This window comes from Ostrinia nubilalis, chromosome 15 (assembly GCF_963855985.1).
Source record: "Ostrinia nubilalis chromosome 15, ilOstNubi1.1, whole genome shotgun sequence".
Classification (NCBI taxonomy): Eukaryota; Metazoa; Arthropoda; class Insecta; order Lepidoptera; family Crambidae; genus Ostrinia; species Ostrinia nubilalis.
The window spans coordinates 4,962,491-5,084,386 of NC_087102.1; the positions used below are offsets into that span (position 1 = coordinate 4,962,491).

Consider the following 121,896-nt stretch of genomic DNA (forward strand, 5'->3'; position numbering starts at 1 on the left):
CCCAGTATTCCAAGATTTAAGAAAGAAAGAAAGATACATTTATTACAATGGACATCACACAAATACAGGCAATTACATAGACATGACAGTGGCACATAATAATGGAAGAAGAAAAAATAAAAACAAGAGTAAACTGAGCAGTGCCACCCATTCACCAACAAGATGCCCACTGCAACGGGACCCCACTCAGCATATGCCGTGGCCCACGGTGACGAAGGCCACGGCGCTGGTTTTCAGTGTGCCCCATGCCGAGTGAGGGTCACGGACCATTGGTAAAATAAATAAAATAGTAAGCTGCATAAAATTGTCTAGATAAACATACATAAATAGTAATATTAGTGCACAGATAAATACAAAAGGCGGGAAATCGGAAAGGAATTTACCATGTTTTAGCGTATTAATAACACAATTCCATGTTAATTACTGTTGCATGTGCTAATTGAAACAGGTCCCGTTCCAGGTATTTTAGAATTTCCCTATTCCATTTCTATGAATCACGTAATTAGCAGGGTTCAGGCTCGTTTGCGAATGGAATATGTGTGCTAAACGGAATGGAAAGGGAGATTAACAATTATGTAAGGGTAAGTAAACGTTACGAGCGAGATCAAGCGAGAAGCTCAAGACCGAACGAGATGGAGGACTGTTGTGGACGCCCTCTGCCCCATCTAGGGGACATAGGACCATAAGTCAAGTAAGTCAAGTAAACGTTAGTGGGATATTTGACTCTATAGAAAGTCACACGACTTCCTTAAGAGATAAACGAGAAAAAACGTGAAACTTTGCTGAAACCAATAAACAGTATCTTTAAATCGTTCCATTACATTCAATCAAAATTAAAAAAAGTGTGAATTACTAAGGCTGGGTTGCACCATCTTACTTTAACTTTGACAAACGTCAAAAATGTGTGAAACTCCGTACAAAAAGCACCGGTTATCGTTATAGTTACCGTTAAAGTTTGGTGGTGCAACTCATCCTTATTTTCCAGAACCGCGGTGGACTGATTTCAATGGTCCCCTGTCCTAGATAAGTGTTACTTTTTGAACGCTCTGAAATTTGAATACGGAGCTAAGTAACTCCACACAAAAAACGCAAGGCTGGCCTTTTGAATTTACAACTGTCACGTTTGGCCTTACGCTAATTTGTTGGATTAGTCTTCGCCCCAAAGAGCAAGACAACTATTAAAATGTCGGAAAATACTATGAAAAACCTCCGCCATTCACCATCATCAGCAAAGCCACATCACGTCACAATTGACTGGGCGGTACAAATTTCGCCGGACCTAGTAATATTATTTATGAACGAGGTAAGTTTGTTTTGCAACATCTCATATCGTGAGGAAAACAAGCAAATATCCGCTATACCGAATGATATTGATATTTTGGCAAACTCAACCCTTTCGAAGTATCATAGATGATAACAATGGCGTAATCTTCCTTGGGAATAAAAGCCATTGTGGGTAAAGGACGGCTCTTGGCACGGAGTTCCGTGGACCTTTCAACGAATTGAGCACAACGGCAGATCAAGCTTTACACTTTGGCATCTAATGTAGTTGAAATACGGGCGATTTTACGACAAAAAAGTATAGGCTGATGTGCGGTCGATTGTATCTACGCAGAACGTTTTAGGGTCATATTGCTAAACGGTCTCTTTTATAATTTTAAACAAAAGACAGATAAGACGGTGCAGTGTAATGATTTGCTCGATTGCGCCCCCTTTGCGTTTGACATACGAAATGACTTTGTAAATGTTCTCCAGCGCAACCAAATAGATTTTTTTGTTCGTAGGTATAGAAGAGATACAAGAGTAAATGGTGTAGTTTTTATTTTCGTTACATAATTGGTGTCAAATATCTAAGAAATACTTACTGACACTAATAAAGCTATATTTCAAAACTTTTGTTGAATAACTAAGTATGCATTGACGTGTGCATTCACCATACATGGCCGCGCTAGGTTACAAACAACACCCCATAGAGCTAAATATTGTAAAATGTATGTGCTATCGACTGTATTATTATGTTACGTAACTAATAAAAGTAAAACGAAAGATGTTATATGCACAATACAAATTAAAATTCTACAGAACCTTTTTTGTCTCAGCTGGTCACTTTATTAGAATTTTCCGCGGCAAGCAAAGTTGAGTGGACATCTCCACAAAATCTGCTCGATGTCCCTAATATTATCAATGAAGTGAACCCCACTTAATTTTATCTTAGATGTAAGCCCGAATATCCCCCGAAGGATGCTTTAGAAATTTCCCTTTTAGCCTGTATAAGGCCCGCCATACACGGACAGCTCGAGCAGTTAGTCAGTGATCAACATACACGGACCACTCTTGTAGTCAAGAGTCAACAGCTTGAAGCTGCCAGTGATAACTGCTCGAGCAGTTGGTATTATCTGCTCAACAAATCACAAGTGCGCGCGCCGTATAATGAAGAAAGTGGGCGGAGGTAACTGCGCGAAAGCTGTCGACAGCTCGAATAGTCAGTGTATGGCTGGCGACTGCTTGACCGCACGATGAAAATTCACCATGCTGTCGACCGCGCGAATCAGTTGCAACTGCTCGAGCGGTTCATGTATGTGCGTCCATAGAACTCTGCAGTTCACTGTGCAGTCGCAGCTTGAAGCTGTCGACCCTGACTGCTTCAAGCGGTTCGTGTATTGCCGGCCTAAGGCTCTTACAACGGTGTAATTAGTGGCCATTGTGTTAAATGAATTCCTTGAAGTGACATTTACTTTAACTACTTATTTGACAATGGTTTAAGCTGGCTTTAGTCTGACTGTCTAGTTTGACAAACTGTCATTTCTGGCCAGACATTGGGAATTACTGTTCTACGAGTTCGATAAGCTGTTGGTACTTTAAATGGAAAGTTTAACATTCACAAAGTCGAATAAACTATGGCAAAATTTCCATCAACGCTGTAATAATGTTGCTAAACGTTGTGTGAAAGAAATGACTTGGTACAAAATTATCAAACGTTTTTTTCCTAAAAGAAAAAATATTGAAAATGGACTCGCATCATGCAATAGTGTCTGAGTTTCTTGCGCTGCTTCTTCTCAGCACTGGCCCATTTATTGTCCTGAAGCAGTGGTAGGGTTAATACTGGGACGTGTAAAAGTGCTTTTTTAAAGCCTACTTACAGAAATAAATGAGTTTTACTGAGTTTTTACAATGGTGATACAAGTTAAAAAAAAAGTATCTGTAAGAGATACTTACGTTACGATACAGAAAAGAGAGACATCAAGATTCATTGTGTTATGTTTAAAATAAAACTTATTCAATTTTAGTTTTTAATGATTTGTTCACAAAGCTTTCTTATTTTCAGGAAAAGGAAAACAATCAAAACTTTTGATTGTTCCGATTAAAGGAAACCACTTTGTAAAATTACCTACTAATCCTAAAAAAATGTTTTCCGCTGTTATTTATTTTATTTTTCGAATCCCCAGGGGAATACCTGACAAACATTTCTGGCAATCATCTTTAGATTGTTTATTACTTCAAATCTGAGTAAGGAAATATTACTGAATAAAAATATACGTAACAGGAATATTTGAATTCAGACTGTTGCTAAAGTCGTCTACTTTTCTTATAGTGTTTGAAAAAATCAAAAGCAAAGATGTACCTTTATAGATGTCGTCGGCCGATCGTTGAAATGGCCACATCATGATGTGCCCGGGCATATCGCGAAACACCGTCAATTCATGATTTGGCCGGCCATATCGCCCAGTATAAAGTCGGGTGGATCGACGATATTCCCAACTAAACACTGGGTGTATCATGAATATCGCGAACAAAGATGGCGGCGTCATAAACAGCCGATTATTGTATTGAAAATAGCAGTGAAAAATAATCAAGACAGAGAAAAAATTATATTGCAAATGCTAAAATAGCTATTGAAATATAATTTACAATATGCGCAGTGTGAAATGAAACGTTCCATGCCGAAAACTATATTTTTATTTTCTAAAACCTTGGAAACCCAAAACGATATGCCCAAAAGTCGCTGGGCAAATCGTCAAACGAACGTAAACAAGCGTTTTTTGGAAAAAAGCTAATGGAAAATTAGCCCTCAAATTGATATAGCTATTCCTGTCACACTATAATGAGTCTTATTATCATCAAGTTACTTTTTGAACTGCCAAATGTTGCTTAATGCCGGCAGCATACAAATACCCACAAGACCCGAATTCGAGGTGATTTACCGCTCAAGACGTGATCCAAATTTTAATCACACTTTAAATTCGCGGTCCTTTCCTCGAGTAGATTGTGTAAGCGACTCCTTGGAAATTGCTTCCTTTTACTTAAGGTTATGTAGGGAGTAGGTAAATAGAAAATAATGAATCTACACCCATCACAGACGGTAGCAAACTGGCCTAGGCCTAGCTGTTGGCCGCGGCTTCGCCCTCGTGTATTTTAATATTTTGATCCATTACATTTGTCACTACAGCACGTGTATTAGTACAACAATAGGTACAGTGTTTATTTTAGCAATTCTGCGAGCTATGTCGGTTACTTTGGTTCTCCTGCGGATCTCCTCATTTCTGATTCGATCACGCAGGGAAACTCCGAGCATAGCCCGCTCCATCGCCCTTTGGGTGACCTCGCAGAATTGCTAAAATAAAGTGGCAGTGGGCGGGGCACATAGCTCGTAGAGACGATGGCCGTTGGGGCAGGAAAGTTCTCGAGTGGCGACCACGGGCTGGAAGACGTAGCGTGGGCAGGCCTCCTACTAGGTGGGTCGCGGGAAGAGCCTGGATGCGGGCAGCGCAGGACCGTTCATTGTGGAAAACCTTGGGGGAGGCCTTTGTCCAGCAGTGGACGTCATTTGGCTGAAACGAAGGTACAGTCAACGTCATAATTGCTCATGTCATAATACTCAAAGTGGGCAAAAGTTTGACCTTATTCCAATTGTAACAAAGACGTGTTGCGAACTTATTGGTTACTAGATTTTCCCCCGCGGCTTCCTCTGCGTGAAATTTTATCTGTCACAGAAAAACGTCTTCGCCCGCGTCCCAGTACCAAAAACAGGGATAAAAACTATCCTGTGTACTTTCTCTATGCCAAATTTCATCAAAATCGCTTCAGTAGGAAGAATTTGGGTGTCACCAACCATTTGACGCTAACTATTGCTCCCAAATATACATTACCGACGATCTGGTGAAGGTCGCGGGAAGTGCCTGGATGCGAGCGGCACAGGACCGGTCCTTGTGGAAATCCTTGGGGGAGGCCTTTGTCCAGCAGTGGACGTCTTTCGGCTGAAACGAACAAACGAACGAACATACATTTTTTTTTTTGGAAAACATACATTCATTTTCATTCCTGTACTTGTTAAATGTATGGTAACTAATAAAGTCTGTACATTCCCGAGATCAAACCATTTAAAACAAATAGAGCCTTGTGTGAAACTGCCACAACTTCGAGGGATAAACCGCAAAACTTATTATTGTAATGAGGAAACGCTTGTCATCAACATATTAGAAGCAAATAATCGATTTACTTGAAGGTCTTCAATTAATAAAATTTTGTAGTTGGATTTTATTAAGTGCCTAACAGTTTCCACAACGAAACTGTTACTTAAGTAGGCAGAAAATAATAATTTCAGGAGTCTGGTCCTGAGTAAAGCCTGTCAGCTAGGTATTTGATTGTCACTCTGAAGCTTCAACCACACCAACGCGTGCGGATCGCCATAGTTGGCGCGATCAAAGGCCCATGACAGGTCGCGCGACCCATGACAGTCCGCGCGACCTGTCATTGGCCTATGAACGCGCCGTGATCGCGCCTGCGATGGCGACCTGCACGCGTTGGTATGGTTGAAGCATTATAGCAAAGCTGATTACATAGTTTCGACACTTGATTACATAGTTTCGACAACTAGTTTGCTTTTACTTCTTTTTAAAAAGATTCACATGTACGGGTCTTTTCCTCAATAAAAAAAAACAAATGACAACCGTCTCCTACTCTGTAACGACGACACATCCTACGTTCGTGCCCCGTGTGTCAATGTACGTACAGTCAACACCACTAAGGCAAACATTAGGACATCTTATGCAGTTGGAATAGAGGCTAATTTTCATTGACAGACTGCTGTGGTAGACTGTATACCGGCGTTTCATTACGCGAAAGTAAGTGATTCGATTGCAAACGACTGACGTGAAAAATGTGCAATTTTCCAACGTCCTCCTTAACTTCCGTATTCGAAAAGCAAACATCGAAATAGAAGGAAGAAAATCATCAAGAAATGTACTGAACACACAGGGTGACACACGAGCCAATCACAGAGGTCTATTCAACGCTGTACGTTCAATTTGCTGCTTCACTTAAGCAAGCATTGTTTGTGAATACGGGCGATAATCTTGAAGTGATGACAGAATTAACTAGATCATGATTATTATGTTTATTTTAATAAAATTAAAATTATTTGAAGTGATGGCAAAACGGGCTTCAGCTCTACCTACTTTAACACCCACAACATGTTAAATAGTTATTTTTTTCTATTTTAGATTCACAATCGCTTAATGCTACATTTAGATAGGTATGTATTTCAGTCACATGTTTTAAGTAAAGTTCGATAACACAAAATAACTGTTCTAAGAGTCTTCCAGTGACTTGTCCCACTTTTAGCTTGGTCCACGGGCCAAGTCTTGGCCAAGACTCCTAATTTTATATTGCACTTATCTCTACCACTGTTACTTTATATTGGACTAATTAGCAGGGATTATTTCATACAAACGTATATGACGTCACGATTATTCTCTAACATTATAATGACTGAATTAGTATAATCATTACCGCTAACATACACATGTGAATAATAAGCGTGTGCTTGTAACACCGGGTCTCATTACGCTGTGAGTTATTTGATTACAAACGATTGACGTGAGAAATGTGCAATTTTCCTCCGCTCTCTTTGGCCTGCTCGTATTAATTATACGCAGCGATGCTAAATACCCTGGATACACTAACAAACCTTTACGAGAGTTCTTTATGAGATCAACGTTTCTTTACGAGGTCAAATCAGAAATGAAGAGATACGTAAACGAACTAAAGTCACTGACATAGCCCGACGGATTAGCAAGCTGAAGTGGCAATGGGCAGGGCACATAGTACGCAGAACTGACGGCCGATGGGGCAGCAAGGTTCTGGAGTTTAGGCCACGTACCGGAAAACGCAGCGTGGGACGTCCACCCACAAGGTGGACCGACGACCTGATAAAGGTAGCAGGAAGGCGCTGGATGCAGGCCGCTACCAACCGTGCGATGTGGAAGTCATTGGGGGACGCCTGCAGTGGACGTCCTGTGGCTGAAATCATGATGATGATGACTAACAAACCTCAAAATATGGCCTAGAAAAATATTTTTTAAACGCTGTAAGCTTTTTTGTCTCCATGTCGACGTCGAAACACGTGTGCGCCTTTTTGGCACGAGATATGTTTAATGTAATGTTGTGTGTTTAATTTTTTTTCTCTTCTTTTATTTGTTCATTTTCATTTGTGTTTTCGTGTCAAATAAAGGTTTTTCTATTCTATTCTAAAAAGCACTCACAGAGCTGGACTAATTTTTGGAGCATCTAAGCTGTGTAAAATACATTTTATAAGAGCTTGCTACCTGTTTGTATTCTGAAAAGTTTTAGTCACTTTTGGTCTTTTCGGGTCCACTTTTGAATACTGAAACATAAGTTCTTATTATTTTCACTATGGCATGGGCGTGTACTTGCTTGCGACTTTTGATACAATTTTGGACCGCGAATTTCTACGTGCGGTTACATCTAGGGTATTTATTATCGTTGATTATTATCGTATTGATCCAGCAAGTTAACATTATGAGTACATACAGTAACGTTGTTAGCTTTGTCCCAGTAATTCATTACACTGATTACGTGACAGTGGTGTCTTAGATATTAGGTCGAAATAAAGGAGATAATTATTATTCTTACTGCCTTCAGGCACTTATCTTTACTAAGGAGTATGTGGGTGGACGGATATTAGTTACTGCTGAACAGATTTTCATAAAAAATACATTGTTGTAGATTTACTTAATCGAAGAAAATCATCTGAAAATCAGACAGACGACTATTTTTTGTATAAAAATATTCTTACATAAAAAAAAATTAAAAAATTAATTAAAACTGTCCATACTTTATCCTTAAAGCTGTCAAAAAAGTCGATACTTTCCAACTAACTGAATGCCTTACGCCCGTATTTACAAACAATTCTATGAGGTCTCACAGTGCTCGTGGACGCACAGGCTGACACACGAACCAATCAAAGAGCTCTATTCAACGCTGTGCGTTAGAATGGCTGCTTACGCAAGCAAGCATCGTTTATGAATACAGCTTTTGGTATTAAGTTTTGTATCCAAACCAATTAATTCTCAATTAGCATAAGTCACCTATAATATTAATTACTGGGGATTACAATTGACAAACAATTATAGCTTCTAATTAACTACCGTCACTGTGCGTCACACAACAATTAACTCTCACTTATCCATTAGTAAATATATTTGAATTAATTACAAGATAGATATCAAACGTAATGAAATACTCGGTATCTACTTACATTAATCAACTCTATGGTATTACCATTATGACAACTTAAGCTTTAAACATAATCTTTGATACTTTGTTAGTATCAAGAAATTTTGGTTTATTTTCTCTTACAATTTTATTTATTTTTATCTTAATAGTTTTTATCATAAGTGCGAGACGTCCACTCACAAGGTGGACAGATGAACTTAAGGTTGCAGGCAAGCGTTGAATCTAGGCAATCTGGAAATTGGGAGCAGCCTATGTTCAGCAGTGGACGTCCTGTGGCTGAAATGATGATGACAATGATAGGTATTATTAAAACATTAATATTCAAAGAAAGCATATTTTTCACTAAGCGAATGGATATAAATATGTATATTCTAGAAGAGACAGTTCTTGACACTGACCTTCCTCAATGCGTTGGATTTATTTTTACTTATTATAGTGGAACGTGTACTACCTACGATAAACATGCCAAGCACAAAATTCCCCTGCACGTGGTTAAGGTGAGCGTCCACTAGCTTGAAGTAAACGAATCGCGTTACACTCACCGAAGAATAATAACATGGATGTTTGTTATCACTTCATACAAAAACTACAGAATGCAGAACATAGGCTATAATTTATTAAAAAGTACGCAAGCTAAGCCGCGTATAAGCTTTGGACCCATATTCATTTACAGTGTAGGTCGCTTGCCTTTGGGACCCCATTCAATGGAGAGTGAAGTCGTGAAAGCCCTTACTGAGATTAATGTTCATTTCAAAACAGTTGTATCGATTTTATACGGAGCATTCTAAATCCAACTACCGAACCAATGCACGTCCACCCTTATACGATTTAGTGACGTCATCACGATGCGTCATTGTTTTTATAGGTAACTAGGTATTTAATTAATTGCATATATCTGTCTCTTTCTCCGTCAAAGTGATTGTTGATCAACAGCAAGTTTATTCGTCTTTAGTGGACATTTTCTTGAAACAGGTGCAACTGTGAACATGTTATAACGACTTGGGCTATTAGTGGTCAGTGTAATTATTTATTGTGTTACAGAACTAGTCTTTTTGAAGACACGTTGTGGTCAATACTAGCTGAACAGTGCTTTGGTTCTGACGTAAGTACCATTTTATTTATTATTATTTGTACGCTTTAGAACTCAGGGGTCAAAAGTGGCCCGGTCCTTTATAAGGCTTGCGTGGGGATACAGATCCAACACGTAGAGGCCGTTTTAAGCAAAATAATCGACGAAAGAAAAAGTGGTGCACATGCTGGATCTAGTCTCTGACTATACCGTGGGATGTAGTCAGGGACCATCCCCAGCCTGTGCAGAGGAAATTATTATTATGGTGTTAAGTAAAAAATATTGTTTAAGAAACTGTGCTTACCTCGTTTTCCCGTTTAAAACGTTTCCTTGGCATATCAGTAGCTGTTTTTTTTCTGTTTCATTTATCCGTATTAGTGTTTTTGCCTTTAGTAGGAAGTCGATTTTTACATTCAAACTCCTTTTTTTCTGCATGATGACTTCATTTTGGCTTCATAGAAGTTGTAATAACCGTCCCCTTTTATTATAAAAGAAGGTACCTACTACCAAACTTTTTTCACATCAACATCTTTTCAGTCAGTTATTTCACTGGACTTCCACTGTTAAACATAGGCCTCTCCCAATGATTTTTATCACCCGGTTGGTAGCACAACAGTGGTTTCTCGCAAACTTGTAACAAAATCTTCCGAATCCTTTTCCAGAATACACCATGGCTAAAACCATCCTCATCATGTTAGCACTGGCCAGTGTTTCACTAGCACAAAGGCCAGGGTACGCGGGCTCGCGGCCTTTTGGCTACCCAGTGATCGTGACCACTACGACCGCAGCGCCTCCAGCGAGCTCTACGGGCGGTTTGGGAGACAGGTATGTGGTTGCGAGCTTTTTGTGACGGTGTGTGGTGTGTGTCATTTTGACGCTTTTGTTGACCGCTCTCCATCTTCAAAATGGGGAAAAAAATCTACCTCCATTCTGTCTTCGAATCGTTTGCGTCACGTTATCGTTTAATCTTCGAATTAAACGATAACGTGACCGGTTTGATTCTCAAAATAAGTTTCGTGCGACTATTTCTCTTACTAAGTTCACTTTACGACACGTTCACAAGGGCGCTGTTGCAGTTTTCGTACTAAATCTTTTGATGGCGATTTGAATATGCAAACGATTCGAACTCTAAAGTTTTTCGTGCTAGCCGTCCTGGTCTATAACCCCCTTACAAAATAAAATTTACATACGCGTTGTCGTTTTCATACTAAACGTCATTAAACTAGTGTCCAACGCGCGTGTAACTTTTATTAGTAAGTAAACCACAACTAAACTCTAGCCTATTGTCTAATATGTATGTAACAGCTCCTTCATCTTGCTGTATGGCATTTCACACTAAAATACTACTCAGAATACATGAATTTATCAAAAACAAGTTATGAATGTACAAATTTATAAGGAAATTACTAATTCAAAGATTACACTGTATTCCCAACATGTAGAGTTAGAATTAAGTTATACTACTATGTAATATTGTACAGTTGTTGACGGGCGTATGCGTAAGCTACCTACTTACTTACATTTTTCATTAAACATGCAATTTGTTGAAACTTTCCCTGAGGAAGTTTTTTGTTCGACCATAATTTTCAGCTGCTAGGCGATCTGTTTTCCCATATCAGATTAATTTTATAACTTCGACTAAGATTGGTATTCTTGCTACGTATACGTGAACTTTATAACGCAATATTGGATTAATAAATTCGTGGCTAACTTACTTTCTACTTTAGATGAACAAAATTTCAAAATTGTGTTGAAGAATACAGGCAAAACTTTCCAAGCTGTATTGAGGTTAGTATAAACGTTTTCATATTAGGACTTAGATAATTTAAATAGTTAAAACTGAAGATAAAAAAGAATTTTAAAAAATCACAATGTTTAACTTGATTGTTAAAGAGTGCCCAAAAACGGTGTCGCGGTATAGAGATGGCGAGAACTTCTACCCTACCTGTAAGAACGAAAAAAACTTATGCATTTTCACAGCTTTATTTGTATCATCCCACTCTTTCACTCAATGCTTTGCATATCGTTTGCACTCCCACATAAGTACCTGTGACATAAAAAGTGAGTATAGACTTGAGCATTTACTTGTAACAGAACAACGAGCCGCTCTATGAAATGTTCTAGAGTCAGTGTCACCCCTTCATGAACCAAACGTAGAAATGCTTCTAGTGTTTACTCACCACCTTTAAAATTAATCAAATAATATTTTTTCTGTTCCTTTTTTCTCGTTAAATTTTAATTATTTGTGAGAGTTCAGGGATGGTTTAACTGGCGAGAAAGTGGTAGTGCTATTCGCAGTGGCAGCGGCAGTGGCAGTGGCAGTGACAATGGCGGTATCAGTTGGCAGTGGCAGTGGCAGGGGTACGTATCAGAGTACCTAAACTTAAAATCCCTAAATTAAAATTCATTTATTTTGCAAATAGACTTTTAAAAAACTCTTTTACTTATAAAATTTTATACCCAATCTATCAACTAACATAATATCAGTTGTTACTAGTTCCTGAAGTTACGATGGTGATAATGGGGAGGGGTGATTTGTCCTGTAAAGGAGAGCATGCTGAGTGAATCAAAGGGGCACGCTTAACTAAACCTGTCCGCAGATTGAGTGGCAGTGGCAGTAGCGGAAGTGGCAGTGGCAGCGGAAGTGGCAGCGGCAGTGGCAGCGGAAGTGGCAGCGGCAGTGGCAGTGGCAGTGGCAGTGGCAGTGGCAGTGACAGCGGCAGCGGCAGCGGCAGCGGCAGCGGCAGCGGCAGCGGCAGCGGCAGCGGCAGCGGCAGTGGCAGCGGCAGCGGAAGTGGCAGTGGAAGTGGCAGCGGAAGCGGTAGTGGAAGCGGCAGTGGAAGCGGCAGCGGCAGTGGCAGCGGCAGCGGCAGCGGCAGCGGAAGTGGGAGTGGAAGTGGCAGCGGTAGCCTTCAGGTAGGTAGGAAGGCAGGTAGGTAGGTAAGTAGATAGGTAGCTAATTAGGTAGCTAAGTAGGTAGCAAAGTTTAGGTAGCTATGTATAGGTAGCTATGTAGGTAGGTAGGTACGGTAGTGTAGGGAAGGGTAGGGTAAAGTGTGGTACGAAGTTCACCCGTGCCAGCTAACCAGCTACTCACAAATAACTAAAGTTGTTCATATTTGTTTCCAGATTCGGCGAAGTTCCAGTCTCCACCACCACTCAGCGCTTACCCCTCGAAGCGAACGGCGACGCTAACCTGGTGAACCAGCTGATGAAGTTACCAGTGGACCAGCGGCCCTTCTGGCTGCTGAACTGGCAGGCCCTGGAGGAGTACAGGCGGCAGCCGCAGACCCACCAGATCAAGGACAACAGCTTCCTGGACTTCGGGTCTGTTGGCGCGGGCCGCCTGGGCGACCGCAGCGGCGTTGATGACGATTTCTTTAGACGCATGTACTTTAGCAAATAGGTAAAAGATACTCTGGTATTTAAGTCCTTTAGTAAATAAATTAGATGCTTTCTTAATTAACAGACTTTTGTTTATTTTTCCTAAGTTTTGTTTGTAGTTAGACTTGTTCCAAATAGCTATCAGACATAGTAGAAATGAGAGAGCAACGTGTAATCTCAAATAGTGTGTCTTATCATCATCATTTCAGTCACAAGACGTCCACTGCTCTATCTATAGGCTTCACCCAATGATTTCGAGATTGACCAGTTGTTAGCGATCTGCATCCAGCGCCTTCCTGCTACCTTTATGAGGTCGTCTGTCCACTTTGTAGCTGGACGTCTAATAAACATCGGATTCTCTTAAAACTAGATAAAAGTGTCTGGTAATCTGGTTGGTTTGCACTGCCTTCTTTAAAGTATCATGCCTCAAAAGTAAAGTGTATCTTTATACTCACCAGCGGCCCTTCTGGCTGCTGAACTGGCAGGCCCTGGAGGAGTACAGGCGGCAGCCGCAGGCCCACCAGATCAAGGACAACAGCTTCCTGGACTTCGGGTCTGTGGGCGCGGGCCGCCTGGGCGACCGCAGCGGCGCTGATGACGATTACTTTAGACGCATGTACTTTAGCAAATAGGTAAAATAAAGATTGGTCTTTAAGTCAATTAAAAGTATTAAAACAGAGTTTTGTTTTCTTTTGCCCACGTATTTTTTTTTGTAGGTAAATAGCAGGTAGCCTCAGAGTGTAACGACTTTTCCTAAACAGAACGAATTTTCAGCAAAATACTTAGAAAATAAACTTGAGATGCAGCTTTAATATTACAGTAATTTTAACAGAGTTTAATGTAAAACTTTCCATCACGTTTTCAAAGAAAATCGTAAAAATTATTTTACTTTTCTTATATCCATGTTAAACTGTACGTAGCTGCTGGACTTAATACTCAAAAATAGCTGTCTTGACAAAAGAATCGAGACCGATAAGTGTCCTTTCTAAAGCACAATGTCTTTAAGAGCTGATTCTCTAAGAAAGTAGATAAAGTGTGTTGAAATCCTTTCTATCGAGCAATCGAGTTTATTCAAGCATGCACTTCAGAAAGATTATTTTTATTTTACTTAACACTGTTTAGTAACACATACTTCACTTAAAGTGTGAAGTATATTTTAATTCGATTAGTAATACCAATTATTGCGCAAAGCGCGTAAATGAGATCTTTAACATACGATTCACTTGGAATGCGATTTTCACGCGTTTACGGTTGCTAGCACAAGATCAAAATTAATAGAATAATTTTAGCAGCTTAGGCCGAGTTGCACCATTTTATTTTAACTTTAACAAATGCCAAAAATGTGTCAAACTCCACACAAGAAACACCGGTTATTGTTAAAGTTACTGTTAAAGTCAGTTGGTGCAACTCAGCCTTAGTCGATAAAAAACGATACGAAAAACCTATCGAACTACTCGATAAGGCTCTTATTGTTGAATATTTTTATGAAGTAAGCTCCTGTCAGAGAAACGAGAAATCTCAACACATAATAGAGAACATAACAAAGCAATATGTAACTGTCAATAAGCTGATGATGAAGCCAAGCGACCTGAACATGGATTGACTTTAGGTAAGCTGGTCGATCAGGCAACTATGAACCTTATTGAGATCGGAATAAGTTACACTAGGCATTCGCCGGCCAATGTTGTGTCATTACCTGCGCTATTACTTAGTTTGCGGGGATTAAAATATGACCACACCCCAAATAAAACAATCAGTCCATTGCAATAAAGTTTAATGATACTAAAATCTAAAACCAAATAAAGAGTTAAAATTGGTTATTGTCCCATTAACCCGTTGGTTCCCGAACTTATTTGAGACGCGCCCCCTTTCGACTATACAAAAAATTCCGCGCCCCCCTCCTCCAGTCAAGATTATTTATTGGTCGTATCGAGCAGTCTGGAATGCATTCTCTCAGCAGTTGTAGGTTTTTTATACTTACGAGTAAGTACACAGATGGCCCGCGTCCCCCTTTAAATAGGTCATTCATTGCGTCTCTCGTTTTTTTTTTCCTGTGGCAACACTACCGCTAACAGCTGATTTGAACTTGTCCCAATTTATTTACTGATTTTTATTTAATTTAATATCATAAAAGGTCTCTAAACTCATCACTGTTACTGTTTTATGTAATTATAAGTGAAATAACGTTTAAATCTGTGTATTGCATTGTGTTTATGGTGCAAATTGTGCAAATACTTAGGACCGATTTGACAGTGCAATTACGAAAATATTACGTTGGATTTTGTTAACATTGTTCTATCTTTCGAAACAGGTACCTATTTGTTTTATATTTACAACAGCAGTAGTGCATATTTTAGAAACGAAATACTATTATTGTGACCTTAAACTGTCACCCGCGTAAGAGGTTATATTTACCTACATTTTTGTCAACCTCCAATTATTGATCAATTGATCCTTTGGCATTTACATTTTAATACTTTATTATTTACCAAAAGAAACAATGCTTACACGTAAAGCCTTTGCTCGCCGGGAGGAGTCCCAACTCCAACTGGCTTTGAGAGATTTGAAGGCAGCCAAAGACTTGATTGAGCAATTAAATAGGGAAAGAGAGGACAATGAGAGGGAGCTGATGGATGTGTGGGATAAAAACAAGCATTTAAAGAAAGAGATGGCTGAGCTGCACACCAACTATGAGACAATTGTAGAGGAACGGAATAGGCTACAATTAATCATTGACGGGTTTGGTGAGTGCAATGAAGAGTACGTACACAACCTCAGACGTATGACCATCATGAAACAAGACCTTTATGATGCTCACAGCCATATCGAATTAATGGAAGCTGAAAGAGAAGCCTGCACAGCCACCAAAACCCAAATCATGTTTGACGAGTTAGTCGGTAGTGCGCCCAGCCTGACCCAAACTGCATCTGACAAACAATTAATTACCATAGACCTAACTTGTGATAATACTTTAAACAATACTCCTGTATGTGGTAAGATTGTCAGATGCAGTAAAAATAAATTTAAAAAGTATGTAAAAATTAGTAATTATATTAAAAAAACAAATAAATTGATTAAAAAACAAAAATGCTTATACAACAAAGTAAACTATATAAATGAGAGACAGCGTCTAAAGAATGAGCTTGACATATGTTCCACAATGTTAGAGAATAGTGTACTGAAATATGAACATGATGTCGAAAACCTAGAATATAAATTATGTAATCTTAAGAAATCTTTGAACACAATGTCTGAACGGTATCAATGTACAAAAAAAGAGTGTGATGAACATTTCCAGGCTTTGAAAAAATTTATATCTAATTGCAACTGTCAAAATTCTATCCTATTGGATGAATCTTGTACAGATAGTTTTCAGTCTGGTTGTGAGTCACCACCTACTCTAAACACCCTAAACAAAGACTACTGTCCTAGGATATCACACACATTTACCAGCGGCTCCCCAACTAAAAATATTGAAAAAACCAACATAGTAATGTTCAGTGATGAGTTAGGCAAAAATATGGGCCAACTTATTAATAGTTACTTAGGACAAAGTGTAATCAACCATTGTTTACCGGGTGCTTCCTATTTACAAATTATGAGAAAAATAACAAATTATTCGTTCTCAATAAATACCACATTTGTAATTTTAATAGGAAATAGGGGCAATGTAGGCAAAAAAGACCTACTAAATATTTTTGATAGCTTATGTTTACTTAATGTAGATAAAATAATTTTGTTCACATTCCCCTACAGTAGAAGCTTGCCACAGGAGGAAAATAATTTAAGATATAAATTGAATTTGACATTGAATACACTGACATATAATCAATGCAAATTCCATGTAATTGACATTAACAATTATTTAAAAAATAAATGTTTATTGACAATAGATAAATATAATTATCTAAATAAATATTGTAAAAGACGAATAGCGAATTCGCTATCACATTTTATTAAATATTTAGCCATTAATTTGGCTAGCCAAACTGCTTTTATTGAGCAGAACATGGATGTTCGACCCTTGGAATCTGTTCCAAATCATAATTTAAATTACATCGTAAGACAATAGAGGATAACTCTGGCATACAAAATTCGGGTACAAAGAAATTTAACGGTTTTAGTTTAGTGCATCAAAATGTACAAGGCTTCTCCGGCAAAGACTTGGAAATTGAGTTATTTATCCAAGAATTGAATATTCATGTCTTATGTTTAACGGAACATTGGCTCAGGCAATATGAACTAATGCTGAGCATTAATAATTATAAGCTTATTAGTTCATTCACTAGAGAGTTAGCTATTCGTGGAGGGTCACTAATATTAATCAATGATAAATTAAAATGTAAAGAGCGTAAAGATATTGTATCTCTCTCTGTCGAGCGAACTATTGAGCTGTCATGTGCAGAACTGGACGACTATGTTATTGTATGTGTATATAGACCCCCATCTAGTAACTATGAATTATTTGAAACCACAATGGAAGAGGTACTTAGAAGAGTGTGTAATAGTTCAAAGAAAGTAGTTGTATGTGGAGACTTTAATATTAATATAATAGAAGATTCCTCTCTTTCAATACGGTTTTTAAATTTATTCAAATCTTTTAACTTGTTAAATCTTTTCTCTGAACCAACTAGGGTGACTCCAACATCAGCTACTTGCTTAGACAATATATTCTGTAACTGCTTAGTGCTAGAGAAATCAATAATAAATTTTGTTAATTCTGATCATTGCGGTCAAATAGTGTCATTTCAACACCATTTTGTGCCATCAAGCAAGGAAATAGAATATAGACCAGTCACTGCATCCCAGAAAGACAAATTTAAATCTCAAATATCTAATAAGGTCCCACTTTTGCATTATTTTAACTGTAGTATAAATATTTTATATGAGCAATTATTTGAATTAATTAAAAATGAGTTCAATAAAACTTTTCCTAAGAAAACAATTATTATTAAAAACAATAAAACTAAATTCAGTGACTGGGCTACAGTAGGTATTTATATTAGTAGGAAAAAAATGTTTGAATTATATGGTAGAAAAGCCTATAGTAGCGACCCGGACTTTATAGAATATGTAAAAAAATACTCAAAAGTTTTTAAACAAGTTTGTACCATGGCAAAATCTATTTACACACGTGACAAAATTAAAAACTCTGGCAACAAAATTAAAGCTACTTGGAATTGTATTAATAAAGAAACTTGTAGAATTATATCTCGGGATGACACATTCGCATTAAAAATTGATAATAAGTATATTAAATGCAATGATAAGGTAGCAAACGCATTCGAAGGTTACTTCTCAAATGTACCAATCATAACAACAAGCAATCTTAATTCATGTTCATATCAGGCAATGTCTCTTCTCGAGGGTTGTGTTGATGTTTGCAATAGCCCATTAAAATTTAGACAAATAGACCCCATAGTTATTATAAAAACTTTCAAAGAACTAAATATAAAAAAGACAGAGGATATATGGGGCATATCAACAGACATAATAAAACCCATCATTCCTCTTATAGCTCCCCATTTAGCTCATATCTTTAATGAATGTATTAACGAAGGTCAGTTCCCTACCCTGATGAAACATAGTAAAATCATACCATTATTTAAAGCAGGAGACAAAAGTGACCCATCCAACTTTAGACCTATATCGATACTACCTGCGCTCAGTAAAATATTTGAAAAAATTATTTTCAATCAACTACTGTCTCATTTTAACTTAAATAAACTGTTTCATGAAAAACAATATGGGTTCACAAAAGGGAAAAGTACGACCGATGCAGGGGTTGCTCTTATCAAACACATTTTCGATGCTTGGCAGGAGAAAAAGGATGCTATTGGTGTATTTTGTGACTTATCGAAGGCGTTTGACTGTGTTGATCATCAAACTCTGTTATTTAAGCTAGAACATTATGGCGTATCAGGCAAGGCCTTAAGCCTATTACACTCTTACCTCTCAGACAGATTACAAAAAGTAAATATTCACGGAACTAACTCTTCGGGCGCCCCCCTAAAAATGGGAGTGCCCCAAGGCTCAATACTGGGACCATTGCTCTTTCTGATTTATATAAATGATCTACCTTTTTATTCAAAGGACCTTTGTGAGATAGTATTATTTGCTGATGACACTTCTTTAATTTTTAAAACTGACAGGCGTCAGGAAATATTTGACGACGTGAATAATGCTCTTTCCAAAGTATTAGACTGGTTTACAACTAATAATTTGCTATTAAACGCAAAAAAACTAAATGTTTAAAATTCACTATGCCTAATGTCAAACAAGTTAATACTAATATTACAGTAAATAATGAACGCATTGAACTGATAAACTCTACTGTCTTTCTAGGTATTACCCTAGACTGTAAATTACAATGGGGCCCCCATATTGCTGCCTTGGCGGGAAGACTTAGTTCAGCTGCCTTTGCGGTGAGAAAGATCAGAAACTTGACTGATGTTGAAACAGCAAGGCTTGTATATTTTAGTTATTTTCATAGTATTATGTCTTATGGTCTTTTACTGTGGGGCTCAGCAGCAGACATAGAATCAATTTTCATTTTACAGAAAAGAGCTGTTCGGGCAATATACGGTCTTAAACCACGTGACTCGCTTAGAGAAGTTTTTAAAGAAATCAATATATTGACTGTGGCTACGCAATACATATTAGATAACATTATGTATGTCCGTAAACATATACATTTATTTACTAAGAAAAGTGACGTCCACTCATTTAACACGAGACATAAGAATAAACTTGCTGTTCCATCATTTAGGTTGCATAAGATAGGTAATTCATTCTTGGGGAAATGTATTACCATATTTAACAAAATACCACACAACCTTGTCGAATTGCCAATAAACAAATTTAAGATACATATAAAAAATACCCTTATGTCCAAAGGGTACTACAAGGTTCGAGACTATATTGATGACAAGGATGCGTGGTCAGTTCAGTCTGCACATATTTGATGTACTTAAATTTGACTATTCTTACCGTTAGATAATTCCTGGCAATAAGTGGTGACTGAGTTTGTTCCGGCGTTTCTTCTCAGCACTTGCCATATGTTTGTCTCGAAGCGCTGGTAGGGCCCAAAAGATAAGGAGACATGTAAAGTGCCCCATAAGGGCTACCTTTTCTTTTTTTATTATTTTCTATTGACGTTCATAAGTGCCACTTGTGGTCTAAACTGAATAAATATTTTTTGATTTTGATTTGATTTTTTGATTTTGTCTCCCCTGGGGGGCGCGCCCCCCACTTTGGGAACCAATGCATTAACCACTAAAAAATTCAACATGGTCTTCATCATCAGGTCATTTAGTCTCCACTGCAGGAGCACGACCTTCTCTAATTTACCAGACGCAAATGGAGTATTTGGCCTACGCATCCCATGCAAATTCAACATAGTCTATCGTAAAGATATGTATTGTATACAAAATTGGTCACTATATAGCTTGGTCACAACAAACGCTACCAAGAGCCATTTAAATAAAAAAGTTTATTCAGTACATAGAATTTATGGAAAGACCAGGGCACTTATACAAGTCCCAAATATTATAGCTTATCCTACCACCACTTCGAGACAACATATGGGCTGGTGCTGAGAAGAAGTACGAATACTTATATTTTGGCTATGCTAACGTGCTATGTACTCCAACCTACACTATTCTATTCCTATGCTCCTGCATAAGTATAGTTTGTTCGTTATTCGTTAAGACGCACTATTTTGACCGAACTGGTTTGGCTGTTCTCTTTAGGATGTACGATTGTAGTAGTCTCCATTGAAAGCCAGTAAAGCTGAAGATGTGTCTTATCCCCACTCCGATCTAGATTGCTATGGTAACAAAAGACTAGTTTCTAATATGAATGAATCGAAATATGAGTCGATAATTTGTTTCTCAATAATCTTCTTAGTAGATCTAACTCCATAAAGATTGCTAAACTTCTACTAACTGCTATAACATAATCTTTTAACTACAAATTGTTAATGTGACTTTAGAGAAAAGTCGATTAGTAAATCAGCCTTTTTAAAAAGTATACTCGTATCATTGAATTATACTTAAAATGTATATAATAGGAGCATGGGACCCACCCACAAAGTGGACAGATGACCTTATAAAGGCTGCAGCGAAGCTAAGCGCTGAATGCAGACCGCTTCTAAGTTCTAACGTCAAAAATCATTGGACTAGGCTGAGATGTCTTTGTTCAGCAGTAGACGTCATGTGGCTGAAATAATGCTATTGACTCACGTAATTGGAAAGTACCTATTGTCCAATAATCTCCATGGAAGCCAAAATTTAGCATGTTTTGTAGTTTAAAATAATAGGTGCTATTTTCAACTATTATTGTATTGTAGCTTAAAATAACAAAAATTTAAAGTCAGCTTTACGCTGTCGACTTTGTATGCTAGCAATCCCGGAGCTCAGCGATCTGTGTCATACATCAAACTGGAAGATAAGTTGGCGACCAATCGCTCCCTGTGGGGCAGTTGGCGACTGGAAAGGATCGGCGTGCATTGAAAAGATGTGGCAGAGTATCTTAAAAAATTACACTTAGGTATTTCTATGCTAGAAACGGTTGCATATGAGTTCATATGACTTAAGGATAGACCTGGCTCTTAGGTATTCTACGCTAGAGACGGTTACTATAAGTTAAATGTCTAAAATAATATAATTTGTGACGTAATGTTGGTTGAAAACAATTAAAGAATATTAAATTATTATTTTAATGTAAGGTGAGTTCCTGGGATTTTAAGTGATCCTAGAACCTTCTGCACAAGTTTGCAAATCACAAACTCTAGGCCATACGATTACGATTTCATTTACGATTAAATATTTGCATTTCCAGGAATAATAAAAGCCATTTTTAGGTAAGTAAATAATCCTTGACTATGTAAGTATATTTGAAGATAGCTACTCTATGGTTAGAAAAAGCCTGCTGTATCAATACATTCATAACTTGATGCATTGAAATATGCTATTCTAGTAATAGTATAACAACACACTAGCAATTTTATTGTAGATCCGTAGGAGAACCAGAGTGACTGATAGATATAGCCCGCATAATCGCTAAAAACAAGTGGCAGTGGGCGGGGCACATAGCTCGTAGAGCTGGTGGCCACTGGGGCAGGAAAGTTCTTGAGTGGCGACCACGAGCCGGAAGACATAGCGTGGGCAGGCCTCCCACTAGGTGGACCGACGATCTGGTGAAGGTCGCAGGAGGTGCCTGGATGCGAGCGGCGCAGGACCGGTCTTTGTGGAAATCCTTGGGGGAGGCCTTAGTCCAGCAGTGGACATCTTTCGGCTGAAACTAACGAATGAACACTAACAATATGAAGGTACACAACAATGTTGTCACTCCACTCGTGTGTTCATTAGATAATCAGCAATTTTAATCTACATTTTCAATTCAAAGAAATGTAATGGACGTGTACCTTTACACAAAGGATATAAATTAGTCAGAGAAAAGTTGTGAACAAAACTCAGTCCACAAGCTCTGTCTATCCCCAGGGATGTCGTAGGTATATTGCTAATCAAAAATAGATAGAATTGCTTTCTGCTTTGCTCTGGATGTAGAAAATTTGTTCTAATTATGTCACTGTTTTAAAAAATTGTTGAAAGAAATTATAGCTGACATGACAGATAATTTTTGGAATTTTGGATTCTTAATTAGGTTAGTATATGTAAGGGTACTTACATATTGTATTCAATAGTGTTTTCTGATGCCTCTAGTCAAAACTATAAAATATAAATAGTTCGAAAGACTCAATGTCTATTCGCAATGAATATAACAAAACCGTAAATTATCGTTTTCCTTACATAAATGTACTACACCTAAAAACTAAGTTCCGGGGTGCATGGTTAAAATTATTTCCGATCACAAAGTCTCTGGGAACCGCGGATCGAAATTACATGAATGAAAGAAATTCATTGCTGAACAAGGGGGGCCCCCAAGGATTTTCCAATGACAGATCCTGCGCTGCCCGCATCCAAGCGTTATCCGTAACCTTCACTAGGTGATCAATCTACCAAGTGGCCGTAATTTATTTAAACTTTATTTCAACATAGAACAAGGTACAAAAGGCGAACTTAATGTCATTATGTACCATTCTTTCCCCATGCACTGTCAATGTCTCCCAGTCAATTTCAGAGTTGGGAAATTTAATCTTGTAATCGATCAGGCACTTGTATCAGCTCGCTAGTGAGTACCCGGCTTAAGGAAGGGGAAGAAAGAGCCATGATTATTTTTCCAAATTGACAACATTTATTGGGAACGGAACCCTCATCTCACGAAAGTACTTTAGACAAATAAGTGGTATACTTTATTATATTTGGCCAGGGAATGGATCAAATGTACAGTGGATATAAAACTGTTTCTGTGTTTTTCCTATTATAACTAAATAAGGATGTCACTGTGTTTACGTTGGATGTATTGTCTGTTTAGCAGTACTTAATTATAATTATAATCAAACTTGATTAAAATTACATAGCCATAATTTTCTTTCCTTTTATCATACCTTCTCGTAGTTTCTGAGGTGCTTGTAGCTTAGTGGAGACTGCGCTTTGGTAGCGATTACCAACGCTATATGTAGATCGTTTCATCCACGAAGACGCACCCCACTATTCTTCCGTTAATGTTTGAGTGTTATCGGTACACGCTAAATTATCCATGAGTGCACACGCACACTACAATAATGACGCTCGGATCAAGCTCCTCGCACCCCGCGCTTCCCTCGACCAAAACTTGGTGGATGAAATTAATGATCTTTTTATGCCGTTGAGTTGATTGATGCTTATGCCCTAATAACACCATCACCATCAGGTAATTTAGTCTTACCTGAGGCAATTGGAGGATTCAGCCTACAACGTCTACGCTGTTGGCGCTAGCAGGGTTGGGCGGCCTGATCTTCGCACATTTTCTCCCTGGTCGCCTCTTACTGCATCTACGAGGAAGAGGGAAGAGTGGGAGAGGTTCTATTCTACTCTCTTTCAACCAGTGCACTATCTTATCTATCAGCAACACCAGTCACATTATTTACCATTGTCTAGTACCCATAGTACAAGCTTTGCTTAGTTTGGGCCTAGAAGCGTTGTAAATGACCAAGGATATTTATTTATTACTGTATTATTTATTTAGCCTACAGAACCAAGAGTAATTACTTACCTAAAGAAGATAAGATACTACTTAAAACTACCATAATTAATGACTTCTAGGTTATTTGTCCCAGGCCGCTGTTAAAACTGGGAAAGATACTAAATACCATTAATTGTCCCTGTGCTTAAGATTCAGGGCGTAAAGTCGCAAACATTTATTTGTTTGCTCCCAAACAATAAATCTCAGGCGCAACAAAGTTCTTGATTAACGACTTTTAATTGTAATGCTATTAAGGAAATTGCAATCTTGAACTTGATTTCATTCAACATAATGATAAATAATGATTGCAAATCACTTACTTTATACTTATTCCGGATGATAATATGAACAAAGCTGTTTCTCCCACGGCCAGTGGCATACTGGAAGCTTGGTGATTCTAGCACCCATAGGAAAATAAAAAAATATTGTTTAACAATAAAGATGCTAGAACTGAACCTTGCAAACTTAGATTATGGGTTCGTTACGATTTAAATATTTTGGGTTTACTTAGCTGAAAATTATTCACTTGGAATTGTAACTATAATGAATAATCACGAATGATTCGTCTAAAATGTAATCAGTCAACTGTGTAAAAATACTTCATTAATTAATTATAATTAATTAATGAAGTAATTAATGAACAGTTGACTGACACTACAAAACTCATACATCAGGACATTATCATTACAAGATTTTATTTTATGAAGTATCTAACAACATTTCTTATTATCACTGTTTACTGAATATTATCATTATTCTTTTGAGTAAGCCTACTTATCGCCTTTTAAATTGATTAATTCGAATAGCAGAATGTCAAAATGACACCATAGTAGGTCAAATATTTGGTGTCACCTAGTGTTACACTTAAACAAGTAACACCAGATAACTCCTAGAATCATGTTAAGGTCGGATCACAAAAACTTGCAAATGATTTGTTCAAATATTGGTGAATAGAGTGAACGGATACAAATATTTTTACTTAGGCTGAGTTGCACCACCTAACTTTGACCGTAACTATGACGATAACCGGTGCTTTTTGTATGGAATTTGACAGATTTTTGACGTTTGTCAAAGTTAAATTAAGATGGTGCAACCCAGCCTTAGAATCGGGGCCCGAACGTGTTAATCCGTGTTGTCTATGGAATTAAATGTGTGTTTTGGACACATTTATGATCTTTCAGTACTCATGATCAAAGTGGCCTGGCAAATGAAAGACCGAGGGTTCATTTCCCGCCTGAGGCAGTATTTTTTGTTTTTCAAATTAAAAATTCTATTATTTGCTTTAATTTTAACTGAAATTATTAAGTACTAGCTGACCCGGCGAACTTCGTACCGCCTTAGCGTAGAGATTTTCTTAATATTTTTTTCCGTAAGAACCATCCTTGGACTTCCACAAACATTTAAAAAAAAGAATTATTGAAATCGGTTCAGCCGTTCACACGTGATGCCGTGACAACGCGAAACGGGTTTCATTTTTATATATATAGATGTACCAATTGTCGCAGATCGTAGAGATAATATCGCTGTATTTCAATTCTCAATTTGAGAAGAAATATTGTACCTTTACCTATCACACCTACAGCAACAATTCGCATAGTTCTCTAATTTGAATAATTGGAATCAAAATGGTATAAAACAAACAAATGGCTTTCGAAATAATTAGTGTACTTAAATACTTATCCAGATGCAAGAAGTATTATGCACCTAGGTAGGACCTTTACTATACAAATTCACAATTTAAATTAATTTAATTTCGGTACACTTTTTGTTGATTATTTATTTCATCAGAACGAAACTTATTATAACAAAATAACAATAGTTGTAACAAAATTCTTCTACATTGTGTTTGTCAGTTTTCTTATGAACGAGCTGGAATTCTAAAGCCTCCAAAATACAACAAAGGAAAGTTGTTAGATACGAGCATTATTATCACACTTTCTAAAGATTTAACTATAATGTTTTACTGGTATATGATCATTGAAATAGCTAGGCCTCTGCGGGTAAGTTTTCGGATGTTTTCTAAACTCGTCATACTGCTGCTTATTTATGAACCAAAACGGCTGGTGATCCAACGTCTGATGGCTGAGTATATCGGCATACCCTTGATCACCCTTCAGTTGTGGTGGGAGACTTGGTCTTTCGTAGCTTGGCTTTTCATGGCTAGGCTTGGTTTCGCTTGATCCGATATTGTTGGCGTTTCCAGCGGTTATAATTTCAGGGAACCCAATTGGTCTTTTCCCTGCGTAGAAAGGCCTTTGGCAGAAGCATGGCGATGCTATTGAGAGGAGAATCAGGTATTTGGCAATCATATTCAGCATCTGGAAGAGAAAAATATTTTTGACATTGTAAGCAGTCGGAAGAAAGCACTAACAATGAAGTTTATTGTGCTCTGTTTTATCACTAGTTGTAATTGAGCTTCAAGTTAAACTGTAGAATTTCCTGTAGGTATTTGTTGTCGTCGTCGTCGTTTCAGCCGAAAGACGTCCACTACTGGACAAAAGCCTCCCCCAAGGTTTTCTACAAAGATCGGTCGCGGTCTTGCGCTGCCCGCATCCAGGCACCTCCCGCGACCTTCACCAGATCGTCAGACCACCTAGTGGGAGGCCAGAGATATTTGTATTACGTGCAATTTTTCTCCAACAATTTTGAGGCAGATGTGCTTGATTGTAAACTAAGTAGGCAACGATTCTTCTCTACATTCTCACACTTATTTAATCCAATCTTTATGATCCTTACTAATTATATTATCGAAAATCCATTAAGCCCCGTTTTTGTATTACGAAATTATATTTCTTTCCAATAACGTCAATCAAATCTGATTGATTTATAATAAGCGGATTAAATAACAGTTTATATTATCCTAATTATTTCGATATTCTGTAGAGTATTAGCCCTTTTTCAGACAGTAAATTATCCTCTTTCTGTATTATTTGAAGGGGATTTTGATAGCGCTAGGAGAGCTAAAATGATACTATGTAATCGTTTTGTGTGCATTTCATAATTCAAATTCAAATAATTTATTCAGTACATAGGCCAGTCCAGGGCACTTATACACGTCCCAAATATAGCTTGCCCTACCACCACTTCGGGACAACATTTATGGGCTGGTGCTAAGAAAAAGTGGCGGAAGAAACTCAGTTATCTTTGTCAATTTCAATTGTAAACTGTAATTTAATTAAGTGATAAATTCCGCTAATACCACCTAAATGCAAGACTTATTATAAAAATAATTTACCTGTTAATTGAAATTATTCAATGATATATATCCCAAGTACACAGTCACAACCACAGTTCCACAATGTGTAGCGGTAAACTTATCGCCAATATTTATAGCGATTTTCAGGGCGCATCAATGCATGTACCGACGACGGCATATCACGTTAATACTGTGGCACTTATGTAGTCGTAATAAGTGTTATTATGCAACAATGTGAACAGTTTGAGATGCTGTTGACTGTACTTATTGCTAGAGATGTTTGTTATGCGATAGAGTTAGCAATGTGTAGAGTCGTCAACGTAAACTCAAAGTGCCTTATAAAGTTAAACGGGCGTTGAACACTTGTTTAAAGAGTGACTAGGCACTACAGGACCTAGGTATGTACCTACCATACTAGACTGCATCCAGGTGTGACTGCAGTCGAATACCTGCTTTGTTCTGCATAAAAAAAATACATTTTCATACTAAATGTCAGTTTATTTGATTTGATTTAAACTAGTGATCAACGCAAGTTTAACTTTTTGTTATAAGGGGGAAAATAATGACAGAAACCGAAAAGAATGTTCTAAGTCGAGACTGACACCCGTATTCACAAACGATGCTTGCTTAAGTGAAGCAGCTAATCGAACGCACAGCGTTGAACAGAGCTCTCTGATTGGTTCGTGTGTCACCCTGTGCGTCCACGCGCACTGTGAGACATCATAGTAATGTTTGTGAATACGGGCGTAAGTCTGGGATTAATGAAGCGAGGCCAAATAAAATTGTACCACTAGCTCACAGGTATGTAGTACGTAAGTATATGCGTTCACTCATGGTCATCATGAGATAATGAATGAAATGAGTTCACTCATAGTATCACTATAAAGACACAACACACGTATCCAAGTGATGTCGAAATTTTATTTTCATAATCTTGTTCTCAGAACTAAACGCTATCCTTGGTTATACTCATTGAAAATACTTGGCCTTTCCGGATAGCTTTTCGGGTGTTTTCTTAGCTCGTCATAATGCTGCTTAATGAACCAAAATGGCTGCTGATCTATGGGCAGTTTGCTGAGCTGATCGGCGTATGCCTGGTCTCCTTTAAGCTGTGGTGGTAGATCAGGGTTGCTGGCACTGCTGGCAGTGGTTTCAATCACAGGCTATCCAATGGGTCTACTGCCAACGTAAGAAGGTCTTTGGCTTTAGCATGATGATATTATTGAGAGCATGACGAGGAGGGCAATCATGGTTTTATCTGAAAGAGATGGAAAATATTAATGAAAGCTTTAGCCAAAGGACATCTAATGTTAGACCAAGGCCTCCCCCAAGGTTTTTACAAAGACCGGTCCTGCGCTGTCCGCATCCAGGCACTTCCCGCGACCTTCACCAGATCCTAGGTCCACCTAGTGGGAGGCCTACCCACACTTTGTATTCGTGCAATTAAGTTACTTTTACAAAATATCTTTCATACCAAAAATAAGCAGTTATCGAGGTTTCGTTTAGCCTAGCTAAGAAATAACAATAAAACAAAAATACTAGTTCGTACTAGTAAAATTACTGATTTCTTCAGGTCATGTGATTTTATTAAGCTTATCAGCAGAGATTAGTTATGCGGTAGAGCTAAGAAAACCTAGAAACGGCAGAAAATAACATTTCTCTCTACCAATAAACTTTGGTAGTACCTAGTATTAAAGGCCGGTAGATCTATTCTCATAAATAAAACACTGGATACTCATCTTTCACATTATATTGCCTTATTTTAGATATAATTCATCACTTAGCACAAAAGCGCGCGGAGTCGTCTCCGCGCGTCCCTCTATTCTGACGTTTGATTCTCGTGTGACATTGACGTATTGTCAATGTCACTATGACAGCATCTCATTGGCCACAACGATACCGTTATTTTAACGTTTTAGATTTTTCATAATTAACACTAGGTACTCAACAAAAGGAATACCCATAGATTCTACCTACTTAAGTTCAAATGCAAAACCCTTTTATTATTATTTTTATTATCATCATCATCACTTCAGCCACGTCCACTGCTGAATATAGGCCTCTACCAATGATTTCCACATTTATTTTATTTATTTATTTATTATTCATTATTGAGCAATTACATATTTGATCCAAATAGCGTCCTAAATCCTCTTTAGGTTTGTCTACATCACCCGGTTGGTAGCGGCCTATTTTTTTTTTCAATTTGTATTTTGCTATTTTTGTCCACAGAAGATACTTTGATGAATTTGTATATCAGAAAAACATTTATTAGTCTGGTCACAAATAACATTATGCTACGTTTTATAAATTCAATTTTGTAAAGTAATTTCAAGCCGTGTTATAAGAAAAATTCTCTTCATAGTTATTTTATCAGTAATTTGTTTAAGTCAGTCTTGTATAATTAGGTCAATAAATAAGTATACACTTAACGTGAAATAATCACAATATAGCGTTGTTGAGATTATGTAGTTTACACAGACACACGAGTGAGTTTATTCAACTATTATTATTAATAATATTAATAACGTTTTTGATATTTTTTTTTATTTTATCAAAACATTTTTTTAAGTCAAACAAGAATATATGTTTTACATTATTTTTGTAGGTATTTTTTAAGTTTTTCATATGCAAAATTAAATTTAAAATATACGTTACCTGTCTTGCCCTTCCAAGTCTGTAAGTTAAAGCTCCTGACTTTAACTTTAAGCCCTTAACGGGCACAACAAATCTAAATTATTCACTGTTTTTGGACCTTAATACAAGGGAAAAAAATTCAAAATATGGTGGGAACTATTTTCCACTGCCGTCATTTTTGCGGTGACTCTTACGCACGTGTGTATCAAAATTCACACAATGTTGAGTCAGCAAGCAAGATCATACAACCAGGATGTTCCCTTTGGCACAAATATTTGTTTTTGTGTCCAAATATCCGATATTTACTTCCCCACCTTGACCCAAAGGGAAAAATGTTCGGAATAAGTAACTCGTAAATGCAATGTTTAAAAATATCTTATGACAATGGGTAGTCGGCATTAAAATGTCTACATGATACATGACACAAAAATATTTTTCTAGACTGTAAGATTAGAATGAAAGTTCAACCAACATATTGCATTTATGTCGCCAAAATACGTTTACAGAATCACGCACTTATTTTGTCATTGTTATTATAACAACTAAATAAGAAACAATAAGTCTAACTTTTTGTTCAATTTAATTCTATCTTGGCTTTTATATTAATTAACCAGAATTGGCTACTACGCAAAATAACGGCACGGCCTAAACCGTTATGTAAATGTAATTTATTATTTACATTTTAACGCACTTACAAATTTCTTAGGAAATTGTTCTCTCGCCAGTAACAAAGTAAGTTCATCAACCAACACAAAGATCTCATTAAATATTTGTTAACTCAATGTAACTTTTAATGCCTTGCGATCAAAAGGCAATCCCTAGATAATGCTCGAACTGGGATTAGAAGGTAATTGATATTAATCCCGGGTAGGAGCAAACAAACGGTAACAAGTCCCCAATTTGGGGAATAGAGCAATTTATAGTTCGATTGTTCAATTATTTGTTAGTTTTGAGCAGTTTCCAATAAAGTTTTAACCACGCAATCGAATTTATACAAAAGTAACCATTGTAACATTAACAAGCTGTTACATAATTTCAGCCATAGGATGTCCACTGCTGAACATAGGCCTCCCCCAATGACTTCCACATCGCACGGTTGGTAGCGGCCTGCATCCAGCGCCTTCCTGCTACCTTTATCAGGTCGTCGGTCCACCTTGTGGGTGGACGTCCCACACTGCGTTTTCCGGTACGCGGCCTCCATTCCAGAACCTTGCTGCCCCATCGGCCGTCAGTTCTGCGTACTATGTAGTACCCTGCCCATTGCCTCTTCAGCTTGCTAATCCATCGGGCTATGTCAGCGACTTTAATTCGTTTACGGATCTCCACATTTCTGATTCGATCTCGTAAATAAACACCAAGCATAGCCCTCTCTATAGCACGCTCTGCAACTTTGAGCTTCTGTGCCTATAGTGAGAGGCTACGTTTCCGAGCCATAAGTCATCACTGGCTGGCATAAGCTGTTACATAAATATTTGAAACAATATTTAGCCCCTCAAAGTTATAATTAGATGGACAGTCTTCATACAAGCGCTTCGTCTAAAATGAGGCGTAAATCATACCTTCCAAAATGACGTCATCACATACGTTTGACACTACTGTTAGACGTTGTCAACCGTCAAAACGTATGAGAAATAAGCTTAGCCAGTGGTCTCGTTTGAAGAGCTACACTTTTTTGCGCTTATGTACTATAGTGTGTACTTTAGTTCATTCACGAAGACGCGGCCCACCAATTTATGGTCAAGAGAAGTGCGGGTGCGGGGAGTTTGATCCGAGCAATCCGAGCGTCATTATTGTAGTATGCGTGCGTGTGCTCTCATGGATTAGCGTGTACCGATAACACTCAAATATAAGCGGAAGAATGGTGGGGCGCGTCTTCGTGGATAAAACGGTCTATAAATATCTATCTATCAAAACTTTATTAATCTAAGATCAATAATAAAAACATTAGCTATCCATGCACGGAATAATCAAACTACATCCCCAGCAATAAGGCACTGCCGCAACCGAGTCACGATCACAACTTTTGCAATTATTATTATCCACCACCACTTCCCCGAATGCCAATATTTAATACTGCGATGAAATTTCCAAGACGTGATTTAATTCAGACCTATAAAATGTTCCTATTGGATTCACTAAGCTGTGGTACGTCAAGTCATCATCATCATCAGATCACTTAGTCATCACTGTCTCTAATTTTAATCTATACCATCTATACTTCATACTATCTATACTTTTTTTTATTTTTTTTTATGCATAACAAGGCAGGTATTTCACCACAATCGCACCTGATGTTAAGTGGAATGCAGTCTAGGATACTTCTCCTAATACTAGTCTATACTAATATCTATACTAGTCTATACTATCTAAACTAATATTATAAATGCGAAAGTAACTCTGTCTGCCTGTCTGTCTTACTTTCACGCCTAAACCACTGAACCGATTTTGATGAAATTTGGCATAGAGATAGTTTCAGTCCCGGGAAAGGACATAGGATAGTTTTTATCCCGGTTTTTGAAACAGGGACGCGCGCGATAAAGTTTTTCTGTGACAGACAAAATACCACGCGTGCGAAGCCGCGGGCGGAAAGCTAGTAGACTATAATGAAGGAATAATTTGGCCTACCGACATCTAAGTTACCTGTATCATACCTAATTAAAAAGAGGATTTGTATTTTTGTATGATTGTGACGAATTAAACTCAAAAACTATTGGACGAATTTTAAAAATTGTTCATCATTAGAACCCTACTTTATTTCTGAGTATCATAGGCTGTATTAGCAGACGTGTGAAACCGCGGGCAAAAGCTTTTTAAAAATATTCCCGTTAGTGTATTTTATACTTTCGTATACATGTGTATTTCAATGATCATTTTTCTCGAGTCTCTAGAGTTCTCTAGAGAACAGAACTTGATAAAAATCAAAGTAGTATCTAGAAAATGTTTATTTTAAACGAAATCCACTCCTACGCCGTGCAATTTTTACCATATCAAAGAAGAAAGTAAAAAGTATATAAGTAGTATATCCGTTAAGCTAGCACCCATGACACAAGCATTAAGTTGCTTACTTTGGGGCTAGCTGGCGCTGTGTGAAATTGTCCAAAGATTTATTTATTTATTTATTATTTATTTATTTATTTATTTTATATAATGTTATTAGCTCTTAAAATACCTTCATATTAAGTATTTATTACTTATCCGTGAAATTAGAATTATGTTATTTCAATATAATAACTTTAACATATAACAGATTCATGAAATTGAATTGAAAGTCGATGCATGTCGTGGCAAGCTCTATGCAAAAGCTAGTGATGTCATGCATCCCGCCAGACGCAGCGAGGGTTAAATTATGCGCGCATTATGCGGCGACGTATTTAAGCAAATGATGGATCGGTTTATGCGATAGTCCACTATCGTGAATGATGGATGTGTTTGATGCCGATGGTAATCGAATTTTGAAAGCATGTAGTGTAAGTATTCGTATATTATTATGTTAATTTCTTTTAAATCACTTTGAAACAAGAACCAGACAAAAGTTCAAATGAAAGTTCAAGTAGGTACATTAATTCAGTTCAGTTTTCAGACAGATAACAAATATTATATTGCAACATTTATTTTGATAGAATTGAAAATTTGAATAATTGCAGTAACTTAACAAATTAAATAACTTGTTATTTTAAACCCTTGGGTTTAAATTATGTTACGATACTTGCACTAAGTAAATGATAAACAATAAGGAAAAAGCAATAGATTTGCATAATCTCATACATTTACTGCCAAAAACGTACAAGCAGTAAAAGCAGAAGGACATTTTAAAATTCTTTATTGGAAGTCAATAAATCACAGCAGTAAATTCGAGTTATTCGTCATCTCGCACCTCTAAAGATGCTAGTTGGCACCTTCTGTTTTTTATGTCATCAACTCGCACCTTTTTGAAATCTGACGTGTTTATGTATAGTCATCTACAAAAATGTTTTAACAAATGACTTAAAGGAATGTGTAAGCCACTTGCAATGAGTTGAGTTTAATAATAAAACAAAATGTACTTTTCAGATAGGTTTATATTCTAAATCAACATGCTAATAAGTATAAATCGGGAAGAAACAAATTATCAACAACTAGCGGCCGCGTGGACCTCGTTTAATTACTAATGATGATGATAGATGGAGTTTCACGGCTTTCCCCGCATGAATAAATAATTTACGAACGTCAAATTTTTTGTCCAGCCACAGATATAGATATACATAGATAACGCAAGTAACACGATCTGTATTAAAACCAAGCGTGCCGACTTTTTAATACCTACTGTGACGTCACAGCCAACATTTAGTGACGGGAAATCGTAATCGATTCAAAGATGCCGATGCCGCCGTTGCCCCAACGCACCGCTACGATCACAGAAATGGCATCGATTATCTGACAGACGAATGAGATACACAGACGAATGAGATACACAGACGAATGAGATATACAGACGAATGATATTAAACGAAATGTTTAAATAGATAATATTTTCATTGAATTTTAAATAAAAATGTATAATTCTAAAACAGATTGCTTATTATAATACATCGTTGCTGCGCGGGCATTTTTCGAGCCGCCAGTGTTGTCACACATAATTAATTTTTTTGATTCATTAATTTCATCCTGTTTAAGTTTATTTTGAGACAAAGTCACATGTAGTTTTCTTTTAAAAAACACAATTAAATAACTACAAAAGGCTAATTTTAGACACGATCCCGTATTAATAAAAACTTAAAATAATATGTTATATTTACTTTAAATAGTGAATAACATACATTTTAAGTTTTTATAAAATATCAATATCTCGACAACGGTGCCTCGTAGATATTTTGTATTGCTCTTATAACATATCCAGCAATATATATTGTGATTATTTGGTCACAAAATTCTGATTTGTGGCAATGTTTTATAAAAATCATCAAAATCACGTACACTACTTGTATTCATTTCTCTACAATCTACAACATCATCAGCAGATCATTATTTCTTATAAGTATGTACACACATTATTATGTACTTTACTTTATTAGTACTTTTACATGAAAATACATACATAATATGTATAGTGGGGCATGCCGTTTTTTTTAACAATCTCTTCTTTTTTGAAGGTTCAAAACAGGTACTTTCAAAATGAATTGAACAAATGGTACTATGTTTTGTCGGAAACCAGTCTTTCCGTCCCGTAGCCGCGATCCATTTTTCTTTTAATATTGCATCTTGTGGGAAACTAGGAAAAAAAAAGAAATATAAATACTACAAATACACATTAATTACAATTACCTTAAAGGCCGGCAACGCACCTGTAACGCCCCTGGGTTTGCGGGTGTCTATGGGCGACGGTAATCACTTACCATCAGGTGATCCGTCTGCTCGTTTGCCTCCTATCACATAAAAAAAAAATAGAATATTTATTTATATATACAGGGTGACTTTTGTATCAGTATCCAAATTTTAATATAATCACCCAGAAACAGTCTGAAAAAACACTTACACCGTGGTCACGGCTCACTCGCTTACGCACGCACACACGTACGCGCCTGCCCGCGCCGCATTTCATTCATTGCGATACGATTTATAAGTTGTCGATTTTCCCTTCATACTTTCACGGGCTTAGGACCGTCAAAATGCAAAAGATTTCAAAGTGGTAATTAGTTTTAATTAAACAGACTTACTAATTTATGGTAGAAAAATTAAATAGGTACCTACGACAATAATTACGCTATCAAAAAGGAAAGAAAATCACCGAGAGCGGTAACACTACTTTTCTTGTGTACCTATTCGGGGGTATTTATCGTTATTTTCATGTGCAATAATTGATATTGCTTACCAAACCTACCTAACCTAACAACAAACTAACAAATTATGAGTAGTTATTTTAATAATTGCCCAAAGTGCATACCATTTTTCTCCAGACAGACTTGCACGCTTTTGTACATTGTCTTTGAGTTTATTTAAAACTACAGTGTCATTTCGCACTTCGCGTCTCGTGTAGGTACTTACCTACTTGCTCGCGGATCTCGCTTCAGTTTGCCGCTAAAATCGTTCACCGGTTTGGCACTGTTGGGTTTAGTCCTTGGTTACGAAGTCGAGGTATTCCTCTGGGCCCGGTTCAAACTCTCTCCACTTAAAATGTAGCACCGAATCATTTCATAACACTCGCGCTGCGAATACATCGTTACGTTGACCGCACGACGGAACGATCGGCGCGCGCAGCGATACGCGCGTCTCGTAATGGGTTGCGCGGGCGACTGATTGAAGCGCCGCGCGGCCAGGCCGGCCGGTCGAGCGTTGCCACACGTTGCCAGCTCTCCGCTCGACCAGCTCTCCCGCAAAATGTTTACGCGCTAAGCGCGGTAACCACACTACGTGATTAATTGGTTAGGAAAAAAATAGTTGATGTTAAAATTTGACCTACCTATTTTTTATTAAAAATGTCATCTATAAACGATACCTAATGTCAGGAAAAAATTTGGATACTGATACAAAAGTCACCCTGTATATGAGAGTTTTTTTTTAAATAATGATTAGTATCATTCGTCTGTCCGATATCGATAAGAATCGATTATTGATTAAAGTAGTAGAACGAACAACACTAGTAGCAAAATTTGACAGACGAATGAGAAGTTGCGTGTACAACGAAGTCGAAGCGATGCGCGACAGTGGCGCTTGTTCGTTATACATCGCCTCTTAACACATAACGTCAGATCAAACGCTCAAAACAAACCCGGCAATGTATCGTAAAATTTTTTTGAATGGTAAGTTATAGGTTTTTAGGTACATTCTAGAAACCACAGCTTGGAATACTTAAAAAAATGTTTTAAAATGAATTAACACTTAATATAATATTAAAATAACTTACCCGTGATAGGAAATATGTCCTTGCCTTTGGGAGCTCGAAGTTTTTGGCTTATTGCAATTTATTATCACACATTGAGGCATTTTTCTAGTTTTCGCGGCCGGTCCGCATGCAACAACAGACGCGCGTGGACTGTAAGCAGCGGCAGCTCCTTCCGATGATTTATCGGGACCGGGACACGCGAAGTAGGTGCATTCGCGTTATCTAGGTATATCTATATCTGTGTGTCCAGCGCTGTAGATTTTAACCAGTGACGATAGATGGCGCTTTTTACCCACGTCTTATTTATTTATTGAAATTTAGTTGGTCACATATCGTCATAAATTATAGCCTATATGTTAATTTGGGTTATCTATATACTTATAATAAATCTGTAGAGAGGTCAATTCTGTACATGAAATATATTTTCAAAATAACTATCAGGGGCTGATTAGTGATCGATACTGATGCCAAAAATGCAATCAGTAAAATTTTTGTCTGTCTGTCTGTCTGTCTGTCTGTCTGTCTCTCTGTCTGTCTGTCTGTCTGTATGTTCCTTATAGAAACAAAAACTACTCGACGGATTTTAACGAAACTTGGTACAATTATTCTTCATACTCCTGGGCAGGTTATAGGATACTTAGGAATTGCTACGGGAACGGGCATTAGCGGGAAAATCCTTTTGTATGAAAAATCTAAACCGCTTAAGTTAGACGCTTGAAATTTGGCAAGCAGGTACCTTAGTAAACTTAAAGCTCAGTTGTAACAGGATATTGCAAAATTCCTACGGGAACGGGAATTAGCGAGAAAAAACATTTGTATGAAAAAATCTAAGCCACGTAAGATAGACGCTTGAAATTTGGCATGCAGGTACCTTAGTAAATTTAAAGCTTAGTTACAACAGGATATTGCAAAATTCTCACGGGAACAGGAGTTAGCGGGAAAAAACATTTGTATGAAAAAATCTAAACCGCTTAAGTTAGACGCTTAAAATTTGGCATGCAGGTACCTTAGTAAACTTAAAGCTTAGTTACAACAGGATATTGCAAAATTCCCACGGGAACTGGAATTAGCGGGAAATTCCTTTTGTATGACTGACTCACTGACATACCCACGCACGGCCTAAACGGCTAAACATAGGCACTTGAAATTTATAAGGGACGTAGCTTAGGTACCGTAGAGGTGCACTAAGAAAGGAATTCCCGAAATTCCCACAGGAACAGGAATTACCGGGAAAATCCTTTTGTAAATTTGGCATGCAGGTCCCTTAGTAAACTTAAAGCTTAGTTACAACAGGATATTGCGAAATTCCAACGGGAACGGGAGTTAGCGGAAAAAACATAGATGAAGGGGGTAAAACGGGATCCACGCGTACGAAGTCGCGGGCGGCCGCTAGTAAACAATAATACTGTAAATTTTGAACAAAATCCGAACAGTAGTTTTTGCATGAAAGAGTAACAAACATTCAGACATCATGACATCATCCAAACTTTCGCATTTATAATATTAGTAGGAAGTAGGATATCACAATGTCTTGAGGATACCTAATACCTAGTATGTAAACTGTCTACTAATATTTAAGTAGGTATATATTTAAAAACAAAGCTAGATTTCTAGCTATTTAGTAATGGCGAATTATAATAAGTCAAGCCGCAGATATTTTTTTTTGCCACGGCATCTAACCTCAGATTTTATAACTAAGCCACGGGATATTAAAAGGCTTCAAATATATTAATTCGCGTTCTTTTAAATGCCACCTAAATATCCCAAAGAAAGCGTCAAATGAAGAACAACAATTATTATTACCAATTTTACAATTAACTAACAATTTACATTGTACAGCTTTAACAAACAATCATAAAAAAATAGTTCAAGCTTGAACTAGAGAACATCAAATCTTATAAATTTAGCTTCTGAAATAATACATTCGTATTCTTTTAACATGAAAAATGGCCAGGCAATGAAAATGTACAGAGGGAAATGCTTGGAACATAATTTTTTACATTGTAACTTTGTTTGGATTAGCTAGTTAGGGGATGAACATTATCAAAAGTTCTCCACCGCAGCCTTTGAAGGTCCTATTTTTGGGTTTTTCGCTTATATGTCAAAAACTATCTAAATAAAAAACTAAGCATCCTAGCGATAAGAATACTTCTAGAGAATTAAAATTAATTTGATTTGTAAGTCAAGTTTTTGTATATCTTGTATAGTTTTCGAGATATTTGCTCTTCAAAGTTTTGTAAAACATAAACATTTTTGCCTTACATTTTCAAACTATGAGGAAATAGTTGCCATAATTTATTATTAGATGACAAGTTTGGGTTAGGGTTAGGACAATGTTGTTTTAATCTACCCACAAAATTTAATAAAATTTGAATTTGTGGTTCCTTAAAAATTCACAAAAAATGTTAGTATGGAAATAATCAATTTTCGTAAAATTCTTCTTACAAAACGCTAATTTAATAAGTAAGGAACTAGTATAAATAATTCCTAATAAAAGGCTATTTATTGCAAACAAATAATTTTAATTTGAATACGTAAATAAAATTATCTCTTGGTAGAAGAGAAAAGAGACACGAGTTTCATACATTTCATACAAAAAAAATATGTTTAAATATCCGTTGTCTTTTTTACTTTGCTTAGTTTGGGACTAGAAGCGTAGCGTAAAATGTTTAAGGATATTTATTTATTTATTTAATTTTAAAGGAGTAAGAAAGAATGGATTTAAGTAGAAAAAATATGTCATTTTCACTTCTTTTCAGTTATTTTACAACGTAAGAAAAACCAGATATTCTACAAAACGAATGTACATTTATTAGTCTAGGTCTTTTAGTTTCGACGTCATTGTTGAACAAGGATACCCCTTCCCAGTGGTTCCATAGCGCGGTTAACATGCGAAAATGCACTGATTCAAAGAATCCCTTAAAGTTTGATCACTACATGCCCGACACACTGAAAGTTTTTAGTTTCAATTAGTTTTTATTTGACTGTACTTTTGAAAAGGTGCGAGTTGACGAATAAAATAATAGGTAAAATCGGAATTTCCCAACTCGCGCCTGCTAGCGAGTTTGACAGGTGCGAGATGACGAACAACCCGCGTCATCGGACAGGTATTATTGTTCAATTATTTCATTGTGCGTCATTTGAACGTATTGTGTTTGAAACATTGAAATAAAAGACAAAAGAAATGATTACAAGTTTGACGCCTTCTGTTTTGATGACTATTTCATAGATATGAATGACACCACAAACCAGCCAAGATACAAATAATGACCAGAGAAACTTCAAATTTTAAAAAAAAAATATGAAAAAAAATGCTCTATGTAATTCGATTAAGTTAATGATTCTGAGTAGCTCTAAAAATTTGGATGCTGATTGCATAATTAGGTATTAATATGAATGACACCAAGTTAAGATACAAATAATGACCAGAGAAACTTAAATAAAAAAATTATTAAATATGAAAAAAAATGTTTTCTTTATGTAAATCGATTAAGTTACTGATGATTCTGAGTTGTCCTAAAAATTTGGATGCTGATTGCATAATCATCCTGTTAAAAATTAGTTTTTGCATAACACCATCCAACCTCATGGCAGCAAACGGGTACGAGAGTTACAAATTGTTATCCCGCACGTGAGAGATCATTAGAAACAGCACTTTGGTTAGTGCTGTGCTTTCTAGAACAGGTATTTTTACATGAATTTGAATTCGCATACCTTGCACCTATGTTAATATTACCATAAGAGAATAGTATAATACAATGGGTGCAATGTATGTGCATTGGAAATCATAAAATATGGTTAATAGATACAGAAATATTTTTTTAAAATTTTAGAAGTATCAAAATTCAAATTTCCCGGTGTTTCACTAACTTTGTTGTATTTACCCGACTGCGCCAGAGTTTAGAAGTTTTCTTGTGGTCCCCATCCACATAATAGCTAAATTACGATGATAACACAAAGAAAGTTGTCATAGTTAGATTTATCTAATATGAACTTTTCAAATGGGAGTCTGAAACGCTGGAGCATAAACATTTTGGATATAAAGGCACAAATAAAACGTAACATCGTGCTTTTTGTGTCACCTATTTCCAAATAGCAGAAAATTTTGACTCACCCTGTATTATTTAATTGTATTAGCCCTAACTGCGTTTCAGTAGCGTTCCGATGTATTCGCGAGCACGCACGCTCATCATGTCACATCAATATTCAGCTCGCGTTGTTTGTTGAAGGACCGTGGCCGCGTGGGCGGTTAGTGCTATCATCGACAGACAAAGTAATTATATTACAAAATGAAGAGATGATTTAGAGCTCGATGATAGATTAACCAAGTTTCAAAATTGATTTTACCAATTGGGCTGTCTAAAAATGCAGCATCAGAATGGGAAGCCTAACTTGCCAAATCAGAAATCATATCTTCTTAAAAAAAAATATTTCTTTGTGTCCTTTCTAATTTGCCAAGGGCAAAAGGAGTATTTGGCCACTCTCCACCCTGGCTATACGGGTTACGGACTAAGTAAACAGTGCCATTTGATAGGCGCAATTTGATATGAAACATTTTTCAATTTCATCTACATTCATTTGTTTTATTATCAAGTTACCTTCATTTCAATACAGATCAACTTGAGATCGTAAAACTAATCTAATAATCAGAATGCGCAATTCGCTGCCGTTTAATATCTGACAGTGACAGTAGGTATTCAAAGCTCAAGTTATTGTTTATATTTGTGGGAATACAGAACTTAGCCGTCATAAACCTTACTGACTTGACCTTAGGTTGATTGTTATTAAAAATACCTACTTCATTTGACAAGTCTTAATTATACTTCTAGGCAGTCACAGATTTGAAATATGTATGTATATGTATACTCGTATTACCTATAACTTAGTTACATTTAAAAGTAATGTAAGATTTTTTTATTTTATTATAGTTGTTGCAATGGACAATTTCACACCATTCTACAATAATTCGAAATCACAACTTTTCTAAAAAGACACTTCATTCTGGTCTTAAAAACTTAATTAATTTGAAATTACCTGTAAATTACGATTTTTGATCGCATTTTAATTGAAAAAGGAAATTGAGTTGACAAAATAGTGACGTCACTTGCTTGTAGTGCCATACAAAATCTACGGGAGAGTTTCATTTTGACAGTTTTAAAAAGTACGTCAATTGATTGGTGGTGTCAACATATCTATTCACGAAGGCGAGTGTGCTTTACATGTGTGGTGGCTCGCTACTGTTCGTTTTTCAAAACTTTTGACAGACAATACACTATCGTTATGTGCACGTACACGTACGATCAAATCTATGGTATGTGGTCATAGGTAGAGTAGCCCAGTACCTTACTAAACTTTCATTTATTATTATTATCAAAGGATACATTTTAGATAACTAGCCTGGACTCAATTTAAGGCAAGCTCCTTCGAAAGCTATTTTACTTAGTGGCCTGGAAAAGCAGTGTAATGAAATTGAAATTGCATTGAAAAGCCTATTTTTACAACCCCAGGAAGGCACCATAATGACTTAGAATATGAAAATTAAGGCAGAAGGTTACCTTTTACCTGTTTTACCTTCTGTGAAAAGACATTGAATTTAATAAGCGAATGTTCTTTCCATCATTTATATGTGAGAGTCCAAAGTAAATTTAATGTTGCAGGTACCTTTTAGGCAAAGTTACGAGAGCCAGTCTAATTAAAATTAATAACATTCGTTTAGTTTCTGTGAGTTGGCTTTTAAAGCGCACTTTTACTATGTAATACTCATAATTTACACCATGCTTTTACAGTATCTGTGGTAAAATTTGAAAAAGCTATTATCTACCCGATACTGCGTAACTAAACTTCTATTCGTCACCATTAAACAGCCTAGACTATAATACTATTAACTTGACTATAAATCCAAAAAAGTTTTATTATCCCTTTATGAATCAGTTAAAACTTAACACTCACTTCGGTAAATCAGCTTAGAGCTGTTTTAAAATACTAAAAGAGGTTTTAAAAGCCAGTATTTCAATTGAAGTTATATTTTAATCCTGCTCGGTTCATACGCGGGCGCACTTGACCATTTTCAGCCGAAAGATTCCTTCATAAATCTCTCTGGATAATAGAAATGCACTGGCTTTATATATTTCTCGCTTTAGTCGTGGTCTGAATAGAAATTATAAGCATTTTAAGTATTTTATTAGTATGTAGTTTGATTTGTGAGTTCTTTTAACAGTTAATAATTTACCCCGGTGAAAGATGCAAATTATTTTTTTTCAGAACCTCTGAAAATGCTTATACATTGGCTTTAATTTTATCCTTTACTAGCTGACCCGGCGAACTTTGTTCCGCCCTAATGGCAATAAATAAGCAGACTTTTTTATTTCGAACGGGTTAAAAAGTATCCTATGTCCTTCTCCTGGCTCTAAACTACCTCCCTGACAATTTTCAGCTAAATCGGTTCAGCCGTTCTTGAGTTATAAGTGGTGTAACTAACACGACTTTCTTTTATATATATAGATTGTATGTAGATTGTGTATTTTTTAATAATCGATTTTAATAACTCATTGAATTTGTCTTTATTTATCAACGAAGCTGTACCGAAAACCGTGTAACTGTATTACTTTTTTTTTAAGTTTCCCCTAATGCATCAAATCTGTTTTTCTAAAATTAATATTCAGTAGATTTCGGTTGAGTTTTTCATCCCAAATTACACTTAAATAAAAAAAGGTAATTTAGAAACGCATTAATATTATAACACCATTTATCTTAGCTACTTCTAAATGCAAGTACGCGCCGTTACCAAGTTCGCTTGCGTTTCATTTGCAGACAACTAAGCCTTATAGAGAACCCAATAAATGTACAAAATGAAGATGTTTGTCCGTATGGATAATTTTGAAAAGTCATTACAATATAACTAATGAATGTACAAAATGTTTGTGAATAGTATTGAGAGTAAAAATTTCATTATTGTCGTTTCAGCTAATCGCGCTTTACTAGTGGACGTAAGGACCGAGATAAATAACTAAATATGGAACATGATTTTTCACTTCAACTGTCGCTTGCCTAACTTTGCTTTGAGTTTGAACCTGTCAAAATTTTCAAGTCAAGTTCGTTTAAAAATCCACTGACTCAATACGTTTTTTAAATTTTTTCTGCAATGTCATGACGATCCCCAGCAAGAGAGAACAACGTTAAATTTCTTATGGAACAAAATTACCCCCCTCCTCAATTTAGAAGCATAGAAACAGATTTTTATGTAGTCTCTATTTATTCCCGGCAAACGCACCGGCTATGTTCACCAGAAATAATGTAGGATTATATACAGGGTGTCCCGTAATGCAACGTCATGCCAGAACTGGGTGTTGAGGCAAGTTATGCTGGTTATCAGAAAAATATAAAAAAAAATCTATGTGGCATTTTGTCAAAATAATAGGCATTTAAAAAAAAATCTACTTCCGGTGACGGTCTTTTTACTCGTGTTGCCACAAATCTTCACTTTTTCCAAATTTTTTTTTGTTATGTAACCCTGAATAATGCTTCTCTAAATTGTTATCAAAATTACAAAACCAGCTGCTCCAGCTTGGATGAAAAAAATACATTATTCCCAAAAAAATTTTTAAAATAAAAATTTTGCTTAGTTTAAACTGACTGTACTGAAAAAAAATTGTACTACACGAGTATGGCAAGTGACGTCATAATTTGGCGCATTTAGTAAGGATTCCAAAATGGTATAACACTTGGTAAATTCTTGCTGTAATTGTCAACAATTTTTGTTTTTTTGGAAATAATCCCATTTTTAACTTTATCTACCTTGGTTAAAAATTATCTATTATTATTCTAATGTGCCCAAAATTCAAGTTTCTGTGACTGACTGTACGGTAGTCAGTCACAGAAACTTTAATTTTGTCACCATGACAGTAATTAGTAGTTGCCATACTGTGACAAAAGTCACCCGTGCGCGCGCGCCTTTACTACCTGCTCTGCCTGCACTTGTAGATATAGTTTTTATTTTTATTTTTCTGATAACCAGCATAACTTGCCTCAACACCCAGTTCCGGCTTGACGTTGCATTACGGGACACCCTGTATATTAGTGACTTTTTCGGATCGGTCCAGTAGCTTCAATTATTCTTTTATCTTTAAAATTATCTGCACTAATAATATTATTAGGCTGAGTTGCACCACCTAATTTAGACCGTAACTATGACGATAACCGGTGTTTTTTGTATGGGGTTTGACAGATTTTTTATGTTTATTAAAGTCAAAGTAAGATGGTGCAACCCAGCCTTAGTGTGCCTAACTTTAACTATTGCATGGAATAACAAAAGGCTTCTATCACGTTAGTTGCTCTACAATTTCGTTTGCTCAACAAAGATGAGTTTAATGTCTTTTCTTTTGGAATTAGTTCGCAACTCTGGTGTCAGGGGAAGTTTCGGGTTCCATGTAAATATAAATAACACTAAGAACATGGAGAGCGAAACCTTGTTTGTGATTTATTTCGCGTCAAGAATATGACGAACAACTTTTTAGTTGGAACTAACGGAATTTGGTAAAGACGGGCTTGTGGAAAGGAAAATTTTGGCGATATGATGGAAAAGTTTGGGAAATAAAGTACCTAAGTAATGGAATTCTAGGTATGACGAAACGTACGCGTGCGTACGGAAACTGAAGACAGGTAAAGGTGCACTTTTATATTAGACTAAAAACGTCTTGAAAAAAATCAACGGAAGGCATTAATACCTACATAATAAATGAGCAATTTTTTTCGTGCCCTTACAGGATACTGCGACTGAAATATGCATTATGTCCACTGTGGGACTATTCGACTCGAAAATATGCTGGATATCCCACTAGGCGGATGAAATACAGCCACATGTTCCCTGACAACAAAGTAGTTACTAAAGGCCCCAGTACACAATGGCCCATGCGTGCCCACTACAGGCCATCGCCATTGTGTACAGGGGGTAATGGTATATGATGGCGGACAATTGTCCATCGTGGCGCGCAATCGGGGAGTTGTCGGTTTTTTGGGCACACTTCAAAGGAATCGTGGCGTAGCGTGGCCTGTGGTGTTTACACAATCGGCCATTGTTTAGTTCGTCACCGGCCGCTGACCGGGATAGTACACTTTTGTGTTGCGTGCTATTGGCGTGGCGTGCGATCGTCCAAAATGTCAACAGCGTGGAGCAATGAAGAAACTTTCAAGTTTATTGATTTATATCAATCTGAGCCCGCAATTTGGGACTCAAATAATGCACTGCACAAGGAGAAAAACAAGGTATGTTTATACTAATTTTATTTTGATAGAAATTATGCTATCTATACTTCTATACTAATATTAGGAAGGACTTAAATTATTGTTTGTTGGAATTGAATAGGCTCCGAAACTAATGTACCAATTTGAAAAATTCTTTTAGCATTAGAATCCTACATTATCCCTGATGAAAATAGGCGATAAAAGAGCCTCATCTGAAAATAATAAATGTAGTATTGTGGTGTTTTCAGGTGAATGATGCATGGAATCGCATTGCAGACTCCCTGCAAATTCCTGTTTCGGAACTTAAAAAAAAGAAAGAGACATTGATGTCCGCATTTCGGATGCATTTCAAGAAAAAACAAGATTCGATCCGATCTGGTATGGGAGAAGATGAAATTTACAAGCCAATTTGGATTTTTTATGATGCCATGCAGGCATTTTTAAAAGGCAAATACACTGCTAAAAGTGTAATTTCAACAGATGAGCAAAGGGTAAGTAAAACAATTAATTAGTTTCAAAATGTTTTATTAATAAGTAACTAAGTATTTACTCATTTTGATTTCCACAAATTATAAACTAATTAAATTATGCATCATAGGCCCTACCATTGCATAGTCTTCTTTGATGGATGTAATTCATAAAGTTTGATCTTATTTGCGTAGCATTAATAGGAGCCCGACGAGGTACAGATTGTAATGGTAATATATTTTCTTCATGGTTTACTCTCATACCTACATGGATTAATTCACCATTCCTATCATAGCTGTCAGTACTGCCTGGTGGAGTATAAATATTGCGAGATGATTTGCTCTTTCTTAAAAAATTGTGTAGTAATAAACAGCTGTGGGTTATAATAGAAGTTTTAACGACATCTAATGGAATAGGTCTTTTAAATACTCTAAAAACTGACGATAATATCCCGAAAGTATTCTCTACGACCGCACGAGAACGTGATAGTTGTTGATTGAACATTCTTTCTGGGGTACCCAACTGATGATGTCCAGGAAAGGGCTTCATAATATGAGTACTAAGAGCAAAAGCGCCATCACCCAGAAAAACATAAGGCATATTAGTATTACTTCCAGGAAGTGGGCAACTAGGTGGTAAATTAAGGGTCCCATCACATATTTTTTTCCACAAATTGCTTTGATTTAAAACACCTCCATCACTAATTCTCCCTTGGCTTCCTATGTCAGCAAACAAAAAACAGTAATCACTATCTACTAGGGCTAATAAAACGATGCTGAAACTTCCTTTGTAATTAAAGTATTCAGATCCGGTATGAGCTGGTGCTAATATGGTAATATGCTTCCCATCTATCGCGCCAAGACAATGTGGAAAGCTGAATCCTTCCGTTTTGGTCAGCCATTCTTCAGGACTTGTGGGAATCTGAAAAAATAAATATATTTTTTTCAGGCAGTCATTGGAGAACAGACAGAAGAAGAAACGGAAAATCCAAGTGATGCTAGAAACAACACAGAACCAAAGGACATGAATATAAAGATACCTGTACAGAGGAGACGTTCAGTTAAGCCACCTGAGTTAGAAAAAGCAGATAAGGAAATGTCAAAGGCTTTTAATACGTTAAACCAGGCTATTCTCAATAAAGACCAACAAAATAAAAAAGAGGACGACTGCGACTTGTATGGGAGGCTTCTTGCTAGCAAACTCAGAAAATATTCAGACAATGAGAGACAAGAAATAATGTACGAAATTGATGGATTACTATTAAAACGCCGTCGCAATTGTAGTCCTCAGTACGTGTCTTCACCTTCTCAAATCATTATAAGTAAACGTCCGTCTTCTTCAGCCACCAGCTATTCTTGTCCATCACCGTCGTCATCTTGGTCGTCGTCTTCAAATCATTATATTACTTCTCCTATACAAAGCCCATCACCTATTCCACCTGCGCAAACTCCATCCCCTTTTCCACTTACTGAACTCCCTAATGCCTCATACACACAAGAAGTAGTTTATCAATCCCCCAACATAATCCATACACCTGTCCCTACGATCCATATACCTGAGGGATCCATGCAAACAATTTGTAACGAATTGTATTCTCAGACACAGAGTCAGTCTCAAAACATTTTGGCTGATGCTTATGCAAAAGCTTTGAATGACGATTGTTAAAATAACCAATTAAAAAAATGTAATAGGGCAATAATTATTGATTAAAAAATTTAAAGTATATACAAATGTTTTACTAACTCACCTTAATCATGTCCTTTAGCACTTGGTTCAGAGCCAAACATACTTCAGGAATAATTCTAGATATGAGTGTACTTGATATTTTAAAATGGTAGTGCAGGCTCCTATAACTGTCTCCAGTCGCAAGAAATCGCAATGTCAATGCCAATCTTATTTTTGGAGGTATTGCTTCTCGCCAATATGTATCCTTTTTTGCAATAATTGGCGATATTTTTTGCAATATATACTCGAAATCACTAGATGACATACGAACAAAGTTATCGAATTCCCCTGATGGTTCTGCAACAAGGTCGCTTAACAGATTGTCCATGAATTGCCTGAAAATGGTAAAAAAAAATCTTAGTCATGTTCTTTACGTTAACATTCTAAATATTAATATCATAACCTAAGTACCACATTAAAAAATCTACGTACCTTGTCCTGTTTCGATGAATGGTCAGCATCCACCATCGCCTTTTTCGCCATTTCTTTTTAATAACTTTGTGACGGTACACACTTCTGTAATACTTTTAAACAGTATACAAATAAATAGCTGCAGCCGTAATTACTTCGACGTCCATCGCAAGTGGTTTGCCAGGCAGCAATGAGCCATGCGCCATTGTGTGAACACCAAGTGATCGTGGCCTACCATTGTGCATTGCAAAGCGTGGCCCATCACAGGCCATTGTGTACTGGGGGCTTAAGAGCCAAAGCACACGGGCAGCGGTGTGACGCCGGAGCCACCGGAGCGGTGTCGCTGCGTCGCGACGTCTTATGGTGCGTCCAGACTGGGCGAATGGGCTCGCGCGGCAAACTCAACATCAGCTGCTCACTCAAGAGCAGAGTGAGCAGGCCCCTTTAGTCCGTTGCGCTGTGTCGGCGTCACTCACAGCGTCGACGCTACGACGTTGTCCATATATTTTTTATGACGCGACGCAGCGCAACGGACTAATGAGGCCTCACCATAACATATAAATATCTGCGGCGGGCACATGAGCGGTGCGGCGCCGCGAGATACAGCGAAAACTTTGCAGTGCGGCGCCGCAACGCATCGTGTGCTTTGGCTTTTACTAATACCTTGGTAAACACATTTTAGATCCAGATAAGTTAGGTATATCCCATCTCAAAATACTACACTATCAGAGCGACGATCTCAATAGATCGAAACCAATCTTTGTGATACTAGGTCTCCATTAAACTTGAACAACCTCTTAAATCAAATAAAAGAATACTGAAAAAAGCCGAACAATACAACTATTTCTCACATTTTCGAAGAAAGGAACAACTTTTTTTTTGTTACAAAAAATGCTTTTTCCTATGGCGCTTCTTATCGCACTCGAACGGGAGCCAATCAATTCGATTCATTATGCTTACAAAATCGGTAAAAGAGGTTTTTTCCGATTTTTGTTTCAACAGTAAGCTTTTTGTGTAAAACCGTAAAAACCGTATTTGGTTTTAAGACTCACGAACGGAAATGAGTCAAGAACTTACCGTATAGCCCACTTCTTTTTGTTAATTAAAGTTGATTAAGCAATTTCCCTTACTAAGCAGGTATCAAGATAATTAATAGGATATCTAAATTGGCATCTAAATAGAAATAGAATTACGAAAGAAAATAAAATTGATTGTAGCTCATTAAGGTAAGACTACTGTTGAAAAACAATATCTCGGCTGTGATTATTAATTTGACACGTCCCGGAATTTTTTTAGCTTTATTTCGAGTAAAAAACTGAATTTATTTCTTTATAAGTATTTATTTCTATAGCATGCCGATAAGACATTGACAGAGTAAACAGTGATAAATACCTATTTATTTGTTGAAAAACCAAAAACCGCCTGCAAAACTGAAAAAATTACAAGTACTGCTGCACAGTGACAACTCAAAAATCTTGTATTACAATCCTCTCTTAGTTTGTTTTCTTTTTGTATATTTTCCATTTAAATGAAATTATTTGATCTGTGTTTAAATTTTCTTATTAAAATATATTCAAGAAATAATGTGACATATAAAAACTCCTGTTTTCTTGAGCCTTACGACACTACGCAGGTTAGGTACAGACATAAAACTCGTATTTCGTAAACAGCCCATCCTATTTTCTTAACGTTACAAGACGCGCATCATAAAACATTCCAGACGGTTTTATTGTCCGTTATTTAGTAATAACGACTTCACTTGTCAGCCTTTATACGTTTTTTTAGTATTTATTTTATATCTGAACGTTTAGGATAAAAGTTTTAGAACAAATAACAATTAGGCATCTTTAGAATAATAGCCATGATTTATTTGTAAAATTCTACCTACGGTTTACTCGTAAATGCTAAAATGAAGAATGATTCTTCACGAAAATACCACTGGACAGATTTTGAAGAGACAATTTAGCACATTATTTTAACTTTGGTTAATCTTACGTGAATGCAGTTCGGTACAGTTAAAAGTTGACCTGGAATAATGTTCCTTTAAAGAAAGATTTAGCATAGGCGCAGACCACCGATTTTTTGTCGGTCGATAGTTTAGTCGGGCTGTTAATCAGTATGAGCACGTATGGAAGTGCGCACATTACACCGATTGATTCTTCATACAAATTAGAATCGGGCCCAACTATCGACCGACTAAAAATCGGTGGTCTGCGCATAGGCTTAAATTAATTTAAGTAAGTAGTTATAGTGTGTCACGTCATTCTCGTAACTAAAGTTTAAAAAGTCAGCAAGTAGTGTGAGCAGCGTAAAGCTTTTTATAGAATATTTTTATAATTATTTTGTATCTCTTTAAGATTTCGTATTACGAATATATTTTCATATTTTGTAGTATGTTTGTTTATCCCTTAGACTCTAACTAAAGACTATACTAGTATGTTGTTATTTTGGGGCTAGGTAATTGATAAATGATAGCTGAAACAATTATTATTATTTATTGCTTTCTTTCCTAGGCACCCTAACCATTAACCCTCTCGCGCCTAAGTTTTATTAATGTTTCTCTTCCAAAAAATAATAACAAGTTGTATAAATTAATATTAATGTTTCCACTAAAATCCCCGTTTACCTACTCATATTTCATAATAAAGAAGTTCAATTTGTTTTCATTTGTTCAAAATAAAGGGTTTCTTTTCTCTCGTAGATTGATGGTTCAAATTATGTAAGGTACAATATGAAATTTTGGACGGTAGTTCTGTAAGGCTCATTCATAAAATAACACCGAAGTGTAAATCTATCCTCAGCAAAAAAAATCGTTTAAAAAATCCGACATCAAAAACTAAGCCGCCTCCAAAAAAGTAGAAAAATAATTACGTTATTTATGAATTAGGACAAATATTAGACTAAGAGCTAGTGAACGCCAGACCTACGTCATTTTATAAAAGCTGAAAGTTTGTCAGCGTATGCTCCCAATATAGGATATAATGTTTGTAAATTATGGAGTTTGGATCGTGGTGGCTTTGGGAGCTACCCTAAAAAAACTGTCTGGCAAGGAGTTGGAACTGTCAAAACTGTCTGGCTGTTGGGGAAAATACTTCTAATTATTGCCCAAATATTATACATAAAAATCAGATTTAATGGTATAACATTGGTAGAATTACAGTCTATTGAATATACAGAAAAAGCCACCGTAAAAGTTAGATTTACGTTACACTATAAAATCTGATTTTTATGTATAATACTTGGGCAATTACTAGAAATATTTTTACCAACAGCCAGACAGTTTTGACTGTTCCAACTCCTTGTCAGACAGTTTTTTTAGGGTAGCTCCCAAAGCCACCACGACCCAAACTCCATAATTTACCAACATTATATCCTATATTGGGAGCATACGCTGACAAACTTTCAGCTTTTATAAAATGACGTAGGTCTGGCGTTCACTAGCTCTTAGTCTATATATGACCAAAAGTCTGTACAAGTACAGTCAGCGTCAAATAGTTCGTGACACCCAAAATATCCAAAAAGTTGACAACACAAGCATAATTCAAGTTGTAACAAAGACGTATCTCGAACTATTTGAGGCTGACTGTACAAAAATGATTCGAGTCAAAGAAAGCGTCAAATCTCGCGGGAAACACCTGGATGCTATGCAAGTGGTCGTTGTGGAAATAATTGGGGTAGGACTTTGTCCAGCAGTGGATGTCTTTTGGCTAAAACGAAATAGATACTGCAAGGCTGGGTTGCACCATCTTATTTTAACTTTGACTAACGTCAAAAGTACAAAATGCACCGGTTATCGTCATAGTTACCTTTAAAGTTAGGTGGTGCAACTCAGCCTAAATATGTAAGGCTGGTTTTAGTGTCATGCGGACCCTCCGGTGCGGACCCGCTCCGCACGGCCAATCTGTATGAACTTCTAGGGAGCGTTTTAGAGTTATGCGGTCCGGAGGAACCGCTCCGCTCCCTAGCAGTTCATACAGATCGGCTGTGCGGAGCGATCCGCACTGACAGTCCGCGTGATACTAAAACCAGCCTAACAAGCCAAACGAAAATCCAAATGTGCTTAATTCGATGACAAAACACCGCATTAATTTCAACGAGCACAGTTACATTTCCCGAGTATTAATAATACGGATCGCTTATTCGCTTACCCTCATTATGAAACCTTTCCCCGATAAAGTATCCAGAAAGGCCATTACCGGCCTTTAATGAAATAAAAATGGAAAACATCTGTTATTAAGATAATTCTTTCGAATACACAATTTCGGTGGCGAATATTAAAACGATTTCATTGAGGTTGTACTCGTAGAAGGAAAAGGCTGTGTATTAAATGCGCTTATCTTATTCAACGATAGTGAGTAAATACTCGATATTTCGCTCAAGCATCGAAACAGTACCTCTATTACGAAAAACTTTCGAGTTCGTTTCGTTGCGTATTCAAAGTGCCATCGAAAAATTTTGTATGAAAAATTAAACAGCGCCCCCTATATTATAGCCGCCCTAGGGGGCGCTGTTTAATTTTTCATACAAAATTTTTCGATGGCACTTTGAATACGCAAACGAAACGAACTCGAAAGTTTTTCGTAATAGAGGTACAGATGGTTTTCGATAAAGAACAAAATCCAATCGATAAATTCATTGATGCATAAGACAGGCAACTTGAATTGGGCAGATATCTGGTCATTTAGGTATTGGGCAATGAATTCTTGAGTAGAAAAGACCACATCTTTGCCAAACTAGTTAAAAGCAGAATTTTGTAACAAAAATATCAACTCAACATTCATTCAACATTCGAACTTCAAAACAAAACTCATCATCATCATCATCATCATTTCAGCCATAGGACGTCCACTTCTGAACATAGGCCTCCCCCAATGATTTCCACAATGGCCGGTTGGTGGCGGCCTGCATCCAGCGCCTTCCCGCTACCTTTATAAGTTCGTCGGTCCACTTTGTGGGTGGACGTCCTACTCTGCGCTTTCCGGAACGTGGCCTCCACTCCAGAACCTTGCTGCCCCATGGGCCGTCAGTTCTGTGTACTATATGCCCTGCCCATTGCCACTTCAGCTTACTAATCCGTTGGCAAAACAAAATTATGAAAGGGAAAATAGAAACTGTAGAGAACTGCACTTCTGAGTAACATTAGAATACTTCTATCTAGTTCATACTATTATCCACTTTTTACATAAGTTAAGAAATAAACTTTATTATTATTTCTGAAAACAAAGAAATAAGGCTGAAAGGAAATCTTCAAACAACTTGGCGGTAGACTAGCGTGTAAAATGAAAAATGGCAAACCACTCCATCAAAAAGTCACGACAGAACATTTTACATAAAAACTACAATCCTTTGTAGTGACAGTCGGAATTGCATAATTTACTAGTTATTTACGTGTTTTTTTTCACAAAATTTATGAGGTGATTTTTCTCTATTTGTGCAAAACCTTCATGAATCATTGAAACATAATTTTTGCTACATCGATATGTCATAGTCAAAGGTCGATATGCAGTCTCTTCGCGGAATGACTGGTCTATCCTAGGTTTGACCAAAGCCTTCGGGCCAACCCCGAAGTGAATTCTTATTTCGGCCTTTGACTAAGTCAAACCTAGAAGTGCCTAAACTGTTCAGTCAAACGTCGAAACTAAAATAATATGTTTCGGGCTTTGCCTAGTCAATCCTAGAAACGACTGGCAGACTCGGTCAAAAGTAGACGCAGCGTTACAGAGGCCGGCAGCAATTATAGAAAACTGACCAAGTTCGAATCGGATTCACGTACGAAGGGTTCCGTACGACTCTTTTATTGTATGGCGAATGGGGATGATTTTTAAAGTGACTATAAAACTAAATATTTTGGGAAAGGCATGAGATACAGCCTGGTGACAGACAAACAGCGAAGTCATAGTAATAGGGTTCCGTTTTTACCCTTAATCCTTTAAGGTACAGAACCCTAAAAATAATAATTTCAAGATCGGTTTAGAAACACTGATAAACTACCGCAGTAAACAAGTTTAGTTATTCGTACTCGTACCTTCACCTAAAGAAAGAACCGGTCGGTAAAGTCTATGTAATAATTTCAATATCAAAATGAAGTGTAGTTTAGTTTAAAGTCTTATAGTCTATCCAATATAGCTTGATTAGAATGACGGCTGTCAAACGAATGTGACTAGTGCTGGGTATGTTTCGTACGGTTCACATAGATGTATCGATAAGTTTTCGAAAAATGATATAAAAAAATGCACCCAATTTTTCTTCATATCTTTATTCATAAAAATGACAATTAAGATTTAAATTTAAAGACAGTAAAATTTAAAATTCATGTCAAGGGTGTACAACCTAAGTCGTAGTCATTATCATCAGTGTTCTTCAGTGGTTTTTTTTTTTTTTTTTTTTTAACCACAACGAGGAAGCTCTTGGCCTGTATCTCACCTGATGGTAAGTGACGATCAGGCCGAAGGTGGAAGCGAGCTTCACCCGGAATCCTCAACCACGGAGGAACTGGCTATCTTACCTCTAACTGTCGGAACACAATAATGCTGTTAACATTGTTGTTATGGCGACAGACTTAGGTAAGATGGTGGTAGCTAGCCAGGCGGACTTAGAACAAGCCCTACCACCAACCAAACCGAACAGAAAAATCTGCCCCCACTGGGAATCGAACCCGGGACCTCTGCGTCTGAAGCAGGTGGTCTAACCACTAGACCACAGAGGCGGTTTTTTCCTCTCGCTAGAGGGCGGTGGGCATCTCTTCTAGAGCAACGGTGCTATGAATACCCAAAAAATTACCGGTGATTGATTTCCGATGTTTGATTATTTAAGAATGAAATGTTTTTTGGTTTTTAATAGTGAACATTTAGAAAAACGTATAACTTGACTTAAATATTATAAAATTAGAAAAAAAATTAGTTAAATACAGGGTGTCCCAAAAACAATGGATAACCCTGTAACCATCGATAGGCCTCGCCATGGTCTCTCTAACGTCCAATTTTGACCCCAATAAAAATATCACCGTTTTCAAGATTTTTAAGTTTTTGTGCATTTTTAGAAAATTGCCACCTGCGATTACTTTTTCTCATGCCATTTCTACAAATGAGGATACTTTTCAGTCTAGTTTTTTTCCTTATCACAAGGGATAGTTGGGCTATTAAAAGAAAAGATCAAAGTTCAACAAACTAGTTTGAAAGTATGAAAATTTTAAGAAATTGCAGAAGAGAAGGAAAAATTAATTCATTGTCTTGCACTTTTGATCAGCCATCGTGTAAAAAAAATGTAGGAAGACCATCGTGCCCATTACCTTAAAAACTTCCTTGGTTAATTGAGATTCTAAAAAAGTATCATAAGCCTATGTATTCAGTATTATTTTTATCTTATGGCTACTTGAATAGCAACTAGTATGAAAACTGTAAAAATGAGTTTTTCTCGTAATAGTTAAACTAGGACTGCATAGTGGCATTAAATACAAATGGATAATTTTTAACGTAGGAATTTCAGCCGTAGGACGTCCACTGCTAAACATAGGGCTGTACCCTAATGATTTTCATAATGACCGCTTGGTAGCGGCCAGCATCCAGCACCTTCCTGCTGACCTTTATGAGGTCGTCTGTCCACTTTGTAGGTGGACGTCCTACGATGCGCTTTCCGGTACGTAGCCTCCACTTGAACCCTGTTGCCCCATTGGCCGTCCGTTCTGCGTTTTTGTGATTACTTATTTTTTGTTTTACACCTTATAAATGTGCCTATAGACAGATGCCCGTGATGATACACGGCTCGGAAACGTGGATTTTTTGCACAGCGTGCTATGGAAACCGTATCAGAAATTAGGAGACCTGTAAACGAACTAAAGTCGCTGACATAGCCCGACGGATCAGCAAGCTAAAGTGGCAAAGGGCAAGGCACAGTAGTGCGCAGAACTGAGGCAGCAGAGTTCAAGTGGAGGCTACGTACCGGAGAGCGCATCGTAGGACGTCCACCTACAAAGTGGACCGACGACCTCATAAAGATAAGCAGGAAGGTGCTGTATGCAGGCCGCTACCAAGCGGTCATTATGAAAATCATTAGGGTACAACAGGCCTATGTTCAGCAGTGGACGTCCTACGGCTGAAATTCCTACGTTAAAAATTTATCCATTTGTATTTAATGCCACTATGCAGTCCTAGTTTAACTATTACGAGAAAAACTCATTTTTGCAGTTTTCATACTAGTTGCTATTCATGTAGCCATAAGATAAAAATAATACAGAATACATAGGCTTGTGATACCTTTTTAGAATCTCAATTAACCAAGGAAGTTTTTAAGGTAATGGGCACGATGGTCTTCCTACATTTTTTTTACACGATGGCTGATCAAAAGTGCAAGACAATGAATTAATTTTTCCTTCTCTTCTGCAATTTCTTAAAATTTTCATACTTTCAAACTAGTTTGTTGAACATTGATCTTTTATTTTGATAGCCCAACTATCCCTTGTGATAAGGAAAAAAACTCGATTGAAAAGTATCCTCATTTGTAGAAATGGCATGAGAAAAAGTAATCGCAGGTGGCAATTTTCTAAAAATGCACAAAAACTTAAAAATCTTGAAAACGGTGATGTTTTTACTGGGGTCAAAAATGGACGTTAGGGAGATCATGGCGAGGCCTATCGATGGTTACAGGGTTATCCATTGTTTTTGGGACACCCTGTATGTTAAGAAAATAGTCTTAATTTAATATGACATTTGTCGATATGTCCCAACACTAACATTTTTGTAACTCGAGATAACCTTGTAGAGACGTCGTTAATACTCTAGCTTGATTTTTATAATTTCGAATTACTACTTATTGGTGTAATTTAACGCTGCATATACACGAAATTAACATTTTTATTGGAAGCACTGTCGTCGAAAATATTGTTTGTAGGTCAGACGTGAATTATTTCTTGTCCGCCAATATTTAGCTCTCATTGATCGCTACTACAAAGTTATGTCGTTACTTTTGATGGCAGCTGTCATTCTAATCAAGCTATATTGGATAGACTACAATTGAGGTTTGACTAGTCAAACCCCGATTTCATTAAATTCAGTTTCGACGTTTGACTGACCAAATTAGTCTATCCTAGGTTTGACTAACATTCTTTAGTCAAAGGCCGAAATGTTTGGGCTTTGACTAAGACTTCTAGTCAGACCTGAGGATTGACTAGTCAAACCTAGGAGCGCCTGAGCTTCGAGGTTTGACTATAACAGATATACGATTTTGTGTATCCTAATTAAACACACAACACATAAACTAGAGAGCATCCTAAGCTAACATCAAACACAACTCTTTCTCCCTTATTGTCCTGTTTTAAATAATAAAACAAGTGGGACCCGAATCTATAACTCGATCTCGGTTGTCTGAAACGTCTTGGTGTCGTCGCGGCGTCATTGGGAGAGACACTGCAAAAAAGGGATTGGGCAATTTTCTGATGTTATGAACTAAAAGTAAAAAAAAGCATAGCTCAGTATAATTTTCACCGTTTCTCAATTACCTATATACTCTTATTTGAACTCGTTTAGTTGTCTAGAAATAGAAACTCTACATTAAATAAGTGTTGGGCTGAGGTAATAAGGTATTTACGACTTATCTAAAATTTAAACTAAAACTATATTAAATATTTAGGAACATAGTAAATGAACTTGGTGTAAGGAGCCAGAAAATTATACAGACAATAGATTTAGCAATTTCAAACTCGGGACTGGTTTATAAATACGTCACTAGTACTCAGAAGGAAGGGTACTATTCAAATGCTTGGTAATTTCCTCCGAAGGGTCTATTGGGAACTTTGAGTGAGGTCTCCTTTTCAAGTCGACGTTTTAGCGGACAATACCGACAATACACACCTTTTCAACTCGATCACTGAATTACATCGACAATATTGGTACGTGCCAATAAACAATTCAATTGGGTGTACTGAGTATGAATACGGGCAAATAAAGTCAATTTTGAACGAGTGAGTACATTTAGGCCTAATAAAATAATTGAGTTTGTTCCGGCGTTTCTTCTCAGCACTTGCCATATGTTTGTCTCGAAGCGCTGGTAGGGCCCAAAAGATAAGGAGACATGTAAAGTGCCCCATAAGGGCTACCTTTTCTTTTTTTATTTTTTACTACATTTTGACGTTCATAAGTTTTTTTTTTTTTTTTTTTTTTTCGGACTGACTATGCTGATAGCCGTGAGCGGCTTTTTCAGCTTCACCGGACAATAGGTGAGCGCAGATGGCTCTCAACCACAAAATTTAAGCAACGAGCCTAAGGGCGCCCCCGAGTGGGGCTCGAACCTCGGCCTAGGGCGTTGCTGGGGGACGGTAGCCTAACGTAGGTTTGGGGAGAGAAGCGGCCCGGCACGTGCCGATACCGCGAGAAAAAGGGACGGGTCGAAGGGGACCGCGGCGCGAGTCCTCGCCGGCGAGGACGGTAGATCGGTTGGAGTGGAGTGGTGCTAGTTTTCGCGAGCTGTTGGGCGGCCTCGATGGCTAGGGTGATGTCGTCGTCGGGATCGCTGAGGGCGTTCCTGGGACGACGTCTGCGCGGGGGGGTGGGGAGGTCCGGCGAGTAGTTCGCCGCCCCGGAAATGAGGGGGTTCGGGTGGGACGTGGCAGAGTCAAAATAGTTCTCAGATAATTGCTTGGACGTTCATAAGTGCCACTTATGGTCTAAACTGAATAAATATTTTTGATTTTGATTTTCATTGAAATGATGTGTAAATCAGTAAGTACTCGTTCTCCACAAAATACAATATTTGTATTGGTATGAGTTTTCATCATACGTCATCATTTCAATCACAGGACGTCCACTGCTGAATATAAGCCTCCTCCAATGATTTCAAGATTGGCTGATTGGATTCTGCAATCTTTATAAGGTCATCATGCGCATGATTTTATCTGCCTGCTAACGACTGTGACTTTTCCAGACACAAATAGGTAACTAGCACTTTTTTTAAATTGATGCTAAAACAAAAATGTATTTGATATTACGTGTGATTATAATCACTTTTCTATGAAAATGCATACCCTTAGACTTATCAAACCCCAACTACCGCCCGTGCCAATACAGTACCACCTACGTGCCACCATCGCGTGTTCTTAGATAATCTATTTTATTGTATTGCCGTTTTATTTAAATAGTTCAGAATTGGTCGAAATAACGACGTGTTATTCACGTTTTCGGCCTTACACCGGTCAAACGCTGATAAGGCTGTCCTCACTGTTTCAGCGATAACTGTCCTCCGAAGATTTGTAGCCGAATTCTTGAAGCTTTTTTGTGGCTTTAAAAATGTGGTGAATAAACTTTGTAAGTCTTTTGTTTTATAAGGGCGCCTTATGCTGGCCAAAGTGCTAGTAAGGTTTTAAAAAGAACCACAAATGTATTTGGAGGTTGAAAATCATTTGCTTTTAGTTTTATCAAATTTTTAACAGTCGGTGGTTGTTGACAGTGGTTAGAACGTTGGACTCTCTACATCTAAATTGAATTTGATTCCGTGCTCCAGACGGCACATTAATTTCTGGCATCTGCCAGATAGATTGAGCCATGTTGAACTGTTTTATTTTTCAAAGATTGGTAATTTTATACTGGCACGGATTATACCTACTCAGTAGTCACCTACAAATGTATAGCAAGCTTCAACATAGAACAAAAAACACATGCAAATTAACTTTAATTTCTATTAAACCTTTTTGTACCCAAAAAGACACTCTCATTTGATTGAATATTGAGAAACGTAATCCTCTTACACTTCCAAGAAAATCAAAATTAAATTCACATTACTTAAAGGCAGTTAATTAAAAACCACTTTCAGACTAATTGCCATAGATAAGATTTATGGCAACAGACATCAAAGTCTGCCCCATGCTAATGACTAGAAACATAACTTCTTAACCTTTCAACGATCTATAACTTTTTCAGCAAGGTTAGAGTTAACTACAGTTTAATAAGTCTTTAAAAGAATACAAGTTACGATTGTTTCGGTTATTTCAACTTTTTAAACCTTTGACACTTGACATTGTGTCGCAGAATCTCGACAATTTGAGTAAACGGGTCCAAGAATCGATCAAACTTCTCGGCAAAAGTAGTGTTGAACGTCCACCCACTTTATGATCATCAAAAAGATATCTGGCAGTGGCTCAATGAGGGATCGGCAGATCATGTTTTGTGATATCTCTTCGGATATATTATAGCCACGATAGCCCAACGGTGGAGTGGTCGGACTGGCCGACTCGAGATCCGAGGAACGCGGGTTCGAATCCCAGCGCCGCTCGACTATTTTGGTGAGCCCACTCATAACACAAGTTTATTTAGCTTAACACGAGGGGCTAACGGGACTATTAGTAATTTGTGCAATACAAATTGCTAATAATCTTCTAAAATATATTAAGTTCAGCAGTAGTCACGTGGCAGAACTATGTGGGACTAAACAACCTTTACTGATTGGGTTTCATTGAAAGCCAAGCTGTAGACCTTGCTTTACAGGTAATCACTACCATCAGGTGATCCGTCTGCTCGTTTGCCTCCTGTCACATAAAAAAAAAGGTCTACAGCTTGGCTTTCAATGAAAACAGATGAAATAAGTGGAAGATAGTACTTTTTGGCATCTCAAGTGGTCTGAAATGCTGAACCCAGAATGAGGGAAATGTAGACCCAGAATGTGAGACTTGAGAGATCAGTAGGCATCTCAATAGAAAAAACTTTGACTAAGACACCATGGAATGTAAATGGAATTTTTGACGGTTTCTAAAGCCTTGGTGGTACGCGTACGGGATCAGTACGCAGAAGTCCTTCTTTTATTTTCATATAAATTATTTTCTCAAAAGTCCACTTTTCAAAAGCTGACTTTAATTAAGCTTCGTTTGCTTTGGGATTTTAATTCGCTGTCTTATTTGCTCTTTTCGTAATTTACCCACATTATTTGCCCTGAAGCCAAAATGAGATATCAAATGTTTCAACTGTAGATAAAATTTACCCTTAAAAGACCTTGACTCAATTTTAATATTAATATTGTAAAAGATTTTGCTTGGTCCTAGTTTGGTTGTCTTATCAGACAACGACCTTGATAAAATACCTACCTACTTTTTGCACTCCTATTGTTACATCTTTTTTTCGTGCACTTTGCTATCCGTAATTTTTTTTATGTTCGACTCACGATCAAATACTTTCGTGATTTACGTACTTATTGGTAATAATTGGCAAAAATTTACATCCACAAATTTTTTCAAGAAGGTTTAATTATACATAAAGAAAAACTTTTAACAGCCCTCAAACATTTTTAATTGGATCGAAAGTTATTAATAATCCCATTAATAAGTATATCGACCTACATACCGAAATCGCGACCTACATAATCCGCCAAGGATAAATAACATACTGAAAAGTCCAAACTATTGACTGGTCAAGGTGGACATACCAAACCTTTGAAACCTGATAAATAGGGGTGAGTTGTAATAGAAGAGAGTTGTGACATTGTAAATTTTTTGGAACTTATTAACTACAGCGAGCTCGTAACAGTGCACGTTTTTAGTTCAAGTCCCAAACTAAGAAATGCGCGCTTTTGCGAAAAATATTTCCTATTTTTTGATAGTTTCCAAAAATCGTCAATGTCACAATTGTTTTTAACTCACCTCGGTCTCCCCTAACATACTGAAAGACTTTTGCCCGTTTTCACCATCAATTCCTAATTTTTCAGAGACCCCTATGAATACAAAATTCGTGTTATGTGTTACCATAGGGGTCACTTAAAAATTAGAGATTGATGGTGAAAACGGGCATGAAACGTCCAAACTATTGACTGGTCAAGGTGGACAATGGGCATACCAACCCCTCAATCTTGGCGGTTTTTTCGCTACTTCCACGCCACAATCTGATAACAATTGAGCTCATGAATAACAAAATACAGCCTTGAACTGTTTATATGTTACGGCTCCTAAAATCAAGGGCAGATCGGAGATTTGAGGGAGCCGTTTGAAAAATTTCGTGCTGCTACCAACCAATTATTTGCGTGCGTTGCGTAAAGAAAGGAAAGAGGGTTCAATTATGGTATGAGTTCGAGGGCCTTTAAATACAGTGACTTTTGATTTCGATTCGAGGACGATGTCGATTCGCTAAAGATGTTAAATTTTCTTAACTCTGACGTGTTATAAGATTAGAATTATGAAATAAAAAAGTTTTTGGTACCTACTATAATATAGGGGATGGATGGTACTAACCTTGGGGGAGGTCTTTGTCCAGCAGTGGACGTTTTTCGGCTGAGGAACTTCGCTTTCGCTTCTGCTTCGACGAATATATTCATAATTTCATGAATTACATGATACGTAATCCGCGTATGTGTCATCAAAAATAATCCAGCCTTTTCAGAAATTAACTGAAATAAACCACAGACACAGTCAAAAAAGTACACTCTCATATTTATTTATGTAGCTAAATCATTAAAATTAACTTATTTAGGTAGAAAATGCACCTGAAAACACAACGCCAAGTTTCCCAACCAGCTTAAAGTGGGCTTATTGAACTTACTAAAGGCTTATGAACTTCAAAGCTAATAATAAATCAACAGCCAACCCCTAGCTAGAAGTCCTTTTACTAAATCCAAAATAATGTCAGAAGCTTTAGGAGTCGGATATTGTGATACCTACAGAAAGTGTCGCCATAGAAAAGCTGAAAGCTTTTATTCCGGGGACCTATATCCCTAAAAAGCTTTTTCATTCTACTCATAACACCCATTTTTACGCCAGTGTTTTATAACCCTATTGTAATAGCATTTGTATAGTAAATATTATTATTTATCTATTCTCCTGGTCTTCCTAATATTCATGAATAAGGCCCGATTCGACCAAATTTTTATCCGAGAATAACTCCTGGTATAACTGGCACATTGACAGTTTCAGTATGGGAAATATGTCAAAATGTCGAATAACTAACGAATTATTTTGAGATTAATATTTACTCAGATATTAATCTCAGAATAAACTTGTCATTTTGAAATATTTCCCATACTGAAACTGTCAATGTGCTAGTACTAATAGTGCTAGCTAGAATGGGGTCTAAATGTATTAAATGATAAATAGCGGAGTTAAATAGTTTCACCCCTACTCTTCCCAACAGGGCCAAAAAATTTGCGAACGACAGGCCTTGGCATTTTTTTTACTTTGGCTGTTAATTTCATATCATGGTAAGCCATAAAGTGGCTTATTTGAATACTTTCCATGAAATTGAAGGTGTGTATTTTATGGTTATGTGAATTTTTAACATAATAATTTATTTTCTAAAACCTTTTAAGTCTCCAAAATACAAACGTAATTAGAAATGCATCGACTAATGCACTTTCACTCAACTTTACAACCAAAGGACAATGGGCAAAATGGTACCCGGCTCCAATAGATATGCTTCTAGTGTCATTTGAAAGGTCTTACCAAGACGAACAACTTTTACTATGGCCACCAGCCTCAGATCTGGTTGTGTTCGAAGATAAACATACTTTTTTGCAAAATGGTACCCGGCTCCAATAGTTATGTTTGTAGTGTCATTTGAAAGGTCTTACCAAGACGAACAACATTTACTATGGCCACCAGCCTCAGATCTGGTTGCGTTCGAAGGTAAACATACTTTTTGTGTAACCTAAGTATCATACGTGTCCATCGTATGGTACTTAGGTTATGCGAGGCATGAAGGGTTTACTGCTCCAGCATCCTTCCTTAACTCTATAATTATTGATAGGGATAAGTGTGAAATAAATGTTTTTATTTGAAGAACTACTACCCCCTTATTAATAAAAGGTTACACCTAGGATAAACCTTGGATTAAAATGACATTTCCATACCAAATGACAATTTAAGCCAGAGTTCAACTAGGATGTAACTTTTATTAATAAAGGGGTTGGAGTTTTATTACTTCTTAAGGGCTTTATTATGGGTTGCTAAAGCGAATAAATCCACAAGACCCAATAAGTCCATACACAAGATGGACCGACGACCTCATAAAGGTAGCGGGAAGGCGCTAGATGCAGGCCGCCACCAACCGGCCATTGTGGAAATCATTGGAGGAGGTCTATGTTCAACTGGACGTTCTATGGCTAAAATGATCATGATGATGATGATGAAAGCGAATAAAGGGCTAATAGCTTGGGTAGTTCATCGTAGGTATAATCCTTTCCTTTACAATGCTTCTTTTAGTTACATTAATAGATTGTAGTCATAATACATACTCGTATACATGGATGATTGTGTTATACTTTCATTATAATACTTAGTGGAATTACTGCTTCCAAAACGTGAATTAGAACTGGCCCCATAGCAGACATTTTCCTACATCTAAAGACCTTTTGAAATATATATTGGTTATGGCTATTGGAGCGGGTACCACTTTCCATACATTGTTGCCCATCATCCTTTATGACTTTCTTGCATGTTTAAGAATATAATTAGTATTTTGTCATAAAGTCCACCAACGAAATACCAAGAAACCAATTCCGAGTTTAGAAATTATAGTCCGCAATGGATTTACACTGCGGATTATAATTATGGGACCTTGAGTAAGTTTTCCAAAAGTTGGAAGTTGTGTAAAGCTGGATACTCACTAGCTAACAACTGTCACCACTAGATCTGTATCTAGTAACCTTGTAGTTTCAAGGTAAATAGTATTATTTGAGTCCTTGAATGACGATAAAAGACAGAAGAAGTTTACATATTGCAAAATTTATTGTATGCCGTTTTTAAACAGCACAAAAATAAAATGAAGCCACGATAGCCGAACGGTGAAGGGGTCGGACTGGCCGACTCGAGATCCGAGGAACGCGAGTTCGAATCCCACCGCCGCTCGACTATTTTGTGGTGAGCCCACTCGTAACGCTTAACACGAGGGGCTAACGGGACTATTAATAATAATAATTTGTGCAATACAAATAATTAACTACTAATGATCTTTTTTTTTTAAATCAAGAGCAAAATAAAGGGACCTTCAAGAAACAATCGTGGTTTTTGGTGACAGCCATTTATGTAACAGTTACTGGGTATTTGTGAGTACCCAGCTTTAGAAATGAAACCTATAAAATTATATGGTGCAGTGCCAATACTATTACGTGTGCGACTGCTATAAAATGTGCCCTTTGGGCTGCAAAGGTGAGCATTCGTAGCTTCAGTTATTGAGCGAATTAACGATTTGCGAGCCATTTTAGGAAGGCGAATTTGCTAATTTCATGCATAATTAATGGCTTCATTTTATTTGAGTAAGGGAGCTATTCCCGCTTTTCAGCAAGGTTATTATTAACTAATTAACAAATTTTAATACTTTTTTTGAATACTAATTTTTAATACACTTAATTTACAGTCGATAGCACGGTATTAGACCCATCCGTTAGCATAGACACCGCTGCAGTAATATAATTTATCTACAATTTTTATGAGTCTGTGATGCGAGTGTAATAGAGCTCCTATTTTTCTGCCACTAGGTGTATCCACGTTTGTCACTTAGAATTTTAGAAGACAATGTGCGGTTTCCCTGCAATGCCCAAATTATACATAGTTCTTGTTACTCACGATGGCGAGTGAGCTTTACTTGTGTGAGTACGTGTACATGCACATAACGAATGTCTATCAAAACTTTTGAAAAACAGTAGCGAGCCACCACACATGTAAAGCTCACTCGCCTTCTCGAATTGCAACAACTAAATACCATATATTTACAACAACACAATGGTATGTACTGATTTCAAACTAAGAAGCGCCTTGTTAAGCCTCCCCTAATCTGTCGCTTACAACCCACATTTAAATCCATTGTTATTAACCCAAAGGCATGGCCCAGTAGTTTGGCTGCAAACGGATTGAGTGATTGAGGTCCTGGCGCTTATGTGAGGACGTGAGAGGAATAGTAAGGGACTTATTAACATGAGGATTGAGCGCTGATCCTCCCAGGATTATCTTTTGGGCTCCTCAGCTTGCGGTAGGAACTTTATAGGCGGTTCTTTTAGCACGTAATGTTTATTTTTTTCGTGTTGTTGGTGAGAACACTGAGGTCACAGCTTTAGTGTCAAATTGTATGACCCGCGAATGGCGTAATGATATCAGATGGAGTTTTCTCAGTTCCTCAAAGTGTGTTATTAAATATTGTTATGAAGTTTCAAATCTTCTAGGTATGTCTTTGCCTTTCAATTCGTTCAATTATTTTTTTTAAATCATGCACTTCGATTTTCAAAATCAAATACCTTTATCAAAACTCCATACTCTTGACATTTCCAAATAAATGGCGCGGGCAGGAGCGATGCATTGACTCCAGGCTACTTACAGGTCTACGAAGATCCGTTTCAAACTCGATTCCATATTGAAAATTAAATCCTTCCACACTCTTGACATTTCCAAACAAATGAATGCCGTCAATCGCAGTGACCCACATAGGGGATGGCAGAGGTGGGCAGGAGCGATGCAATGACTCCAGGCTTCGGCTGGTCACGCGAGCTCCGTCGCGCGCTCGCTGCCTATTACACGGCTCTATGAACGTCTTAGAAACGGCAAAGTTTTTGTAAATTACTTTTGAACTTCTTTTTTATGCTTCTGGAATATTTGGAATCTAAAACCATTAAAACACACGGTAGCTTATTCAAGTGTTCGCATAATATTTTTACGGTCTTCTTCTCTTGTGTGAAAAGTTTGCAGCTTAACTCTACCGAACGTCATGAAAAACACATTATTTGTCAATAGAAATAACTTGACCTAAAAGCCTTGTCATTTGCACAGAAATGCTTATAATAGACTTCTATTCGTTGTAAGATGTCATGCAAATTTCAATTACAAAGTTTTAATAAAACACCTATGTTTAATTAACTCCAGAAATAATAACTCCACTATTCCACCCTTAGACGATTAATGAACCATTAATCACTTTAGTTTCACTTCAGTGCTCAAATTGGCCACTTCTACAACACTCCGAAGGCGCAAAAGCAATTCCTTGGTCGCTATAACGACGGACAACCCCACTGTTTACGAGCCGAAGTCTGCACGAGAACAGTAACGCACCACCGTCGAACCGGGCCGCCCACCCTGTGCCGTGCTGAACAAATTCAAATATCGAAGCGCGCGGAATCTAGAACTACCATTCGAAATACAAATTTAAATTCGAAATTTTGAAAATGATTCGAATCGTTCTTTTGTTTCTTCTGATCGCACTCGCGCTCTCAGCCAGAGAACCGCGCCAAATAACTTTAGCCAACCAAGGGACGATAGCGGGCATGTACCTCACAAGATTCAGGACTAAAAGGATAGCTGCGTACGTAGGGATACCCTATGCCCAGCCTCCTATAGATTTCAGAAGATTCACGGCCCCAGAATACACAGATTTGCCACAGTGGGAGGGGATCAAAAACGCAACGATATACGCGCCGGATTGTATGCAAAGTGAGCCCAAGAGGGAAGATGTGCTCATTCCTTGGCATAAACACGACGAGTTGTTTTCGAAGCTTCTGGATGCGCAGTTGGAGGAGCCGAGGAAGAAGGAAATATCGGAGGATTGTTTGTACTTGAACGTGTACGTCCCGGACGGTAAGTTATTTGTTTACTTAGTTTAGCTATACCGTGTGTCTGTTCATATTAACATAATGTTATTTTTGTACTTACAAAAATAATAATGTCTGTCATAACAATAATAATAATAAATACACTTTATTGCACACCAAAGATAAGAACAGAAAGAAAAGGAACACACAAGGTACAACTAGGCGGTCTTATTGCTATGAAGCGATCTCTTCCAGACAACCTATGGACCAGAACCAGACAACAATATCAGTAATAATTTAAGTTATTGTTACTAAATGGAACCTTCATAATGAATACTGGTGGTCTAATATAAAAGGTACTTCTTACATGAATTAAGAAATTACTTAAAACTGTATACATTCCGACAGCTCAGAGCCGGTTGTTAGGAAATCCTGGGAAGCTTTATGCCCACTTCTGGGCATAGTTTTTTGCAACTTTGTACGCGTAACAATATTGATGCAATAACGTACTTTGTTTGACTTACCCACGTAAATAAATAGTCTAAAATATATAGCTATTCTGATTTATAAGCTAACATTATAAAACTTGACCCAAATCCGTCCATTTTTTGCGAATAAGAAAAATCCTGAACATCACCAACGTTAATAATAGTACCTACAAACACTTTCGGTTCGTTAGTCAGTCCGTAAACCAACAAAGAACAAGCCAGCAATTTCGTTCCCCAAATGTATTCGGACTTTATTACTATCAATACAGCGTACATAATAAGTCCTTACTTAACCTACTTTTGCTTCTCCCCCATCTGATAAGGAAGTCATTTTCTTGGGGGTAGTTGCCATTCTGGTTGCCAACGCGTGCTAGCAGCAATCATCGACAAGGTTGCTTTTGGCGTGTACCTACCTATTGTTTTTGAGTGAAATTACTAGTACTAGTGAAACAATGCTGAAAAATGCTGTATGAAGTTAGAACTTTTATGTAAACAATGACGTATTTTTTTTTAGTATCATCATCTTATCCTACTAATATTACAAATGCGAAAGTTTGAATGTCTGGATGTTTGTTACTCTTTCGCGCAAAAACTACTAAACGGATTTTGATGAAACTTCACAGTATTATTGTTTATAACTCAGAATAACATATAAGCTATAATTTATGACGATCTGTCACATGGTAAATTTCACGCGGGTGAAGCCGCGGGCAAAAGCTAGTCAAGAATAAATTTAAAATTAAAATAGCAAATTGGTACAATTTTGGCGGCTTTGCCAACAAACAAGTGAAACGTCACTAATATTTTCTATTTTCCATAATAAAATCGTTAAGGTCGCTTAAAAATTACGTAAGTCTCATACAGAGTGTCTCAGTATGAGTGAATCAAACTGCTAGGGGACGTAGCTTGACCTCTGAGTCTGACCTACCCCTAAAATTATGAAAAAGAATTATGTCGTATGATTGTAGAACCGGAAAATTATCTGACAACTGCGTATAGAACTAAAAATGACAAATACTAACTGCTGACTTCGTGAATTGCAAGAATCGACAGCTAATAAAGAAATATGAAATAAAAATCCATATTTATAAAAGTAAAAACTGAAACTGACTCACTCACACATCACGAAACCTCAAAAACCACAAGTGTTAGGAGTCTCAAATTTTCCATGAGGGTTCCTTTTAGAACGTAGGTGCTCACTAAGACGGGATTTTGCAAAATTCAACCCCTAAAGGGGTAAAACGGGATCCAGGCGTACGAAGTCGCGGGCGGCCGCTAGTATCGGTATATTATTATTATATTATATCTATAATACACAAACACCTTCACAAAAGTTTTTCACACTACCCAACACGCTGGCAACACCAACCCCCACATGTTGCCCTTATCGCCTTCCGGGGCCATACATCATGTATGTTTAACACAACCTCTGAACCTATCCGAAACCAACTAGTGTGGGTCATAACATCATTTACGCCCGTATTCACAAACATTACTATGAGGTCTCACAGTGCGTGTGGACGCACAGGGTCACACACGAACCAATCACAGAGCCCTATTCAACGCTGTGCGTTCGATTTGCTGCTACACTTAAGCAAGCATCGTTTGTGAATACGGGCGTTAGAAACTAGCTCTTATTACAAGCACTTAAAGACGATGGCACATCAAGCTTAATACCGTGACAAAAAAACTTTAAACTCATTTTATTTTTGCAAGCAGGCTTTTCAAAAGCAAGCATAGTTTTTATACCAGTTTTTGAAACTAGGACACGTGCTCGTGGTGAAAAACTTGTACCCATAATACTTCGTTCCATAACGTTATATCGTTTGGCCTTCCCTTCCATCTTCACCCTTCCATGGCGATACATCATGCTTACTGTACGCCACGTTATCCGATCGGCTAATCCTGCGGCCACCTTAATACATCATTTGTCGTGGCAGTTTGGGGTCCAAGGCCACGTAGAGTGCTTGCTGTGGTCAATTTTTAGACGCAATTTGTTTTAACTTCGGTAATATTTAGCTAATTCAATATGTTAAAGGTTATTTTAATACTCAAATGCAACAACTTTTATTAAGGGTCGATATCGAAATCACAAAAACTTTAAGTCATAGGGGTAAATGCTAATAACTGTTAGTGGTAAGGTGCGTACCCTGGTACGCGTACTCAGTTTACGCGTATCCGGAACGCCTAATCCATACACTAATCCAGACTAGGCGTTCCGGATACGCGTAAAGTAAGTACGCGTACCAGGGTACGCGCAATCCGTACGCACCTTAATAAGTACAACCAAACCTACAATATAATGCAAAAGGAATCGTCATCATCATCATTTCAGCCACAGGACGTCCACTGCTGAACATAGGCATCCCCCAATGACTTCCACATCGCACGGTTGGTAGCGGCCTGCATCCAGCGCCTTCCTGCTACCTTTATCAGGTCGTCGGTCCCACCTTGTGGGTGGCCAAAAGGAATGGCTAATGTATAAACAATATGCACTATAATAATATCATAATAGCTGTACCTACCTACATCGATGATGTTGAATATAATTAATTATGTATTCCAATAATTTAATTCATTCATTAATTTATACTATTTGCATTGAATTAGAATCATACTCATTATTCCCGAAGGATTAATAATGAAGGTTCACGATTTCGGCTGCTCATTTCATATTAATACCAATTAACATCAGTCCGATTCAGATTTGATAACTAAGCGGGCGTGATTGGACAGCGCGACCTAAAGTTTACTTCAAAGGACTTGCAGAGTCCTACCATAAAGGATCAACGAGGACCTAATACTATAATCATATCTATAGGGGATTCGCCTTCGAACATACGCCTCCTCTTTAACCCTCCACCGACTTCTGTCTATGGCCACTTGCATCCAATTTGCTGCCGGATGTCGTCTGTCCACCTTTTAGGCAGTCTTCCCCTGCCACGAGTGTTGTTGCGGGTTCTCCACTCCAGGGTTTTTCTACCCCAGCGATCAATGTGTCCTGCTCATATCCATTTACGGCTCTCAATCTTTTCCACCACGTCGTTGACCCCCGTCTTTTCTCTGATCCACTCATTTCTTTTGTGATCTTGTAGGGAAATGCCAAGCATACCAAACCAAAGACGATAATCATATAAAAATCATATAAAACATAGCTAAACACAAAAAATAAACATACAAATTCGACAAAGCCTGCAAAAATAAAGCCATATTAATGCTCATCCTTTTGATCCTGGCCTCGCGTAAAACGTTCATAAACAATTTTCCTCAGATAACGCCGCGAAAATTGCCACGAGCAAGTTTTATTTAATGGGGAACAGTTTAATTCGCCACTGAGATTAATTTGAGTGAAGCGAACTTGGTGGGCGAGTTTGGATCTTAAAAGAGTAATGGTGGTTCAGTAGCCTTTCTACCGAAGTAAAGCCCTTCTGACACATTATAACTTGTTAGCTTATTTTACCAGACATTAGCGGACAAGACCGTCTTTGAGTCTCTAAGATTTCTTATCTTACATACATTAAACGATCATTAAGTCCATTTTGTCCTTCAGTATACTTTCACGACAAACAACTTTAACCTTAACGTCGAATTCCTCCTATGTTCTTCTGATTAATTTCGTTGCGGATCCAATGATAGAACTTTCCTCCGGGACAAACTTTACCTTCACTGGTTTAATTTTTAATGGCGGTCAAGCTGCAGATCCTGGCTACACAGAAGTTGCAGCGGTAAGCACGAACGAGAGGTGGGAAGTGTCCCTTTTACGATACACACGGGAAGAGGAAGAATGGGAGTGGTCCTATTTACTCTGCCGGTACACAGTTCGGTTAAACTTTGGATCTGGATACCGTGCATTGTGCAACTTATGACCTAGCACGTGACTACCCTAGATGATCGAATAGATCATATTACACACACCTGCTAACAAACTGAAGCTGGTTCACAAAAAAATAATTTTAGGAACCGTTTTAGTTTGCAAAGAAGAAAGTTTGCTTTCGTAAAAAAAGTCCTCAACAAATTCTCCTTACCGAACGAAAAAATTGAACATTATCTATAAGAGCCTACTACATCTATCTGAGTTAGAGATAATGATTGGCGGTAAACTTTTTTGATAAAGCGACGTACGCAAACTTTGGCTCGGGCCGAAAGTGTACAGTTAAGGGCTGAAAGGGTGATTCAAGCCTAATTTAAATATTGTTTTGTGGATATTAAGTTAACTGGCACAAACTAAAAACATTATTAAGGACCGTTAGGGCCTGAAGGGTCTATAAATAACTACAATGGGATAAACTTTGAAGGGTGTGACAAGCGCCAACAAAAAGTCACATATTATCCTCTACTTAGGATGGATTGCACCATCTTACTTTGTACTGTAACAAGCGTCAAAAATCTGTCAAACCTATACAAAAATCACCAGCTATCGTTGTAGATACGGTCAAGTTAGGTGAAGCAACTCATCCTTAGGCTGAGTTGCACCACCTTTAACGGTAACTATAACGATAACCAGGGCTTTTTGTATGGAGTTTGACAGATTTTTGACGTTTATCAAAGTTAAAGTAAGATGGTGCAACCCAGCCTTATTATATTAAAACTTACCCCAGGGGATGCATCACAGATCTGTGTTGTAGTTTGGAGCATATGACATACTACAGAAACTCAGATCATAGAAAGAGAATAGATATGAAGTCGCGCGTAACTACAACGAGAACCAGTGTCCCCACATTTCCCCCACCACAGCTCCCACACACACATTCAACTGTGTAAAAACAAAGCGACTGAGAGTCTACGACAACATGTGCAACCGGCTTAAAAGTGCTGTGATTGGCCAGAAGGCGTGCCTTATGTATGGCCAATCAATGGCCGCGTGACGTGCGCACACTTTGACAACGCTAGTGAGAGAAGAAAGATAAAATGGAGTCGACAAGATATCGATACTTTAAATCGCTAGGGGCAAGGCTCGAAACTGGTTTCACAAAATGCTTTTGTATGAAAACCTTTTTATTAATATACGTTATTATTAACTACTATCACGCATTTACTTTTTAATTATGGCGATCTGCGTACCGCATATGTTTATCAAAAATAATGCCTATATTAGGCTTTCAACTAGCTCTTATAGTAATTACATAGTTGACAGTTACTAATTACTTCTACTGTTATTTGTTTTTTTGTAAAATCTTATAATCGCAAGTAACACATCATTTTTGTTATTTAAAATTACAAAATAGAAAATTATAATTTACTTCTATTTATCGATAATAGGAAACCGCATTAGAACACGAGCACAGCACTATGTTACGACCGGCACATGCGGCCGTACTGTGTATTTTCACACGACAGTGGATATCGGAAGAAATTAAATACATTGCGCAGTAGTTGAGCATGACATAAAGTGGTTGCTAACTAAATCGTCAATGTACAACGAGTTTGAATTTTTATCACCACTAATTTCGATATCGCAGTAACTGTCACGGCACTGAATTGGTTCGTAAAAATGTTTAGTTTTTTTTATTTATAAGCAAAATACCAATGGATTTGCAATACTTACATGTAGTAAATGACTCCATTGTTCCTGTAGTTCTTCGTTTCACTTGTTTTATGTCACGTAACGACGCATTATCCAAAATATCGGAGAACATTTCCTTAGTACGACTGAATCGCGACTAACCTAGCTACGCGGCCGATGTTCGTTTCTGGGCATATCGCGGAGACACGCGCCACGCCCCCGTTTCACATCTATTCCCTTCTATGATCTGAGTACAGAAATATGTTATACCTACTGACTCAGGCGAAACCGTGGACAGAAGTTAGTAACTTAAATAATAAGATCTGTAGGTTTCATGTTCCAGCCTAGAATTTCTCTGAATTCTGCTAAATGCGAGAAGCGGAGATCGGGCTGTCGCCGAAATCACAATTTGCTCTTAATCCGATTTGCTTGAATTAAACGTCATGCCTTTTTTCCTTAATCTTGGATTCTTTCATACCTCTGTTCATCTTTTGATATGATTTATTCCACCGACTGCTAAAGAATTCATGGGTTTTGAACATACTCGTACGTTTGAATCGTTTACAATACAATGAACATGCTTGTAACATAACATTTTGTTGTAAAATTGCACGTCTTTAAAACTATACAAGATATTTCAGAATTACACTACATTGAATTAAGAATATAATTTTGATCTTTTTTTAACTTGAACCTTACGAAGTAAAAGGTTAACAATACAGTGTGTCCGGGCATGTAGTGATCAAACTTTAAAGGCGTAATCTATGAACAATTTTATCGATGAAAATACTTCAAATTTGGGGCTTGACCCATTTCTCGAAAAATTACATCGATTTAAGTTTTTAATTTTTAGTTTACACCTCTTCTTTAAAAAACAAGTGAAAGCGTGGGTAGCTTAACATTAATAGGCAAATATTTTATATCATGCGATAGCCAATAAAATTATCTATTAGTAGAAGAAGAAAACAGACACAAATTTCATACATTTTATGGGAGTAAGAATGGATTGAATTAGAAAAATACATTACTTTTTTCACTTCTTTTTCAGTTATTTTCCAACACAAGAAAAACCAGGTCGTTAAGGTATGTTTTATTTGCATTGTATTATTAGTATTTGAGCTATTCTACAAAACGAATGTAAATTTATTAGTCTACGTCTATTAGTTTCGACGTAATTGTTGAACAAAGATACCCCTTCCCAGCGGTTTCCATAGCGCACGCGACATGCGAAAATGCACTGCCTGAAAGAATCACACAACCTATTCCGATTACTATGCAAATAAAACATACCTTAACGACCTGGTTTTTCTTGTGTTGGAAAATAACTGAAAAAGAAGTGAAAAAAGTAATGTATTTATCTAATTAAATCCATTCTTACTCCCATAAAATGTATGAAATTTGTGTGTGTTTTCTTCTTCTACTAATAGATAATTTTATTGGCTATCGCATGATATAAAATATTTACATATTAATGTTAAGCTACCCACACTTTCACTTGTTTTTTAAAGAAGAGGTGTAAACTAAAAATTAAAAACTTACATCGATGTAATTTTTCGAGAAATGGGTCAGGCCCCAAATTTGAAGTATTTTTATCGATAAAATTGTCCCTAGATTTTGCCCTTAAAGTTTGATCACTACAAGCCCGGACACACTGTATATGTCCATGGCAGCAGTTATCAACGCGAAAATGACCTAGAGCCCTCGTTCCAAATTTGCCCCTAGCGAGATTCGAATCCACAACCTCTACTGTCAAATTTTCACCAAAAACATCCTATTTCATAGACTTTGTATCGCGACTGATATGGCGATTACAAAAAGTTCCATAGAGCGAGTATGTCTAGAATAAGGATTCTCAAAGTGGGGTACGTGGACCCCTAAGGGTTCGCCATTCAGCGGCAGGGGGTTCTTCTTCTTTTCCTTAGCCCTTTTTCCCATTACTTGGGGTCGGCTCTCCTTGTTCTGATGCATTCAACTGTAGGGGGTTCGCAACAAGATTTACGAAATGGTGGCTTGATGACTGGTAAGCCCGTGCGTGCAGCACACATGGTGGCGTTATAAAAACCTTATTGCCTTCAACTGTGTAAATATTACTTTCTTTACAGGGGGGAGGGGATTTAACTAGATAGTTAAGGGGGTCGCTGTCACCTGAAAACTTCAACAGGGGTTCTTGGAGCTGAAAGTTTGAGAAACCCTGGTCTAAAGTATCAAAGTCGGTCGATCCGAGTAATTGCCCGATAGCTTGCGGCAAGTCGGCACGCTTACTGATTGTTGACGTTTGCCCCTGGGATTTGTAGAGCTGTGACGAGTGGAAATGGAAAAGATACAGCTTTCATGATGAAAAAAATTTTTTTTTTTTGGGTTTTTAGTACTTTTTGTTTTTATTTTCGGGATATTTAAAGTCAAATCGTTAGAGGCATTCGGGCTGAACTCGTGTTGTAGGTATTATACAGGGTGTCACTACAGGATGTTACCAAATTAATTGGAGAGTTTCAGAATCAGTAACATAATCGATATTCGATCGATTTAACTTGGGCAGTTACGTTACGTAAGTTACGAATAAATTATTGGAAAATTAATTCTTTATGTTTTTTTGGTCTATTTAGGGGCCACAGTTTGACACAAACAATATCACATGTAGCATAACTAAATCTTGTCTAATTATAGATAAGAATAGGAGCATATTTACCACAAAAATTTACCCTATAGCTCATTGTAAAACCCTTTTAAACCTTCGTCTCCGTACTGTCCCGAAAGACACACTCTTCAATCGTTCAATCCCTTTACTAATAGGGCATATAACATGTCATATGTTCCCTTCACTACCTCAATTGCGACGATTTGTAAAGCTGTTTAGACACACAACATTTTGTTTGTAAAGTGCGTAAAGGCGAGAGTACACTATTGTCCGCGCAAAATGCATTGAAAGAATTTTCTTGTTTCAGCCATATGTATAAGCATGGTAATTCCACTGGAAATAAAATAAATACACTCGGCATCAAATAAATCGCACCTCCCGCGACAAGCACTTATCAAACGTATATGCATCCCCTCTTCCCACCAACGTTGGTAAAGAGGACACGTGAGATCTTTATTTGGTCTTATAACCATAAAAATTGGTCTAATTGATCCCACAGGTGAGCCCAAAGTGAGGTCTATTTTCAAGTCACATTTATGGTATATGTTAATCATTTATTTAGAAATGAAATGTATTTTTCTTTAAGGATATTTATTGGGCTTTCAAATAACACCAATATTGTTGGGGTACCATGATTGTGTCAGAAGAAAATCTTTAAAGTTCGCGTCGCGGAAGGTGCGGTTTATTTGATGTTGAGTGTAGTTAAAAATTATTGCCATAGTTACACAATGCGTTATTACTATTCAAACTCAACGCACAGCCCAAACCACTGCACTGGACGGATCGGGTTGAAATTTGGCATGCAGGTAGATGTTATGACGTAGGCATCCGCTAAGAAAGGATTTTACGAAACTCCACCCCTAAGGGGGTAAAACGGGATCCATGCGTACGAAGTCGCGGGTGGCCGCTAGTTAAGGTATAAATGTCTTGTGTATAGTTCCTTATAGTAAACATGGTTGTATTTGAAGGGGAAATGTTATGAGATCATGATGTAAATGAGACAGTTTGATAAGTGCGTTATATCCTCATACTCGACATACACATACTCGTATTAAACTGTATTACATAGATTACATAACAAAATGTTACATCAAGTCACTAACTCAGCTTGTCCCTACGCTCGATAAGTTACTTCAAAAAAAATTCAAAATTAATGACCGTTTTCACCATCAATCCCTATTTTTTAAGTGACCCGTATGAAAACAAAATTCCTGTTATTATCTTACCATAGGGATCACTTATAACTTTAAAAAAAAATAAAACCGACTTCAAATGCGTGAACACAAAAAAAAACTAAAAATTAAAAATATTGCGTATAAAAAAGTTCATCCCCAATTTTCCACCCTTGGGGGTGAAATATTTTCTTCAAATTCGCATGAAACCACCCTTTTGATAATACCTATTCAACAAAAAAATAATCGTTCAAATTGATTTATAATCGGCGGAGATATTGCGTATAAAAAAGTTCATCCCCAATTTTCCACCCTTGGGGGTTGTTTTTTCTATTATTAAATTTAAATTTGACCACCCTTGAGGTATTACCTATACGCCGAAAAAAGATTTGTTCAAATCGGTTCATAATTGGCGGAGTTATCGCGTAACAAACATAGAAAAAAAAAAAAACATACGGGTCGAATTGAGAACCTCCTCCTTTTTTGAAGTCGGTTGAAAATTAGAGATTGATGATGAAAACGGGCAAAACACACCCTGAATTTAATATCTTCCTTACGCTTTTTACATCCGTATTCACAAACGATGCTTGCTTAAGTGAAGCAGCAAATCGAACGCACAGCGTTGAATGCTATATTTAACGCTGTGCGTTCGATTTGCTGCTCTGTGATTAGTTCGCGTGTGACCCTGTGCGTCCACGTGCACTGTGAGACTTCATAGTAATGTTTGTGAATACCAAGATTTCTCCAAGAATAAACAACCAAATGACTTCTAGTGTGTATGCTACAAAAAGTGCGTTAGGATAGGATCTTAAGAAAGCTACATTACTGCTGAATCCTTTTTTTATCGTCAAGAATCCTAAGATAACCTTTCCACATAGCACGATACGTGAGTGACCTAACAATAGGTAACCTAAGAACTTAATATACGCAACTATCTCTGCCTGTCAGTTTGTCACACTCTTTCTGCTAAACTATCCTTTGAGAATAAGGACAAGCTGAATATTGTCTAAAAATTAAAGAGTTGACGTTAGAAATAAATTACCACAAACTGTTGTAGAATTGCCCATTCATAAATTTAAAGCACTTATCAAAAGCACCTTAATGAAAAAGGGCTACTATAAAGTTGATGATAATATAAAAGATAAAAATATTTGGAATGTTTAACTACCTAGCTCGCATCAATACTTATGACTATAATTTGTATGTTTTAAAGACTGTAAACCCTTGAAAAGGAGGCTGACAATAGTGACTGAGTTTCTTGCGCTGCTTCTTCTCAGCACTGGCCCATTTATTGTCCCGAAGCAGTGGTAGGGTTAATATTGGGACGTGTGGGACGTGTAAAAGTGCTTTTTAAAGGCCTATTTACAAAAATAAATGAATTTTATGAATTTTTATTCTAAAAAATTCTAAAGTGGAGGAGGCTCATTTGAAGGATAATCTCAATGAATCAAAAGAAACTTTTAACATCGCTCATATTCTGTATTGTCATCAAATGTATTACTTGTTGCACAATGACCGAGCAAAGTCAAGCACAGAAGCTGTATCCGATAATGATCCCTATCTCATCTAACGACCTACTTATTTGGCCTAACGATACTTATCAGGGATGTTATGGATATCCGTAACCGTAAACGAAACTTTCGGATATCCGAAATAAAAAAATATCCGAAACCGTAACCGTAACCGATTCAAAAGTTTCGCATAATTTCGGATGTAGGCAGTTCAAAAATTGTTTTTTGTATAGCATTAATGTAAAGGCATAACAGACCTTTATAATGCAATCTGTATCAATTTTTATTTTTTTATTACTTTTTATTCGATGTAAAGTGTGAGGCCATGAATGAACCGTGTTGGACTACTGTTTCAAATTGCATTCTAAAGCACAGATATCCGTAACCGTAACCGAAACTTTCGGATATCCGAAATAAAAAAATATCCGTAACCATAACCGAAACCGGTATAATAATATTCATATATCCGTAACCGTATCCATAACCGAAACTACATAATCCATAACATCCCTAATACTTATGTTACAAACGAGGACCCAGCTTTAACGCCTATCCCTTAACGCAACCCTTCGATTTCGACGGCGGCTGTCGCCAACGATCCGTTACAACTTCTGATAAATGACTTGCCGAAGATAAATCAGGACTTTTAGAACAAAATCCGCTCTAAATCCACGGTTTTTTGGAGCCAACATGAAAATGCAGACTGAAATGGCTTGGTTTTATAAGAAAGTCGCAACGGATTTTTTTAGATTCATAGTGCAGTCAAACCGTGTACCGGAAAACGCAACGTGGAACGTCCACCCACAAGGTGGACCGACGACATCATAAAGGTAGCAGGAAGGCACTGGACGCAGGCCGCTACCAACCGGGCAGCATGAAAAGCATTGGAGGAGGCCTCTGTTCAGCAGTGGACGTCCTATGGCTGAGATGATGATGATGATGAGTGCAGTCATTACATTTTCAACCAAATGACGTCCTCTGCTGGACAAAGTCCTCCCCCAAGAATATCCACAATGCCCGCATCCAAGCGCTTCCCTCTACATTTATCCAGATAGTCGGCCCACAGAGTGAAAGGCTTGCTCACTACGTTTTCCGATCCGTAGTTGCCCCTCCGACCATCAGTTCTATGTTCTACGAGCTATACTTAGTGCTTGCTCTCTGCCTCTTTTCAAATTTGCGAGCTATACGTCGGTTTCGGTCACTTTAGTTCACAGTCATGAATGAATAAAGGATACGATCTATACGTACTATATTTTGTTTACAACAATCATTACTTATAAAAGGATGATGCATAATATTATCATGGAATTGTTTCAATGAATCACACCGATCCGGATCAACCTAAGGCGCAGGTGGAAGTATTTTAATTAATATTTTATTGGTCATACTTTATCATTGCAATGGGTTTTCTATGTACTCCGATTCCAAATAGTACCTAATATTTTATTTATGCTTAGACATTGTGTAGTATCGTAAAAACTTGCGATTGGTATGAAAATTACGCTCGTAACTTTTTAAAGCCCATAATTTTTTTACGAGTGACAAATATTTATACTTAGGTTAAGAAACGCTTAAATTATTGGTCTTAGACATGACTAACAGTATACGATGCACCTTACAATGTGTAAATTCAGGGTTTTGGCGCACAGCACAGCATAAAGAAAATTCGAAAAGAAATTGTTAAGAAGAATTTTCCAGACACTTCAGGAATGCTTCTTTTTCTTTTGACTCTTCATGTTATTTAGGAACACGGTATACTGTACATACAAAAACAGCTATCCATATTAAATACAGGGTCTTTACTAAACCAAAGACATAAAATGGGTCAAAATAATTAATATGCGTACACCGCACATTTCAAACCCCTTACAGCTAAATGGATTCAAATTTATACGCACATAATTACATATTAATGAAAATCTGCCTTAATATTTAGGGCAGGTGTCAGTAGAAATGAAACGGTTTTAATTATCTGTACTGAATTTAGGTACAGTAGGCTCTCACTTCGTAATCGAATCAGAAATGAGGAGATCCGCAGGAAAACCAATGTGACCGACATAGCCCGCAGAATTGCTAAATTATAGAGTGGCAGTGGCCGAGGCACATAGCTTACAGAGTTGATGACTGTTGGGGCAGAAAAATTCTCGTATGGCGGCCGACGATCTAGTGAAGGTCGCTGGAAGAACCTGGATGCGAGCAGCCGCGTAGACCGGTCGTTATGGAAATTCTTGGGGGAGGCCTTTGTCCAGCAGTGGACGGCATTTGGCTGAAACGAACGAAATAATGAAGGCTCTCACAGTAATATCAAGTCGTCTGGCCATCGTGGGAAGGGTAGGCAAATCCTCAATTTTCCTCTGGTAAATTAGAGAGAATCTTCTCCCAGTAGTAGAGACTAATAACTGATGATGATGAATAATGATAAATATCTTATATTAACCGATTGAGTCCCAGACGGCATTAATTAATGTCATAACAATTGATTATCTACGAGTATTGTGTCTAGATTCGCGGAGCTTGAAGGATTAATAACTACACATCTAATTAGGTACATACCTTTGTTTTTTGAGCCTTCCTCGATTTCGCTTCGTAATATTCTTTCAAAAACGGGAGATCGTACTCCTGCTTTCCTCCATTAACTGAAATAAAGTGGAAACAAGTTAATTTCATAACCGTTTTTACGCAACGAGTTTAAAATACTTTAGTTTGTTTTGTTTCCCCTTTTTCACCATCAATCCCTAATGTTTAAGTAACCCCTATGAAAACAAATTCTTATTATGGATCATTTAAAAATTGGGCATTGATGGTGAAAACGGGCATAAGTCAATTTCCCTAAAGAACCTTTCAACGAATAAATCTTAGCTTGGTGCTCTTTTAAATATGATTTTATAGATTTTAAGTTTTCATTATTGAACTAAATCAAGGGAATACATTTCAGTTGAAAAGGAAAATGAGAAATTACTTTGTCTTACTTCATTGTGACGTCATTTTATTATCATTATTATTCAGGTACACCTTACAGTTCAAACATGTTTTGTTTCTCTCAAACTGTTTACGATTGTACCTACTGTTTTTATCAAGTACCGATAAAATATTTATTTATTTAAGAACATCTTAATAATTATCAGAAGAAATCGATTTCTGAATCGAGTTTAAGTCAAATATAAAATGAATATCACAGGTGTTAAAACAAATAACACAACAATAATGCACAAAATAAATTGAGTCCAATCTTTTTCGATTAATAAATTACCAAAGTAACTTGATTTTTTTAATTAAATTGTGAATTCAATAAAAACAGCATTCTTTACTCTTAATTTTAATCTCGTTATAATTTTATGATGGTCAGCAAAAAATAAAAATAAATTGGTTGCTGATCTAATTTATTAGAAAGAAAACATTTCTTTTCATCCGTTTCAACTTCGACGGCAGCTGTTATAATTTGGCGATTTATTGGAGTTTGCAAATTCTCTGGTTTGCCATTTGGTGCTGATTGCGATCGGCGCGACGGTTTGAATATGGAATCGCTCGAAATGAAAAAAAAATACAAGTTTTAAAATAATACTACCATTCCTGTTACTGAAACTGACCTATAGGTAAGACGGATGGTCTTTTTTTACACAACCACTAAAATGCAATACTCCTATCCCAACTAATATTATAAATGCGAAAGTAACTCTGTCTGTCTGTCTGTCTGTTACGCTTTCCCGCTTAAACCTCGCAACCGATTTTGATGAAATTTGGCATAGAGATAGTTTGAGTCCCGGGAAAGAACATAGGATAGTTTTTATCCCGGTTTTTGAAACAGGGACGTGCGCGATAAAGTTTTTCTGTGACAGACAAAATTCCACGCAGGCGAAGCCGCGGGCGGAAAGCTAGTAGATTTAATAATACCAACTTAGGACAGGAAGTTATTACGTAACTTGTTCAACAACTATAATTTAAATATTGGTGGTAATATTTTTCTTCGCAAATTAAGAAACATTTATTCGAATTTTTAAATGTACTTAGTTCAAAATATTCGCGTGAATACATATGCATTGAATTTGTCAAACATCTACCTAAAAGAGATAGCTTTTAGTTTCAGTAAATGAGAAAGTTTTTGCCGCAAAGTTAAAGTGGATTTTGGCTTTGGCGGCCGCAACAGTTCAGAGTGCAAACCGTATACGGGACTATTCCCACCTCTCGTTCCCACCACTGCAACTCCTGTGTAGCCAGGATCTACAGCTTGACCGCCACAAAAACCCAACCAATGAAGGTCAAGTTTGTCCCGGGGGAAAGTTAAACTGTCATTGGACCCGCAACGAAATTAATCAGAAGAACATAGGAGGAGTTCGAAATTAAGGTTCGACTTCCCTCCATTGCAAAGCGGATGACAGGTGACAAACAAAGGTTTAAAACCTTTAAGAAAAGATTATGCACCACGGACAATAAATTAAATTAAGGGGTGCAAACTGTATCACTAAATAGTGCCAGGAGAAAAAAAAATATCTGGAAAAAATCCAAAAAAGTGCGTTTTTGGCTACATCGCTGTAATTGGAGATCGACAAAGCATGTTGTTTTTTTTGCTACATGATACGGGCTGCGTTCATTTTGACCTGACCGCAGAACGCATTTAATTAGAATGAATAGTTTTCTTCTAAATACTCACTAACATAGCTTTCAATGTGTAATTGTATCGGAAATAGACTGACATTATTTAACACTTTTAAGGAAAACCAACAGTCAAACATCTATAGCAAAACTATCGTGCGATTCAAGAGTAACGCCCTGCTATCAATTCTTAACCCTTTCTGATGGTTTTTCGAAACATGGCTGGATAAATTACAATAGTTTATTGGGCGCTTGCATGAAATGGATCGGTCCGAGTAATTGTGCAGCCATTTGCCTTTCCCTCCGCATTTAAGGGACTGCTAAACGATCAAACATTGGAACGAGATTGTTGTGAAAATAAATATTGTGTCTCTTTGAACAACAATTGTTTCTGCTCTTTTTTCGGTGGTAGAGCTTGTTCTAAGTCCACCTGGGCTCCGATTGCGCTAAATATTTTCAACTACAACGCGACTAGCGAACGAAAATCACAAATTCGTATCGCGGTGTCGCTTTGACAGCTAGTTCAAATGAAAGCAAAACGCAACTCCTTCGTTCGTTCGTTTGCAACATTTGCTGTGTTTTAGTGTAAAAATAAGGTGTTCGGACTTTTATTGGAAAGTGATTAAATCCGTTGTTACGTCTTTGTTTGCGCGTGACGTGTGAATTTTACCGCGATACCGAATTTGCACCTCAGCTGGAATGAAAAACGGAGCGCAACTGGTGAAGAAGCGCCAATGAATTGGAGACGTTAAAAATTAGCGCAATCGGGGTACTGGTAACTACAAAATAACAAAAAAATCCCATTACCCATTTACAAAATGGTATAATTCTTTCGTGTGCAGTATCCGTGATTGACATCTGTAGTATTAACAAATTACTCCAGACCCATTTAAAAATTGCATGTAACTTGATATTCCGTTACGCTATACTTTCCACACGCCAAAGAGCTATAAAATCTTTGACATATTTATTTATGACAGCTATAATAAACGAGCTGTCGGCTCGCCTTCGCGGAATAGGTATTTTTAAAAGCACATTTTTTACCCGACATGCTGGATTACAGGTCACATGATTACGAATGCTAATACAGTGATTGCTTTGAAATGCTTTCAATTCTTATTTTAGAAGCCAGTTTACGTTGAACTACAGTGTGAGTCACGTTAAAGTGTACATTTATGAAAATAGGTGAAACTAGACCTAATTCTATCGACAAAAAAGAGGTCAAAAAAAATTTTTTTTTATAGAATTTTTTTTCTTCCAATTTACTTATTGTAAAGAAAACGTAATAACTTTTAAACTAAGAGGTATATCCTGATAAAATAAACAACAACACGAATTTAAAAGCAACCTTTAAGAAAAAATATTTCTAACCCATATATGCCCAGAGGCACGAAAACGACCAAATGGTACAAGTTCTCCTGCGATGCCTATAAAAGAAACTGTAAATATGCCAAATTACATAAAAATCAGAGTTTTAAATAGTTTTGGGCATATATGGGCTAATTTAAATTGTATATTTGCAAAACTGCCAGTTTACGTTGGCGCGGACTGCACAGCTCTAATCAGGTTGGTCCGACTACACGCCGGCAACACATGCAATTATCGCTGCTCGCAAACCCTCTCAGAAATGTAAACTTTCGTGTAAAGTTCTTTTAATTCTTGCACCGTTCGGTTGTTTACATTTGTGTTTGGGGAAGGGGAATGTACAGCAGCACATGACTGTTTGTTCTAAAATAGTACTTATTGCAACTAACAAAGATGCTAGTTTAGCAGATGCCGTCGTCTGTACAAGCAGGATTGAAGTATATTTGGACGAGTACGCTGTACACACTGGCATAAATCGTAACAGCGTTTACAAATGTCGCCCATATTCTACGGGAATACAAGCAAACTGAAATTGAGAACGAAATGAGTCGTCACTTTTAGAATGAATTCCCTCAATAAGTGGAGTGCGGGATTGTTTGTTCGAAAAAAAAAAACAGATGTAAATAAAAGAGATTTTTTAAATTTAAACATTACTGAATCAAAATTAATGTCAACGCTTTTTCAATTTATACAACATCAAAGTAAGAAGTGCAATAAATGTGAATTTTTTGAAAAAATGATAATTAACATTACTGAGAAGCAGAACTCTTTCTCACTGATAGTACCTAATAAGTATGATAATTATACACATGACGAGATACTTAGTGTAGGATATCGAGAAAGGGTTGCTTTTTAAGTTCCTTCGTTCGTTCGTTCGTTCGTTTCAACCGAAAGACGTCCACTGCTGCTGGACAAAGGCCTCCCCCAAGGATTTCCACAAAGACCGGTCCTGCGCCGCCCGCATCCAGGCACCTCCCGCGATCTTCACCAGATTGTTGGTCCACCTAGTGGGAGGCCTGCCCACGCTACGTCTTCCGGCTCGTGGTCGCCACTTAAGAACTTTCCTGCCCCAGCGGCCATCAGCTCTACGAGCTACTCGTATGTGCCCCGCCCATTGTCACTTGATTTTTAAGTAAATAATTATTAACATTACAAATCGATCATACGGTAGACTGAAACAGGAAAACCTCATAATGTTAGTTGATGACATTACAGCCACTTATTAAGTTAAAATAGATTCACACTGTACACGGCTGACATTTTTAACTTAAATGATAGGCGTGCATTATGCCGTGTGATATGAAACACATGTCGTATGGAAAATCCCTTGAAAATTAATTGAAATCGATGGAAATTACGTAGATGTATTTACAGTTGACATAGGCCCAGTGTTTTCTTCTGAAGTTAAATCAAGAAATGGTTAAATGTTAGCAAACTGCGGGTTTGAACAATGACTAGATTAACTTTTAGTATCATTTTAACTAAGTATATGTTTATCGTTAGTTATTATTTTACTTTACTGCTTCAGCAGTATGTGGTGTAAATGGCGTAAGTGGTATTGAAATACAATTTCATTTCTCTTTGTTTCATTCATCATGCGAAACAATAGAATAGTGAGTCAGTGCAAGATAATTTAATATATTCTTGCACAAATGCACATGTTCATGAATAATTAATTTATTGGAACAGAAAATTAAATTGGGCCGAGTTGCACCACCTTATTTTAACCGTAACATAACCGGTAATTTTTAGATGGTGCAACTCAGCCTAAGAGTAGGCGCACACCGTTGATTTTTCGTCGGCCGATAGTTTAGTCGGGCAGTTGATCAGTATGGGCATGTATGGGAGTGCGCACACTACGCCGATTCGATTTGGCCGATTCTTCATACAATTTAAAATCGGGCACAACTATCGGCCAACTAAAAATCAACGGTGTGCGCCTACTCTTAGGATTCAAACCCGCGTTAGCTAACATTACAGTTTGGATCAACTTGATAGTCACTTATTTTTAATTCTTTAAAAAGTGTGTGATATGTTTTTCTGTAGATTGTGCAAGCATTTATGGCAAGATTTGATCGATTTTTTATACGATAGCTTTTGCCCGCGGCTTCATCCGCGTGAAATTTAGTTTGTCACATATCGTCATAAATTATAGCCTAAATATGATATTCTGCGTTATGAACAATAATACCTAATGAATAGTTTCATCAAAATCCGTTTAGTAGTTTTTGCGTGAAAGAGTAACAAACATCCATCCGGACATCCCAGACATCCAAACTTTCGCATTTATAATATTAGTAGGGCTACTATCATAATAATAAAACTCAATTTAGTCCTTCGGTAAAATTAATCCCAACAAACTCTATGTACTTAAATCCAGTGAACCAAAAAGAAATCAAAACTATTATTAATAAACTAAAAAAAAAACATAGCAGTGGCATAGACGATATACCACCTTTGTTATTAAAACAGTGCGCTGAAGAATTTGCTTATCCCCTTACCTTTTTAGTGAATCAAAGTTTCCGTCACGGTATATTCCCAGATCCTCTTAAAATAGCACTCATAAAACCGCTGCACAAAAAAGATAATAAGAAAAACCCTAGTAATTATAGACCAATTGCCCTACTACCCGCCTTCTCAAAAGTCTATGAAAGAGCAATGTGTGACAGATTATATTCATTTCTTGAAAGATACGAATTACTAGATGATAGCCAAAATGGATTTAGAAAACAAAGATCAACAACTCTTGCGGTATATAAGTTCATACAAAGGGCCCTACAACACATTAACGACAAAGGTCATACAATCGGTATCTTATTGGACATGACGAAAGCTTATGACAGAGTTCCCTATGATAAACTACTAGAAAAACTAATGGATTCAGGTATCCGCGGATTGGCATATGATTGGTTCAAATCTTATTTACACAACAGAAAGCAATTAGTACAAATAGAGCATTACGACCATACTACAAATGAAATTTCAAAAATTAGATCTGAAGAAAAACAGTTAACTAGTTCAATACCGCAGGGCAGCATATTAGGATGCGCACTTTTTCTCTTTTATATTAATGAGCTTCCGAAGCATTTACGTGGAGATTCAATTACACCTATTTTATTTGCCGATGACCTGTCCATACTAATCAAATGCGACAGCGACACTGATCCAAAAACTCTTATTCATAATACACTCCAAAATATCACGAATTGGCTGGAACATCATAATTTGGAAATTAACTTAGGAAAATCAAAACTTGTACAATTTCGATCATACAACAAACCACCCATAGATACAAATATCCACTTTAAAAACACCCAAATAGAAACAGTAGAATCATATAAATTGCTTGGACTTAATGTAGATACGCATCTGAATTGGAAATCCCACATAGAATATATAAAATCCAAACTTTCAAAATTCACCTACGCACTTTACAAAATCTACCAAAGTACAAACTTAAAAACCGCGCTCTCAACTTATTACGCCTACGCCTACTCTTGGCTAAAATATGGAGTTATTCTCTGGGGTAACAGTGTAAATGCAAACGATATATTTATGTTACAAAAAAAATGTGTTAGAATTCTAGCCCGAATTGACAACAGACAAAGCTGCCGACCTTATTTTGTAAAATTTAAATTATTAACATTAGTTTCAATTTATATTAGGGACATATGTATTTTTGTATTCAATAACAAGCATCTTTTCTCACAAATAAAAGAAACGCATAACGTTAATACCAGACATAAAGATAGGCTATACTTACCACCTTCCAGAATCAAAATGCTCAATTGTAGTCCTTTTTATATGGCAGTAAAAATTTTTAATAAAATACCGAAACACATAAAATTGGAAAATAAATTAAGACCGTTTAGTAATAAACTTCAAGATTATTTGATCTCAAACTGCTTCTACTCACTTGATGAATTTTTTAGTTATCGCGACAATAATAATCTTTGAGATAGATCTGGATGACGTCTGTAATTTACAAATCACATATACCTCTGGGAGGTAGCAATGTAACATTTTTTTAACATCTGTCTTTAATATTTGTACATTGTGAAGTGAATAAAATGAATATGAAATGAAATATGAAATGCGAAAGTATACCTACGTCACTCATACATATACCTACGTCACTCATAAGTATACCTACGTCACTCATACATATTCCTATTCCCCGTATGATAATGCATTGCTATGAATAACAATCGAATGCAATTTGGTTAGTCGAAATGAGAAGTATAATGTAATACATAAATCGATCAATCCTACTCGTAGGTGTATGACGGCACATCTATCGTCGATTCGAATTCGAATCAGCAGTCCCTTCCAAACAAAGTTCTTACCATTCATGACAGATCGCTTCGATAAGTCTGTTTTATTAACATAACTATACATAAGACTACCAGAACAGACGGTGAAACGCAACTGCAACGAAACTGCAACTTTCTGATGATTCTGATAAATGAAACTGAAACTGAAAGTTTCGAACTGGTCGCGTCATGTGTGGTCTCTCAACGTACGCTATGGCAGAAACTTAGATGCAACTAGCAGTTGCAGTTTCGTTGCAGTTGCGTTTCACAGTCTGTTCTGGGCCTAAGAAGAAAATTATAAAATGCATTTACAATAATGTTTTATAGTTAATGCAAAAGCTAAACACATGTTCAATTCCTGTAAAAAAATCTATCTTTCTTTGGCGACAAGAAAACCCATAAAACAAAAAAGGGATATCACAAACCATTTTGCGTGTAAAATATTCAGCCAAATCAAATCTGTATTACGCACTCGGAGACTGAGCCTGAAACGTGTTATCGGCCAGTTGAAAAATCGTTCCTCTTTTCTCTCAGTTTGGAAAGAAGTTTAGTGATCTCTTAAAATTGCGATCGTTTGTCAATGAAGGCTGGAATCTAGATAATATTGGGTGGGATGGGACCTGCTTGGTCGCATTTCCGAAAGGTCACTGGCCGTCGAGAATTTTTTTAATCATATCAATTGTCTTTTGTTTTTTCTTTTCGGATTTCTGTCGCACGGGTGTTCTTGGCGGGAAAATTAAACGTCGTGATCTCTACCGTGTATCTACGCCAAGAAATAAAAACTTCTTGTTTTTTTTCTACTTTTTGACACCGGCCGCCGAGAATCATAACAATTGTCTTTTGTTTTTCTTTTCGAATTTATGTTCGCACAGCTGTTCTTGGCGGGAAAGTGAAGCGTCATGACGTTCGACAATACTAAAACAGCAAACTAGAAATTGATATTAGCCATAGACAAAAGGTTGAAAATAAATTGATAGAATGGCAATTCAACTGTAGAAACAGATCGACCGTAACATTTATTGAATTTTTCTGAATCTTTGTATGGAATGTTCGTGGAATTTAACTAAGTATTCTCGTGCTTTGAAATTCTCGAATCTTGAATAGAAAACTTGACTTGAGATGTAACTTTGCCGGACTATTGTCATCATAATATACATTTACGAGTATGTATGTCATTCTGCGATGGCTAATGTGATTGGATGTGCCTTTGTAACTTTCGTTCCTTTGACACATACCTCTGGTATCTTGATACAGCGAAGTTCCGAACTTGTGACTTTGACTCTTAAAGTTACGCATGTGCCTGTTGAGAACATTCTGGAAAAGCGACTTCAATGACTGAAGTATGTAAGGACGGACAGGTTAAGAAATTACGCTGTCTTTCGACTGTTAATGTTCCGAAAAATCTTTATGTTTATTTTGTCTGTACATCATTAATTTGACAGGTGTAGTTAGTACACAAAAGTGGATCCGATAATGAGTATTATGATAAATAACTCTAGAGCTCTGGATAATCAAAAATGGTTGTAGCATTATAGGCAGATTTCGAATGGAACGAGTAAGAAACAAAATAGTAGACACTTTATAACTTTTGGCTTTATAAAAATGCGTTAACATTAACTATTTTTTATAATCTTAGTATGTCTATGCCACAACAAAACCAAAACAATAAGGTGCATTGAACTTATTTATTGTCCCGAAGCAGTGATAGGGTTAATACTAGGACGCGTAAAATTGCTTTTTAAAAGCCTACTTGCAAAAAAAATTTGTTTTTTACTAACGCACATTAAGATACAAACTCTTTCATACATCTCCAAACTGAAAATTTCACATAAGGTAGCATGGATCCAATAAATCCTTCCAAGATCTAAGCCAGGTTGTGTCGCGCCATAATAATCCAACGTCACGCGGAGCTGTGTGGATTATGTGACAGATATTAATTATTTAATACGTGTCAAAATTAATAAACCGAAACGATAAGTTTCATTGAACCCGCATTAATGCCCGTATACGCAAACATTACTATGAGGTATCACAGTGCTCGTGGACGCATTAAAGCACACGAACCAATCACAGAGCTCTATTCAACGCTGTGCGTTCGATTTGCTGCTTCACTTAAGCAAACATTGTTTGTAAATATGGGCGTAAGACACAGAAATCCTCTCTCCGTTCTCACATATTCGTATAGTCTAAATGTTACATCCCAAAACTGAAAATTTCACTTAAGATGGCGTAGGTAGATCCAATAAATCCTTCCAAGATTCCCAGGTTGTGTCGCGCCATAAATATCCTGCCAACACTTAAGCCAACGTCACACGGAGCTGGTGTCTGGATTATATGACAGTAGTGACAGTTATGAATTCTTGCAACTAGTGTTACTTTGCTGCACCACCTTGTTTTAACCGTGACTATAACATTAACTGGTATCTTTTGTAGGTATGCAGTTTGACAGACTTTTGACGTTTGTTAAAGTTGGTGCAACCCAGCTTTAATTATGTCTTGTGTGGTAGTAAATTGTTATAGGAAAAACTTTGTTAATAATAATAGTGATAGGATCTGAGATGTCCGGAACTTCGATATTGCCCACTAAGTTTGTGATTCACCTAATACCTATGAGTAATCATCACTACCATCGTTTAATAATGAAGTCGAAGAATCGTCATAATTTACGTGCCCATTTTATGCTTATTGTTATTGTTTTAAGCTTGTTGCAATTTGTTTTACTAAACTAGGTAAGTTTGTAGCTGATTCACAATTTATTGTGTAAAAAATTGCATTAAATTCTCACGATAAAAATTAAATAATGCATTGAAACTTTTATGTCAACTAGCGGCCACCCGCGACTTCGTACGCGTGGATCCCGTTTTACCCCCTTAGGGGTGGAGTATCGTAAAATCCTTCCTTAGCGAATGCCTAAGTCATAACATCTACCTGCATGCCAAATTTCAGCCCGATCCGTCCAGTGGTTTGGGCTGTGCGTTGATAGATCATTATGTCAGTCAGTCAGTCACCTTTAAGTTAATTTAGATGAACACCACGCATCTCACCTCAATAATATCATTGCAGTAACGGCCATATTATGCAATAGCATCAAATTAAAATTGTACTACCACAGTATTCTATGGTACGGAACCCATCGTATGCGAGGTCGACTAGTATAACCTTTAAAGTTTTATTTTTCAACATTTATAGTAGCCCGAGGTCTGTTTGGCCGTGTCAATTTTCAGCGCCAATTTTCACCGGACCACTCGACAAATTGACAAATGAAAGTCGAACTTGCTAGTGAGAAATGTCCATTCAATAGTGTTCAATACGCATTTTTTGTAGCATTGTGCATTTATATATATTTTAACTCTCATATTTTTTATACTGTTTCGCTGCAATTAAAAGCAATAGTCTGCCTGTAGTGCTGTTGACTATAACTTTTTTCAATACAGCTTTTTTCATCTTTAATTAATTACGTTAACCTGACCGCAGACCGCATCCAGCGCGACTGACCTTAATCTTTTATAAAAAAAAAAAAACCGACTCCAAAAAACCTACACTAAAACGTAGAAAAATAATTACTAATTACCTACTTATTTATTAGGACGAATTATTAATATTTATGTAGGTATACCATGATTGATACTTCTGGAGTCGGTGCCAAGATTATGAAACATGTAAAGTTTGCCTGCACCGACTCCAAAAGTATCAATCATGGTATACCTACATAAATATTAATAATTCGTCCTAATAAATAAGTAGGTAATTAGTAATTATTTTTCTACGTTTTAGTGTAGGTTTTTTGGAGTCGGTTTTATTTTTTTTTTATAAAATTTTACTTATTTCTTGCTTTTTAGTTAACTAATTATTACCTTGATGTTACCACTGAAGGTAGGCAGTACACTGAGACCAAAAAAAAATTGGTTCATAATCGGCGGAGATATTGCGTATAAAAAAGTTCATTCCCAATTTTCCACCCTTGGGGGTGAAATATTTTCTTCAAATTCGCATGAAACCACCCTTTTGATAATACCTATTCAACAAAAAAATAATCGTTCAAATTGGTTTATAATCGGCGGAGATATTGCGTATAAAAAAGTTCATCCCCAATTTTCCACCCTTGGGGGTTGTTTTTTTTATTATTAAATTTAAATGGGACCACCCTTGAGGTATTACCTATACGCCGAAAAAAGATTTGTTCAAATCGGTTCATAATTGGCGGAGTTATCGCGTAACAAACATAGAAAAAAAAAAAAAAAAAAACATACGTGTCGAATTGAGAACCTCCTCCTTTTTTGAAGTCGGTTGAAAAGTGATGACTTGCGTCAAAATATTAAACGAGCTTTCTTAATTTAGAGACAATTTTGAAAAAACCCAATTACTTAGAAAATGTTTAGATGAAAACGCTTTAAAAATATGCTCTTATAAGTTTTTGCAAATGCCTTAAGTTAATAAGATTGCGTTCAAGATTGATCCTTTTATTTAATTCCAGTAAGTGCCGAAATTGTTCTTCAAATCGCAGTTCGCCGATACTCAATTTCATCTGAATTTAATTTGAAGGCTTAGACGGTAAATTGATGTATTATTTAGGTATTCAAAGGATTGCTAAACGCCTTATAAGCCTACTGAAATGCTTGAAATTAAATTGTTTCACCTTCAATAAGACGGCTAAATTCGACAGATCAAATATTTTTTGTTGGAAAATGGCACTTGTTTCTAGTTCGATTATAACGACGCTCAAGGGACCGATGATAAATCACATCGTACTATCTGGACGTCGTACTAAAAAGTCATTTTTTACGATTTTTCTCAATAAATCAACCAAACATATTATTAAGCGTCGCTAGAAGCGGGCGGTCGTTATAGGCGTCGTCGTACTAAACGGATTCTATTGTAGTCAAGTAGGCTGGACTTGCTGCCCTCTGTACTTTTAAATAAATTCATTATTGAGTATTCGAATTGAGGAATCTTTGTTCAGGAATCAATTTGAATTAATTTTAAACCTAACTCAGACCCGTACTACTAAACTAGGTAGCTAGCTCTATGACCGTCAATTGGTTGAATTTCAATTGAGACCAAAGCACTAATATTTATTCAGTGCCAAAGCTAACTATGCCTGTGAAGTGAAAACCGTTTAGGAGGACCATTACCTCTTATACAGGGTGTTTGCTCACTGAGAGCATTCTCGTGTAATGAAATAATGAAATAAGGCTTTGTTCCGAAACGCAAAATCGAATTTTGAATTCAAAATGCTGTGTGAATACAGTATTGGCAACAAAAGTACTTTTTGGCTGTACAGAAAATTCATTCATTAAATTGTATTAATTCATTAATTAATTAAAACATACCTTAGTTAATAGTTTATTTACTACCATTAACTATATAGGTACTACGTGTATTTTGCCTACGAAGATTCGATGGGTTAGGCCTTTCAATTAAAATTTTCTGGGCCCTATTAAAATTTTCTTAATTGCTCTTCCAATTTGCTTGGGCCTTAGAAGGAAATTCATAAGATTCTCATGCAATTTATTTTTTATTACATTTAGTATGTAACAACTATTTTCCTGCAAATTCATCAACATAATCATCATCAGATCATTTACTCTCCACTGCAGGAACACGACCCTCTCCAATTCACCAGATTCAAATGGAGGATATGGCCTACACTCCCCACGCTGGCCAAACGGGTTGGGGATGCCATTTCCCGTATTTAGATTTATGTATTTCGTTTTTTATGCCTTTATTTATTTAGATCGTTTCATCCACGAAGACGCTCCCCACCAATTTTTGGCCGAGAGAAACGCGGGGTGCGGGGAGTTTGATTCAAGCAATCCGAGCGTCATTATTGTAGAGTGCATGTGCATTCGTGTACCGATAACACTCAAACATTAGAAGAATGGTGAGGCGCGTCTTCGTGGATGAAACGATCTATACCTAGGTAAGTATTTTGTTCTATCCAATGTTAGGTGCTTTAACATACACCTAAGTGCCTATTCCCATGCTATTCACGGGCTAACGGGCCCGGAGAGACCCAATATAAAGGCACGTATATACAGTGTGTCCCAGCGGTTTCCATAGTAATCGGAATAGGTTGTGTGATTCTTTCAGGCAGTGCATTTTCGCATGTCGCGTGCGCTATGGAAACCGCTGGGAAGGGGTATCTTTGTTCAACAATTACGTCGAAACTAATAGACGTAGACTAATAAATTTACATTCGTTTTGTAGAATAGCTCAAATACTAATAATACAATGCAAATAAAACATACCTTAACAACCTGGTTTTTCTTGTGTTGGAAAATAACTGAAAAAGAAGTGAAAAAAGTAATGTATTTTTCTAATTCAATCCATTCTTACTCCCATAAAATGTATGAAATTTGTGTCTATTTTCTTCTTCTACTAATAGATAATTTTATTGGCTATCGCATGATATAAAATATTTGCCTATTAATGTTAAGCTACCCACGCTTTCACTTGTTTTTTAAAGAAGAGGTGTAAACTAAATTTTAAAAACTTAAATCGATGTAATTTTTCGAGAAATGGGTCAAGTCCCAAATTTGAAGTATTTTCATCGATAAAATTGTTCATAGATTACGCCTTTAAAGTTTGATCACTACATGCCCGGACACACTGTATAGGCGGGGTTAGAACCTGCGTTCCTTGGACTTCGATTCAGCCAGTACCTACGACACCGACACATTGCCATTCTCGCTTCGATTTGAAATACCTATTTGAAATCTAGAATCGATATGTGATTAAAAATGTTGCTCAGCATGACGTTTGAATTAGAATAAAGTTTTGAACACTAACGACGTAATCTCATGCTAAACAAACGTGAATAACGAGAAAAGTTTGATAACATAAAAAAAATAAAACAAAGCTCCTTACGTTTCTGCCATTGGTTGTTGTAAAATAGTGCCTAATACAACTGCATAAGATGGCATTGGCATACGGCATTAAGTTCGCCTAATGTTAAAATTTTGGCATTGAAGTATAAATAATAATATGCCACAGTCCTTTATCTTTGCATCTAGTTTCTGCCGCCTCCGCTTTGCTTCGAGCTCCGCGCTAAGTTCCGCATGTATGTGTACTCTCCCTAAGAACTAACCCTCATTTAAAGTATCCAACACTTTCAAACGTGGAGACAGTCTAATGCCACGAGCGGTGTCATTTCGCTACCTGGTTGACCCAAAAAGTTGTGATTTTGTTAGCGTAGTTTAAAATAGTTTCCTGAATTGTTTTGTATTTTCATCTGTTGATTTTTAAACTGATTTCACTCTTTGAACGTGCTCTTTATTTATGCATGATTTATGTATTGTTATTTTGATTGATGACTGAAAGTTTCACAAAAAATTGACACTATGTAGTTATGTAATCTCAAAAGTTTTAGCTATTGTAGGTTACGTTGAGACTGTTGAAAAAAAAAGCTTGTGCCTCAGCTAAACTTCATCCAAATTTTTTATAACATAAAGTTCATAATTGCTGATGGATGGGGCAGACTAAGTTTGATTTCCAACTGAAACTGAAGTAACCTTTCAGGTGCATTTTACTCTACTGCTGATCCGTGAAATATTTTAGACTGGGTTGCACCATCTTACTTTAATTTTGACAAACGTCAAAAATCTGTCAAACTTCATACAAAAAGACAACGATAAACGTTGTAGTTACGGTCAAAATTAGGTGGTGCAACTCAGCCTTAGCAGGTACCAGGTACCTACCCCCTCAATGATGGCATCGTAGTTTTAGTAAGCTCCATAAAACACAAATTGCAACAAAGATTGTCGTCCAATCTGGTGACCGTACAAAGTTCTATGAGCAAGCCAATCTAAAATAATAACAATGCCTACGCGTCATGCGATGTTCAATTACAATAGAAAAAGTATAGCGAAATTACTAAAGCCAACATTTGCACGTAAACCCTGACTCGTTATTGACTCAGGCTGACCGAGTGACCCGTAATGACGGTAATGAGTCACAATGCACAGGCTTTATGGTTAAGCAAATTCCAGTCATTAATGCTAGAATTCCGTGACGGTCCGAGTAAGACTCCCCGCAAACTACGGACTTTAATGCCCGTTTTCACCATCAATCCCTAATTTGTAAGTGACCCCTATGAAAACAAAATTCCTGTTATGTGTTACCATAGGGGTCATTTAAAAATTAGGGATTGATGGTGAAAACGGGCATAGGTGCCTTTTTCATGTGTTGCGGATTGCGAACACGTGTGGATCTGGTCTCTCTACTGTGGCTTTCGTATACAGGGTGGAAACGATAAGGTGATCTCACTCGATTATTTCTAAACTATACAAGATATCGAAAAACTGGTTACTGATCCTGAAAGTGCTTCACGAGCTCTATCCAACGATATCAATATTAGGTGACAGAATATACTGGATCTATCCGAAAATTCAATGTTTCCAACTTCCATATATGTATTTAGTACAGCCACACAATATCATAAACTATACAAAATAACTAAAACTAGCGACTGATCCTTAAAGTGTTTCACGAGCTCTCTTAAACGGTATCAATAATTTGAAAGAGCTTATGAAGCACTTTCAGGATCTGTAACAGTTTTTCTATATCTTCTTGTATAGTTTAGAAATAATCGAGTGAGATCACTTATCCTTAATCACGCTGCTGGTTGAAGAACATGTAAAGCCCGCATGCTGACCAGATCCGCACGCGTACCGAAATCCTCATCACAAGAAAAAGCCACTAAGAGCCCTTTCTTCAGCAATCCGGCATTACTGTATACCGCAATACTGGACTGTTCCAAATTCGAACGGATCGATTTTTTGTGGGACATTGCTCGTGTTCAATGTTCGTGTGGATGTTAGTAATTAAAACACATCACATACTGCTAAACGGTACCTGCAAAAAACAGGATGGCTCGAATCCGTGGCTAAACTGTTGTGTCATGAAATTCAGGATGTTATGCACATTTAAGTGAGTCTACATTATAATGATTAAACAAAGAATTCGTGAATTCAAAAAACACTGAATTCCTCGCCTGAGTTATTGATGAACTGAAGAATGCGTGCGAAAAATAACTTTACTTCGGACTTTTCGCTGCATAGTTGTTGCATTTTTCGTTCGTGCAAAATATGCATTACTTTAAGTTAAATTAATTTCAGATTTCAGTGTAAGAATGTCGTTTCAAGTTATTTCGTCGTCAACCTGACTGGTTTCGATTTTAGTTATTTCGTCTACCGACTTCTTAGAATGGAGCGATGGACGATGATAGAGTCATTTACCCGAGAGAACGATCGCTAGTTTGAGAAGAGTTGCTAGATTGATAGTGCACGCCAATAGAAACTGGCAAGTTTGTAAATCTAGTAAAATATCTCAATATAGGCATTTAACGTATAATCTTCCTCTTAATGAAACTTACTCAATCAATATTCCTGCAGATTGCAGACACACGTCATGATCATCGTAGATCGTGTAGAAAAGCCGTTAAGCTGTGCTTATGCACACGTGTACACTGAAGTTTCACGCGAAAAATTTACATGCAAAATAAAAAATAACATTTTGACATGATGACGTTGCCTTTAAAATTAAATTTGGCTGAATTTCAGTTCCAACGAAAAGCCCTTTAAGTAAAACAACGAGTGTCTACTTACATCCTTGATGAAAAACGAAAAGTATGTTAAATGACGATACGGAGAAAATACCCCAGTTTCGTAAAATATTTTAATTAATTAAGGGCAGACCTTTCCCGAAAATAAGTTCAAGGGTTTACTGTAAATTTTAATGTGTCTTCAAACTTGAAAATATGGGACATTTGTACAACGCCGGCATATCAAGTTAAGCTGAGGGATCTTATCTAGTTGTTATACGGTTGAGTTTGCAATATTATGGAAATAAATATAATGTTCTAAATATGTAATTTGAAATTTTATATAGGTAGGTGCTAAACGAAAATTTACGAGATATGAACGTAATAAATAATTGCAGGGTAATATAGAGAATAGAGAGATATAAAATAGCAACAAACCTAGTTACCTATTACTTACTAGATGAAATGTATAAATACGTATAACTCTATTTAACTAACGTCTAACTAGACAAAAAAAAACCTTTTTTATGCATAACAAGGCATGTATTTGACCACTCTTTGTGGCCACTATACCATTTTTGGCCACTTATTACCAGATTAACTATCAAAAATACTGTAATAAGAAAAAACTTTTTTTTAAATTTTATACTTATTTTATTAGTCAGATTTTAAAATGGCCAAAAACGCTACATAAAAATAAAGATGCCCAAAACCGGTACTTCTACCCTACGAGTAAGATGCAAAACCTCATGTTGATTCCAAGATGGAAATGAATCCGCAAAAGTTAATTTAAGGGTAGGTAAATGAGGCGAATGAAAAAAGTTTTTACGTTTCTGTGGGATAAAATAAAAAGTTCACCATTATTATAACCTCGGTAATTGGACTGACTTCTTTATGTTCAGGGATTTTTGCTTTTATGGTGAGGGGATGCGAAAATTCTTACAGTTGGAGTTGTTGAAGCACCAATTTTGGAAAATATTGAATTGCTAGGTCTACCTTTGCGGGTATAAGTTGAAAAGTTCATAATTTAAATCAGCATTAATATGACAAGAGATTTAAATACGAAAATATTAATTGTTTTGTTTATTATGATGAATGACCAATGACCGCAATGCTACCCTTTGTTGGGTTGTGCTTTTGACTCCAACCAATCCAATCAATTCCTGTTAATACTATAAATGCTGAAACAAGACTGTAAACTACCAGTCATTAGATATAGTGAAACCTTCGGATAGTTAACTGCCAGTTTTCGAAATGTAACACCCGTCCGATACTTAATCTCTGTGAAAATTCTCGTGAAAAAAGCTAGCATAGAATAAAATACGATAGAGGTATGTAGGTATGTGATATGTATAAAATTCACGACCAAATATCCCGTTCAACTTAGCAACTTATATTCAAGTTGCAAGTCTGGGTATCGTTGCATGATGCATGCATTTGTATTGACTTACAATGCACAATAAACAATGCAAATTTTCCTTTCGTTTCGAATTAAGGCAAACATATCGGAGCTGTTTAAAACAAAACACCGAACCGTGATTGCTGACGTAGGTATGGAGAAAACGTACCTACTAAATATTGAAGTCGTTGTTTAGGCTGGGTTTACATTGCAGTTTTACCAGATATATAAAAAATAAACTTAATAAAAAAAACTATTTGTAATTAGCTACAAAAGACAACGTTTTAAATGCAAAGATATGTTAGCTACTAATTACGGAGGTGCTAAGCGACGAGCTTGTTACACTAACATTAATTAAACGGGCGAGCAAGTGTTTTATCTAAGTATTTCATTATTTGTCTTTCAAAATTATACTTTTCCGGATCACCGGATTTAGTTTTAAAAAATGTGTTACTAAAATGTATTTTTTTTTTTGGGAGAAGTCTGTCCAGCAGGGTCATTTGACTGATGCGAACAAACTGTAAGCTTTTGAAAGCTTTTTTATCAATCTGTAGAGAGATTTAAAAAAAAAATTTCGTATCACTTAGGTTAAGGAAACAGACTATAGACTCGTTCAAAAACGTTTTTGACGAACTACTCTGACTCATTTGTTCCACTAGTGGGCGTTAAAAGAGCTAAATCGATTACCTTTAATCCGTCGGCGAATACGAGTACAATCATCTTTTCTATATCTCTGATTTCAGCCACACGATTGTGAAGTTTATGTTCATTTAACTAAAATCCAAATGTATCCCTTTGTTACAGACTTCAAGGTGGAGGGGTACCCGACGATGGTTTACTTCCATGGCGGTGACTTCGTGCGCGGGAGTCCTCAAAGCATCAATCCGTTCCAACTGGTGCTAAAACAAAAGGTACTTTTTGCAGTTAATTTAATCTATACTAAGAAAGAATATTATAAAAAGGTAATGGTTGTGAGGTTGTAGGGGGTAATCTCTGGATCTAATGAACCAATTTTGACAATACTTACGCGGCCGAAGCCGCGGGCAAACGCTAGCCATAAATAAGTTAGAAGAAAGAAACGTCACTACCTATATTCCAGGAATCGGCATTGTATACACAATAATATGTATTTGCGTCACTTGTGGTTACAAAGACTATCAATGCATTTTTGTGTAGGTAATAAATTTTAATATCAATAATGATTAATTTCCTTAATTAACTTGAGTCACGCTACACAAAGGAGACCTGAAAAATCCTGTGCCCTGCGATTTTTCGTAGTATTCTAATAAGTTTTCTATTGTTCACAGGTGATCTTCGTAACAGTAGCCTACAGGTTGAACATATTTGGCTTCTTCTCAACCCTAGACAACGAGGCGCCAGGAAACTTTGGTCTTTTAGACCAAGCAGCTGCATTACAATGGGTCCAGAACAACATTGAGAGTTTCGGCGGAGATCCAAACAACATCTGCATATTCGGCCATGACGCTGGTGCAGTTAGTGTTGGTCTCCATCTTGTATCTTCTTATTCTGCAGGACTCTACCAGAAAGCTATAGCTATGAGTGGCAACGTCCTCTCACCAGAAACTGTCAATATAGCACGAAAAGAACTTGTAACCGTGGATAAGGTAGCCAGCGCCTTCAGTTGTTTCCGAAAACCAACTCACCAACTGCTAGAATGTTTGAGAAGAGTCAACAGCCAAGCTCTTTTGGATTTAGGCGAACCACTAGCAGAATGGAAGCCTATCGTTGATGCTGGATTCAGTAATACATCCTCACCGTTTCTGCCAGAACTACCAAGTAAACTCTTCAAGGATAAAATCTTCTCCGCTGTACCGGTTCTAACTGGTTATACGAACATGGAAGATGCTCTTCTGCTGCACAACGAAGGTGATGAATCTGGTATTAGTCAGCGAGAATATGATATTATGAGAGAAGAAGTGGTCCTTTCTGATATAACAGTAGATAACAGTTCTTGCTTCACAAACCAACATCACATACAAGACGCAGTCGCGTTCTTCTACAAACCGATACCGCCTACTTCAAATGAAACTATTTTGCGAAAGCTCTTTTTGGATTTTTACACAGATAAAGTGCACGGTGCCACTACTTACCAACTGGCTAAGCATCTGTGCGAGCAAGCTCCAGTATATTTGTACAGATTTGATTTGAAGCCTTTCTCGGATATAGCAAATGAAGGAATTCCAGAGTGGATAGGGGTGCCGCATAATTTTGATCAGATATTTGTTTTCGGACTTCCACACCTAGCTTTGCCGAAAGATTTGGACAAATGGGACTACCGAGATAAAAGCATATCAGAAATCATCATGAAAATGTGGTCCAATTTCGCCTGGTACTCGAACCCTACGAATTCTGGGGTCATTATTGATTGGGAGCCGTTCGAAATAGAGAAACCTGGCTACTTAATAATTGACCGGCAAAATTTCACAATGAGCACTTCAGAGACGATTAATTATAAAGCGTTCGAGTTTTGGACAGATTTCTACCCAAAAGTTGTGGAAATTGGAACGAAATGTTGTAAAGAAGTTGCGGACGACTCCGGCACAGATTCCATTATCACGAGACGAGTCGTTAATAGTTTAATAACTTTACATCTAATTTTAGTTGTGTTGTCATAACAATTTCGCTGTACAAAGAACTCGAACCGTTATTTTTGTATAGTTTATTTGTAGAGAATAACGATAATTTATTTACTGTTATTACAACCGTGGACATAAAGAAAGCATATTTACTGACATTAAACTAAATTTATACATAAATACCCATGTTTCTTTTTGTAAAGCTAAGTTGAATGATCCTTGTGCACGTAGGTATGTTCATTAAGTTTCAATTTGTAGCCATTGCACGCAAAATGTCTAGACTACAAGAAATAATTAGAATCAATTGTAATTAAATCTAAACAATTGAAAGAAAGCAGATCGTAGGTATAGTTATCGTAGGTTAGTATGCTCTTTCCTTCGCTGGAGTCTGGAGGACTGATTTATTTGCAGTAGGTAAATAAATTCTCACTTAGGTAATATTATGTATAATTACGTAATAATTAAATAAAGTTATGGATAACATAGACTAATAAACGAGGCTGAAAGTTGTAAGTAATTAGGTACTAAATAAACTGTTCTACTTCGAACATACAACTTTTACATCCCTTTACATAGGAGATCGCTTTGTGTTAAACTTAATTTCCAGTAAAATAAAATAAATGTAAAAATTATTATCAAAAAAAAAATCCTGATCATATTTTTCTTGGGCAAAAAAAAATGTACTGAAATTACCTTACTTTAAATTCTATCCAAATTAAATGTAAAAAAAACCTAATCATTTTTGGACAAACAATGAAATAAGGTTAGAAAATCCGCGTATTTACCTTATTTTCTATCCTCGGTACGTACGTAAGTACTAACTTCGTAACGTAACGAAGCAATCACGATTCCTATTCGTAACCTAAACTAATTTCACGTTAGGTAGGTCTTCATCAGTCTACACAGGACATACAAAATGATAACTTAGTTTTCGCTAAGTAATACTCACGTTAAACTCCGGACTTGGTCCGAAATTTCGGAATTCTTTCGATTTATATCTCGATGTGTAAGTAAGTCCTTGGGTTCGAATCCAAGGACGGTCACGCACAACCTTCGGGTGGTCGCCAACGTGACAGTTTATATTTTTGGTCACGATATTTTTGGCAACGAGTTCTTAGTAGAAGTGATTAAGTGTATTTATTTATACCTTTAAGATTAATGATTACTAAAAAAAGTCAAAACGATTTTGATTATTGAAACAAAAGCTGTGTACACCTACTTATTTTCCATTATAGTCAGGTGAGCTTGTTAGAATCAATAAAAAAGTTCAGATCAGAAAAAAACTATCGAGAGGGCTCTTCAGTCATGAAAGGGACATCTTTCAAGCTTAATTTATCTTCCTTCGCCTAATATTAGCGTAGGTGTACCTTCTTTCACATAATATTGACCAAGGCCTTCATTCAGTTACAGCAAACTATGCGTTTTCCCCCAATAATGGGATTTTTTTTCCCGCTACGCCTGACCTTCGTGAGAAAACTAAAAGGCCATAATTCATACTTGACTTAGGAATATGAAGGCAAATGCGGGCTGAAGTGATTCAGATAGAGGCCGACTTTTCCCAGGCAGGATACATTTTTCCTTATTATCTTTCACCCACACCTGTATCTACGTACATTCGTTTGGAAAACCCCACAAAAATATGACTGTAAGTTGGTATTAATTTTTTTTGCACCAATGAAATTCCCTATTTTTTATGATGGACGATTAACGATGATATTACCCTGCATTAATGAAACTAATAAAGGTAGCAGGAAGACGCTGGATGCAGACTGCTACCAACCGGGCGATATGGAAATCATTGGGGGAGGCCTATGTTCAACTGTGGACGTCTTGTGGCTGAAATGATGATGATGAATGTAACTACGGTGGCTCGAAGCGTAAAATGCACTTGAAAACCAATCCACTATAGCTCAGTTGGTTAGAGCTGTTGCCCGTTTAGCAAAAGGTTATGGGTTCGATTCTCATAAACCATAGAAGGCAATTAATATTTTCAAGTAAAAAGTCTAATAATTATTAAACTCTGAGCATTTTTATTATTAAAAAACATTAATACTGAGATGTTGGATGTACCTATAGCACAGAATAAGTAATAACCTATAGTTCTTTGATTTATTTTGAAGAAAATGCTATGCGCACCATCAATGCAGACATGGCAGCTTAACTGTAATACCTCACATTAACTAATACCTTTTTACTATTTTTTTTTTCAAAAGTCAGTCTTAAATCGTTGGTCTAAAGTCCTACATAACCAAATTTTCTTCCATTAGCATGAGATAGAACTTGAATAATTTTATTATGATGTCATGACAAAAAATCTTTCTAAACCTAAAGCTTTTCGTTTAAAAACAGCACGATAGTTTCACTCAGACAGTAGTAGTATTAAATTTCCGTTGAAACCGGTAATAATCTAGAACTTTGTCAACCAACTTTTGTCTTTACTTCGCATTCGTGCTTCGAGCTCATAACTCACTGTACCTTATAGTTTCTTGTGAGCAACATGTGCGCAACTTAAAACTTTGCTGCTGTTGAGTCTTGTTTCTTTTTACTTGAGTAAGTATCTACATGCTCTTTGATTTTTATGATTATAATGCCTAGATATGTTTTATCAAATAACATTATTAATAAAATCGCTTCTAAACAGATTTACCTTTAATCTAAACTTTTAGGTTTAAACAGTTAACTCCGTTCATCTTATTTACACAGCTTAAGTTAATATTGTGGGTAGATGAAATAAGCATGAATAAAAGGTGAGAAAATGAGCAGGAATATTCATAAACCTACGAGTGGTATAAAAGTAATTATAACGATATAGTTAGGCACTTCAGTGTGTGTTACTTCAGTCATCCTTGTGTGCTTTACCAGCCACATTGAAAAACTAACGTTTATATTCCTCTGTACAAGTTAAAATTGAAGGAGGCCAGTACATTATTTTAGTATACCTACATTACCTACCTACCTAATACACTTAGGTACTGCACTTTCTACTAAATTCATAAAATACCATTTTGTGAGTTGTCACATTATCCCTGTATACAAACCGTTCGACCTGCCACTTATCGTCCGCAGACGCCTCGCACTGCACAGCGTATATAAATTATGTGTTTATTGACAAATTGTACCGCAGTGCATGCTAGCAATGGCTCGACGGATTCAAATGCAGTACTTTGGACTATGAATAAGCTTGCATAATTTTATGTAGCTACGTCGAGTGGTTTTCCTATGACTTAAAGATCACTTAGCTTTGAACGCGGCTTTGCTCCATACAAACTTTGTACCCCCGTTCTATCCCCTTGGGGAGCGAATTTTGGAAAATCCCCGAAAAGAGCTTTCGATTCTAATTATTATAAGCTATAGTATAGACATCTAAAAAGGGTGGTAAAATCTAAACATGCTCACAGATTTTATTTAGTTAAGTATTAGGTACGTTTTACTACGTTTCCATAAAAGGCTACGCACTCAGGTATTCCTAATGATAAGCTGAGTCACAGCGGAAAAGTCTTTTGATTTTTACACGTTAGGTACATTAGGTACTCAATCAATACTTATGACTAATTTGTATATTTTAAAGACTGTAAACCCTTGAAAAGGAGGCTGACAAATCTGACAATAGTGACTGAGTTTCTTGCGCTGCTTCTTCTCAGCACTGGCCCATTTATTGTCCCGAAGCAGTGGTAGGGTTAATACTGGGACGTGTAAAAGTGCTTTTTAAAAGCGTAATATTTGCAAAAATAAATGAGTTTTATGAGTTTTTTTAATGTCTCATAAATTATCTGACATAGCAAGCAAAGGTCGTGAGTTCGAGTCCGATCTGAGGCAGTCAATTTTTTAACCCCTTGCCTAGGTGGCTTAATTTTGGCGAGCAAAATGCCTTGGATTCGAATCTGTACCTACCTAGTTGTATGCATGTTTCTGATTACTATTTGTAATGTTTATGTTTAAATATTAGACACTAATTTATTGCACAGAAGGCACTGCATCAACAAAACTACCTGTCCCCAAAAGTTGCGGTCAAGATTCCGTTAAAACGAAACTTACGTTTAAACACTATTTTGTAATCAAAACAGCTCTCAGTTTCGACAAATAAAATCGAAAATGGTGACTAAAGTTGACACAAATAACGTTAGAGGATAAATCGGGGAATCTCAGACTCGACACACCTGTACGTCAGCGACTAAACCAGTTCGGACAAATGCCATGACGCAAATCGAGATCTCATTTTGGAAGGAGAAATCGATGCATCGAATAAAAATAGAAACAATAAGTTTAAAAGAGTAGGCGCACACCGTTGATTTTTCGTCGGCCGATAGTTTAGTTGATCAGTATGGGCTTGGGCATGTATGGGAGTGCGCACACTACGCCGATTCGATTTGGCCGATTCTTCATACAATTTAAAATCGGGCACAACTATCGGCCAACTAAAAATCAACGGTGTGCGCCTACTCTAAGTTTGAAGTAAATAAATATTATGACTGGATTATTGACGACTCTTGGCCCTCAGTAGATACTAGTCTAAACTAAAAAATAAAGCATTAAGTTTATATTTGCCCCCACTACAGTTTCATCCTATGATGATGATGATCAATATCTACTGAGGGCCAATGGAATTCAAGACAACAATGCGAAAGTCATTGTTTTCGTCCTGACCAGAGCCACCCAGAGCTTTAACGGTAGCTTTCTCTGGTAGGTCAATGGCTTTCATAAGTAAAACATCCAAGTACCTACGTATAGGTTGTTTTTTTTTTTCAAAAATGTAGATCTCTATGTTTTAACAAAGTTAGTGGAAAAAATGCGGTTAAATTAAATGATTATGATTAAATAACGAAGAACCTTCTTTGGATAACGTGACCATACGTCCCGCTTTGGGCGGGACTGTCCCGCTTTCAGACTGTCTGTCCCGCTGTCCCCCGCAAGAGCAAAAACGTCCCGCTTTAGCTTTAAGAATGCATCTGTCGTTTTTAAATGTAATGTGCTAAGTGTAGCAGTAATGAAAGCTATCTTGATTACGAAAATAAATATAAATAAATCATCCAGTGAGTTCCATAGTTATCTAAAAACAAGATATTACGATATTCTAAAACAAATTTGTTCCGCCGACAAATACAAAAATACGACTTAGAAGTCACCCCACTACTTAACTGTTTTGTGTTTAGTGCTTTGATTTGTGTTATTCAATCTTCTATAAACTTGTAAAACTCTCAAAACTTTGTTTTATTTTATAATTCTAATAAAATAAAATAAATAGTTTTAAAAAAAACCTGCGGAATTATAAAATAAAACAAAGTTTTGGGAGTTTTACAAGTTTATAGAAGATTGAAAATAACACAAATCAAAGCTAAAAAAAACTAAACACAAAGACTATTCTTCAGTTGTCCCGCTCTAGCACAGAAAATAAATGGTCACGTTATCTTTGGATTATAGTTAATATAAAAATAGTATTAACAATAAGGGTGGGTTGCACCATCTTACTTTGACAAACGTCAAAAATCTGTCAAACTCCATACAAAATGCACCGATTATCGTCATAGTTACCGTTAAAGTTAGGTACTTTAACCATTACTATTACAATAACCGGTGTTTTTGGAGTTTGACAGATTTTTGAAGTTTATTAAAATTAAAGTAAGATGGTGCAACTCGAAGATAACATGTTATTATAATTAATTCAATCAAGAACAAATGGAAACTATGTAGTTCAATTAATGAACTGCGATAGATAATAAAGTAATTCATCTCATTCACGCATAAATTTACCAATAAATTCATGAATAATTTCAAAAGTTGCGCTTACGCATGTACTTATTTGAGATTTTATACAGTGCGTTTGTAAATAATCCTATATGAAGCGGTATTTCCGGCGCTTCGCAGCCACGTTTTCCTTATAAAAGTATTATTGTTTTTGCCCAGACCAGTCTGGGCTGTACCGTTGGACGTGTTGTTTGTCCTTGCTGTGTGTTTAGATAAAGGCAGAGGTGAGCGTTTTTATTAATCAAAATTAGTGAAAAATAAACTAAATTAAGTGTTTAATTTTGTTGTGTTATAAGAAGTAGGTAAGTAATTCTGATAGTTCGAGATAAGAAGATAACCTTGTTTAGTTTAAACGCAGGTTTTAACATTGATAATAATATAATGCATTTAATTTATTATGAATGATGATGCGATTATGCAAAAGTTATGACAAAAACCTGTCTTGGAATCTTTTTGTAAATCGTTATTGTTACGCATTCATTATAATTCAGTGATATAGGTATTAAATGGCATTTGACCGGTAATTTTTTGTCAAATTTTTCAATAAAGGTCATGGTATGATACGGTGTAGTGGGTAGAGACCTAAGGTGTTATACAAAATTCAAATTTTGTTAAAAACTTTTGTACTAAAAAACTTATAATGACCATGCACTTGAATAAGTAAACTTACCTACTTTATTAATCTTCTTATTGAGGGTTAACAAAACATAATATTCTGCATATTTAATACAAACTTGTGTGTTTTAAACTTTGTGATGGTATTATGAAATTTTCGAATAAAATTCGTTATTTTTGCTTTGAAGAACAATTACCTACTTAATCGTAGGGAATTCAATGTTTTTGTTATGAAGAAATAGAATCGCATCATTATGATAAGGTCTTGTTTATTTAGAATGTTAAAGATCATCGTCACATCGTCGGCGTCGTCGAACAACGTCGTATGATCGCAACCGTCAAAATCTGTTTTTTTGCATTAAACTACTCTAAAATAGCCCCTTTATAAACTAATTTTTTAATTTTTCAAAATTCGTAATAATATCGAAGATACAGAATCGAACACCGACGGATGTGATTATTCTAACGCAGTACAGAGACGTGTTTGTTCAAGCGTCATTGTACTTCGGAAGACTGCACATCGTTTGTTGGAATAGCTTATACATTTGTATTCGTATTGATATTGAATGTATCTAGAATTTCGTCTTTATATCTATAAGTTTGGACACTTTATCGTTTTGATGACTGAAAGTCACAACCATCTCTTTACTAGGGAAGTCAGAGAAAAAAAAAACTGTGACGTACGTACACACCCGTCGTTGTACTAGGAAATTCGAAAATAAAAGAAACAGTGTCCTTTTGTTTTTATTTTATGGTATTTGTAGGTAGATTGATGAGTATAAACATTAAGAATGTTTGGTACAAAATAATTGTTTTTGGTGGCGGATGTACTGAACTTGGACTTGGACTGGGACAGCATTGTTCTAAGGACTTTTGTTTGACGTTTGATCAGAACCATCGTTGTACTTCGGTAAAGTTTGGTAATTTTGACGTCGGATATACACAACCGACTTTGTACTAGGGACGGGTATTCCAATTGCGTCTTTGTTCTATTTTTAAATTGCTTAAAAAATAAAATAAAAAATTGAGACTACAATAATTTGATTTTAATGTGTTTCTTTTTGACGATTTGTTACTCAAAATAAACATTGTGTTAAAAATAAAGGTTTTTTTGCGTATACAGGATGACATCTTGTAATGAGTGAACATCCTTGTAAAGGATTATAGTGCATGTCATTTGCAATCAAATTACATAAGTATTTGCCTACGCAAAACACAATGTAATTTTTCCATACATAAATCAAAATAATAATAATTAATATCCCGTAGCTGATTTTAAATTTTCCTGCTTTTAAGCTAAGGTAGAAAAAGCCCAAACTATAAATAATAAAAATAATAAAAGACTTTTTTAAACACACAGTAAAACATAAAAGTAATAAAATAAAAGAAAAAAGTGTGATAAAGGGGCGCCCGCTCAATTTTTATCGGAACACCATGTTAGGATGTCCCTATTAAAACTGAGAAATGCTTGACTTTTGCCTAGGCATAATTACCTACATAAATAAATTGGTTACAATAACCCGTTATCCCTTACAAGGATGTTCACTTATTACACGTCACCCTGTAAGTATAGGTATGCTTAGAAAGCTTTTCGTCTAAGTTAAATTTTATACTTATTTATTTTATTCATTTCTAAGTAGCACTTACACCGTCAAATCAATGCCCCCTTTACCCTTTCAAGCAGATCCCAACATTATTCAAAAAATGCAAGATCTTATAGGTGATAGTTTTTGCATCCAGTGCCTTCCTGCTACCTTTATGAGATCATCGTTCCGCCTTGGTTTGTGGGTGGATGTCGCACGCTTCGTTTTTCGGTATGCAGCCTAGTCCAGAACCTTGGGGCCCCATTGGCCGTAAGTTTTGCGTACTATGTGTCCTGCCTATTGTCACTCAGCATGCTAATCTGTCGGGATATGTCATCGACTTTAGTTTGTTTACGGACCTCCCTCATTTATGATTTGATCTCGTAAAGAAACACTGACATTGCCCTTGCTATAGCACGCCGTGCAACTTTGAGCTTCTTTGAGAGCCAACGTTTTGGACCTATAATAGGGTAACATACACTGATGGTAGACTCTCGTCTTTAGGCACTTTAGGATTTTGGACGAAAAGATGTCTAGTTTTCCGGATACTGCCCAGTCGAGGTAGATTCGTCGATTGACCTCTTTTTCGAAGTTGGACCTACCTAGCTAAATCTTTTGTCCAAGGTAGACATCCTACTTGTCATCAATCTCAAGAATTGAGATCCCAACTTCGGTTGGACGGTTTCGGTTGTAGGGTGCAACATGGACATTCGACATAAGCTCATTTTTTCCATGTTCATCCAAAGGCCCCGTTGGGATACTTTTTGACCCCGTTGGGGTCTTTAATATTGTGTCGAGGTCTTCCAAAGATTCTGCCATGACCACAATATTATCGTCGGCATACCTAAGGTGAGTGTTGTACTCGTCGTTGATATTTATGCCAAATCCTTTCATTCCAGGAGTTGGACAGGTGAACAGTTTTGGAAATAGGTATAAAATCTCCCAGCCTTACGCCTCGCTGTAGTGGAATCGCGCTCGTGCTCTGCTTCTGTATTCGGGCCGGATTGATGCGTTCAGGTAGAAGTACTTCAGTACCTCGATATAACGAGAGTCGATACGGCCGCGGTGCAGGGAGAGATTGCAGCACTGCCCAAATCTCGATCAAATCGAAGGCCTTCTCATAGTCCACGAACTCCAAGCATAGTGGCAAGTTATACTCTTCGATCTTCTGCATAACCTGCCGCAGTATATGGATGTGGTTTATCTATTCTTGATTTTTGTTAATTTTCTTTGATACCTATTGTCTTTATTTATAAATTAATTAATAATGAAACCTAATAAACAATGGATTTTATTTATTTCCTCCAACTTTCTTCATCATCCGACGGGTACTCATGGCAGAAGTTCCGTAGAATAATGACTAAAAGTGACATACGTCATATATTTTATTTAAAAAATTCGCAGAACAATGACGTTTTATCACATACATCCTCAAATTGTCCATAGAACAATGACGCATGTGATTTTTACAAAAAACTAAGTATTTTTGGAGATGGGTACATAGTTTATATAAAATAACATCTTTATGTTTATAACATCCCCAAATTTGAAACCGATCAGCCAAGTAGTTTTTTTTGTAGACACAAAAAACCGGTTCCAAAACTTCAAAACGCTCTCCTGGAAACTTAACATTTTGCAGATACGTCGTTGTTCGACGACGCCGACGACATGTGTGTCAATCACTATTAATAAGACAATCTTGTTTATTTTGATTTTTAGGGTTCCGTACCCAAAGGGTAAAAACGGGACCCTATTACTATAAGACTTCGCAGTCTGTCATCAGGTTGTAGGGATCTTATGAAGGTTTATTCCATTTTGTTCACCTGGGTGAACAAAGTAGATTTTTTAGTGTTCTCATTTCACCTTGGTATCATACACCCAGGTGAACAAAGTGGAATAAACTCTCATGAAAGCTAGCTAGATTATACTCTTGTTTATTTTGTCTAAAACTTAGCTAGATATTAATAACAGAAACAGGTAGAGAGGTAATAATACTCACTTTAAAAAGAAATATTTACTTAATCCAGGAGGTAGGAGGATTGTTAGAGCTCTACCACTATGTAAATGCTGTTGAAACATTGTTAAACAAATAAAATAAAAAATAAAATAAATAAAATTAATGGGGGAGAGGCTTCCATACAACAACAAAGTTGTCGTACGGAACTACAAAGTCGGACTCGCACTTGGCCAGTTTTAAAGACCGTAAGTACTCATTTGACCCACTTTTGTCATCTTTGCAGAATGTCGTGTCATAAAATATTGATACTGGCGGTGTCATTGACCTTGGTTTCGGGGCAACGACCCTCGTTCGCTGGAAGCAGGCCCATTGGCTTTCCCGAAGTTGAGAAGACCACCACCGAAGGATTGGGGAACAGGTAAGATTACCCACATTTTCATTATTTCTCCAGATTTTAGGGAAATATTTATAGAATGGTAATCAAAAATAAGCCAAAGTTAACAATCAACCTTCTACTTATCTGCTTGCATTAGGTGAAATAATCGCAACCCCGAGCACGAATAACTCTCATAAAGTGCTTAATCGTATTCTTTAAACGACATTAGTAGTTCTCGTTTTCATACAAAAAAAAACGAAATACACATTACATCATTACGAGAACGATATTATCGAGCTCGGGGTACCGAAAATAAGACCAAAGCTTTCAATGGAACTCCTAGGTATCATATTAGGACTTGACTGGGATATCCAGGAGGTAGGAGGATTGTTAGAGTTCTACCATTACGTACAGATGAGAGCATATTACGAAGTTATTTATGCACTTGGTTGTAAATAGAGGCGACTTACCAAGAGTCCGATTCAGACTTCGAATCAAGAAGCTGCTACAATCACCGGTTTTCCGGTTGTGTGTAAAATGAAGGAAATAAGAAAATGCTACAATTACTAACCACAGTTTAATGATCTATGAGTTTGACGATGGATGATACAGGTTGGTACAGAACAAATTGTAGGTAAATAAAAACACTTGCTCTAAAAGTCAAGCATGCATAAGTAGGTACCTACTTACTTTGTAAGTTGTAAGGTATTATTTGTCGAACAATAGCAAATTGATTTCAACTTATTGTCTTCGAACCGGTCATTATTTTGATACGATGTTTATCCTCCTTTTGATGTAGAAGAACCACACTAAAATCACAACTAAATTACCTATACCCAATAGTGTTGCCAGATACAGTTTACAAAATCCTAATTTGTTTTTGCCTACACATTATTTTGTCTGAAATGTGTGTGTGAATTGAAATAGAAATAGAAAAACCTTTATTTGACATGAAAACACAAATGAAAATGAGCAAATAAAAGAAGTGAAAACACAAAAAAAAACATTAAACACACAACATTACATTAAACAATACATAAATCTCGTGCCAAAAAGGCCCCGCTCAGTATTAATCGAAACGCGCGTGTACGCGTGTCTCGACACTGGTTTTCAGCGGGTGCCAAATGTGCAAATTACTATTTTTAAACTTTCGCGTTACATAGGTAATTTAATTAATTTTAACGAAAAAAAATCAAAATTAATCACCTTAAAATATTACTTTAAAAAGTTTAAATCTCCCATGGAATGAACACTATAAAGCTTGTACTTAAAGAAATTCTACATAAATTTAACTTTATTTTAAATAATTAATAGACACAAATTGTCTTTTTCAGTCACAATTAATTAATTAATCCAAATATTGGACATAAATTAAACCGGGGCGGCACACGGTGGGCTGATATTAGAGCTTCATAGACTTAGCGTGGCTCAAAAATCAAGTGCCGAATTATGAAAAAATAAATATGCCAATGTGTTCCTTTACCAAAAAGAAATATTTTATGTTATGTAACGTTTCTTGATAAAGTTATTATTTAATAAGTTATTGACAATTTCCTTTTTTTTTGTATGGAGCTCAACATTTATTTTTATTTTATTCATTATTCTTAAGCTTTCTTAAGAAATTGACTTTTGTATTATGTAATGCAACATATAAGCTATGTTATCACCAAGTGTCGCATTTCGGAAATCTTCGGAACATTGTCATTTTGGACTTTAAAATAAAAAAAAATAAAAAATTTAAATCACTGCCAAATTTTGTAAAAATAACTACGCCAATGTGTTCCTTTGCCAAAAAGAAATATTTTATGTTATGTAACTTTTCTTGATAAAGTTATTATTTAATAAGTTATTGACAATAATTACTTTTTTTTTGTATGGAGCTCAACATTTATTTTGATTTTATTCGTTATTCTTAAGCTTTCTTAAGAAATTGCTTTTTTTATTATGTAATGCATCACATAAGCTATATTATCACCAAGGGACGAATCCCGGAAACCCTCGGAACATTGTCATTTTCGACTTAAAAATAAAAAAAACGAAAAAGAAAACTGCAATGCTATGTACTTTCTTCCGTACTACCCTAACGAGGTGAAGAACTAAGCACGTTTTTTATAGTGGTGTTCCCAGGAGGCCTAATCCACATGATTACTAAGGTTACTATAATATAATATTTGTTTTATGGAAATTAAGCCAGTTTGAAGTTAAGTTTATTGGTTAGACTCAAGAGCTACTTTCTGAATCTACAAAAGTAAAGCTTTCTTTCTCAGTATCAGCCTAGACATGAAATTGATCATTTATAGTGGACTTTTTGGTGGTGTTGAAAACCTTTCTTGATGGCAATTACGTCTAAATTATTCATTTCTGTTGATATGGCTTTGCAAATATCACATCGCTGCTTGTGCAGAGCTGCCATTTATCAACGATATTATTTGTGTATCTATCAAGTGAGAATCAGTTATTACGAGATTGTTTTGCTTCCAGAATTTTATTAAGATCTATTAAATTTTCAATTTCCGCGTCCATTAAGTTTTTTTCATTGTTAACATTAAAATAAGTCGACAATAATTAAATGCAGCTTATTTTGAATTAAAAAATATGGGTCTCCTTCATAAATTTGAAAAAGAAATGAGTCGATAGTAAAAAGTAGAGCTAGAAACCTTATTTTCCCTTATCCATTTTATCTGGAGACATCAAACCGAACGTTCATTTGGGCACTTACAAGTAGCCCTAAAACGCTAGAATCATCATTTTCGCAAATTTTGTTTCGCAGACCAAACTATACTACGTACATGGAGCTCTACATACGTATATGCCTGCAAGCATACAAAATTATTGCTCAAGGAAAAGATATTTACTTCCAATCAGAAAGTACTACACCACGCTCGAATTTTGCAGGAGAGCAACTAATGAAGATATTTTACACAATTTATTTTTAAAATCTGATTCTCCGATATAGATAATAATATAAACTTCATAGAAAACACAAAGTTTTATCAACAGCAGCAAAAAGTTTGATCAAATGATCAATTTGATGATGAGGCTGATACTGATACTGAAAGAAAGCTTTACTTTTGTAGACATTAGCTTATTTCACGGTTCAGAAACTGACTCTGAATAACCAATAAACTTAACTTCACACTGGCTTAATTTCCATAAAACATATTTTAATAATCTTACAAGTGGATTAGGCCTCCTGGAAACACCACTATAAAAAAACGTGCTTAGTTCTTTACCTCGTTAGGGTAGTATGGAAGAAAGTACATAACATTGCAGTAATTTTTTTTTCGTTTTTTTTTTTATTTTAAAGTCGAAAATGACAATGTTCCGAGGGTTTCCGGGATTCGTCCCTTGGTGATAATATAGCTTTTATGATGCATTACATAATAAAAAAAGCAATGTCTTAAGAAAGCTTAAGAATAACGAATAAAATAAAAATAAATGTTGAGCTCCATACAAAAAAAAAGTAATTATTGTCAATAACTTACTAAATAATAACTTTATCAAGAAAAGTTACATAACATAAAATATTTCTTTTTGGCAAAGAAACACATTGGCGTAGTTATTTTTACAAAATTTGGCAGTTATTTAAATTTTTATTTTTTTTTATTTTAAAGTCCAAAATGACAATGTTCCGAAGATTTCCGAAATGCGACACTTGGTGATAACATAGCTTATATGTTGCATTACATAATACAAAAGTCAATTTCTTAAGAAAGCTTAAGAATAACGAATAAAATAAAAATAAATGTTGAGCTCCATACAAAAAAAAAGTAATTATTGTCAATAACTTATTAAATAATAACTTTATCAAGAAAAGTTACATAACATAAAATATTTCTTTTTGGCAAAGGAACACATTGGCGTAGTTATTTTCACAAAATTTGGCAGTTATTTAACTTTTTATTTTTTTTTATTTTAAAGTCCAAAATGACAATGTTCCGAAGATTTCCGAAATGCGACACTTGGTGATAACATAGCTTATATGTTGCATTACATAATACAAAAGTCAATTTCTTAAGAAAGCTTAAGAATAACGAATAAAATAAAAATAAATGTTGAGCTCCATACAAAAAAAAAGGAAATTGTCAATAACTTATTAAATAATAACTTTATCAAGAAACGTTACATAACATAAAATATTCCTTTTTGGTAAAGGAACACATTGGCGTATTTATTTTTTCAAAATTAGGCACTTGATTTTTGAGCGACGCTAAGTCTATGAAGCTCTAATATCAGCCCACCGTGCGGCATGCTTATTAAGTTTAACACTTCAAACTACCCGCAAATCATGGTATCCCTACCCCACCATGACCACACTGCATACTTTTTGTTTTTTCTATGCTGTAACTTTATCCTTCTTTACCTCCTACAAAAACTACCCATTAGCCACGCTGGTGATTGAATTACCTGTTACTTACAAAGTACCTACCTACCGAATTTTTTTACTACACGTTGTTCTTATAGCAATTATGGATTAGCGATACACAATTTTAGATACAAGGCTCTAAAAAACCTGACTTACGGTAGGTAGGTACTTTTAAAAGGTTGTGTTTTACTGATCACAAAATGCACTTAGTCTTGGAAAATTAGCTTGATGATACTTTAAGAGAACAACAAACAACAAGAATCCTCATAGAATACAGACTTTACGTATGATATGAATATAGTCTGGGTAAGTCTCCCACTAGGTAGACCGACGATCTGGTGAAGGTCGCGGGAAGTACCTACTAATAGACTAAGAGACTTTTGTCCAGCTGTGGACGTCATTTAGGCTGTACTGTAACCAACGAAAGAGACGTGTGGTCTAAGGCTGAGTTGCACCACCTAACTTTAACCGTAGCTATAACGATAACCGGTGTTTTTTGTAAGGAGATTCACAGTTTTTGGACGTTTGTTTAAGTTAAAGTAAGATTGTGCAATCCGGCCTAAGTATTTGGATTAGATACCGACCAAATAATTGGCCGACGAAAAGTCCACTGTCTGCGGGCTAATGGAATAAATCATCCACCACACTTAATACCTTCTTTACCTACTAACATGCTAAAAGATTATTTAGTACCTGTAGGTACTAATATTAACTGGTTTCCTTAATCCTTGAGGAAACCCGATCATGTCAACATGTTTACATTGATTAAAGAACCACATAAAATATTAATTACATATTCGGTATCAATTTACTCAATAATAAGATTTAATACCTCGTGACACATACCTGGGCCATTCTTATTCTTACGCATTTTTGTGTGAGATGTAAGAATAGCATATGTTTTTAAAGAAAATCAGTGCACTGTATATTAATTTACTTAGTAAAATACCTCTATTAACTAGGCCCAATATCACTTTTATCATAAAACTATTAGAAGAATATTAAATAAAAGTTACAAGTCCAAAATGTCACGGACCGTGTAGTGTGAGATTCCCGGATTTGGACATACAATATTTTTTTCTGAAGAGATGTTATGTTATTTTGATAAATATTACAGTAATTATGCAAGATTAATACATGTTATATAAGACTGTTAAAAATTTATATCAATAATAATTACCATTTTTGATTTTGAACACCAAACATTATGTGAGCAGTTTTTGTGTCACAACCACGTGCGCCACTTTAAATATGCGTAACTTGGTAAAAAACTATCTTTGATATTGACATCCCTTGCTAAGTTTTTTTAGAACAGTAACATTGTCATCTTATTAGATTTGCAAATGGCTGAACGTAGTGAGTGAGCCGCTAAAAATTATTTCCTATTTATTTGAAAAAAGGGACAACCATAACACGTCCATCCCGTGTACGGTTTTTAAAGGTAGGTATCAATGTCACGCTATTGTATAAAACATAATTATGTACCTCATGCAGTATAGTTTCAGATAATTGCACAAGATCTGCTAATTCACAGATAGTTTTTTGGATATATCGGACACGTTCCAAATTGTCACGGCCATGGTATTAAAAATGTGTCACTACCGCAAACTATTTAAGTACATGGTCGTGACATTACAACGCGTGGTTGTGACATTCTATTTTTGTTATTTTAATAGTTTTTGTTGTTCTGCTAAATTATTTTGTGTATTGTGCAATTTTTAGGAGTAGCCTTTTAGTAAGTGTACTTATTTTTCGCTAGTATGATTTTCTAGATGCCACGAAGGAAAAATTATCGCACTTTCTCATTTCTGCAGTAATATCAAATTTTACTGAGACAGCTCCCGGTAAAGGCCCTGCAGAGGTGGTCGGAGTTGTTTTAAAAGGAATTGCTATTAACCATATTTTTAGTGGTACGGTGACTATGAAACATGTTTAAGTTGTCAAAACCAACTATTATGTGAATCCTACAGAAATCTCATTTGATACTCAATTAGGTACCTACTGTGTTTAAGATTTACTAATTTGTTAAGCATATTATCATATCGAAACCATGTAGGTAGCATATCGGAAGCATGATCAGATAGTGCCAATAATAAAAAGTCTATTTTTTTATTATCTGGTAGATATATTAACTACCTGACGGTATTTTTGATCTCAATTTTAATTAAATTTTTGGAAGTTCAGAAAAAAGTACATATTACCAAATAACACCTTTGTTGATGAAACGAATTTAGTGTATTTTATTGTTAATCAATTTAAACTATTATGATATAATTTTAACAACATAAATATTATTATTTACAATAAAAATGTAAAACTGTCACATCCGTGTCATGCAGTGTCACAGCCGTGGTTACGTAGGCTATTTTGTTTCCTTTCCGAGGGCTTTAAGGTTGTCCATATACATCAAAAGTATGCTTTTGGTTTATACTTTCGATACACATCGCAAAAAGTTTGAAAAAAAAAATCTTTAATTTTAAAAAAAAAAATAGCATAAATTTAAGAATGGCCCACCTACATGAAATCCAGACATGGAAATTGTTCTCAGACAGCACATCAGACTTTACATTTTAGTTGAAAAATCGACCCCATTACAACCACATAAGATGCCAGAGTGTAAAGCTTGACGTGCCATCGCCTGTACTATGGCGTGATGAACAATATGATAAGATAACGTGTACTTCGTTTGCAGATTTGGTGAGGATGACGTCTCAACAACAACTATACGCCTGCCCATAGAAGCGAACGGCGACAGAGACCTGGTAGACCGCCTCAGCAAGCTACCAGTAGACCAGCAACCGTTCTGGTTCATCAACTGGCAAGCCTACGAAGCCCATCGGCAGAAACCGCAGACCTTCCCCCAGAAACCAAACGTCTTCGTCGACCCGTTGAGCAACCAGCAACCAACTCAACAGAACTTTAATCAACAGACGACCGGTTTCACCCAACAGGCAACCAGTTTTAGTCAAGCCCCAACTAATTTCAACCAAGCTACAACCAGTTTTAACCGACCCCCTACCAATGTGAACCAGGTCCCAGTGAGTTCAAACCAAGCCAATTCTGTTCTCGTCAACCGGTTCTCTGATAATGATTTGGTTAGTGAACCAGTTACCGTAAGAACGCCCAATACTTTGGAAGACCTGTACAATTCTGGAAGGATAATAGCTGTGGCGAATGCAGATGGAACGACTTCATGGCAAATCGTGGACAAGAATGTAGTTGCTGCGTTAGAAAGGATTAAAAATAAACAGCAATTGTTGTAAATAAAACAGAGTATGAGTTTGGGAGGTGAGGGGATTCTGACTTAGCAACACAAAGAACACAAAATGTAGCTAAATCAATGGAATTTTGTAAAGAAATCTGCAAAAATGACTATAAAGAATCCCAATTGTGATTAGTAATGTGCACTCCCAATGCAAATCTTGCCTAAATTAATTAGTTATTTATTGTAAAATGAAAATAAAAATACAATTTTGAAAGTAATAAACCGTTATATTGACTTTTTAAATAAATAAAACTTAATTACTAAGCGTATTCTTACAATTAAGCCCTTATAAAAGGTATAAATTAAAAATAGCGAAATGCAGTAGTTTTAACAATATGACTCAAAACACTTCGTTTGTTGATGAATAATTTTCTGTTTTTACAACTACACACAACGCTGGAGAAGTTATAAAAATAATTGCAAATTATATTACGTATTTTACATTTATTCTACAAAAATAGTAAACTGTAGTTGTAGAAACAGACTAAAACTGTGGAGCCTATTAAGCACAGCCCTATTTTGTTTATCTATATTATTATGAGACAGAGATAGTACCAACATGAAAGAAAATACATTATTAATAAATACAATAACTGAGACAGAAACACGAACATAATGTAGAGAAAAGTAAAAAGTAGATTTTTAAAAACAAGCTTTTCTTTAACCACTGTTCCTAAAACTAAAACAACGATAGTAATCGTTATCATACATTTCAGTAAAAAAAATCGTATGTCAATGATATAAAATCTTACAG

At 36.5% G+C, this 121,896-nt stretch overlaps 3 protein-coding genes and 2 long non-coding RNA genes across 5 annotated transcripts; 3 read left to right on the plus strand and 2 right to left on the minus strand.

Moving 5' to 3' along the window:
- The first annotated feature begins 9,468 nt into the window (after nt 1-9,468).
- Nucleotides 9,469-13,072, plus strand: LOC135078446 (uncharacterized). The gene is made up of 3 exons (XM_063973002.1): nt 9,469-9,637; nt 10,267-10,429; nt 12,734-13,072. Exons 2-3 carry the CDS (start codon nt 10,275-10,277, stop codon nt 13,008-13,010), a joined length of 432 nt encoding a protein of 143 aa, XP_063829072.1. The 5' UTR covers nt 9,469-9,637; nt 10,267-10,274; the 3' UTR covers nt 13,011-13,072.
- Nucleotides 13,073-15,034: 1,962 nt separating this feature from the next.
- LOC135078789 (uncharacterized) lies at nt 15,035-20,196 on the plus strand. The gene is made up of 2 exons (XR_010258669.1): nt 15,035-15,299; nt 19,334-20,196. It is a non-coding gene; the product is annotated as an uncharacterized LOC135078789 (long non-coding RNA).
- Nucleotides 20,197-25,763: 5,567 nt separating this feature from the next.
- On the minus strand, nt 25,764-27,426 carry LOC135078447 (uncharacterized). Its single transcript, XR_010258612.1, has 2 exons — nt 27,351-27,426; nt 25,764-26,433 (listed from the first exon to the last, which is right to left on the minus strand). It is a non-coding gene; the product is annotated as an uncharacterized LOC135078447 (long non-coding RNA).
- A 19,206-nt stretch (nt 27,427-46,632) lies between these two features.
- On the minus strand, nt 46,633-48,757 carry LOC135078555 (uncharacterized). Its single transcript, XM_063973090.1, has 3 exons — nt 48,673-48,757; nt 48,263-48,575; nt 46,633-47,436 (listed from the first exon to the last, which is right to left on the minus strand). Exons 1-3 carry the CDS (start codon nt 48,699-48,701, stop codon nt 46,633-46,635), a joined length of 1,146 nt encoding a protein of 381 aa, XP_063829160.1. The 5' UTR covers nt 48,702-48,757.
- Nucleotides 48,758-67,746: 18,989 nt separating this feature from the next.
- On the plus strand, nt 67,747-121,406 carry LOC135078808 (fatty acyl-CoA hydrolase precursor, medium chain). The gene is made up of 5 exons (XM_063973373.1): nt 67,747-68,170; nt 101,446-101,552; nt 101,949-103,218; nt 113,451-113,553; nt 120,570-121,406. Exons 1-5 carry the CDS (start codon nt 67,762-67,764, stop codon nt 121,138-121,140), a joined length of 2,460 nt encoding a protein of 819 aa, XP_063829443.1. The 5' UTR covers nt 67,747-67,761; the 3' UTR covers nt 121,141-121,406.
- Nucleotides 121,407-121,896: the final 490 nt, after the last annotated feature.

Bases quoted from the DNA above. Each gene is read 5' to 3' on its own strand.
- LOC135078808 (XM_063973373.1), top strand. From the start codon at position 67,762: ATGATTCGAATCGTTCTTTTGTTTCTTCTGATCGCACTCGCGCTCTCA. The intron at 68,171-101,445 runs GTAAGTTATTTG...CCTTTGTTACAG, and splicing joins GAACGTGTACGTCCCGGACG to ACTTCAAGGTGGAGGGGTAC. The intron at 113,554-120,569 runs GTAAGATTACCC...CTTCGTTTGCAG, and splicing joins ACCGAAGGATTGGGGAACAG to ATTTGGTGAGGATGACGTCT.
- LOC135078446 (XM_063973002.1), top strand. From the start codon at position 10,275: ATGGCTAAAACCATCCTCATCATGTTAGCACTGGCCAGTGTTTCACTA. The intron at 10,430-12,733 runs GTATGTGGTTGC...ATTTGTTTCCAG, and splicing joins ACGGGCGGTTTGGGAGACAG to ATTCGGCGAAGTTCCAGTCT.
- LOC135078555 (XM_063973090.1), bottom strand. From the start codon at position 48,701: ATGCTGACCATTCATCGAAACAGGACAAG. The intron at 48,576-48,672 runs GTACGTAGATTT...TACCATTTTCAG, and splicing joins ATTCATCGAAACAGGACAAG to GCAATTCATGGACAATCTGT. The intron at 47,437-48,262 runs GTGAGTTAGTAA...TTATTTTTTCAG, and splicing joins TGCTAAAGGACATGATTAAG to ATTCCCACAAGTCCTGAAGA.